The following is a 144,179-nucleotide window of genomic DNA, read 5'->3' as shown; positions in this document are numbered from 1 at the left end:
CCTCCACATTACATGATGTCATTTGATTGATAATTTAAGACAACAACAAAAAGCTCCTTGTGTAAAAGAAACATTGCAATGGAGGTTTTGAATGGTTGACTGGTAGAGGACAAGATGAAAACAAACATGCACATTTCCGTATAACCCTACAAAAGTGCATAGTTTGATCTTTCATCTCATGGAAACGATACAGCCAGGACCCTGGAGCTCAAAAAATTTGTCTATAGGGGTACATTCTTGTGAATTGTACCTTTACCAGTATTTTAGACAGCAGCTTAAGGGGGGGAAAAACACATCATTGTGCATTTGGGAGTCTTATCACTGGGGCGATACTCCCCAAGATTCTATCTGCCATTTTGCTTTTACACCTTGGGAACATATGTGTACCTTTTTGGCCCTGGGAGTCTATACTGTAATTAGCTTGATGATGTACATTAATGTTGAATGATTATCACCGCAGCCTCAGAGGATTCCGCTTTTGTACCCTTGACTTGTACAGCTTGGGCTCATACCTGCACATTTCTCCAACAGGAAACAAAGCGAACATTCCAATAATCAGCCCATTTGCTGTACATTTGAGGCGGTTATTAGACTCTCACAAAATCATTGTTGAACACTAAAATGCTTGTCACTGGGGTGGTACCCTCAGAGTTTCTGCTTTTATACCCCTGAAACTTGTCTCCTGCAGCTTGGGGGCTTACCTGCACATTTTCCGTACAATAATTAGGCCTCTGGGGTATATGGTTATGAATTGCCTAAAGGGGCATATTCAGTTTGCTTACTTCTGAGTACATTCTCGTATATTCTTTGACATATAACTTGTACAGCTCCTTTTTGATACTAACTGCTAAATTGTAGTCCAAAGCTCGGCTTCATTAACACAGAATGAACTACGTACATTGCCCCGATTTCTGACCTAGTCCCAGGAAGAAGAAAAAACGCACAGCCTTTCACACTACCTTTGGTGTTTAACTCTTTCACTGCCACTGACGTTTAAAGACGTCAAGTAAAAACCTACGGAGGGCTGCCAATGACGTCAAAAGACGTCATCCAATGTTTTCTTTTTTTTTTTTTGAAACGGGTGGAGGGAAGCCTTCCGCATCTGTGGTGAAAGTTTCAATTAGGTCTGTTGTGCCTAAGGACCATTTTTGGCCCCTAGAGGGCAGCGATGACTGTCTTTTGACAAGATCGGGTGGGCGTCAGTAGAGGCGGAGCTAGAGCGTCGAGCAGGAGATCAGAATGGAAAACAAAGGAAAAATGGCGACCGGTTGCGAGGAGCTCACGCCCGAGCCGTTTTTTTCAAAGACCAAAAACATCGACCAACGCTAAAAGAGCACATTGATGACGACAATGATCATCATCGATGATGATGATGGTGAATCCGAGCTTGACGGCGAAATTGGAACCGCTGACGCGGCGGCTATGACGGCGTCATAACGCGGAGCACAACCGAGCACGCACAGGCGGACGTTCGATCGGACGACGAAGAGTGCCCCGAGTCCAATGCATATTCATCGGAGGAGTGTGTACAGTCTGCTACTTGCTATTTATTCCCCAGAAAAAAAGGCGGTCAAGAAAGTGTAACGTTTGCACGCGAAACGGACAAAAAGTAGAAAGTAAACTGTTGTGCGAGTCCAGCGGCGTCTCCTTGCACGCAGGAGAGCGTTACAAAAAGAAAAACTGTATTTGAAACATCCACATAATTGTAAGTAGTACCACAGTTGTACACATTTGTAAATAGTTTGCAAAATTGTTTTGTCAAATTGTTACACTGTTGAATGGAAATAAACGTATTTTGCAGTCTAAAAACACTTTTTCATTGTTGGTGGTGGTGTATTACAGAAGTAAAGCACTATTTAGGTGTTTGTGGCATCATTCATGGACAAAAAGAAGTGTACAATTCACAAGAGTGCATGAAATAACATCGTTTCACAAAAAGCTCTTTTTCTCCGTCTTTTGTTTCAAAACAGAGCATTTCGGTGAAAGTAACCATTTTCTATTGTTGATTACTGAAGAACGGAATAAGGTAGAAACAAACTTTTTTTTTCTGATGAAAGATGAGAGTCCAATCTTTAATTTGGTAGTATGTGTGTTTCCATAGTCCAAACACATTTTCTGTGGACCTTGAAAGATCAGTCAAAATGCTTAAATCGGCTGGCACTGGCGACATCCCGTTTCTGAAAACGTCTGGCAGTGAAAGAGTTAATGGCCTCTCGCTGGTGAGGTACCCTCGAAGGTGTCTTCTTAATACTTGATTCTTTAAAACTTGGTAGCATACCTGGAAAAGGAACCATCGTAAGTTACCTTGTGGCGCTTTTCCACCGGGCCGGTTCCACATCGAAGTGGCATTTTTTTGTCCCCGGATGTCCGCGTCGACATCAGACTTTTTCGGGGCCGAGCGGTTACAACGGAACCGCTTTTTAGAACCATCTCGGAGGTGGTTCTGCAGCGCCAGTCGTCTAAGGCCGAGCGGGGCCGCGTAGTCACTGTTGAGCAGGCCCATTTCCTTATTTTATGCAAGCGAGGCAAGAGGCTCCCCCCGATCTTCGCCAAAGTCATAAAAATACAGTATATGGAATAAATATAATAATGTTTTACAACAACGCTGAACTATACGTAATTATGGTTTTAAAAAAAATTGCGAGTCCACACCGCTTGCCTGGTCGTATGTTCCCATTCACTTGAATGAGAGCTCCAGCGTCAGTTAAATGAATGAGGCTAAGCTCTCCATTCAGAAATAGCTTCGCGAGCTGGTGGTGAAATCAAAATCGCAATATTTCATCCATGGTGGTCCATATGAAATTGTAAATATGGTACAATGTTGGCGCGGCTTGCCACTTGTGAAATGTTATGACGAGCCGCACGCACTGCGGGAGTGCAAGCTTGGCTTGGATGATCCCGCCCCCTTCCCTCCGCGCACCTGCTGCAGTGGAAAGGCAATGGAGGCCGTGTGGTGTCATTTCTTACAGTGTGGTGCGGTGTGGCAGCGAGTCGTGCAGGGGCTAATGGAAAAGCGACATTGGAATCAAACAGTGTTGTGACTGTGTTTTGGGTTAGGTCATTGGTTTATTGTGACGTTGTCGGTTGATATGCACTTGCGATGGTCCTATATTTAGCACACTTATGTTGCCATATTAGCCTTTATTCTGTCATATAGAATTGAACATGGTGCTGTAGTTGCTGAGTGAAACATTTGTCAGTACGTTGAGGTTTCAACCATGGAAGCTGTCAATCGAGACCCTCTATTTTCACATTACAGGGACTTTAGGAGGGAAAATGGCGTTGAATTGCCTGAGTACTGGTCGGTTTGTCGGCCTGACGAGAAAGTACATCATTTGCATGTGTGAAACTTAAAAAGTTGCACTCTGCAAAGCAGAACGCAAAAGAATAGTGTGCATCTCAGGCTTCCCACACAGGAGCAGAAGCTGAGAAACAATAGATGGCCGAGTCGAGACTTCCCGCGGTGCCATAAAAACCGCATGAGCAGAACTGAACACTGGCAATAAAAAAATAAAAACGGAATCAATGGGAGTACTTTAACATTTCCTATCCCGTTGACAGATTATTTCATGGACCTGGGCAAACAAAGCTAGGACTCGCTCAACAGAGGAAGGGCCCTGCTTAACTCTGATTGGTCTGAAAGTCGAGGCTGTTTAAGCTTTTGTCAGGAGTGGAATTAAAAGGATAATGTCGCTGTCCGACATCTTGCAGATGCCCGGGAAGAGCCGGGCTAGACGTGCAGATTCACATAATCTAAGTCATTATCAGACGTAAATGAAAAGAAAGTGCAACCACCTCAAACGAACAAAGTGATTTCACAGATCACTGATGCCCTTTTCTGGAGATGGCAAATTAATGACTGTGCCATAATTTTTCTTTTTTTTTCTCTCTCTCTCTCCCTCAAGTCCTCCTGAGCGCAATAGCACAGAGCGTAAGGGCTTCGCCATCAACAAGGTGAAATCGTTTTCCTGCCTTTGGACGTGAAGTAAAGTGGATGGGGGAATGGATAATGGGATTCAGTTAATTGTAAATTAAAAGAACCTTGTTAATAGGATTCTGTTAATTAATCAATAAGGAAATAAATCTTAAATGAACTCCCCTTTTCTCCACCCCACACCCGCCTTTGCAGCGCCTGTCGAATGATGTCGCGGTATAATTACCAACCGGCTTTAATTGCTAAGAATTTAATCTGTAGCTCGTCATTAATCAAAATGACCATCACGGGCGCAGATTGGCTTCACGCTCACGTCATCACCGGCAGGTAGTCTAACTAAAATAGAATGAAGTAAACAATGAATCTGGGATGAAAATGACTGAATTGTAAGTCCACAGGACCAAATGACTAGGCAATATAATTATGGTGTTCTCTCTTTATCTGATGGAGCCTTTTATTTCAAACACAAAACATTTTGAAAGTAATTAAGTGAGTTGGAGGACAGACAGGAAATTAGCTTAAATCATGTCAATACATGTTTACATTTGAATATGGTTTATATTAGTAAGTCAGCAGTTTGGAGAAGTATTTGTCATAGACTGTCTGCCTCAAAGTTGAAAGGTTCTGGGTTCGAATCCCTGCTCCCATATTACAAAAACATGCATGTTAGGACTTTTCATTTAAATTATCCATAGGTGTGAATATGTGATTACTTTTGTTGTTTTAGGAGTAAAAACAGCTATAGTTAACGTACATCATTAGTTCTCCCTCTCCTTTTTTAAATTAATTATAAACAAGAGAGCTGGCGCCAGAGGGACACAACGGAGTATTGAGTCAAAAGGGTTGTCATCTTATGGGGTAAAGTTTCCATTTATCTCTTTCACACTTCACGGTTCTTTGTCAGACTTCCTTTTTCATGGTTAAATATTAGCTTAAGGGTATGTTAGCTTACAACGGAACACTAGCTTGCTCGTGAGCTAGCTAGCTATGTATGTAAGGGTTTAAGCAATTGACCCCACCTTGTTGGCACCTTAATTGGAATACTTGGCGCATCTACCATGTTGACTGTGTCAGATGTAAAATTTGTAAATGTATTCAAGTCAGTGGACTAAACTTCATAATGTATGACCTTACAAAGTACACACAACACCTCTCATTCATCCCTTCACTCACACACTAATAAATATGGGAAACAGTACATGTAACTTTTAATCTTTTGATTATAAATGTTTACTCCCTTATATCAATATAATATATTTAAATATTTACAGCATTATCACAGTAACTGCGTTACATTAGTATTAGTATCTCAAGGCTAAATATTTGAAATGAGCTGTTCAATGAGAGAATTGTTACGGTACTTCAGGGCATTCTAGCTTTACAGGAAAAACTTGATTTGGTATGGAATTCACAGTGTAATGTAAAAAAAAAGTCAGCAAGTTAGAGTCACTAAATTATGTTACAGTTTACAAGGGCCAAATATAATCAAATGTCATTGCTCAGTTTTATTCCCTTGAGGTCTGGCTTTGTGTGTAAAATTTCCAAACAACAAATGAGTAGAATCAGGCATCTTTAACATCATACCCCTTTGAGCCATTCAATATAGCGACGACGGTTACATATGATTCCGTGCCAAGGCGTAATCTATTTATACAGTATTTTGTGTCTATGGGTTTAAATTGTTTACTATCTGGTAAGATTAGCCTCTTTTGTTGTTAATGTTGTTAAATTCGTGTCGGGTGTCGTTTGGATTACTTTGTTTTGTCAGTTACACGAGAACTAATTCCTGAAAACACTCCTTCAGGGTGTTGAAAAAGCAATCGGAATCCACATAAATTCCTGCAAGGGTTGCGTTATTCATCATCAGCGGCTCGGGCTGACTCCGTGAATCTGCATCAATACAGTCGAATGTCGCTTTGCAACAGTCACATTGCGTGAAATTTAAACGGCATTCTCATCTCACGACGGCCCGGCCCCTCTGTGCTCTCTCTTCTGTTGCCAGGCTGCCACATTGAATGAGCCTTTTGTTTTACACCCGCACAGACAACACGGAGGTGTAAGGAGCGGACGTTTGGCCCCTTGTGTAATATTAGCTGAAACTATGAAGAATAAAAATGTGGTCACAATATAGCAAATTCCGTTTTGATAGAAATTGTCAAAAAGATATTGATTTAAAATTTACTTTAATCTGAAATGCATACCCACCCATTTAGTGTGAAAGTGAATAAAGACACACGTTACCCTAATGAGGACAAGTGCTATAAAAGATGGAATGAGCAGATTGTGCAGGAGTGCATATACATTATGTTGTGTTTTTCAAAGGCCCCAAACTTGTCCCAAAATATACAGGTAAGAGTTATTTTGCCAGTCACCGACAGGGTTGACTTTATGCTGTTCCGTTTTTCTTTTTTTTACCCTAAAAGTTCTGCCTAACAAGAGTACCGATGACAGTTAGGCCTCCTACGGGAATTCCACTTGGAAGCCGCGGGCTTGTTGCGATTCCTCTCGTGAGAGGGATACTTGGAGGGCACACACTGCCGCCCAATTCAATGTTTATAATGGGCATTTTTTATGCAATGTAAAATAGATTTCTGCTGAAATTTAATGGCTTCTTCCCCACCTCCATCCATGCTAGGTTCTACTCTTTTGCACGATAATTTGATTTAACAATGCCAACGGTGAGCATATTATTTTGGTTACTTTTACTATTTAGTTACAGTTAAGTGTCAGTTAGTAAAGCTAGCTAGTTTGTTTGTTAACATACTGGCTTATTTAGTACTTTTGCTAGTAATAAACAAGCTTTGTTAGTTAAATGGTAGGTAGATAATACAACAGTTAGGCTAATGGTCAGTACGTCTTTACAAAACAAGTTAGCGTATTAAAAAGAGAGTGGTAGCTTCTGCTGTGAAAGTATCTTAAATTAATCCTTCCCCGCTAAGTGTAGATATGCACTGAAACTGACACTTGCTGGCGATTCAGAGCATCACTCAACGTCACGTTGGACTGTAAATTCGATACGACTTGACACGTCGAACGCAATTGCATCATAACTCACTCTTTACTCACCCTCCATAACACGCCCATTACCCAAATGTAACGTCACTGTGAATAATCCATGTAAATCTCATGAGAAATAGCCCAGCCCCTCGAAACATGTTTACGATGATTAAAACTTTTTAAAAAAGTTCAAGGCTCATGTTTTCTCTCGTTTCTGTGACCACAATTTATCTACTGTACACAGGGACGTGCTAGGAGCAAAATTCCACCAGGTAAAATGTTAATCTGAGACGAGGGGAGGGGGTGGGTGTTGTGGGAATTGGTGTCTTGCGTACAAGGGATTGTTTGTGAGATTCATTAGAAGCAGTCAGTGTCCGATAGTTTGTAAGTTAGTCTAACCCGTAGTAATTGTAATAGTCGTCAGTTGCGGTAACTATAGAGCTGTGGGTCTTAACCTTGTTGGAGTTACTGAACCCCACCAGTTTATGCACATTCACCACTCTTTATTGAAAAACAGGATTTTTTTATTTGATTGACATGTCAAGTACACGTCAGAGCGTTCACATGCGCACTCGCTGATCGCAATGCGTCCCCTTGCACAAAATGGGGCACAAAATGGGGCTACAGTGTGAAGTTCCTAAATGGGAAGTCAAAGATGTTTTTTACAACAATAATAATGTTTTTGTTTTTACAATAATAAGTTCTACGCACCACTAATCTAAACACGATATTCTGATGAATATTATATTTGGGGAATATGAAATAAGCAGTAAAACAAGCACGTTTTTATCTGCTCCTTGCTGTCAGTGTTTACTGAAACGGACATCATAGATGTTTAGGGCTCAGGTAACAACTAATCACGGCTCAGCTTGCAAACCTAACATGGCCAAATTCAGGGAACAGGTGAGCTGTGATTGGACGTTAAAAACCTGAACCCTTTTCAGTGGTATGTAGCAAATACACTATCCTATGTACAAGTAACTGAGTACATGGTACAAACTGAAAGATAATTATATGGTTGTGATGTTGGGCTGGACTCAGGAGATAAATTCAGCTCTAGGAGTGGAAAATGAAGCTTAGAATTTAAATATAAATGAGAATTTTTTTATTCGGAGTACACCAAGAAAAATTAATGATTAAAAACGTAATTAAATTTTTACTGTATATATCTATAAATAAATAAATAAATATAAATATTTGTGTTTGAACATCTAATTACGGAAGCGTATTGCATTCACTTGAAAAACAACAACTCCTGTTTTTCTGACTCATTTTTTGGGGGAATTTTATTTATTATATTTATTTTCTGTTTTTGCTGAATATTTTTTTCTGTCCAAAAATATTCAGAAAAACAGGAGGAAAAAAATTGTCAGGAAAACAGGGGGGGTCATTATTCAGAAAAACAGGGGAAAAAATATTCAAAAGAACAGAAAAAAATGTATTTAAAAAAACTGGGAATTTTTTATTTTATTTTTACCTCTGAACTCCAAGTGACTTGTTGCAGACTCACTAATAGCGGACACTTTCCCACATACCTCCATATGCAATAAGATGGTTGTTTACTTACTGGCTCTCAATAAAGGAATGAATGTGTATACTGTATTGTGGTTTGTTCTCTAATCTCTAAGGGAAAAAAATATTTAGAAAAACAGAAAAAAAATATTTTGAAAAAATGGAAAAAAAAAATATTCTGAAAAACTGAAAACAAATGTTCAGAAAAATAATTATTTTATAAAACAGGGAAAATTACTCAGAAAAACAGAAAAAATACTCAGAAAAACAGAAAAAAATTACTAAAAAAACAGGGGGAAAAATATTCAATAAAACAGAAAAAATTTTCAAAAAAACAAAGCTCCCCCAAAAAATTTGTCAGAAAAGCAGGACTTTTTTTTTCAAGTGAATGCAATACGCTTCTTTATCTAATAATTCTAAGTAGGGCTGGGAATCTTTGACTGTCTCACGATTCGATTCCGATTTTTGCTACTCATTAGGCTACTTGCTGTGAACGTCTGAGTCTCACTTTGACAATGAAAGTCTGTTGGCAAATTCAGCACACTGGGTGCTTTTCATCACAGTATGAGACACATGAGAGAGACATGACAGACATACAATAGACTTGATGTGAGTGAGCGAGAGTGAAGATGTTGTGATTGTACTAATATCAGTGGAGTTGATAAAAAGCAGTCTGCCTTTTTTGTGCTCATATAAGTATCAATATCAAGACTACGTCTCCTCTAGCCTCACGTTACACAAAGTGACGGCGAACTAACATTACATGCGGTATATCTGGTCGCAACACATATATATTTTTTTGTAAATATATTTTAAATACATTTTCTTAAAAACTTGGGTGTTGGCCAGTTTACATGGGTGGCCCACCCAAGTATTAACATGTTGTGGGAAACACTTGTGTTTCCTGCTGTATTGTACAGTATATGAGTACCCTCATACATATTTTCTCTATTTCACAAATTTTCACATATTATGGTTGGGTCTCCAGCAATAACCAAGGGTTAACTGTATATAATTTAAGTGAATTTTCACTCCGTCGCACCCCTAGAGAATTTGAACAAAAAATAGCAATCGACTCAAATTTGCGTGGATCTGTCTATTAAAACAAGACACATGAAAATGTCTCGAGGCCCCAATTCAACGGGAAGTCATCAATTTGGGTTTAAATCTGCCATTTTCAGAACATTCTAGGTCATACATTTGATGGAACTTCTACAACAGAAACAGAGGTAGGTATACTAGACCGAATAATAATAATAAATTGTCATGTTTTGTAAATTTATCTGAGTGTAGTGCCATCCAATGGCAGCAACTGGAAGAAAGCTGAGGCTGTCAAACTGTTTAAGGCAGTGCGTCTCAGCAAATGAATACATATTGAATTATTAAATGAGCACATTTAAATGTAGATATCTGCCTACCTTTTTATTGATATTGCAGCCTTTAAAAGGCCAACAAAAAGCATTATGCTGAATTGTAATTACCATTTAATGAGCTGAGAAGCCAGGCAGAGACGCAGCCAATTATGGGAAATAGCCACCAGGCAAGAATCAAGTGTTGAACTTCTTGCTACACACCTTCACTCTTTGTACAATCTACATGTGCCAAGTGTTATGAAACGAAGCGAGGAGGCACTTCCCTCAAGCGTTTGTACATAAAGTTGTCGCTCCCCACACAGTCTGAAGAAGAAGAATAAAATATCAACAACACCATCTCACACACATAAATAATGCATTGTTTGGAGCACTCGGCGAGAGAAGTCGACGTGACATCAGAGAAACACCGCAGTTTGTTCCTGCTCTTGCACTACACTGAGTCTCTTTTCACACTTCTGTCAAGAGTTCACGCGACAATGCTCTGTGCTACTACCACACACAAAAAAATACAAAAGTCAATTATTGATACCTCCTTTAGACCCTCCATGCTAGCCAACAAAGCAACTCGATCCCATGAGATCTTGGTATGATTTTGCACAATACGTTTTGTACAATAGGACAGTTTTATGAAAGAATACATATATATATGTATGTATGTATGTATAAATATATATACAGAATATATAGATGGATGGATGGATGGATGGATGGATGGATGGATGATAGATAGATAGATAGATAGATAGATAGATAGATAGATAGATAGATAGATAGATAGATAGATAGATAGATAGATAGATAGATAGATAGATAGATAGATAGATTTTGTTTAACAAAACACTGCTACCTTAATGTCAACAACCTATAATGCAAAACATAAATTAGCACAGATATTATGGTAATTATAAACCTTCAAACAACTTCTACTTTAACACTAGGAGCACGAACATGCAAGCAGAGCATCCAATACTCACAGGTATGTCGTCTATCTGCTCTATGGGTGCAGTTACTATTAATGGGGCTTAGTAGGGGACTTTCTCTACCTCTTCTTTTTCTTTCTCTTAATTATGCTGCAACAACAATTCCATGAGGGCCTATGGACTGCATGGTGCTTGCTTGGGCACCAAAATCGTACATTTATGTGTCCATTCATTCATATTTTATAGTGCTTGTCCTTATTAGCACGCAATGAACTGGTACTTTCGAAAGGAAGGATACACCCTGGACTTGTTGCCAGCCAAACGCAAGACACATAGGCTACAGACAAACAAGCATTCACTCTCATAATCATGATATTACCATTGCCGATGAAGTGTCAGGAGTGCTTTCATTACCTCTTCTCTTACACCAGTGAGTGCCTTCAAATCTGATCATGCAAAGGCTTTACCAGCTTGTACAATCTGGATTTATTTCCCCTTTATGTGTGGTCAAAATGCCATAGAAGTGAGCGGTTTCACGCAAGTCTTGGCAGTATTATTTAGGTAGGTTGCAAACTTAGCATCTGATAATTTGGTCGACGCCACTGTCATTTATACCGTAAAAAGTCTTCTTTATGGTGTTGGTTAGTTATCAAAGTCAACTGTATAATATCTAATAAATCGTACTGATTATTTCGCCCACATTTAGCATCTGCTGATTCAGCCATCATGTACAAAGTGCCTGATCACGTCTTATGCCTTCATCTAATAACTATACAATCAAGCTACATCTACACGACTGATTTAGTAATTGACTCGCCTGATCTCTACACAAGCAATGTAGAGCATCCCAAATCTTCCGTCTAGTTGTTCAACCTTTTTATGGCTGCTATGATCCGGCAGCTGGTCCACAACAGCTGTCAATCATTGTTGAAGTGTTCCGTTTGCGTTTTATTCAAAGTGGCAGACGCATTTTCTGTGCTGCCAAAATGGCTGCGCTAACGCCCATTTAGGGCGCGTGATGTCTACATCCGGATCTCTATTGTGATGGTTTTGGTTAGGGTTAGGGTTAATTAATTTTTTTTTCTTTTTTTTCTAATCTTACTGATTCGACATGCCATCATCATTTGCTCTCTCTCTTTTTTTTCTTTTTTTTCTATGTGCATGAGCACGTGTGTGTGCGGATGTGTGTGTGCATATGTGCGTGTGAGTGTGTGCTCATTAATTCACCTAAAACCTATTAAAAATCCCATACCGTACACCTAAACCAAATACTTCAGAGTTGTGAAGTTGTCAGGAGACCCGAGGAAGGATCAAAGAAAAGAAAGAAAAGAGAAATCCAGCACCGACCAGACATCACCTACTACCCACCGGGTTACCAACCAGAATCTTTCACCAACCCCGGAAACATCTGAATTCCAACCGATTAGGGTGACCTCAAGAGACCAAAGGAAAGAATGAGGAAAGGTTGACTGAGTTGTGGTGGGTGTGGGTGGGGGGGCACAGTCACAGGCCCCCAAGCCCCCAGAGAATGCACACCCCCCACCCCCACCACCCAGCCACCCGTAACACCCCCCCCCCCCCCCGCCACCAAGCCCCCCACCCACGACCCCATCCCCTCCAGTCCCCCAAACCACAAGGGACCCCCTGTACCCAGGCATCGGTGCCGTAGAGGGGCCAGACAGTGGAGCAGCGAGGGCACCCGCGCCCACCCCACCTACAGCCGCGTGGTGGGGTGGAACACTGGGGACGGAAGGGGAGATGGGAGCACCGGGAGACGGGCGGCACCCACGAACCCTAGGCCCGGCGGGGAAAGTTCCCGGTCGTCACGCCAGCGTACCTAGTGAAAGCTAACCCTATTACTGAGCTCGCCGACTGGCGAACTCTACCCCTGGATGTGACCCCACCCAGTGCATATACAAGTGTGTGTGTGTGGTGCATTAAAATTGGGAGCAGGTGAGATGGAGCAGAGAGAAATTATATCCACCTGCTTCCCAGACTGGACACAAATAATTAACCCACCCTTGGGTAAAAGTAACCCAATTTGCTCAAAATCCACAGCCATGGAAATGGGTTAGAACATCCATCCATCCATTTTCTTAACCACTTTTCCTCACAAGGGTCACTGGAGCTTATCCCAGCTGGCTTCGGGTAGTAGGCGGGGTACACCCTTAACTGGTTGCCAGCCAATCACAGGGCACACAGAGACGAACAAACATACTCACAATCACACCTATGGACAATTTGGAGTGTTCAATTGACCTGCCATGCATGTCTTTTTTGGAATGTGGGAGGAAACCGGACTACCCGGAGAAAACCCACGCAAGCACGGGGAGAACATGCAAACTCCACCAGGAAGGCCGAAGCCCGGACTCGATCTCACGTCCTCTGCACTGGGAGGCGAACGTGCTAACCAGTCAGCCACCGTGCCGCCTTGGTTAGAACAACCAAACATTTTTTTTATATGTATGTGGATGCTCCTTGACCTCTTACCTAGTAAGGCGGATTGTGTTCGACTATTACTAACAAAAGCCTGTATGCACTGTCAACTGTTGTCGAGAAAAAGTAAAGTCCTGCGTGTATTGCGAACCGAGCACTTTGTCTCCACAGGAGGACATAATGGATGCAGTTTTGCTCGCATGCCATAAAGCTGACATTCACTCACTTTGACGTCAGCCAGCGAGAAAGCAGGCGAGCGTTCTCCAGGGGCGAGGCGACCAAACGTGGGAGCTCTCGGCTCTCGAGCTGCTCGGTGACCCTCTTCGTGACACTAATGTTCATTACCGGCTAATGTGAGCTGAAGTCGCCCAGATGGCGCCTGTTGTTATTAGTCGCAGCGGCTTCACGACCTGTAAATAACACCCGTTGTCAGAAAGCCGCGTTGGCACTCATTCTCAGTACGCATTTTTTAAAGCTGCTAAGAAATAAATGTAATGACTTAAACGGCGTAAACATCAGGGCACCAGCGGGCCCACAAGGCGGCGTGAAGTGGACCCTTAGAAGTCGTGCAATAAGCTCGATTAAGCCGGTAATGATGACACAACGGCCGCTTAAAATGACAGCAGAGAATGTGTGAGAATTAGACTTCTGGCGCCAGTAAAAGTTTGTGGCCCCATCATTTCTGATCACACTCACTTTGACACTCCACTGCAGGCAAAAAGAGACAGACTTGGAGTTGATTCACTGAGGTCCATTAAGGGCTCGGATAAAGCCACAAATGTGACGTTTCGAGACGTGACAAAAGCACTCAAAAATGAGGCTCCATCATAAAAGCACTGTTCGCTATTTGTCTGGCTGATTTATTCATGCAAAGGGAAGTGGAGTCGCTTACAAACTCCTACAATGAGTTAGACAGCATATGAAATAATGACATAATATTGATTTGAAGTATGAAGACAAGCTCAGGCGAAATAAAAGCAATTCACAGAGTGAGTCAGGACCACTAAAGTCTGCTTCACCAAAAAAGATAATAGAAAAGATATGTTTTTTTTATCGGTTGTATCATGACTACGTTACAACTGTGTCCCTACAATGTTGCAATATTATGACTCCCCCCCGTACTTTGACTTTTGTCTTGATGAAGTACCACTTCAATTTTATGACTTTTCTCACTGAATACAACCTCATTCATTACATTTGTGTTCTCGTAACGTGTAGAATTTTTCTCAATAAAGTAAAAATTTTATGTTGCAAGGTAACGATTTATTTTCCATGTAACGACGTTATTCTCACAATATCTCACTTTTGTTTATGTTAAAACTATTTTACTAATATAACGCTTTCATCTTGCAAATGATGACTTTTTTTTTTACACATTTAGACATTTTATGGTAAGATGGTGATGTTTGTAATATTAAAAAAAGCTCATAATACTATATATATATAAATTTTAAAACGCAGTTTGCGAGAAAACTCGTCACTGGCGCATTACCGCATGCCATGACGTCACGAGAATTCTCGTCAGTGGCAGAAAAAGAGTTTAGGCAAAATTATCGCAACTCTACATCTTCTTCTCGTGACTTAAAGGTGTATTGCGGAGTTTAAAATGTTCATGTTAAAGAATTTTCAACATCATGCATGCTCCACCCATGCCCAGATGAGAGCAAAGAGCCCTGACTTTTTAACTGCGATTGCGCCTATTAGCTTGTGCCTTCCCTTCAGTGTGGAGTGTTCTCCCCGAAAACGTGGGGGGGTGGAGTTGTGGAGGGTGACGTCATGCTCGTCCCAGTGGACATTTAGTGTTAGCGGATAAGATTTGGATTGGAAACTGAAAAAACAAAAACAAAATGACAGCTGACACAGAGGCTTAAGTTACGCTCTAGGCCAGATGTGGCAGTTGCGAGCAAAAAAGTGACAAACTCCGGAATGTACCTTTAATTCCCCAAATATTACAACTTTTTTTCTTGTACTTCTTTTCCACAATACACCTTTATTTCCAACATCTCAAGCATGTATTGTCAAGAGTTGTCTGGGCTTTTTTGTTATTCCACGTCCACACTCACCTTTACACATTAATTCTGCACCGGCATGGGATGCTCCTGGCGGAAAGTCCTTGTGGAGACAGGTCGACTTTTATTTACACGGCCCTAATATTGCATAATGTGCCTTGACAGAGGAGGGCGAAATAACAACGCACACGCACACAACCTGCATCCACGACAAGACAACCCGAAAACAAGGGAAAAGAAAGCACAAGGCAAACAAGTCAGCCAGCAAACATCGAAACACGTGTGACAAGAAGGCAACGCGACAGCAGCTGCACATGATGAAACAAAGCGGGAAGCTGAAACATTTAATAGAAAATACAACTGCAAACAAACAAAAAACATCCACTGACTGTGGCATAAACTCAGTCTTGTAACAAAATGGGCACAAATACTTTACTATAGGCCTTAACATTTTTCGATTTGTGCAGTACTTCCTTCTTTCTTTAGATTTCTGAAGGTTCAACAATACGGGTGAGACGGATATTTGTACAACACGAGTGTCCAGTACGGATAATTGATGTTTTTCCGGATATGAATATAACACGGACAGAATTCCTTAATATCCGTGCTAAAAGGAAGCTGACCCCTCCCTCTTCTCCGTGCAGGCAGAGAGAGAGAGTAATTGACTAATTATATATTGGTCTGCTTGCCTTGGTTTGTTGCTCGACGCAAGCAAAGCTTTTTGCTTTGCTGTCTCCTTAATTTTCTTCAGCGGGCTCCTATTTAATTTGGGAATGTTTGTCAAAATTACATGGTGAACTTATTTTAGAACGTTACGTATAGTCTTCACAACTTGCACTCTTGACAAGGCAGAGTTTATGTTCGTGTTGCGTCAATCTCTCACATTGGCTGCCTAGGTTCGTTTTTATTTGGCTGGTGATATAAAAGCACTTACATACATGCACAGCTGAACACACTACGAATCAAACAGTGAATTTCAATTTTCAGACTGTTGTGTAAATATTTATTCATACACTTAAAAAGATTCCTGTTCTGAGTAATTTACGGGGAAAAAGTTCTGTAAATAGTTCCTTTAATAGTGTGATCAAAAACAGATTCTCAATTCTCAGACTGTACTGTAAATATTTATTCATACACCATGACATAACATAAATTTTCTGAGTTTATAAAAACGTGTTTGAAAAATAGTTCTTCTTTTGTGATCAAAAGCATTGATTTGAATCTTAATTAGGCTGTTTTGTCAATAGTTTTCAAACAAACAAAACATGTAGCAACTTTGGATCAATCCATATCAATTTCAAACTAATTTGTTTTGTTTTTCAATTTCACTCTTAAAAATAATGTATTGATTATGGGTGCGCCCAAAAAATCGATTCTCATAAGAATCCCGATTCTCATTTAATACGATTCAGAATCGATTTTAAATGTCCCAAAATCAATTTTATTTAAATGTTTTACTGTCTTCCCTTTGTTTGTGTGTGCCTTTATTGGGAGCGCTGTTCATGTTGTACCCGATTTGGCCACATAGGGGCAGTGTGGTTCCACGCGGTCTGATACATTGTAGAGTTGTAGTCACATTAGAGAGTAGAAGGAAAAAGTCATGATCAAGTTATTCCAATAAAAGTTGTTGTTTTTTCCAGCGTGGAGCCGTTCTTTTGAGAGATAAAAGTGCCGCGAGTAGAGCACTAATTAGCATTAGCGAGTCAGACTGGAGTAGATCATTACGATTCCTTAAACATTTATAAATTGAAGAAAAAATCTTGTCAATTAAATCATTTTGAATCAAAAATCGCTCTTAATCAAAAATTGATTCTGAATCGAATCGCACCCCCAAAAATCGAATTGTGAGACATTCAAAGATTCCCACCCCTAGTATTGCTGTAAGCCCCACACATTTTTGTTAAACCACACCCACTTTCTTTGAAACCATGTCCACTTCCGATTTAGGCCCCGCCTTCTCCGAATACAGATACAGATCATTTAGAGGATTGAACAGATAAAGATACGGATAGTGCTGTACTCGCTCGTCCCTATTTAACAGTATAATAAAGTCATACAGACACAAACAAAGAGCTTCACAACTGAGTCAGTAAGCTGCAATATGAATCAAATTTCACAGACGTTAAAGAATTATTAAGCAGTGTTGCACTCTATGTTCGGATCTCTGTTGCTTAAACATGTACAACTTTTAACAAGTCAATGGGTAAATATTCTTGCTCTGCTGAATGCAAATAAGTCACAAAATCAAACAACAGATAAATTAACGTTTTCTCATCAATAACTGTTTAACTTTATAATATTTATCCTTATCATCATTTCAAAATATTAGTATTTTATGATTTATAGCTTTTCATTCTTGGTGAGTGATTGGGAAGCACCCTGGCACTCGCTTTTTGCCAGACGCCGATGTCCAAAGTTGTTCTGTTAAGATACTTAAGCATCGCTTTCATGTGCTTTATACAAGACTGCCTAAACTCTGCATGACCCTCCTGGGGGTGATGTAACTTTGCCAAATGATCACATTGACTATACGTAGTACAACTACAGTATAACAAGGATTTCTTTTTATCAGTTTGAAAAGTTATGATTGATGTTCAAAGGCACTGCTGCACACTTACAAAAGCAATTTGTATCAAAGAAAGAGGAAAATGCATTTTGTACTAAATGAAACTGTGTTTTTTTCATAACTTAGAATACGTTGGTGGTCGGTTCTGTCTTATGGAAATGCAGAGTACCGCTTCCGTTACCATGACGACCAGGGGGTAAAGATAGGGTGTTGTAAAGAAGCGAACTGCTAGTCTGTATTGCCGTCTTAGCAACTTTTCCTACCTCACAAGCTACTATTTTTCAAAAAGAGTGACTAGCAACAACTAGCAAGTTTTAGAGACTTTGTGACTGTGATTGCTGCTGCAGAACATCCAGCAGAGCGTTGGCAAATGCGCTCTTTCAGCACTAGTTATCCTTTCTTCAAGAGTAAAAACTTAGTGACCTTTATGCTGTGCACCGATTTGTTGTTGTTGTCAGTAAGAATAAAGGCATTTTGCTCCAGTTGTTTTCAGTTTGGTCCACACAGTATAAAGAAAAGTGGGAAAATAACTACATGGGGGCGGGATTGGGATGGTTGGGGGCGACGTCTCAGCCTTGGTGGAGGTTTCGGTCTGATTAAATGTCACTCTGCCGGCACTTGAACAAGCCGTCCATGTGTTAGGAGGATGAGAACACACATTTTTCAGAGCTTGAAGTCTGGGCTAAAAGCTTTGAGATATTACGACAGCTTAAAAACTATTTGAAATACACACTGGCTCGTTAGGAGGGAGAATAGCATCACTGATGTTGCCACAAATAGAACAGATCGCAAACACGAACACCCAGGACTGGTCACGAGACAATCACAGGACACTTATATTGTCCCTTTCAGGCAATTATTCTATTGATATTGATTATTCGATTGATGAATCAAATAATGGGATACAAATTTATTTTGCATTAGGATGTATTGCAAAATATTAAAAAAATCCAACTTTGATTTATTAACTAATGGTTATTGCTTGGTTGGCATTGTGTCGCATCCTGGTTTGCTGCTTTGTTTTGTTGCCCTTTTGTGTTTGCTGCAGAGCCCAAGGTGTATGGTGGTGGGCGGAGCCTCCTGCGTCGCACCTGCTCTGCATCATCATTAGCGGAGTATTTAAGCGCAGGAGAGACAGGAGAGGGGGGGGGGGGGTGAGATATTGTAACCTTTACTAATTGCCATCGACATTGCCAACCTGATACGCTCGTGCTCCTTGCAACTTTGTCCTCGCCAGTAGTGCAACTTGTTCTTCTGTTTATTAGTGAGTATTATTGTAATTTTCTGTTCTCTGTTACTCCCTCAGCCTTGTATAGTGATGGGATGATGATACTTCAAGGAGTGTATTGACACATTACACAAACTGTATTGACACTGTGTTGGTCACTCAATAGTGACCTCTACTGTAGATCTAAAATCATTGCAGATAAACAAAATGAAAATAAGATGGTAAAACGTGCATGCTGTAAACCTTAATATTAGCTTATGAATTTATATTTATAAAATAAATTTAATAAATTTTATTTATTCACTTGCTAGTCTTTTACTTAAAATATGATCTCATCTTTGTATAATTTCAGTTGGTCCATTTGCTTGCTAAGTTAGAGTTAAGTTGTTTATTAGATGCTCATATGAGTTGGCTTGTAAAATATAGCAAATTTGTATGTAATAAAAAAAAAAATAAAAGTTAAAATGTTTAACTTCTGTATGAGATTTTGTTAAAAGTTTTAAACCATATGTAATAACACACTAAAAACAGATTCTGTCATACATTTTTATTGAGAAACAAAAGTTTTTGAAGTGTGATACCTCCAAGGCGAGTAGACACATTTAATTTAAAAAAAAATAACAGTAAACAATGCCCAAAGTAGGGAAAGATTTACCTTATGTGGCGTCAAAAGATCAAAATGATTCCAGACTTGTGAAAATTTTCTAGAACGATCCATGAGTGGAAGCAAACAAAAATCCAACAGGTACAGGTAAATTTACAGCAACAGCAAACAGTTTAATCTCCATCCAACAAACACGCAACATGTTGATACAGTTTGTCTACCTATAAATACAGTTTGGCACGGCACATCCAAACGTCACACTTCCTGTATCGGTCACGTGATTTTTTTTTTATTAAAGTGATACACGCGCCGATACGGGGTTTCACACTTGCGCACTCGGCACAGTGCTGGCGCACCAGTGTTGTTCGTCCCATCACTACTTGCAACTTTGTCCTCGCCAGTAGTGCAACTTGTTCTTCTGTTTATTAGTAAGTATTATTGTAATTTTCTGTTCTCTGTTACTCCCTCAGCCTTGTGTAGGTTTAGAGTGAGTTTTCCCTTCAGTCCCCTTCTCCTGTAGCTCGCTTCCCACCTTCCTAGTTATCGTATACTGTCTGTTTCCGCGTTGGCCTGGTGTCACGTTGCTTTTGGTTGTAGTCTTTATTCACGCTAGCGTGCTCCCTATGTTCAAATAAAACCTGTAATCTTGCTTTTTTGTTTTTGTCTGCCTTGCGTCCAAACACACGTTTTACACAGCGCTAACACATTGTTTAAGGATTAAAAAAAAAAAAAAAAAAAAACTTATTTTTTTAACAGAGCTACTGCTTGGGTATTGAAGACTGCTAGTTTAGTAGGCACTTTTGAGACTTTATCTAAATTAGGGCTACAAATGATTATTTTTTGTAACAGATTAAACGGACACCAATGTTTTTTTTCCCATAACATGTCGGAAACTAGGCAAAAATGTTCATCATTGTTATCCAACATGAAAGCAGATGCTTGCATATGTCTTATTTTGATTAAACACAAAAGTCAAATCAGTTCGCTTTCACGAAGAATTACAGAAATCAGAATATTTACTCTTGAGAGGCTGAAATCAGAGGCGATTCTAGGATCAGAGGTTCAGGGGTGCTATAGAGACATTTTAGGGGTGCTTGATTGCTACAAAGAGCGGGGTGGGTTGTGGGGGAGAGTTTGATGTGGTTTTGGGTTACTTACTGCTCCAAAAATTGCGTGGGAAGTCGGTGAGTAAACAAATTTAAAAAAACGTTATGGAAAAGAGAACGTCAAATATAAACCTATCCTAACTCTAATTAATAGGGTACTCTTTTTGATACAACAGCTTCTCTACATATGTATTGACAGCATGTTTCTGTAGTAAACCAAATCAGTTTACAGTGAGAACACAAATGGACCATGGAAAATGTATTTTTTTTTTTAAATAATAAAAAATGAGAGAGAAATGATGATGACATGTTGAATCAGTAAAATTACCAAATTAACAATACTGAGCTCTTTCTCGGGAAAAAAAACAACAAAAACAAATAGACCTTGGACGTGTTGGTTTTTTGACTATATATTGCGTCTGTACTATGTTATAAAAAGAATGTATACATTAACATACATGTTAAAAAATAAATGAGCTTGAATTTGAAAAATAATATTGCATGTACAAGTCTGTGTATGGGTGAAGTGCAGACACAATATAACACAAACATTTTAACAAAACTAATTGGCTTCAGCCCTGTTTGTCTCTGCCTTTTTACATCATCTCTTTAATATAAATATATAAATAAAAATACACTTCAAAATTGAGCTTTTGTGTGCTGAAAAACAATCTTATGTCCATGACTTACTCCATGAGTCAACTTTTTTTTTCTGTGCAGATACACACCTGCACGCACGCACGCACGCACGCTGCTCACATTAGTAAGCTAGCCATTAGCAGCACAATAACAAATATTAATTAACACTTGTTCCCTCATTCCACTCAAAAATGACAGTGATGGGCTTAGCCTTCACTCTGACCACCTGCAATGTTTCCTAGCTTTGGAGGAACACTTCAGCTAACCTACCAAGTAGCATGAAAACAACAAAAAGCAGACTAGTAATGAAAATGTGTTTATATTGAGTGGTAGAGTAATAAACATTTGGTGAAAGTAAGGAACTTACAATTTCACTCAACTAGACAGTCACACTAGGGAGGTACCGCTGGAGGACGATCAGCATGCTCTGCTTGAACACGTCGCAACAGCGAGGTGTGAGCGGAGGGCTGACTGGCTGAGGTGGATCAAACCAATTTCTAATCAAATGGTAAACATACTGTATAATTTTCTAGCTCGTTAAGAACACACAGTAAAAATATATCTATACTCTAAAATTTTTGGGGTACTATTGTTCACTTTTGCTGAAGTACCCCCAAAAATGGGCTAAATGTGCGTCTGATGATCAATTAATATTGATATAGTAGGTGGCGCAGTGGCTAACTGGTTAGCACGGGCTGAGGACACGAGATGGAGTCAGGGCTTTGGCCTTCCTGAGTGGAGTTTGCATGTTCTCCCCGTGCCTGCGTGGGTTTTCTCCGTGTTTGTCGGTTTCCTCCCACACTCCAAAGAACATAGATTAATTGAAGTGTCTAAATTGTCCCTAGGAGTGATTGAGTGTGGATGGTTGTTTGTGTCTGTGTGCCCTGCAATTGGCTGGCAACCAGTTCAGGGTGTACCCCATCTACTGCCCGAAGCCAGCTGGGATAGGCTCCAGCACACCCACGACCCTTGTGAGGAAGAAGCAGTATAGAAAATGGATGGATGGATATTGATATGGTATATAGACAAACCAAACATCATTTAACGAAATCTTGAATTATTGTTACTCTAAGATGTCACATAAGCAAGGTTGGGAGGGTTACTTTTAAAATGTAATCCATTACAAAATGTAGTTAGTAATGTCACTGAAAGCAACCACACCTCAGTTTGGTAGATAGATAGACATCCAATGAGGATGACGATGCGTGACATCAACTGCAAAATGAACTTTTATCCCAGTCACATGTTTAGCCGTGTATATGTTGTGTATGATATTTAAATAGTGAATCGGTGGGAGGAAGATTTGTTTGCAAGGTGTAACTCACATTATGGTTGTAGGCTAGCGGGCTAGCTAGCAAGAAGCTACAGCGCGTAGCATGCCGCTGGACTCTCAGCTCAAACTTTCGCTCCGAGTAAGTTCCAGTAAATACCGGTAGCCATTTCCTCCTCCCGTCCGGGAAGCTTTTTCAAACTGCCCATGTGTGGAGGACACGACTCGTCAGTTCGTTTGTCTTTACCTCCCCGACGTGTAGCAACGGTGATGTAGCGCACTCTCGCTCTGTCGCTCTCTCTCATCGTAGAAATTGTAATCCCTCGAAGTAATCTCCATTTTTAATAAATGTACCTGTAATCTGATTACATGTTTTTTCCTGTAACTGTAATGGAATACATTTTTTGGGGCAATCAGATTACGTAACGGCAGTACATGTATTCCGTTACTCCCTAAGCCTGCACATAAGCACATGCTAGGTATACATTGCTCATCACAAGCACAACACAATCCACTCTATTAATTACTGTCCATAGCGATTACATTTCTTGATGGTTGCCCGAGACCTACACCTGCAGTGTTGTCAGTCCTTTCTGGAACTGCAGGATGGCCCGTGATCACACTGGCCACTGCAGACGGCATCCCGCGGAGCCTCATGTCAACTTGTCTGAGTGCAGGAACACGACCGAGCTAATCCTCCTATCAGTATCTCAGCACGACAGCAATGGCCAGGTACTTTGAAGCAATTACCTAACTTAAATGGGTAAAGTTGAGTCACCCTGATAAAAGACTACGGCTAACGGTGAGACAACCCTCTTTGCACGTTCTCTGCGAGAAGGCCTTGTAAGGGTAACCGATGTGAAATGACATCTAAGCGTTTGTGTTTCAACGCGCCAATTGTTTCGAGACGGCCTTCCGTCAAAGCATGACAAATTTGAAGAAAAGAAGCAATAGAAAGGCTTCTAATGAGCCAGGAAATGTGAAGCATCTGGCCCGGGCAGCTCGGATGATATCATGCAAGAGCGGTGCCAGCCTCTCCAGCTCAAGCTCGTGTGCGGCGGGGTTTCTATTGCACGGGAAGTGGCTGAGAGCTCTCGTGGTCCTCCCCTCGCGTTGTACAAACGGCTAATGGAGGGTTTGTTTGTTCAATTCAATTAAAAGCGGCTGCGTCGCTGAGAAGAAACTAATTACGGAGCGCCCATTTGTCGACACAGCAACAGCATCTCGGCCTGCTTTCACATTAGCACCATTTAGTCCCTTTTAATTGAACTCCAGCTCCTTTTCACCCTTCGATTGGTCAAGTCGAACTTGTGTGTGGGTGTAATGTAGTGGTGGGAAATAACAGTAAGTAAAAGTACTCTATTACTCTCCTGAGTAAGTAGTTTTTTGTTTTAGTTATCTGTAGAATACATTTGACTCTATTTAGAGTGGGACCAAATAGACCCCGTTTTAGAGTAATATTTAAACTTGGAAGAGAGTAAAATAAAATAAAAATTGGGGGGAAAAAGTCACTCAAGGGTTGTGGAACGAATTCACAGCCTTCATCTTGGGAGACAGCTGATCAACTCCCTGAGTTACACAGCTCCTGCTGTGAGTTAGTATATCGTTTGGTCTCGTCTTGGATATAAGCAATCAGTAGGAGGGGCATAACTCAGGTGGTAGTGTGGCAGTCTCGCAAGCTGAAGGCCGTGAGTTCAGTCCTCAACCCTTGAGGGACTTTTATTTGTATCCCCCCCCCCGCCCCCCCCAATTCTTTATTTTACTGTCTTCCAAGTGTAAATATTAACCTACTCTAAAACTGAGTCTATTTGGTCCCACTTCAAATTGAGTCAAATTAACTCTATATAATTTACTGTGTACTTAAAAAAGTTCAGTCTTTATTTTTTAGGCAACTTTACCCCCTCCATTTGAAAACGGGGTATCTGTACTTTGTACTCATTCATTTGTCAAAATAGGCTTCTCACATTTTTCATCCTCCACGGATGGTGACGTGACGTAAAAATGTTTTAAATGGAGAGCAGTTAAGTCAAGCACGGTTGAGATTTTGATTGATTAATTGCGTCCTTAGGTTCTTGGAAGGTGCAAACAAAAACAAAAAAAACAGTCCGTCGTTAGAAGAACTTGAACCAGAAGGCACTAATGATGATTATGCAACAGATTTACAGAAGCAAATGTATTTAAAATTGTTTGACATGGTCAGCTACACAATGATTTGTGGCGAATGTGGTGTCTTGTTCCAGCCTAAATCCGCCAGCTTGGCATCTGGCATTCAAAAATTCTGCATCTACTTTGAAAGAATGCATGCAGTACATGGGAGGTGTATTTTTTCCAGTTATCATCAGCTAGTTTCAAAAAAATTTGTCACTCACTGCACATACTAGCAAAGCAATGGTAACACACATTTACTATGTATCCTCCATCAGATTGCGGGTTAGCTGGAGCCTAGTCATGACCTGCTTGTAACCCCAGATAAACCAACGCATAGTCTATTTATTATATATTTTAATCATTCAGAAGCAAAAGTCTTGAAAAAACCCAGCAAGGAGCAAATACAGTACCTAGCCTCTATACTTGCTGGATAAGCTTGTCAGCACCACGGATAGTAACAAAGCCCTTCGTTGGTAGTTCTTTTTGTACAAAATCCTACTACAGTCTCATCAGAATAAATTGAGAGCGATTCACTTCGAACCCACAGTGACTCGTAACACATTTCATTTAAGCACCATGATAAATTATAATATGCCATATTTGTGAGAACTATTGTGCTCTTTAATCAAAATCAAAAAAGTACAGTATTTGGGAGGATTATTTTTCTTTAAACAAAATCCCATAAAATTCTGATGAGAATTCAAGAGATGAGAACCACTTCAAAACCAAGCTAATTTAATTCTAAGTGCATTTAATTTAGGAACTAATGTAGCTGATCAGATCATTTGTAGCATTTCAACGTTTATCAAAATTTACAAAATCCTACAGTCTTATGAGAATTACACAAAATGATCTTCATTCCAAAGCCAAAGTAACTAAGAATGCATTTAGCTGAAGACCTGTCATTACCCATTGATTTTTAAAATATGCGCAAACAAAACAATATTTTAAATAAGTACAGTTACCTCGGAGCAAACAATGGTGATCCTGTTGGGAGATTAAGGTAACTTGTTTAGGACAAAATTGACTAACCATCCTGAGGGTTTTGCCACTCATGCATAATATTTGCCTGCAAACGCTTCCTGTGAACAGGACATCCGCAGATTGTTTATATGCTAAAAGTTAAAAGTCAATCCACGGACACCTCGTTATTATTTCCCCTGTCAGTTAAGGTCTGACAGGCTTTGAAAGATTCATGAGTAAAGTTTGCGTGGTTAATAATTCAGAGATGAACCTTTGAGAAAGCTGCACCTCAGGCTTAGTGCACTCTGAAAATACTGCTTTTCTGGCTTGCATCTTGGATATACACAACGCCATTTCTGCAGGTATTTTTCTTATTCATGTATTTTTTACTTTTTTCATTCTGTTTTGGCCTTTATTGCACATCCAAATTGTACATTTTGAATCTTACTTATTCTCTTACTTACATCAGCTTCATCCATTATTTTATTCATTGCATTGATTTCCCCTACGTGAGGCTTTAATAGTAATGGTGTTCCATCATTGATTCTCACAAAATCACGGATAATGAAGGAATATTAGTAAATGTCCTATGTTTAAGCCTCTGCACTGGGCCGCATACTCAAGTGTCTTGTTGTGTCACTCATACCATATTGTGGAAAAAAAAAAAATCAGAATAATAAAAATCACACTTTTCAACAGTTTCCAGGTGACTGAAGATGTCTGTGACATACTTTCACCAAGGATCAAGAATCTCAGCACGCATAACGTTTTTTGGTTGCATTGTTTTGCTTGGCTCTTGAGAATAAAGACTTTTATTGTAGCTCACGGTGAGAATTGGCCAAACATTGCAGTATTCAATTTAATGTGTTTTTGTTTCCTTTTGCTACATCTCTGTTACCTTTACGCTCATGTGTGATATTGAAGAGCAAGCTTAGCCCACATTGTCCCCTTTTTGCTATTATGACTTTCTTCAACTTCCAGATTGGCCTAAGCGGAGTACCGATTTTTATCGTTTTTGACACGCTGCAAACCGAGTGATGCGACCAGAAGCGAGTGAACTGAACTATGGTGAAAAAAAATAGACTCGGTGGCTCCCATCTGCACATCAGGTCCAAGGGTTCGCCTTTTCACACCATGGTACATATAGAATTATAAATCTAGTTACGTATTTTTGTAAAATACATCAGTGATTTTCAACCAGTGGCGCATAGTGTGAGAGATCATCAGGTGTGATGTGGACATTATTTAATGTCAATTATTTTTACAACAAATATTATTTTCTATTTTTGTTTTGTTTTGTTAATTTATGTATGCCAACCGCATATAGTAACAGACCAAACAACCAAAAGTTATTCTGCTAAATGACAAAAGGTACATTAACTTGTATATTTACTTTTGTGAATGGTTTTGCTGAGTGGTGTGCCGTGACATTTCTTCTGATGTGAAATATGTCTTTAGCTCAGTAAACGTTGGGAAACACTAATATACAGTATAGTCTGTATATAATGTATGGCTCAATGTCGGTCATGTCCAGTGCACAGAAATGTCATTTTTGTTGTGAAAGCTTGTTTGTATTTAGTAACAGAGACTATTGTTTATACCCAGATTGAAACGTATATTTTGGTTGTAAAAGCTCACGTGATACACTGCGATTGAGGCCAATTTGAATTTGGGCTTGCAGCCAACCCAATTGCCAAGCGGTCAGCCCCTCATCAAAGTGAGTTGCCGTACCATGCACACTGTGCCCTGGTTCAGTCAATTTTTGCCACATAGCTCTGTGTGTGGCGAGCATATGTGACCCATGACCAGCAAAAAATGTCTGTGTGCATTTGTATTGCTCTTACGGAGTGTGTGGTGTAATGTTACTCGAGATAACCAACAAAGCACGCCACACAGATAACAAAATCTCCACCGATAATTGAGAGTCCCCCCACCCCTGAGCCAAATGCCCATCGTAATAATATGATTGATTGGAAAATTAGAAGATTTAACAATTGCATTTGTCAAGCCCAACTGAAAATTTGTCTTTACCCATTCCTCCCAAAAGATAATCACTCGGAATAATCTATCAGAGAAATCTGATAATCAGACCTTTGATGAATTTGATGGGAAGGTGCTTGAATTTTGACTGATTAATTGTTATGTATATACCTTGCCTAAAATGGAGTGAAGAAAGGGTCAAAGTTTCAGCACGACCGCCTGTTGCTTTGAGTTAATAAATTATGTTTTCTTTCCTCTTTCCATTGGCGTGGACAGAATTTTGTGGTTTAAAAAACAACACTCTTTTGAAAACAAAAACATTCCCTTCAGGAAGCCGAGATGGGCCGAACATTCAGAAGTGATGGCGGTTGTCTGGCGGGTTGCAGCAGTGCAAATGTCAGAGGTCGTTGCGGTGCGGCGGAGAACATTCGGGAGCTTCTCAAGCGAGAATGGGAATCTGAGGACATCTGGGCAGCCTTCCAACGGCTTCTGCGGCCCCCGGGGCGAAGGGAACGGATTGCTCCAATTACAGCCAGCCTCACGCAACGCAGTCCCCCAACTGACACATGCAACGCTCTATTGGAGTGGACTTGGAGTAGTGGCATGTTGCTCCGGAGTGCCGAGGGGCGTGGGTTGAGTCTTTTAACCGACAGACTTCTTTTCGAGCGGATTAAGTTCAGGATCGAGCATGCCCAAGTGCCACAATGAAGGTGATAGGCTCAGAATTGACCTAAGAAACACACCTGAAACGCAGATTTGTGCTTTATCCAGAGTTGGGGGGAAATGTTTTTCTTGTTCAGTTTCCAAAACCCTAAACAAACCCAATTAAACAAAGTCCCTAGATAAAGTGATACGGTTTGTCAGTTCAATCCTTCGTCTGGTCCAAGGTAAGCATGCTGTTGTCAGCTCATTAACCAAAATCAAGCAAAACATGCTGCTAATACAGATGCTGACTAGCTTTTCCCCCAGCGAAGCTAAAGGAGCTAGCCACACAGATCTTTTTTTTTTTTCAACTGGGTAATTGTCTACCTCAAGATTCCAAGGTTCAGGGTTTGAATTTTATTTCCAGTGTATCTCTTCCGTGGCTCCCTGTGGATCTAAAAAAAAAAAAAGAAATTAGAAAATAATCTATTATTTACATTTTTAAGACAAAATATTCTTTAAAAGAATTCATGATTAAATAAAAATAATAATAATTAAATATTCCTCAAAAAAGTCAAAATTTTGCTTCATGGAAAAAAAGACAAAAGGTTGCTGAAAAAGTTTGTAAAAAAAAAAAAAAAGTCCAAAGAGCAACCATAAAATGTCCAAAAAGGAAGTGGAAAAGCAGAATTACCATGAAATGTCCGTGGAATTGCCCAAAATGTCAGAGAATTGAATTTTTTTTAAAGAAAACAAAAGGTTCAAAAAGTAACCATAACATGTCAAAAAAAAAGAAAAGAAAAGAAGAAATCCCCAAAATCTCAGAAAATTTATAGTAGAAAAGCTAGAAAAAAACATTAAAAAAGTGATAAAATGTACAAAAAAATGGAGAAGCAGAAAAATGTATGAAAAATTTAATGTAAAAAATTACCCCCCAAAAATTCCAAAAATGGAAGACGAAAGGTAGAAGAAAATGAATGTTTACGTACCGGATGCTGCTATCATGTTTTTGTGCTGTGGTGCAGCTTTAATTTACGCTTGGGCCCTCAGTACATTAGAATAACACTTCCTTCATCACAATCTCCAATGGTTTTGCGGCACTAGACAGATTTGGGGTTATTTATTTGGTCTAAAATGTCTCTTTTGACAGGAAAGGTTGCTGAGTACTGACCTAGAGGATTCTACAGGGAGCACAGCCAGTTGTTGATGGTTTCAAAAGCTTGATGGACATAATGGCAGCAATAAAGGTGGTTTAATAAAATTCATCTGGTAACAAAATCAATGTCTACCAATTGTTTCTTATCACTATTTTCAGTGTTCAATACAAGTGTCCTGGAATTTCACCAAACCACCAACTTTTTGTTGAATTCCAAGCATGGGTCCTTGAGACTTATGAGTGTGTCCTAGAGAGCTAGCCATCTTCACTGTAAAAGTGCTGCTTCTTAATCTGGTTGTCCTCTGTCGCCATCGTCAGGCAATGCACTGGTTGCTGTAACGTGTTTGCTTTAGCTTGTTTTGCATCATTTGAACCTTTTTCTGAAACCTAGAGGATATTTCTCTAGGGAGTGCAGCCGGTGTTGGTTGTTGGCTCCAAAAGCTTGACGGACAGTGACAGTAACTAAAGGGGTTTAGGTAAAGGTCATCTGTAAACAAAATCAATTTCAACCAATTGTTTCCAAGCCGTATTTTCAGTGTCCGCCAATGAATCTGGACTCGAGGCAGTTGAGAGCTATGCTTGGACCGGGGCCTAAATTGGCATAGACAAGTACGGCGTACCGAGTGGGGAGCGCCGGGAATCACCTTGTTAATTGAGAGGCGCACTTGAGAGATTGACTAATTGATCAAGGCCTTAGCCGAGGTGGATTATTCATGGCTGCAACATCGCGGCGGGAGGAGCCTTGTCAGCGATGATTCATGTGTCTCCTCATGAGTGGGTCTCTGCGGTGTCTTTTGTTCAAAGGTGGGAGGGTGCGTATCATCAGCGCCCCCCTTCGCCTCTCCCTCTAAATCAGAATTAAAAAAGGTGAGACAGTTGTTGATGTCTTGCCACAAATGATGCAGTGTCGGGTGTGTGTAATCGCCCACCCGCCCCCCTCCAAACGGCCGCCCGGATCCTCCAAGCATCGCAGGGGCTCGGGTGTCGGCGAGATGTATGGCAGTGCCATAATGGAGGCAGGCGGGGACCCTGAGTCGGAGCGGGAAATGTCTCCATCACACAGATCACGCCCCAGTGTGTCATCATCTGGGAGAAATGAAATGTGGTGGTGTTGTGCTGAGAGTTATAAATGAAGGGGAAGGCTGAATTACGTCGGACAGGGAGTCAGGATGACGTGTTTGGGATGACTGAGGCGCTGGCTACAGATTGGAGAAGATGATGGAAGAGGAAAAGTAGTTAGACAGCAAACTAGTTGAGGCTGAATCAATAGCACCAAGTAGTCATGCTCCTCCTTAATTTGGGTTGAGGTATTTTCATGATGAGAAGCATGTCTGGAGCAGTGTTTGCCAATCTTTTTTTTATTTTTATTTTTATTTTTTATACACATTGTCAGCTGGGGCAGACTCCAGATCGCCTACCTTGGAAAATGGCCAGATAGACATTTTCATAACAATAATTATATCATTTACAGTATTTTTAAGTAGATAATAACAATACAACTCAAGTTGGTGCAAAAGCCCACTAAATTATTTTAAGAAGCCTCTTCACATGTCTATTTAGATCCTAACAAGTTCATTTAGTTTCTTCAAAGCCCACACTAAACACATATCGCATAAAACTCATAGAAACAAGATTGCCGTTTCCAAGGTAACACATGGATGCTTTCTGTTTATTTTTCATGATAAAAAAGACAGCGTAATCAATCTTACAAATATCTGGTTTTACAAATTGCTGTCCATTACTGACTCGGGTTCTGTGAAATCCTGTGTCAAGGGAATTAGATTATTACATTTCTCTCTCATTTTTATTTGGTGCCTGGCAAGTTCAAAGTTATAGATTATAGAAGAAACATGATCAATTGTCTTTGAACACAATTCTACTACATTCCCATAAGAATGACATGAATGCAACTCACTTCATAGCCAAACAAACAAATATATAACATTTTTGAAAATTCAACAAAATCAAAATACTAAATTTACATGAGAATTAATGTGATTTTCTTTGAAACAAAAAAACAACAACCTCATAATATATCCAAATTGAGTTATCTGATAATACTAAATTAGAGTAGGGAACTTTTGGTGCCAAATCCTACAAAATTCTCATCAGAATTGAATGAACATAATCCACTTCAACACCAAACTAATGCATTTAATTTAGGAATTTATATACTGTGGATTATCATATTTTATGTAACTTTTCTCTAAGCAATAGTACTGTTTAAAATAATGTTAAAGAAAATTTTGTGTGGCATTTAAACAAATTCCTGACAAATTACATGAGATGTAACACATGAGTAGTCGGAGTATATAGGTAAAGTTAAAATAATAATAACAATAATAATAATATTTTGTCAACAAACTCCCAATGAAACTTTTCAAACAAAATCCTACAAAATTCTTATGACAACTGCATGAACAGTATATTCACTTCTAAGCCAAACTTACTCATAATGCATTTAATTTAAGAATGGTTAAATCATCTTAGAAGTTCAGACAATACGTATCATGTATGCAAACTACAGTGCTTTTCGTTCAAAATCGTACTAAATTCTCAGTGGAATTAGATGGATCGTCTTTAAATTGGCAGACTAGTGCACATTTTCAAGCAAGTCTGCAGTTTCCAAGGATACCATGTATCTAGCTTTGTTTTGGTTTTGTTCTTTGCTTTTCGGGGTGGCGAGGCTCGACAGAGTATGCTGACGGCGACCAAAAGTGAAGATAAAAGTGTTGTGTATCAGTCGGCTGCATTCGTGGAAGAGTAAAGGGAAACAAAGGAATGTCTGCACTTTCCTATCCTGATCGGTGATGTGTTAAAGACTTAATTCCAGGTGACTAAGCATGTGCATTCCTTGGGCGTTGAAGAATGATGGCGGATGATGACGGAGATGACAGAGACTTTCTCCTTTGCGGAGAAGCAATGTGACATGTGCAGGATGGAGTGGGGGAGCCAATGAGATGGCAAGTCATTACTGCACGTCGGCCAGGAGGGCGACATCATCAATCAGCTCCTCAGCTTTCCAGATCGATACCGTGTCATTACCTGTTGGCTCGCCTCTGCATACTCGGAAAGACGGGAAGGGTGAGGGTGGGGGTGGGGGCGGGGGGAATCATACGCCTCTCTCGCCCGTCTTATTTACGGAGTCATTTGTTTGCATCGGGTCACAGGTGGTGCCAAAATGAACCGGCTTCCAACCTCAATCGAGTGTGCACTACGCGTCCCAGAAGACGCATTTGACCCCCAAAAGCGAGCGTTTTGAATTCCAGTTTACGCTCAAAGGAAGCCAACACCGACCCACTTTGAAGTTAGTGCCGTGTGCCAAGGTCAGACTTACAAACTGAACAACACAGCTAAAACATTCTTGGCGCAGTCACTAAGCAACTTCTTCTTGGCCGGGTTGCATCTAAATATTACTTAGCAACAGGTTGAGAGACTGCGGTGCACTTGTCTTTATGATATATAATTAGCAGAGGCCACAGTTAGTGTTAGGGGGTAGTGAAATTATGGGTGAGAGGTAAGGGTTGGTTAGGGGTGAAGGGGATGAAAGTTGGTGGGGGGGATGCTTCGAAGGTTTGGGGAATGAAATATAACAGAATTAAGATTTACTGTTAGGTTTGGGGTTAAGGGTTAAGGTTGCCCTAAAGATGTATCAAGATGTTGGATGCATTTCTTTATGATAACTATCTACTGTATTACTGTTGTACAAGTGCACTCTCATAATCATTCTAATGTGTTTGTTAACCGGAATATTACAAATACCCGTCAAGTTTAACTCTACTTTTTGACTGAGGCAGTACAGTATACAATAATATATATATATATATATATATATATATATATATATATATAAATATGTGTCAACTTCAGTCGGTATCACAGTTAATTTGTGTGTGGGGGAAATGCCAATACTGTAGAGTAGTGGTCCCCAACCACCGGGCCGCGGGCCGCACAGTTGAAAAAATGAAAATACTTACTATACTTCCGGTTAATTGATTAACCGAGGCTTAAAAATATTTTATTTTGAAAAGTGACCGGATTCTCTCTGTTTACGACGGACTCTTGACGCATGTCAAGGTGCTAATTATTAGGGGTGTGCCAAAAAAATCGACTCTCATAAGAATCGCACTTCTCATTAAGTACGATTCAGAATCAATTCCAAATCCCAAAATTGATTTTATTTCAATTATTTTATACTGTCTTGCCTTTGTCTGTGTGCCTTTATTTGGAGCGCTGTTCATGTTGTACCCAGTTTGGCCACTGAGGGGCAGTGTGGTTCCACGCGGTCTAATACACTGTTAAGTTGTAGCCACATTAGAGAGTAGAAGGAAAAAGTCACGATCAAGTTATTCCAATAAAAGTTTTGTTTTTCAGCGTGGAGCCGTTCTTTTAAGTGATAAAAGTGCTGCGAGTAGCGCGCTAATTAGCATTAGCGAGTCAGACTGGAGTAGATCATTACAATTCCTTGCACATCTATAGATTGAAGCAAAAATCATTGTCAATCAAATCATTTTGAATCAAAAAACATTCGCAATTGAAAATCGATTCTGAATCGAATCGCAGACCCAAAAATTGGAATCGAATCGAATCGTGAGACATTCAAAGATTCCCACCCCTACTAATTATCTCAGTCGAGTAGCGCTGATGCTAATCGACAAGTTAGCAAAAAACAGACACATTTGGAAAGTGCAACTTTGCAACAGAGAAAAGGCTAGTGATGAGACAACGCAGGAGCCTATGAACAAGAAGAAAAAGAAAGGTGCATGGACTTACAGCTACAGGTGATTCCCACGCATGATGGCCCGCACTGCGGCTTAATTTAGCTGTTGCCCATGGTTTTTAGATTTGTTGATTGATGCCTTGTTATGTTGGCACATTTAAAGAGGGCGCTGCTAATATAGTTACATAAAAATGTGGCTTCACATTTACTGTTATATCTACAAAATACCCCAGTTTTTGTGTTGCTCGTATCATTCATGAGCATTACCATTGTGACCTTGCTATATTAAAGTGTTGTTGTTACCCTTGTTATGGTGTTTGTGTTGCTAGGACAGCCTAGGTACAATAAAAAAAATACATAGTGGATTTGCGTTTGTTGTTGTAGCCTTTTATTAATCAGCCGCCAGGCGTCCCCCCCAACCCACCGGGTTGCCGGTCCGTGAAAGTTGTGGACTTGTATGCACCGATCCGTGGTGGAAAAAAGGTTGGGTTTGGGGATCACCGCTGTAGAGGGTTGCACCCCCTCCATTAAAAGCCTTAATAGGCTTGTGGCGCACTCCCACAGCCCCCTACACCTCATAACATATACCGTAACATATCATTGTACGTGCAAACAACAAACACCATAATAAACATATTGTTGATTTAATCCTTCTCTGACACTGTCAATCAAGCCCTTGTAGAGGCTGATTGTGTGATACAGCTCTTGTATTGGATCTTATTAGTCTGACAGTCTATCTGCCACGGAGGAACGCTTGGCTGCCACAACACTGCACTCTGCTGGTAAACAAACTTCTCTCTCCACACACACACACACACACACACACACACACACACACACACACACGCACACACACACACACACACACGCACACACACACACTGACCTGGCATCAACGTGAAGTGGCTCCACTGTAGAATATTAAGCAATATTTGCATGTGGCTCAGGAGGTGTCAATCATCTCCTAGCTTATGTGTGCCTTTTAAAAGCAGAGAAAATAGGGATAAGAATCCGAAAAATGTTCCATCATGTCCCAGAAGCGAGTTCACAGCTTGAAACCCGCTCATGATCCTCCACCGTTTTGCACACTGACAAAGCAAAGACAGCTCATCACATAGTATGCCATATTTCTGCAAACTACACTATTTTTTAACATATTCTCACAATAATTACACTAATTGGGTTCATTTCAGAGCTAAACTAACTCCTATTGCATTTAACTAAATAATTTATATAGATTGTCAGGTTGTGTGTACAATTTCTGTGAAATATTGAAATGTGTAATATTTCTGCTAATGTACTTTCATTCAAAATTCTACTAAATTCTCACAAGAATTGAATTAATGTGATTCACTTCAAAACCAAACTCATATAGCATTTAATTTAATATGGTGAAATCGCTTTTGATAGCTTATTAGAGATGTAACTTTTTTTGCCAACCATAGGTGCCTTTTTTGGGATATTACAAAATCCCACAAAATTCGCATGAAAATTTATGACTGTGATTCACTTCAAAGCCAAACTAACTCATGATTCATTGAATTTAAGAATCTACATAGATTTTCAAATATGTAAGATTCTTAAGAACTGCAGTACTTTTTGTACAAAATCCTACTCACTTCAAACAAAACAAACTCATAACGCATGGTGAAACAAACCATCTTAAATAACTTATTAGACATGTAGCATTTTTTGCAAACTATAGCGCTTTCTGCAGAAAATCCTACTAAATTCTCATGAAAAGCGCATGAAGCCCAATCACTGCAAACCAAAACAAACTCACAATGCATTTAAATCAAGATGGATTCAAAATCCTATTCAATTCTCACAAGAACTGGATGAACGTGATTCCCTTCAGAGCCAATCAAACTCATAAAGTATCTAAATTAAGATGGCAAAATACTATTTGATAGCCTATCAGAAGATAGATAACATATCTGCATATTAAAGCGTTTTTTTGAAAAATACCATAATACTTCTGCAAAACTAAAGTGCTTTCATTCAAAATCCTACTAAATTATCACAAGGATTGCATGAACGAGATTCACTTCAGATCCAAACAAACTCATATTGTTTAAAATAAAATTCTCTTTGATAGTCTATCAAAAATACATAACATTTCTGCTTTTGTGCAAAATCTTTTCAAATTCACATTAAAATTGCATGACTGTGATTCACTTAATGCATTTAAATTAAGACAGTCAATTCACCTTTGATAGTTTATTAGATAAGTAACTTTTTGCAAACCATAGTGTTTTTTTGTACAAAATCCAGCTAAAGGAACGCGATTCACTTTTAAGCTAACCTACTCATAATGCATTTAACATAAGTATGGTGAAATCATCCTAAAGCCTAGATACACTAATCCGACGTCGGCCAAACGTGACCGCTGTCTACCCCCTCTGGCGTCGGTCCAAACGGTCGGCACGTCGCGTAGAAAAATGACGTAAATACACACAGCACCGACACCGACTATTACGTACCTTCAGCGCATGCGCGAGAACTAATTCCCCTCCGTACCATCGGCGGCGGTAGTCATTATTCCTAAAGGCAACCGGCAACCTCTTTACGGGGGCGGGATCCCCCGTGCTTGTTTCAGCACCGCCACCTGGCGGTCGGGAAGGACGAAATAGAAACGGAAGCAACTCATACCGGTGTTGACGGCGGCGCCGGGGTAAACGCGATGGCCAGCTATTGAAGCGAAAACGAGCGCTAGAACAAGCTTCGTCCCTTTGTCGTTCCCGAACGCATGGATGTACTCCGTTGTGGCGTATCCTGGACCTTGTCGACTCCTGGCTGCTACCAATCGTCGGTTCACCCGAAAAGCTTCGGCCGTGCTGCCTTCCGCGTTTAAGGACTTTTTAAACGACTTTGCAAATCTTCTTGCCGAAATCATGCTGAAATATGATCATATCCTATTTATGAGGGACTTTAATATTCACGTGTGCTGTTCTGAAAAACCATAAAGTTGAGTTGAGTAGTGTTTATCCGTGTTGTCACTTGCTCTTCTTGCCCCTTGCGCTGATTCACTAGCTAACAGCCAATCACAGTGATCAAATGCCCGACGCAGATTCAACATGTCGAATATTCTGGAAACGCCCCCCCGACGTATTCCAACTCGACCCGACTTCACGACAGCAATTAACACACTGATCAGACGGCCCAATGCTGTCCGACTCCCGACGTCGGATTGGTGTGTTTAGGCCTTTAGACGGATTCTCAGATAACAAACATACAGCATGTCAAAAATGGACTCAATTTTATTCACACGGTGCATTCACAAGTCACAAATGTAAAATAAAAAGAAGAAGTTGCTCTTCTATAGTATATTTAATATTTGCATGCAGATCAAGAGATGATTTATTTTCCTTGCATGCGACTTAGCAGAAGAAGTAGAGAGTGTGAGGATAAGATTTGGAAAAATGTTCCGTCTTGTCCCTGAAGCCAGTTCACAGCATGAAACTTATGCACCATCTTCCACCTTTTGGCAGCAATGACTCACCGCGTTTGAGAACTTTGTGGAGAATCTGCTAACCAATGAGCTCTTACCTCTTCGGGGAAGAAAGTTTTCCTGTGAAGCCGCATGAGATATACCACAAATAGTGTTTTGAGATGGGCGCAGTCTTGTTTTTTTTCTTTTTTTCTTTCTTCCCAGGATCAAAGTTATTCTAAGTCACCCTCCGGCTCGTAGCTCAGCATGATTAGAGTAACAATGTGAAGACTGTTTTTTATCTTCACCTTTTTTCTGCTCACATTGTTTGGCCTCGTGCCTCTACTTGCAGATGGGAAGTCAAAACGGAGGTGAACCTGTCCGGGCGTGGGTCCGGTTACTCGCCAAATGTTTTTCTTTAACTCGCCAAGTATTGATGCATCCATTACCGTAAAGCCCTGCGTTCCTAATCAAATGTGACTGCTATCAAGCAGAGAGCGAGGCCCGCCGACTCACCGGAGCGGCCTCCTGGTGAAACAGCTGTTTTAGCTCAAATTAAAGGGGAGGTAGCAGGTGTCACCTGGCCGCTCACTGCGGGGGGCACACCTGCTTGCGTTCGTTTGATCCAAAGTGCTTTGGACAGATTACCGGCACCGAGATAAGACAAGCTGGCGAGCGCTTCTCTTTCGGCAGGGATAGGGGGCACCCATGGGGCCGCCATCACCACGGTCATCTCAACCTCCGACTTTAGAGGAAACATCTGTAAGTGAGCGGACCTGTAGTCACTCACAAAGTGTGTGTGTGTGTTCCGGGAAGATAATTGTCTGCGGAGAAACCTCCCGAGGCCGTAAAGGCAGCTTGTTTCGAGATGGGATGATTTCACAGGACGTTTAACTTTACACCTCTCATTTGTTACCTCTTCGGGGTATTACCGAAATGTCCATTATGGGGGATTCCGAGAAAATGTGGCAACCCCTTCACCTCCGCCTCGGTTTTATGGGCACGTCGATTGGCCCCCGGGGTGGAAATGGCAAGCAGCTTATGGGGGTGTGGGGGTATTAGTGTGGACATTCTATGGTGCTGGTTAACTTCCGAGTTGTTCTAACGGAAAACCAATTTTCTCCATTGAAGATAATGGAAAGTGAATTCATCCATTCCAGGCAGAAACTGTGGTCTTCTTCGGACCTTTAAAGGGGACTTTGCCCTCTTCAGTAGTACGATTATTTTTGATACTTCAGTTTTTAGTAAATTGGAAAAAATGCTATGCTTTGGGATAAATTTAGTGCAACTCCAAAAACAAGTTTTTGTCATGATTTAAGCGCTAGTCAATCTGTCCCAGCACTACAAGTTTATTCATAATAATCATAATAATCCCCTTTCAAATTGTAAGAGCAGAAAAGGAAATGACAGACTTTAGCGATTCTTAGCGCATCCCATTGTCTGGTCAAAATCATGCGGCTGCACCCGTGTTGTAACATTTGCTTTGTGCAGCGACAATGCATTAATTTCATGAGTCAACAGGCAAAGGGCTGGCAGTTTGTGCAGAGCTAAACAGTGTTTAATTGGATTCTAATCCATGGCAAGACCACCGCAGGCTTGTTTCCATCTTTTATTTCAGCAGCACCTGGAGCGTAATGGTGCTGATTACATCCCACCCGCGGTTTGGACCCCAATGTCCCCCCTCCCGGGGGCATTGTCATGGTCCACGCTGCCCTGAACAACTGCAGAGTGCTTCTTTTTCTTCTTTTTTGGTGTTCTTGCTGAGGGTCAAAGAAAAATATGTTCGTCTAAACCTAATTAATTGTTTGCGGCACAAGCAGTCCAAACATGCTTTAGGAAAGATTCTCATTCGCAGAGGCATAACATTAACGATTAAAAGTAAATTAAAGAAGGGGGGGAACTTTGCCCAAAGGAAATAAAACCAGAGCAGTTCATTTAAGGCTAGAAATCATTAGATTTTTTTTTTGTGCTGCATATTACTGCTTACTATACATACTGTACATTATATATGTCATACATACATTTATTTTCTATATGTTCTAGTGGCAAATCCAGGTTCATACATTCAAAACCCCGCTAGGTGCTTCTATTCAACCGGCAGGTAAACAAGCTTTTACCTACAAGTTGATTAGGAGCACCTGTGGCTAAAGCCAAACTGTGGCAAGGTTTTTATTGCACAAGCGGGATTTGCAGAACCTGGCGATAGCCAGATTGATATTGGGATTCACTCAAGGGAGTTCTCCACAATATCAATCTGGGACTGGTTCACAGTTTTGACCATCACGGCCACAGATGAAAATGTCGTCTTCGTTCTCGTTGTGGGGGGGGCTGACAAACATCTTTACCAAGTAAAAATGCACAAATCGCCTCTCGCTGTTCAACATTCAACAAGGAAACGGTGAGTAATTCTGCAAGAACAGGTTTTGTCACAGCTGCACATCCCGCCCCCAAACACAATGTTGCTCTGTGATTGGTCTGGTTCGGATTGGGGTAAATCAACGGGCTCGGTACAAGATGCATTCTTGTGAGTTTGTGAACTCACAATTACCGCAATTCAGCTTGCAGAGCAAGGATAGGTTTGCCACCTCTGATCCTCATTAAAGGCGTAGTCAAGGATCTTCTCGAAAAGTACAGGTCAAACGTTCTTTTTAAAAAATGCGCATGCAGAAGACCATCCTAACAGCTCTCCTGCTTGTCCGGAAGAAACACCTATCAAATGTCGTGCGGGCTCATCTTCATCATCATCTTCATCAGTCTCTGCAGCCGGCCTTACTTCATAGACGGATGTCCTCTTGTGGCTCTCAGACATTTTCAAATGATGCGGTGAGATCGGTGGCGCTGTAATGATGAATGGCTGAGTCCGAAACTCAGCGGCTACATGCTACAAACACTCGAAGTGCGCATGCGCAGCTAGGGATGAGCACGCACGACGTCATCACGGCAAATTGATTGACGGGATCAGGGATGTGGCAATTGTATTCGCCATGAAATCAGCAAATAACTAGTAAGATTGAGTTAGAATGGGATAATACTGGAAAAATAAACAAACTCTGAATATCGACCAATGGTCTAACCTCCTCATAAATCACATTTTAATGGAAAAAATATCTGCCTCAAATAAAAACCAAATATCAAAATTTATAGAAACATGACATGAATTTTTTAACCTAATTCTGGTTACTTAATTCTGCCTGTTAGCGAGAGCCACCACATCGTGATAACTTTCATTGATGTTTCTGCATTTGGCAATTTATTATTATATTATATTATTAGTATGGGATTTTTTTTAATAGGTTTTAGGTGAACTGATGAATACACACACGCTCGCATGCACGCACGCACACACGCACATACACACGCACATACACATACTCACCCACATACAAAAAAAAAAAATATATATATATATATATATATATATATATATATATATATATATATATATATATATATATATATATATATATATATATATATAAAATAATAATAAAAAATAAAAAAGGAGAGCAATGATGACATGTCAAATCGAATGAACAATACTGAGCTCTCCATAGAAAAAAATAAAAAATAAAAATAAAAAAAAGAATGGGATAATACAATCAAAGGTAATGGTTCCTTATTAATCCAATGAGTTGTGGCTTGATGATACATCTCCAAGGAGAAAGTTAACGATGCATCTTAACAAATAGCTTCACTTTGCCTCATCCAATATGGCTACGGCGTCAACGTACTCACGACGCTGTCTACTGTATGTGTATGCAATGTAAATGCTGTATATCATAATACTGTCAGCGGGCACCATTCAATGGATGGATGCACGGCAGTGCTATGTGAATTTATCCAAATATATGAGGCAAGTTAATGCTGTCTGTAGGTTATTCATAATAATTGGACCCCAACCCACCATGCATTTCATGTGGCCCACTTACGCCTGGGCTCTAGACCCGTAGCCAAAGCTCATATGCATAATAGTATTGGTAGTACTGACGCTCCCCAACTTACGAAGGAGTTACGTTCCGAGCGATCGTTCGTAAGGTGAATTTGTTCGTAAGTTGCTTCAGTGCTATATTTTGTATTATAATTTATGTTTAAAGAGAATACGTACAGTACTGTACTACGTATGTTAGAGAGAGAGAGCGAGAGACACACACAGTATGTACATGTACGTAATAAGATAAATAAAATGAAGTTTAACTTACTTTTGGAAGATGTACTCGATGCTTAAGGATTTGATGGAGGAGGAGGAGGAAGAGGAGGATTTTATATCATGAGAGGTTCTTCGTCGTCGCTGGAATGGGCTTCAAAAGTTACTTCCTCCTCCGTAACTTCAATGTAGGAAGAAGTTGAGGGTCGAGGAGAAGAAGGTTGATGAGTATCTTCCTTGGAGGATTTACTAGAAACTGGCCGAAAGAAGCGATCTAACGACGATTGCACAGTTTTCTTCTTTTTTCATCATAAATGATGCGGTAGCACTGTATGGCATCATTCAATTGATTTGCAACCTTTGTGCAACGTTCAATATTTGGGTCTTGCTGCTCGAAGAGTGCGATGGCTTTATCTATGAGCGACAGGCGTTTCTTCTTCTTCCTCCTCCTCGACACGTTGCTGAGCCTCCAATGCTGGGTGAGCTCTCACAGCGCCAAGCGTCGGTATTAGCGGCGGAAAGAAGCACTGCAGTACTCGGAAAAAGGTGCGCAATAAAAAATCTAACTTACAGCATCTCTTTCCGAACATTTTTTGACATGCACGCATGCGCGCAGACATGTTCGTATGTACCGTTGTTCGTAACTCGAATGTTCGTAAGTAGGGGAGCGGCTGTATGCATGAAGGTTTCAAATATACAGTAAATAAAAAAATAAATACATGGTCGCTACTTTGTGGATTTTGTATAACGTGAGGGTGGCTGAACAATTGATCGAATTCAAATCAACATTGTAGTGTAATAAAATGCAACTTTTAGATCTCAGTGACTGTGATTATGAAAAAAAAACTGCTTTACTTCAGTTTGTCAGTAGGCTTATTTCGCTGTCCCTGTGTCCAAGTTCACAAGGCCGGGTCCTCCGAAGGCCGAATTTGTCCGTTGCATGACGTCAATACCGGCGCCACTCGAAAGCACGCACGGACCAACATATGAACGGCTTGTCGGTCAATGCGCTACCGACACTCCATTCGGGATTGACGTCATGCAACCGACAAATTCAGCCTTCAAAAGACCCAGCCTTGTGATTTTTGACACAATCAGTATCAAGACAAGCCCAGCGCTTAAGACGTGCAGTCCACATATTTTCATATCATTGTTTCATAAAACATGAAAAGTTGATGTGATAAAACCTTAGATTTGTTTGCATTATTGTTAATCACTGACTTATATTTACCAAGAAATGTGCATTGTCAATCGTCAAGCCGTCAATGACGATTTGCACATTTGCACAATGACACAAAGCCTTGCAAAAACACACAAGAGAAGGACCGTCTGCATTCACCGTTTCAGTCTGTGTATTTTTTCGAGGCCTTGCGTCATTGTGCACTCACCGAGAAAGGTGGGCATCGTCATTGACGGGAATTGATGATTGATGGAAGTGCCCGATTCTGATATTTACACCATACTTGTTTGGTAGAATTTTCGTGTAGTTGTCATCGTGAACACTTAAAAGACTGCAAGTCAAAGTGTTTAGTAGGTTAACAACTCTAATTGAAGTACAGTTGTACTTGAAAGATCACATACCCTAGGGTTATTTAAACTAATGAGTACAACTATATGGTGAGGCAAAGGCTTAATGCCCATCAAATCTCAAATAATGTGGCAATTGTTTTGCTATTTCTAGAGGTTTTTGGACATGAATAGAGATGTGCACGTGAATGTTGGTGACGATTCATAGCATTTTTGTGTCATGAAGTGACGTTTTAGTGATGTTGTTATTTTACTCATAAGTTTTCAAACCCTAGAGGTATGTAAATTTATGAGCACAACTGTAAACTGTCTTTCATTCTGTATTAATTAATGGTTCATTTGCCTTTATTCAGCATAAGCCTAACCTGTAAAACCAAAACATTGTAATACGGGTTCATTTATTGTTTCTGCTTGTTAAAAAAAGACATGTGAAGACGACCTTGAAAAAAATAATTGCACATTAAAACACAATCGCAATACTCAGCAAAAAATAAATCGCGATTAGAATCATTTGGCGTTAATAAAAAGTACATTGTCCATATGATGTCATCTTTTAAGGTGCATATTCAATTGAAAAAAAACCCGTCAAACAAGCATGTGTTGAGGTTTGCCATTTGACGGCGACATCGTGGAGAGAGCCTCAGGTAAGTGTTGGCCTCCTCCCGCGTAAACATTGATAAAAGGTCGTGAACAAACAGCGGCGGCCCCCTGACCCTCACGGCGTCTTACAAGCACAAACGTGTGTGAATAGAACATCTCTGAGCTCCCCAGCCCGCACACCCCCCGCTAGCACACACACGAGCAGGGCTACACAAACAGCAGCCGCGTGGCTGCGAGTGAGGTTTATTTTCTCAGCATCACGTAGAGAAACAAATGGAGCGTGTTGGACCAGCTGAGACCAGCTCACTGCAGTCTTATCTTGAAAGACTGACTTCTGTTATCAAGTGGCTGCAAGTTGTTATAGGGCCTGAGCTACTGTTTTTATTGTTATTCTTACCACAATATTCTATTTTGGGGGCTTCAGCATGCCCAAAAACGTGCCAATTTTGCAAGTGTGTGTATGCCGGAAGAAATGTATAGTACGTACAGCGGTACCGTGATGTAATAAGCATTTTATCTTTTTTGAAGACGCTGTAAAAATAATTCAGATATTTGTTTCTAAATAGATATATTATGCATGTTCAAGATAATTGCTAAAAAAAAAAAAAAAAGTGCAAAAACTGAGAACCATACTGTACTGTATTGTGGAGATATTAGTGTTTTTCACAATTTCAGTTTTCCTGGGGACGTGGCGACAACAGCCCCCCCCCACCCACCTTGACACACTTGGGTATCTGGCAAGGACCAAGCCGGCCCACAAATAGCAAAAATCCATGTGTTCATTTTTTGAAACCCAGAAAATTCTTGGCTAATTCTTGGAAGTATATGAGTAATCCATGGTGTAACCTGCTTTTCGCTTTAACTCAGCTGGGATAAGTTCCAACACCCGCAAGCCTGATGGGGATATGAGCTACAGAAAATGGATGAATGGATGGTTTTATTTCTTTGTTCTAAAAAGAAGAGAAAATATAGTCACTGCGGAAAGATGAAGGATTTTGGTGGGTATGCGTTTCAAAATCCTGTGTGAATCTAGGAAATCCTCCACGCGTCCTGCAGAGAGGAACAGTTTGCAGCCAGAATATTTGAATTTCATTGCGTTTGACATTTGATAATGGCGTCGTGCAGCTTTTGATTCCTAAGGGTCCCTATCATGTTTGCGCAGACTTTTCACCCTGCTAGAAAATACAGAAAAAATCAATGGCATACAAAAAAAAAAAAGAGCTCAACTATCACAGCGGTATCGTGAAGACAAATCCAATTATTGTTTTAGCTTTGCATGAGGAGACACTATACATATCAATCGCCCTCTGGGAATAACTGCTATTTACATAAAAGCCTATGCTAACTAACACAAGGAAATCTAAATGTCGGTGTAACAACCTTGAGTCTATTTATTACATTTGTGCATGCAGGTGGAAACAAGGCGATACAAGGAATGGCTTTTTTTTTTTTTTTTAACATTCGCTCCAATACCCTCAACCAACTAAAGAAATTATGTAGTATATAAACTATGATGTAAATGACAGTGACATTTTGGAGCCTGAAAATAGTATTTGTTTTAAAATTCCATGTAATGCTATTGAATGTATTTAATAATAAAACGTGAGATCGAGTCCGGGCTTTGGCCTTCCTGGGTGGAGTTTGCATGTTCTCCCCGTGCTTGCGTATGTTTTCTCCGGGTACTCCGGTTTCCTCCCACATTCCAAAGCCCTGTGATTGGCTGGCAACCAGTCCAGTTCAGGATGTACCCCGCCTACTGCCCGAAGCCGGCTGGGATAGGTTCCAGCGCCCCCCGTAACCCTTGTCAGGACAAGGGGTTAAGAAAATGGATGTATATATATATATATATATATATATATATATATATATATATATATATATATATATATATATATATATATACTGTATATATATAATTTATTGATTGATTGATTGATTGATTTGCATCAGTGACAGTACATATTAATAAACATTACAGTAAATATGCCAGAAATCAAATTTTCATCTGCAGTCCCGAGACAGATCAAAAATGTCACCGTAGTAAAATAAAATAATAAAATACACAACAATAACATTCCCGAAAATACTATTAAAATGTTACAATTACATGTTCATGACAAAAGCAATACATTTACTATAATGTACATTAAAACCAACCAGGGATAAACAAATACAGGAAGCATTAGTGTTGACATTTCTGATTATCAATTAACCATTTTTTTAAGTTTAAGCTTAAATGTAATATATGTGTCTCAATTTCTGATTTGAACATGAGTGAGATTCCACTCAGTAGCAGCTCGGACAGAGAAAGCAGTTAGACTAAAAGCAATTTTCCTCAAGGGAACAATACAGTCTCTCCTTGAGCTTGAGACCAAATGGGTAAACAGTAGGTGATAAGAGAAAGGACCATAGCATGCAAATACATTTTAGCTGCCTGTGTTGACATCTGATGGCGAACATGTCTAAAATTATTGAGGTTAAAATAAACACGACTGCAGACCCTTTTTACATGTGCTTTAAATGTTAACTGTGAATCAATTTTGACGCCAAGATATTTGTGATTGGGAACGATTTGGAGCCTTTCCGCTAAAACAAAAGCATCAGGTTTATCATTAGCATTGTTGCTTGACTTAGTGAAAAACATTGCCACAGTTTTAGATGTATTTAACCATGAACCATGGAATCGGAGAGCATCTGAACCACCTGAGAGACATTATTGCCATGAACGTAAACAACAGTGTCATCAGCATACATTTGAATGGCTACATCATTACAGACAGATGGAAGGTCATTTATATAAAGTGAGAACAGCAAGGGCCCTAATATGGAGCCTTGGGAAGACCGGTGATTTATTTTTCAATTATGGTAAGAAAAAAATCGGCCTTTGCTTTTCTTAAGGATCTGACTACTTTATTTCTCAGTATGGTGAAATATTGTCTGTCATGGATTGATTTTGTTTTATTTGCTATTTAGTTTTAGGGCTTGGTCACGTTTTTTCATAAATTTAATGATGTCTGTATTTATCCAAGGAACTTTGTTCTTATGACGCTTGTGTTTTTGTGTGTGTAAATTTTGTAATAGTGTGCTCAAGTGTTTTTAGAAATATCTGGCTATCCCTTTCATAATCAACTAATGGTAAAATGTAATTCCTGTCATGTTTGGGTTCTGTTTTTCCTTGTGTGTCTCCCTTGGTCTTGTTAAGTGTAATCCTGCCCTTCCTGTGTCAACCAATCAGTGCCCTCAGCCACTTGTGTCTTGCCCCAGGTGTGTCTTGTTGTGTCATTAGCGTGTGTGTTTAGTCTCCTGTCTCCCCTCTGTCTGTGTTGGTTCATTGTCTTTTCTTCATGTCATGCTGCCCGTTTTTGCCTTGTTGTTCCCCCCATGTTTTGTTTTACCTTGTAATTTGGAGCTCACTTTTTGTTTTGTAGAAATTAAAATCCCTTTTTGCTTCATTAACTGCATCCTTGCCTGGCTGTTTTTCCTCCCTGCATTTGGGCCCTCCACCAAACCGCAACCTTCTGACAATTCCAAGGAATTTGATTAGCTGCCACTACAAGGCTTTGATATTGACTCTTGGGAATTGTAATAATTTCTTTTTTTCCCTCTAGAGCAATGTTGGAACCGTGTTTGGTTAGTTTTCTACTGACAAGAGTTAGATTATGGTCCGATAAACCTGTTAACATATTACATGATTTTACAATTCTTCAATCTTAATCTTCAATTACATTATTGTAATGCATTTGTTAAACGTGTTTCATTTATTTTACCTTGTTTTTTAATTTAATTATTTGGTCACTGGTTTAATTTAACTTAATTGCACTTGAACTATCTGTTAAACTTCTTTTATTTGACACAAAACAATTAAAAACTGTCAATTTGGTCAATTATTTCAAGACAATTATGTGCAGGAGTTTGAAAACTGCATTAATTGTAACATCAATTGCAATGTAATGTCATGTAATTAATTAAATTATTTAGTTAATTATTTTAAATAATTTATTAAACATGTTATAGAAATTACCTTTGTGTAAATTATTTGGGGAACATTTTGGACTTAATTTATATAACATTATTCCAATTTGTTTAGTAATAATAATAATTGTATGACATTGTTTTAATGTAATTATTAAAACGCTCCATTCACCCCCAATCCCAACCCATATTTTCATTGTATCTAAAGACATTTATTAATCTCGTGGATAAAACACTGTTCCGTTCCGAGTCATTGTTTCCTCCCGGTCTGTTTATGTCGACACACTCGCCTCAGCGTCGTGAATATGGAAGCTCCGTGTGCACTTACCTGACTTTTTCAAAAGCTTATTTTGCTACCGTCATATTCTAAATTTATCCTACGTTTGGCATTTTATGTGATTGATTTGATTTGTTTGCTTCCACGTGCAATGTCGTAACCTGCGTACTTCGCTGGACTACACTTAACACGGCACCAAGGTAAACATACATTTTTATCCGCCTTTTTGAGGCAACAGAGAGTGGAAATGATGTTTAAAGTCACGATGAGTTAAGTTTAAAGGCTAAATAACTGCTGGCCCGGCAGTTGTGGGTAACAGTTTGTTGTTATTCAGTTTTATGCCATTTCTGGCTTGCATTATATGCAAAATCGATATCTTTCTACTTTTTTATGTAGCAAGTCATACACCATTTAAAATGCAATGTGCGGTGACAGAAATTGTATCCTTTATTTTTATGTAGCAGGGCTTACGTCATTTAAAAGGCAATGTATGGTCACAGAATTTAAAAATGAACTCAAATGCCATAAATCTGTTGCAGACAACACAAAAAAACAAAAACATTTTTTTAACGTATTTTAATTAATGCTATATTGTATAAACACAATTTTAAAATGGTAAAAGAGTGTCGTAGTTTCGTATGTGTGCTTTTAAGGGACACACTCTAGTGAACTGTAATCTAACTTGGTTAGTCTGCGTGTGAGTGTTTGGGTGTGAGTTTTAACTGACTTTAACTCCTATTGAGTGTTTTCATTTTGTAATTTTGTGTTTGATCGTTAGTCCCATTCAATGGAGGGCTGTAACTGCATCAGCGACTGTTCTCCTTTTTTTGTGGTTCACTCTAGCGGAAGCGCGCTCCTAACTAAACATTTTCGCTCACAGCACGAAGTAAAAAAATCAACCAAGCTGTATGGGTGTGTGTACACTGGTATTCATGTTACGTTACCATGTACTTGTACTCACCTTGACATTCTGCTCTCCAGATCTCCGTCTCAATGACGGCGTCACTATGGCCCAAGATCTCCGCTGTTCTTCCACCAGACGAAGACCACTTCCCGCTGCACTTCAGCGACAAAGTGGAGGCGAGTGTGGTGGAATTGTTGAGGAGATCCAGACAGAAACTGTACACCGGCGCTCCCGCCGCCGGCCGCCTGCTGGTCGCTCAGATCGTCCTGGACGTGTCGTGGGAGAAGCTCAACACGGGAACATGGCGCCACGTGGACAAGGAGTGGCGCCGCGTCTACTCGTACGCATGCCTCTTCAAGGTGTGCGCCCTGTGCGGAGAGGAGCCTTCGGAGGACGACCTCATGCAAGCTGTCCGCACCTGTGACATGGGCTTGCTCATGGGCGCCGCCATCATGGACAATCAACTGCAAGTGCTGGTTCGAATTCTGCAAAAAGAAGTTAAGGAAGACGCCATAAATGAGGAAGAGCGTACGAAGGCCAAGGTCAGTGTGACAAATCTACCACCAAAACACAGGGCGGCATGGTGAACAAGTGGTTGTGACTATTTCAACAGAGGATGAAATTTACATTGCCAGATGTCCCGCTGATTGGAGAAGATCAGGCACTTCCCAGAGAAAAATGCCCAGCTTTGGAGAGCTTCAAGAAGAAGTACCTGCTCCCCCACAAAGCGGTCGTCTTGGAGGAGACCATCGATCACTGGCCCGCTCTCAACCAGCACCCCTGGAGGTTTGGATTGATGTTTTGACTCATTTTTGACAGCATGCTAAGTGCCCGTAATGGCAAATGCACACTAGAAAGTACAGTAAATGCAATCTCTTGTTTAAAATGGGATCTCCATTAGTTTTCACTTTGGTGACTATTCTTCCTGGGGTACCTCACAGAAATTACAAATAAAATATTATTTACATAATCAGAATCCACATTAGGCTAATCATTTACCTATACATTCTAAATTGCATACATAAAATAATCCAATCAAACGCACTGTTAACACAAATTAAAAATTACACACACAAATTACAGTCCGATGGGAATTATTGCTAGGACTTCTTTTAACTTTTTTTTTAAATTATGCATTATATTGATTATTTTTTGGTATTGTTATTTTATTATTATTTTCTTTTTTATAATTCAATTGTGCAAGTACAATTGTGCATAATTTTACAATTAAGGCATTTTAAGCACATGCATAGAGAAGGGGTGGGGATGGGGGCGGGGGTTGGAGAAAAGAAAACTAATAACAAAAACAACACCCAAATCTGGCAGATAGATACAACAGTATAGGGGGAAAAAATCAAGTGGTCACCCAGCGAGAGGATACGTTACATGTTTGGTCGTGACTAGGGGTTTCCATAGTATTTTATTATTATTTTCTAAATATTTTTATTACTTTATTTTACAGGTATTTATCATTATTATATATTTTTGTGATTATTTGTATTTTTATACTCCTTAATTATATTTTATTATTTTTTGATTTACTCTATTTTTGTTATTTGTTTTATATTTTTTATTTATTGTTATTTTAATAATTTAATAATAATAATCCATCAAATTTATATAGCGCTTTTCTAGGCACTAAAAGACGCTTTACAATTGAATGGATACATTATTCATGCACTTACAAAGTCACAATGTGGTGGCGGGAAACTACAGTAATTTCTGGACTATAAGCCGCAACTTTTTTCACTTGCATTCGACCCTGCGACTAATACAAAGGTGCGGCTTATCCATTAGATCACAAGGGGGCGCACTAAAGAGGAAGCACAAGAGCGTCAGGCAGAGCAAAACAATCCAAGTGAGCCCAAAATACAGTAGGACAGACATAACGAGACTGCGGTAACAATAGAACACCTGCGGCTTACAGTCGGGTGCGGCTTATATGTGTAACACACTTAAGTATTCCCTGAGTTTAGCTAGCGTGGCTTATAGTCTGGTGCGCCTTATAGTCCAGAAATTACTGTACTTAAGTAGCCACAGCTGCCCTGGTGCAGGCTGACAGAAGCGTGGCTGCCAGTGTGCACCTACGGCATACGAACATATTCCTAAAATTCATGTCATGATTGGATCCATTTCTTGTTTTCCAAATTTTCACACCTTACCCACAATTCCCAATTTTGTACCCTACTATTCCTCATTTCTTTCTAATGGCAGATTTAACATGACAAATTTACATAATTTCAAAGATCCATTCCAATTTCTTTTCTTTTCTGTTTTTCCCCACTACTATTTCTACCTTTATTTACCGATTCAAACCGTTCAACTGTTCAGCTTTTACCTGCAATGGCACTTACCACACACGCAACATTTCCCACCCCCCGGGGCGGGTCAGCCATCTTGGCCAATCGATTAGGTATGCCCAGGACAGAGGTGGGCATCGAGGGCCGAAGTCCTGCAGGTTTTGCATGTTGCCCTTCTCCAACACAGCTGATATATAATCAGTTCATCAGCAAGCTCTGCATAAGCCTGATAACGACCCTGTCGATTGGAATCAGCTTGGGTTGGAAGTGAGAAACCTCCAAAACCTGCAGGACACCGGCCCTCGAAGACCGAGATTGCCCACCTCTGGCCCAGGATCATCGCCCACCTGGCCCCCCGGTGCGGCGGCCATTTTGGACAAACTATTAGGTACACCCGGGATTCTTGCCAGGAAATGCCCCGACCTGATATCAACAGGAAGTGACCAAATTTAATAATAATAATAATAATAATGCATTTGATTTATAAAGCGCTTTTTTAAACATTCAAAGACGCTTCACAGTGGGTGCATTATTTGTGCACTTACACATTCACACTCTGGTGGCGATAAACTACTTAAGTAGCCACAGCTGCTCTGGGGCAGGTTGACGGAAGCGAGGCTGCCAGTGTGCGCCTACGGCCCCTCCGACCACCACCAAACATTCACAACTTCCATACACCAGTGTGTGTAGCACTGGAGGCAATGTGTGTGAAGGACACAACGACACATGACTTGGGGAGAGCGGGGATACAACAGCCGACCTTCTGGTTACTGGACGACCGTCTCTACACCCTGAGGTTGAGGCATAGGCTCTCTTTTTATTTATATCCTCTCTTAATATTTTTTACTTAGATGAACTAAATTTTTTACTATTATTATTTATATATTTTACTTCTTATTATACTGTGTATATATATTTTTGCATTTATATTTTGTCTTATTTTTCTACTTTAATTTTTCTGCCTTTTTATTTTTTCATCTTTGCAATACATCTTTTTATTAAATGTATTTTTTATTTTTTTCTATGATTATGTTTAAGGTTTATTTTATTTGCCTTTTTTTTTATTCATATTTTTATGATAATGTATGTAGCTTGAGGGTGCAAGTGACAATATAGCTAGCTCCAAATCTTAAATGTTAAAAAGTTAACTTAAACGGAGCCCGCCTGGGAACATCACAAAAACATTTAAGTTTGCAATATAACGCAATACTTTGCATTGTTTGCAATATAACGCAATGTCATTGTGTTATATTGAAATAACTATTGCGTTATAGTGCACAAATTTGCGATTTAACACAATGATTTTTGCAAACACACAAAAAAAAAACGCAAATTATTTGCGAGAGAACGGGAGTTTTCACTTCCAGGTCATTAGCAATAGCTAATTTGTCAATTAACTGTTAACATTTAGTACATACTTCGCATGCAAAGGGACAAGGTATGTCCTCTCCCGATCGTAAAAATCTCTCCAAACCATCATCCATGCTCCTGCCAGGGCCGCCATACACTTCAATCAATGACCCGGAAGTGGAATTATTTTGTCCCCTTCGAACATTAACATTGTGTTATTTTGCAATACATAATTATTTTCATTGCGAAATAAATGGCTTGAAGTAACAGCAACAAGTGAAAGTGCAGCCATCTTGTCTGTGTGTGCTACAGCTACTGGTCCTCCAGCGCTGTTAAACAGTCACGCAATCAGGCTGATTTGCACTTGTCAGGCAGCTAAGTGCACTCGTCTGAGCGAGGTTGTCTGGACATAAAGGACGCCTAACGGGCAATTTCCATCCCGAGACGGTTTCCCATTTCACTACGCTCAAGTGTAAACTGATCTAAAAAGAAATGTTACATCCCCCCCCCCCCCCCCCCCCCCCCCACGCTGTCCCTAGCTTAGAATACTTAAAATCGGTGGCGGGCTGTCGCACTGTTCCCGTGGAGGTGGGCTCCAGATACACGGACGAGGAGTGGTCCCAGACGCTGATGACGTTCAATGAATTCATCGACCGCTATATTTTAAAACGCGTGAGTATTTAGGCCTCAAAAAGCACAGACTGTATACACTTTTGGGGGGGGGAATGACTGATTTCGTTTTTTTGTTACAGAGTGACGCCGGGCAGGATGGGAGGACGCCTGCCTGCGGCTATCTGGCTCAGCATCAGCTCTTTGAGCAGGTGGAGCAGCAAAATGACATAATCAGCAACACATTTACTTTGGTGTTTGTGTTAAAAATGGCCAATCATTTAAAAAAAAAAAAGTGTCTTTTTTTGGAGAGATACACATGTATTTATTTATACATGATCTCTATGACAGCCCTTCCTCTTCCCCTCTAGTCTGAATGACAATCAATTTTTTTAGTTGGATGTGGAATAATTTAGCCGTTGCCATAGATACCGGAGTTGAAGGACGACATCCGCCTGCCTGATTACTGCTGCCTGGGTGATGGCGACGAGGATGACGTGACCATAAATGCCTGGTTCGGGCCCGCCGGCACTGTGTCGCCCCTCCACCAAGACCCTCAGCACAACTTCCTGGCGCAGGTAACCACGGTGAATGACACCTTTAACGTCGGCGCTTATTGTTTGGAGTGAGGTCACTCGAAAGCAAAAGTCAGCCTGAAATGTAGAAGTAGATCAGGTGAAAAAAATTATATTATATTTAGGGGTGTCAAAATGAGTGTGTTAATTTTAATTAATTTAAAGTTCCTTTAACGCCGCTTACTTGGAAAGCTTGTACTGGGCGAATTCCAGTCGCAACAAAGCAGACGCGTGCAAGTCAAAATTAAGCAGTAATGCATTTAATAATAATGCATAATTGTGGAGACTGGGGTCGAGTTGTATTTTATAATTTCAAAAATGTGCAGAATTTTACAAGTTACTTCATGTTAAAGATTAATTAGATCGCTTTTAGTATGAAAAGAAAAATGCACTGAGCTGTCACCAATGTCTTACAAATGCAATTATGTCATCTAGTGGCAGAAAACGACCTCAAGACAAATCAATATCACACTCGTTTTTCAGCGTGCAGTGCATCTTTTTAATTCTAACTCAATTTAATGAATTATTATGAAATCAATGACTAAAAGATGCAGCTATATTTCTATTAGTTTAACATTTTTTCCCACTTTTATGTTAGCAAGAATATGTAAATTTAGAACAAATATTTTACTGTACATTTAGAACAGATAAAATTTGCGATTAATCAGGAGTTAACTATTGAAGTTATGCGATTAATTACGATTACAGAAATTATCGCCTGACACCCCTAATTATATAAAATTATATTATACAATATTATATCATATTTTATATCATATCATATTATATTATCCTGTTTGTCCTTGTCAGGTGGTGGGGCGTAAATACATCCGCTTGTACTCGCCCGAAGACTCGGACAAACTCTACCCGCACCCGTCTCAGCTCCTACACAACACCAGCCAGGTGCGATTGGCATCATGCATTGATTGAACAATTAACATGTGTCAGTGACTCACAGAAACACAGCTTTGCATTTTTGTAGTAAACGGTTGAGTTTGTCAACAAATATAATGTAACACGGATGTGCAGCAGTTCACACAAATATACTTTATACAACAAGATATTAAGTGAGCACAAGGAAGCAGAATCTTGACATTTTTCCTTCGTCTGGCCTAGGTGGAGGTGGAGAACCCCGACACGGAGCGCTTCCCGGAGTTCTCCAAGGCTCCGTACCGGGAGTGTGTGCTGTGTCCCGGAGACGTGCTTTTCATCCCAGTGCAACACTGGCACTACGTGCGCTCCCTAGAGCAAAGCTTCTCCGTCAGCTTCTGGTGGTCCTGATTTGGGCAAACAACATGAAATTAAACGATCTCAGGTCATTCGTATGTAATAGGTACTACTGGTTTCAACATTTTTGTACAGATTGTCTCGTTTAATTGCGCTCGCAACCTTTTAATCTGACAAATATCCTCAGGTGTTCATATTTGCATAATGCATGCAAATGAGGGAGCGCCAGCTAAACATGCTGCCGGTTAAAGCGGGTCACAGCCGAGGATGAGTAAATGAAGCGTCCCCCGCGGGCACACGCATGCACACACACATACACACGTTATCTCGCTATATGTTAGCATACCTTATTATACCAGCTATTAGCATGTTAGCATTTGATCATTTCTCATTAGAAATATAAAGTGACCACAGGGGTGAAAGGTGAAATCAGGTTGCTATCTTGCTATACGTTAGCATGTTAACATTTGATCAATTTACATTAGAAATTGGGTTTACGTCTTCCCTGTATTCAAAGGGTGACCAGTCCTGATTTTTTGCCTTTTGTACGCAGGTCCTGTCCTGGCGTCCCGTTTTTATTTATTTTTAAATGACGTCCAGTCCAGTCTGCAAGCCAATTGTATTTTGGGCTATGTGTATGTCAATCACGACACAGTGATTCATATGATAAACCAATTAAAAAGGAATTGAACTTGTTTTTTTTGCGTCATAGCGGAACTAGAACTACTTCCTGCCTCCCGTGTCTAACAATCATGGGAAATGTAGTCACACCAAATTCAAGCTGTGTACTCCTGGTGGCGTGTTTCAAATGTTAAAGTGTGTGACTGTGAGATTTGTATGTAGCTAAATTGAAAAACAAAAAAAAGAAGTGCTTGCATTCAACGTTGGATAACTGTATGGAGAAGCAAAATAAAGCAAGTATTGTAAGTAATAACACAACCACCGGTCACCAGATTGACTAGCGATTACATTTGTTAATTAATAGTTCCAAGTGAGAATTTGTTATTTTGTTTTCAGTGAAATTGTAGTGTCCCGGATTTTGATTGTGAAAATCTGGTCCTCCGTGTATTAGCATACTGTCTGTTAGCATGCTAGCATTTGATTGTTGCCATTTTAGAGAAGCAAAATACAGAACAGGGCAAGATTTCAAACCATTCTCGTCCTTGGCACTCTCTGTTTGATTGCTTATTTTGCTGTTAGTATTTGATCGGTTCTCATGAGAATTGGTTACCGATAGGCAAATATGTAAAACCCTTACTAGCCAGTTTTAGTGCTCTCTCGCCACTGGTTGCTATCTTGCTATATGTTAGCATGATGTTAGTATTTGATTAACAATCACTCCAAACAACGGTGCGGTATAATGGAAATAATGTGTACAATTTTCAAACTACTGTAGGCCTCTACTGTAGCTCTACATTACATTAATAACACTTTTTAAGGACAAACAGCGAGTGCTTTGTCTATGTGGTCTCATCTTTGGTCAACATAAAGCTACTCTCATAAGGCCTACATTCCCACGCAGTAGTTATCCTGTCTGTTATATTTTGAAGTATGACTTTTAAATACTGCAAACTGGACTGCCTTGTCGTTGCACAATAAAGTAGCAAAATTGACTCCAGATCTCGCAAATCTGCTTACTCTCATTATGAAGTGATCAATACTCAATTACGAGTGAAGTAATGTAAGCCCCCATCCCAGAGTCTTCCCTCCACCCTGCCCCCCTCTCTTGTCCACTGCTTTTTGATTAATGGCCTGCTTTTCGGCAACTCGCGGCCAAATCCATTCGATTGCTCCATTTTGGTGATAATTGAGTTTTTTTCATTTTTTTATTTAAATGTGGAATAAAGTTAAAACAATCAAACAGCAGCGGTTGAATAGCAGCATTGATTCACCTTTAAAAGTCCTCCAGCGGTCATTTTCATATTAGGCACACCCGCAAAGTGTATAATGAGGTTTGTCTTTACCACATGGGTTGTGCGCATTTTGATTGACACGGTCAAGAGCTATATTAACAGCATGTTTGTTGTGGTGGTTGTACTTGATTTGCACAGGTGAAGCAAAAAAAAAAAAAAAGAAGCATTTTCTCAAAAATGTCTAAAAGGGAGAGGAGGACTGCTTCCCCTTCTCTGGCACCCGTGAACAGCCCGGGATAATTAGACTACCGGTACATTCCGTTCATTTTCAAGAAATATAGAGGGATCGGAGAATGTCGACTGATCTTCTTGAGCTGACGGCAGTTTGGTTCCATACAAAACGGATTTATCAGTTTATAAACATTTGAGCTCTTCAAGAAAAAACACAGGTCTGAAGCAGTTATTCATATTTGCCTGCATTATGTAGGAAAATAAATATGTATAGTAGGGGCGTGAATTGCCTAGTACCTGGCAATGAGATTCACATCACGATTCATAGGTCATGATTCGATACAGATTAATCCCGATACGAATCTATAAATTGATTATTGCGATTTTTTTTTTTTTTTTACTCAAATTTAGAAAATATTAATCAAAAAACTTGTACATGTACACTGTAAGATTTGTATGAAAATGTATTTATCTGAAAATTCAGGTTGAAGTCTGTTTCATGTTTGAACAGCACTGAAATACATTTTTTAAGGCGTAATGTTCCATTAATATAGCATTCTTCCATGCTTAATGTGTGAATCCTAACCCTAAGTAAGACGTTTTGTTGAATGTTCCCTTAAAAAATTTGTTTAAAAATTGATTCGGCCGCATATTTAATCAATTCGAGAATTGCGCGCTGTAATATCGCGATATACTGCCAAATCTATTTTTTTTTCTAACACCCCTAATGTACAGTATGTAATATATTGTTGGAAACCTGTTCACAATATTACACTAAAACAGCACAATAATGCTTTTATTAGTCTCAAAATGAAAAAGGAAACGCATGATCAGAAACACTTAGCTTTATTATCACACATAGCTTTATTATCACCTTTTGGCTTGTTAGCAGTGCAGAGAACATATTTGAAAAAGTTAAGACTCCACGGCGTTAGGAATGAGTTGCGAGCACAGAAAAGAGATTGTCGAGTGCTAAAACTCGGACAACAAAATGATCTATAAAAGCAATTAAGTGGCAGATTTCCAAAAAGTGTTCCACCTGAGCTTTGGAAGGCATGCAGCACACACTTATTACACTTACTGAAGTATTAATGAATGCTCATCATCACAGTGCAGCGTCAACACAATTAGCTCAATATGTGCTGCCATGATGATGATGATGATAGAAAGTATCATTTAAAAACCAATAGAACCTTCAGTGCCTTAAATCTGTTTGACTGCACCCCCCCCCCCCCCCCAGTTACTCTAACACCTCTGAGGAGGCGGCGTCCACATCGTGCAAGCGCTCAGCCACAAAGAAGCAGAGCGTGCCGCTGAAGCCCAGCACCACCATGAGGAGGAGCTGCCACGTTAGCAGCGTGTCGCCGCTGTAGAAGAACGCCACGGCTGCGAAAACCGACTGAACACAGGAGCCAAGAAAAACAGTTGACGTTATTCTAAATGACAGAACATTATTGTCGATTCAATGAGAAGACTCGTTGGCAAGCAGCGCTCCCGTGTAATGCTCATGTTTGAAATGAAAATGTCAGTATCGGCTGGCGTGTGTATTCACCTGTACGAATTTGAAGATGGCGAACGCGGGCGTGCTTTGCTCGGCGTACATGCAGCCCAGGATGCTGTAGAGCTGCGTGTTAAAGCAGCTGTCTCCCAGGCCCAGCAGGAAGCTGCACAGCAGGGCGATGGACACGCTGCAAGGGTGCACGCCATTAGCATGTCGAGCCTGCTAACGTGGAGTTTATTCTTCGTGCTCATATCGAACTGAACGCCGCTTCCTGTTCAGTGGTTAACAACACCTTTTGCCGTCATTGTTCCTTTCGTGCATAGGTCAAAGTAGATAAAGCTGTAAGCATCCATCCACTCTACCTACATCTGCATCTGGTTATCAATCAATAAAATAGATAGACAATAAATGTATCTACTGAATATCTCTTTTGATACATTGATTCTATCCATGTGTATCTATTAGGGGTGTGCCAAAAAAATCGATTCTCATTTAGTACGATTCAGAATCGATTTTAAATATCCCCAAATCAATTTTAGTTAAATTATTTTATAGTGTCTTGCCTTTGTGTGTGCCTTTATTTGGAGCGCTGTTCATGTTGTACCCGGTTTGGCCACTGAGGGGCAGTGTGGTTCCACGCGGTCTAATACACTGTTAAGTTGTAGCCACGTTAGAGAGTACAGTAGAAGGAAAAAGTCACGATCAAGTTATTCCAATAAAAGTTGTTTTTTTGCAGTGTGGAGCCGTTCTTTTGAGTGATAAAAGGGCCGCGAGTATCGCGCTAATGCTAATGGAGTAGATCATCACAATTCCTTACAGAGCTACAGATTGAAGCCAAAATCATTGTCAATCAAATCATTTTGAATCGAAAATCGATTCTGAATCGAATCGTGAGACAATCAAAGATTACCACCCCTAGTATCTATTCTATCCTTCCATCTACAAACCTTGGAATGAGAAAGGGGCTCTTGGCGGTGGCGGTGCTGAAGACCACAGGGGCGTCATCGGGAATGTTGAGGAAGATGAGATAGAAGGCCACGAAGTGCACCACCATCCCCAGGAAGACCACCGAGGTGCGTCGGAAGCGATTGTTCTTGCACACCAAGCCGAACAAGCCTCCACCTGGCAAGCGCAAGGAAAAATACACAAAGTCGGTCTGTGACAATTTGGCCCAATGAAAAGAAACTCAACTCTGCCAGCCTGTCAAAACACTGTGAACGTGTTCCATGGCAAACACACACAAAAAAAGTGAGGGGAATGCTGGCCCAACCCACCTATGATTTCACCCACGCCCAGCAACATGCCCGAGACCCCGATGAGGCCTTTTGCCGCCTGGCCGAACTGCGCCGTGGCTCCCAGGCACGTCCCGTAGACGCCGCTATAGAAGGAAAGCTCCAAGCCTGCACCGGGAGAACAAAGCTCAAGAAGAATTTCGAAAAAAAAGTGCCGCTCAGCACACTGATGAGACCGCTCACCGCTGTAGGCCATGCAGGGACTCAGGAGGAGGATGTTCCTAGTCTGTAGAAGCTGCAGCATGGTCTCTATGGAGGAGCACATTTCGATCAACTCATTCACTGCCATTGACGGCTACAGACGTCAAAAATTCATTTGAACAATTTCGATTAGTTTAAAAAAAAATTCTATGTATGAAAACCTAGATTTTTTTGATTGTACATTTAGAACAGGTATAAAATTTGTGTTTATTTGTGAGTTAACTAGTGGAGTCGTTAAAAATATTAATCGCCTGACGCCCTGAATTTTTATTAATTTTTAAGTCGCGTCAGGCAATTAAAATGTTTAATTGTAATTAATCGCATAACTTTAATAGTTAACTCATTTTATATCTGCTGTAAATGCACAATCATTTTTTTTCTAGGTTTCCATACTCTTGTTAACAAAAGTGAGAAAAAAAAAGTTTAACTAATAGAAATAGTTTAAATGAATTTTTGACATCTATAGCCATCAATGGCAGTGAATGAGTTAATGGACACTTCATTAGGTACACCAACATCCGTAATTCTCACTTTTGATTGCCAGCACCAGTTAACAATATTTTGTCATATATTCGTGTAGCTACTCCACTTTCTCTCACATTTCCAAAAACATGTTAGGGTCACAGAAGATATGACTGAAGACATATGTGTGAATGGTTATCTAATGGTTTTGTATGAGGCCAGCAATTGGCATTATTATTACTGCCAAGTAAGTAAGAGTAAGACCTTCTTCCGCATCAGGCAGAAGAAGGCTCCGCAGCCGTGTACGCAATCTTTTTGTCATTCTTTGAATAGTTTAGCTGACCATGTACAGCCTTCGGGTAGTCACTGTTAGTGTAGTGAGCATTAAAGATGAAGGAGTTCTGTCAAAAGTTTTCAGTTACTTTTTAATAGAGTACTGTTGATTTCTCAGATGAGACTTACTGAAGTCCAGCTTCACCTCCTGCATGGCAGTGTTGGCTCTGTGCTTGTACCTAAAAACACAAGATCCATTCAGATATTCGTTTTTTCCCCACACCATGTTAATACCACCCAAGTAGATTTCAAGAAAATGTAATAAAAAAATAAAATATATATATATTACATGGAATCATCCTGGATGTCATTATTTTACACACAACCTAAAGTTACGGTTTGTTTCAACAAAAAATACAAATACAATCACAGGCCGACATAAACGTGTTAAATACGACACAAATTAAATTACTGGTAACACAAATACATATGACAAGGATTAATTTCGTTTTAACTTCATTAAATGCGCCACACAATACATTCTGGGAACAATATGTATGCAAAACAGGTAGATTTAACACATCCAGAACTTACACAGGCAAAGTGTATTTTTTAGAACAATGATTACTGTTGAGCTCTGTAATTTAGGGCTGGCCCACAAATAGCGAAAATCTGCGTATAATTGACGGCAATTGTTTTTAAGTTATATACCATTATTTTCCCCATCCGGCCCACTTGGTAATATATTTTCCTCCATGCGGCCCCTCAGCTAATATGAGTTTGACTTAGTGGAATATGAGTTAAGCAACAAAATCCAGCCTTTTTTTTTTTTCTATCAATATCAGAAGGCGGCCATAGAGGTCCGGATGTCACGTCACATGACTATTTCTCTGAACACACCCCCTCTGGCAGGAACGTCATGACGCCACGTACGTGGACTACAATGACGAGGTGGGATAAAACTAGCGTTTAGCCGTCAACTTACCGCCCAAGAGCATTGACAGTCACTTTGATGAAAAGGACATGATATATATGCGTGCGGTGGACAGGTTTGGATGATATCACTGTTTCCGATAAAGTGTCAAGAAGAGCCTTTTTTTTTTTTTTTTTTTTTTTTGAAAATTACATCACAGTTGCTCGGGTCTCAGGTAACAACCAATCACAGTTCAACTTCAGCTTCAGAAAACAGGTGAGCTGTGATTGGTCGTTGCCTGAGCCCTGAACAACTGTGATGTCATCTTCAGTCGACAGCAAGTGGCAAAATGCCCGCCTCCTGAGATGGATAAAAAAACAGCTGGATTTTGCTGTATAACTCAAATTCCACATATGTAATATTAAACAGAACGCCATGTTTAGATTAGTGAGGTCACATATTTTATTAATGAAAACATTTTTCAATTTTCGTTTTAGTTACTGAATTTCGTTATCTAAAATGACATTGCTTGAAACTTAGAGAGGAAAAAAAGCCAACTGTCTTACACCATGCGGGCCGAGAGCAGCGACTGTCCTTCCTCCTCGGAGAGCATCTCCTCCTCGGGCAGGTGAGTCCTCCTCAGCACCAGGAAGCACAACGTCCCCACGATGGAGGCCACCAACAGGGAGAGAAAGATATTCTTCCTGCTGCTGTCTGATCACGGGGAAAAAATGCAAGGCCATTTAACATTTAACTGCCCTTATTATCTTGAGCCTTTACTACAAGCATTACGGTACTACCTGGTATTTCTGTTCTTCCATTCCAGTCCATATAAATGTACAGATTGCCAAACAACATGCTGCAAATAAAGGAAATTATAATTTATGTATGAATAAGTCAGTTTCCTCTTTGGCCTACCAATGGCTGATTTTCCACATTTTTCTGACATTTTTGAATGCAATGGATAATTGTGTGATTGGAAATGATTATCAGATGATCCACTGCCACTAGCGAGACTCATGCATGCTTCTTCATCTGTTTGTATGTAGCGAGATGATAGCATTTGTGGCACATGTGCCACTCTGCCAGCACCTGCACTGCAGCAGAGCCCAGAACATGCCCGTGTTCCTGTTGATGGTGGAAGCTTCCGAGTTCTCCACCAGGAATTGGCTTTGAGCGGTCCACAGCACTGCAACGGGAGACAAGAAGTTAAAAATAAATAAATAGTGACTGTGTGTGGGTCATGTGAGTTGAGAAATGAATGGAGGACGGGGGTAAGTGGCTGCATCAAGTGTGACATTATCTTTTGTGTGCTGTTGAGTAACACATGTAATCCCAGCACAGGGCCGAGGGGCATCGTCATGACCCACTAAACTCTTTGTTTCCTCTCCAAAGATTCACATCTGTTGGGAGAATCATTTTACTGTCTGTTTTTAAAATTTAACATTTACTTTAATCCTGCTTCAAATTTTGACACGTGCAGAGGAGGTCTCCAATTAATCCGCAGCTTCCCACTCAAATGTAATTCATGACTGGGAATGTAAAAACGTGGAATCTCGCCTTGTTTTTCCCTTTATGTTTATTTATTTACCTCATACTCTGTGTGTGAGTGTGTGTGTTTATATGATAACTTGCTGGTTTCAGCGCTTGATGTACTGACCTGGATTTTTAAAAATAGACTAATGACCTGGATTTAGAACTGGTTACTAAATAGATTGCGCATTGTGGTCACCCGTAAATACTGAAATAAATTACATATAAAATAATAGATTAATAAATTGACCAGGATATTTTTTTTGTGAATTACACAAAATAAAAGAAACTAGAACTAGATGTTTTGAAAATAATAATAATAATCTGCCCTGTATTACTTTAATTACATTTTTAATAAACAAATTCATTGAAAATTGAATTTATTAAAATAAATGGCTAAAATATTTAAAAAGATATAAACTGACTTGTTTTTAAAAACATTAAGTTATAAAATAACAGCTGGTGTGTGTATATATATATATATATATATATATATATATATATATATATATATATATATATATATATTGTATATAGGTGTTTTACAATACAACACACTAAAATTACAAACAAGATTTATTTATAATAAAAAAACCTCACCTGGATTTTCAACATAATATATTAAAATTGACTTGGATTAAGAATATTATTAATATGTATTGTAAAATAAATTGAAAAAAATAATTAACTCAGCTGGATATATTGAAATAAATCACAAATAAAATAATACATGCATTAACTGGATTGTTTTATTAGGGAGAAAAAAAAAGAGAAACTGATCAAGTCGTGACCAGTATTTTTACAAGAACTAGCGAAAAATAAATAAATAAACTAACCAGGTTATTTGTAAATAAGAAAAAAATGTGGATTACCAAAATACCATATATAAAAATAAATATATTATAAATGTTTAAAAAAAAATCATACCAGTCCAAAAAAAAGAAGGAAAAATATGTTTTCCCTGTGTAGTGTGACAAGATAATGAAGACTGCTCAACTGCACTTTTAAAGATGTATATATGTATATACATATATATTTTTTCTTTTTTATCAATTTGATGATGGGGTGGACGGGGAAGGCTTACTGGCAGCACCAGCACCAATCAGCACGGACGTCAAGTAGAAGGACCACGTGGACGGCTCAATGAAGACTGCAATGTAGCCACTGGATGCACAAAATGACACAGTATTCAGTGACATATTGACTGTCTGCGTGAAATCACACCGGTGCGAGGTGGTACCTGTAAAGCAGCCCGCTCAAAAACATGGTCACCTTCGGTCCCAGCATTGACACCACGGCGGGTGCCACCAAATTAGAAAATGAGAAGACTCCATAGATGATTCCCAGACTAGAAAAAGAAAGATGGACTGCAATTATTGCAAAACATTTAACATGAAATTTGTATTCAAGTATTTGAGCCACCTGTGGTATCCACTTCCTGTGAAGGTGTCATTCTGCAGACTTTTTACCACTGTTTGCTAAAATAAAGAAGAAAAGAAGGAAGGGTCCTAATTTAATTACACTGTCATAGCAGAGCAGAACTCATTGGACAACAAAATTGGAAACACGAGATGCACATGACACTGATTGGTCGCTTTCCTTTCTGCTTGATGACATTATTTCAGCATGCATGCATACAATTGCTATTATTCAAGAACATCACTGGCATCAAAATCATGACTTTTCGTTTTTAGACGCTCAAAACAGCATGTTAGTGCAAACATGAACATTACATCGCGCAAGCCATTTTCAGAACTTTAGATTGGTCAACTGAAAATGTTGTAAAAATAACACCCACACGTGGACTGACCATAAAGATTTGTGAAAAATATATCGAATTTAAATTATTGCGGTTTAAAGTAAATAAAAACGTGCTTTGGAGAAAACACCGAAGGAAATGTGTTTAAAAAAAAAAAGACACATTATGCCAAGTGAGGGAAATTTCTACATCAAAATACAATTAAACACCCTAACAATGATTAAAAATGTGCAACATAAGAAGGAACGTCATATTTTCGAGTTGTGAAATTCCCACTTAATAAATAAATAACGTGATGTTCCTGAATAAGAGAATGTCATAGACCTGGCACATACAAATAAATGAAAAAGACAAATGTTCAAAATGTACTTCTACGTTCCCACAGGTGGTGAAGGCGGTGAAGATAAATAAGAATCCCACGCCCAAAACCACGACATTAAAAGTCCTCCAGTCTGCCATGGTGCGTCTTTCTCTTCCTCGTCGTCCTCGCTGCTACATAATTCAAAAACTTGGCCTCTCCAAACTCCACGGAACAAACTTTTGAAAAGTGACCGAATGTCAGCTAGAGTTAATAAAAAGCAAATTTAGTAGGCGGCGATAACTGCAGCATTGTGAGCTTCTTGTCAGTCCGTCACACAACGCGTGCATGACAACTTGTGACTTCAATTACGGGAGTTTTTTCCGCTTCTGCTTTCTTTTGCCTTACTTTTTCCTCCACGGTAGCGAACAGCTGTTCTTCTTCTTTTACCTGGACAAAAGAACCTTCCTTGGGTAAACCATGGTAATGCCATCTGGCGGCGAAAAGTTTCATAGACAAGTTTAACAGATCCATACACTCTTTATTTATTTATTTATTTATTTATTTATTTATTTATTTATTTTTTGGGTGCACGCACACACATATATGGTCTCCCAGGCGGGGAAGCGAATTCACGCCAACCTGCGCCGAAGGCAAGTGACGGTAACCACTCCGGATAGCCCAGATCCATACACTCAAGTCTTGCAAACAACACATCGTGACAGAGCGCACGTTTAGGACCGACAAGCTGTTTAGTTTTGGACAATGCTAATACAATATGTAAAAAAGTCACACCTATGCTGAACCATTGTCGATTTTTTAAAACAACAGTATTTATTCAACAATTACAAACGGGCAAAGTTAATAACATAGAAAGAAAGAAATATTAGAAGTTGTTTTTATTAATTCAGAAAAGAGGCTTTGACTGACTATAAATATGTGTATACCTGTACATAAAATTTCGCCAGAATAATTATTACATTTGAAATAAATACTTGTTTAGTTTGTTAACTATTGTTATTAATGAAACCAAAGAGTCTATTTTCCAGTGAAGAGTGAATTCGGAGTCAATGTGAACAATAAAAATTGGGATACGTCTTTTCCAAATTTGTTAGTAAAAGGAAAGCGCCACAATAAGTGGACCACTGTTTTCATTCTTATTTCTTAACAAAATAAACAATCAACACAATGTCTCTCTTGCATTTAAGATCATGTTTGGGAGGACAGTACTATTAAATTTTCATAAAAATAAAATCACCTTATTTTATTTGTCAAAATATGCTCTATCTGTATGAAAGAGACCCGATTTTTTTTTTAACCAATGCAAAACTGTAGCGCGTAGTCAATTTTAAACCGCTAGTAGGCAATGAACGTTACTGTAAAAGTCCTGAATGTTTTAAAATGTACTCGAAGAAGAAACCTTGAACCAATAGAAATCCAGGAAAGTGCCAACTCTTGTAGTCTGGCTTCCCTTCCACAACAACCAAGAAGATTAACGAAACGAGAGCATTCCCCGCCACTCTTTTCCGTTTTAGCGACATTCGCGGAAGGCAAGTTCCTAGCGCCCGTAATTGTGGCATTCCAAAAAAAAAAACTTTTCTCCATCCCTATGACGTGTCATTAGCTGAAGCTAAATATCGTCCAAACTAATTTCATTAAAATAAATGCCACATGCACACGCGATTATTTTATTCTTTTGCACTGAAAACTAAACTGCAAAAAATCGAAGTGAGCATTAAGGCCTGTGTAACTTAGTCGTTAACTAAATTGAAAAGATGTTCTATTTACAAATGTTGGCTTGCAACAAAACGAAAAGTAGCTAATTTATAGACGCAGTCCACATTGGCAGCCTCGTGTATAACGGAACTATCTTGTTTCCTGTAGACTCTTGGTCTCGACGAACGTTTCCACTGATTGTACACAATCATCATGGCGACCCAGGATGGTGGGTATTGAGCAGAATATAGCAACATTTACTTCGTAACGCTGCAGCCATTTTCGTGCCGGGTGATGAATTAGAGCATGCCGCTAATCGACGCGGTGACGCCGGGCGCTGTTAAAGTTGTGTCTTTAAATATTCACGTCTCCTTGTTCGGGTTTATTTTGGCATGTTTCAGCAGGTTACTAGCTAGCTAACGTCAGTGGCTGCTAATCAGTGGAAAAGGAGCCGTGCACGCTGTAGTTTCACTTTGGATAACAGAGCGCCCTACTAAACCGGACTCAAATGACAATCTCGTAGTGGTAATGGTGAACAAGTTATTTGATTGACAAAGAGGACGGCTCATGGAAAGTGCAAGATGCTGTGTCATATTAGCGCTTGTCAAAAGCGTGTTTTTGTTCGCCGCTTGGAAATGAGTAACTACCTTGAAAAGCAAGATACTCTCGTGGCCATAAGAATAACCATCTCTTAAAGCTATATTATTGACACTTTATTTATTTAATTATCTTGTGTGTGGTGTTGTTTAGTCTGTTCTATGTACTTTCTAAAATAGCCAAACATTTTGCTAGAATTATTTGCCACAAGTTCGAAAACTCAAGTAATTCCCCAGCACTACTGTTTTGTCCAATTTAGAAAACGTTACGCACGAGGTAGCATGTCTACCTCATTTTCTTGGGATTCAGAGTTAAGCTTCATTGAAGACTCAAGATCAAGGATCTCCAAGTCTGGTCCTCGAGAGCCCCTATCCATCCCGTTTTCCATGTTTCCTCCAACACCCCTGAATCAAATTATCAGGATCGTTGTCAGGCTTCTACCAGACCACTAATATGATATCAAATGTTAAAATGACGTTTTCTTCATTAATGGCAGGAAGTCTAGTTACAATGCAAACGGACACAAAGCCAAAGGAAGAAGATGAAGACGCAGCTCTCGGGGAAACTACAGAGAAGGGCAACTCGGACCTGGCGTCCGACGCGGGTAACACCGCCACTCAGGACTCTGCCGGTCTCAGTAATGGGGACGAGAACGACGAGGACGAGGGCGAGATGGTGGACCTGAAGATCATCTGGAACAAGATCAAATACGACTTGAGGATCCCTCTGGATAGCACCGGCGCTAAACTAAAGGAGAAGATCCATTCGCTTACTGGTGAGAGCAAACTTTTATCGCTTTGGCCTGAGAACAAAAACAGTAAAGAGGTTAGATTTTCAGCAAAATAACAGAAAAATATGTGAATTCACTTGGGCTGAACGATTTTGCAAAAATAATCATGATTTCCCCCACCCATCAATATTGCAATTACGATTTAATGTGATTATTTCTTACAGTTTTTTTCTAATGTATTTTTGAACAAACACAAGCAATTATTTTTCATTGCAATAAACAACATCAGATATACTACACACTATAAGATGCCATTTCTCGAAGTGTGATATGAGTACCACTGTGCTATGTGGGCTTCTAGTGGTATGCGAATAAATCACTGAATTAAATTTACAAAGTAGAGAGCATGTCATTAAATTTAAGAATATTTAGGTATTATTTAGTAAGTACCGTTTGATTTTAGCATACCATTTGTTTTTTGCATGCTTGCGCCAAGTATGGTACAGCGCGCTCGTTTCGGAGCTGCAGTTATACAGTTAGCCACCAGTAGCTCTGCGTAGACTGCGTGTGTGTGCGCATGTATGTGTGTGAGAATTGAAAAAAAAAAAAAAGCAAACTGTCAATGCAAGATAAGTGTAAAATGACAACAGTCATTTTTTTGCGCGCACCACCCACCCCAGTTGCCTCACGCCCACGTAGATTTAAAATCTGTGGGAAACACTGACTCTTCTTGCCCAACTCCTCGCGGCTGGCGTCGTCCCCGAGGCCGTCCCAGGCTTACCTAGTTGTCCCAGTTGGCCGCCTTCCGCCCTCTTCCTGCTTTACTGCTGCTCGCCCACGACAGACGCGTTCCGACAGCTAGTTGCTACGATCGGCTAACATCAGCCATGCGAAACCTTACCTTACGGAGCATTCCAGAGTAGATGTAGGAATACTGTATTTAGGTAATTCTACCCCCTCCTCCATGTGTCAGGTCTTCCGCCGGCCATGCAGAAGGTGATGTACAAAGGCCTGGTGCCGGAGGACAAGACGCTACGGGAGATGAAGGTGACGAGCGGCGCCAAGATCATGGTGGTGGGCTCCACCATAAACGACGTGCTGGCCGTCAGCACGCCCAAAGAGGTTATGCAGCAGGAGGTCAAGGCCGAGGAGAACAAGAAGGAGCCACTATGCAGACAAAAGGTGCTACACGCCAATCCTAATCCTAATAATGGCAAAAGGAGCAATGCTCACTGATTTAACTTTTATACATTTACTTCACAGTCACCCAAGTGTAAAATGTTCCAGGAACTTTTAGTTCTTGGTACTTGGTTCATTTCCATCTATAGTTTGTGAGGTTTTCGTTCCAAGAACTTGCAAAAGTGTCCATAGTGTCTAGTCGCATTTCCTCCTTGAGATAGGGAAATTCCCGAATTGGTCTTTATTGTTCTGGGATGTAAGAGGTTCTACTCACCCGAAGCACCCATTTGTCTTTTGCCGCATTTCCCCCTGAAGTCCCTGGAACCTTTAAAGCCACTTAGGATGTTGGGGACTCCAAGTACACATTGTCACTAGCAAAATTTCCACCTACAATTCTAGGAACTATTAGTTGTTGTTACTTTGAAAAGTATTCCAATTCCTCAGAAATCCACAAATCCAAGCCCTGCCAGCTCGATCCTCTCTCAATAGCCTTGGTCTAATCACTTTTCTCTTTAAACCACTGGGAACGTACCTTAATTGAAAATTGCAGCTGCCACTCCCATTCCATAGAAATTTGGTTAAGACCCCAACAACCACAATCAGCAGTGAGACCAGCTTTTATGAGTCTTTTCAGTCCGGTTTTTGTCCCCTCCACAGCACTCAAATGGCTTTACTACAAATGACCTCAGATCTCCTCATTGCAGCTGACCATCCTCATCATCCTTGACCTCAGTGCGACCTTTGACACCATCTCACACACCATCCTCCTTAACTCATTCACTGCCATTGACGGCTATAGACGTCAAAAATTCATTTTAACTATTTCTATTAGTGTAACATTATTTTTTCACTTTTGCTAACATGAGTATGAAAACAGATATAAAATTTGGGATCAATCGTAAGTTAACTAGTGAAGTCATGTGATTAGTTACAATAAAAAAAAAATGTATCGCCTGGCGCCCCTAATTTAAAAAAAAAGGGGGCGTCAGACGATTACAATTTTTAATTGTAATTAATCGCATGACTTCAATAGTTGACTCCTGATTATTCATCTGTTATAAATTTACCCCCAATTTTTTTTTCTAGGTTTTCATTAAAAAAAAAAGAAATGAAATGGAAAAAAACGTTACACTAATACAAATAGTTCACATGAATTTTTGACGTCTATAGTCGTCAATGGCAGTGAATGAGTTAATAGGCTCTCCTCCATTGGCATCACCACACCACCCTAGACTGGTTCCATTCATACCTCAAAGATCACACTCAGTTCATCCAGCTAAAGACCTTTTCATTCGACTCCCGCCTAGTCAGGTGTGCCCCAAGGCTCCGTCCTGGGCCCCCTGCTTTTCCTTATTTTGCCTCCTCCCGCGTGGCACCCATTTCCAAAAATTCAACAAGTCTCTTAAGTAAGTTTCAACTGGTCCAAAGCCCCCACTGCATGTGTTATCACGTCACCCGTGTTCTCCAGCAACTTTCCTGGCACCTGGTCAAATTCTGAATTCAATTTAAGATGCTGCTATATACCAAAGCCATTCATCATAAATGATGACCTCCTCCACATCACCACTCCAGTTCATGCCCACAGATCCTCCTCCTCTATCCACCTGCTTGTCCCACTTGCCCATCTCGGCACCAAGATCGCCTACTCACTGTAACTGCTGTCCTTGAGGGTCTCGAAAGAGGCTTTCAAATAGAATGTATTTTTTTAATTATCATTATTGTTACTACTTTTTGTGTCCGTCGCTGTGTTTACACCTAACAAAAAGTTTTCAGGAATAGAAAGTACCGGGGTATGTAAATATAATTGTATCTGTAAATGCATTTCCACCTGAAGTGTCGAGAATTTGTAGATGGCGAGAACCACAGAAGTACCCATTGTCTTTAGCCACATTTCCACTACAATTCTGGGAAATTTTCATTCTTGGTACTTTGTTCCAGGAACCAAAAGTACACATTAGGCCTTTTTTCGTTTACACCACAGGAACTTCGAACTAGGAGGGAACTTGAGTGATTATTATTTACTTTCATATTTTTTTTTTCAGCAACACAGGAAAGTTCTGGACAAAGGTAAACCTGAGGATGTAATGCCGGCTATTAAAGGAACAAAAGTGAGTGTGAATACGTTGAGTGTGAATACGTTTTTTTGGTTGTCATTGTGATGTTTTTGAACGTCTTCACCGTTCCCGCCGGCAGGAGCGACTACCAACTGTGCCTTTATCCGGAATGTACAACAAGTCCGGAGGAAAAGTAAGACTCACATTCAAACTGGAGCAGGATCAGCTGTGGATCGGGACTAAAGGTGGAGCTCAAACGCACAAAAAGCCAACGGTCATGCAATATATTATTTTCTTATTGGAATGTTTTTGTCTTCCTTGTGTGCAGAGAGGACGGAGAAAGTCCCGATGGGTTCCATCAAAAATGTTGTTTCTGAGCCCATTGAAGAGCACGAGGACTATCACATGATGGCAAGTGCTGTTTCATATTTAGCTTTTTATAAGCGACGGATGAGACGTATTTAAAGTCACGTTGATGAATCGGAGGGGAGGTTACACTCGGCCACTCGGGCCCTCGTGTGATGCGGGAAGGTGTGAGCGCCATTTGTCTCTGGTCCTGTAATAATACATTAACTCTTTGACTGCCAAAAACGTTAAATAACGTTTAGTAAAATCCTATGGAGTGCCAAAGACGTTAAAAGACGTTTGTTTCAAAACAGAGGTGAAACTAACCATTTTCTATTGTTGATTACTGAAAAACGGAATAAGGTAGAAACAAACTTTTTTTTCTGATGAAAGATGAGAGTCCAATCTTTCATTTGGTAGTATGTGTGTTTCCATAGTCCAAACACATAATTTTCTGTGGACCTTGAAAGATCAGTCAAAAGGCTTATATCGGCTGGCACCCACGGCATCCCTTTTCTGAAAACGTCTGGCAGTCAAAGAGTTAAGTGGTTTGGATTGCGCAATGGCCCATTCTACACTAAGATTGAGAAAATTAGACATGTCATTTTTGGACACTGTGTTTTCTATACATTTACACTACAGTGGAACCAGTGAAGTTGTAAACACTAATATTAATTTCTTCTATAGAAAATCAGGGAAGGAGCAACAATCCGATCCGTGGTCTCACTGCGCCCATCGTAAAACGTATCACTGTAGGGGCAATTTCGAAGTAGAACTTTTTTATTTTTACTGATTACAATATTTAAAAATATATATTCAACAGTCTGTTGAGATATGAGTTAGATTCATTCTGTGACCATATTTATGTCTGTAAGTTGTACAGGTTATAGGTCACATTAATGATGGAAACAGTTTTGACGCAATTTATCTCTTAATATTAATATGAATATGTCTGCAGGCGTTCCAGCTGGGTCCCACAGAAGCCTCTCAGTATTGGGTCTACTGGGTGCCCACACAGTTTGTGGATGCGATTAAAGACACAGTCCTGGGGAAATGGCAGTATTTCTAATGTGCCTCTTATCAGTTTTGTTTTTGACAATGATGAACTGTGACAGAAGAAGAAGAAGAAGAGGTGGAGTTGGGAAAGGAGTGGCTTGAGAAAACTTTCTGGCATCTTATATGAAGGAACTTGACTGACGCCTGCGGACTAAAATCGTTGTTTTTAGTTTAAAACGTGCGCTACAAGTGGCAGCGTTAACATTTCTCAGCCCTCCCTCTTGTTGATCATTGATGGGTGTCAACAAATCCAAGGGAAAAAACAAACAATGAGACAATTGTACAGAAATTGCTAACAATTTTCTTCTGTTATTCTTAAAGAAATAAAAGTTATTTAATGAAATTAAACCAGTTTTTTGTCTTTATACTTTTGCAGATTGCTAATCCAGTCATTTTAAGATATTTTTATTTTGAGGGGGAATGAATGACAGAAAAAGTATTTAAGTCGGGGGCAAAGTGTGGCATTTAATATGAATATATATTTTACAACTAACAGTTTAATCTCTGGAGTGAATTTAAAATAGAAAAATAAGATGAAGATGAGAATTTAATAGAGATGTGCGGGTGAAGCTTTGTGAACCTTTGAGGCTTTCTTGTAAATTGTGCCGAAAAAGATTTGGCGCTTCAATGAAAGCAACATATGGGACATCTAGTGGACAAAAGAAATAAATGCAACCTATGTCATTGAAGTGTGAAACAGTCACTCACACTTATCTTTCATCAACAAAAGTCTAAATAAATCCGAAATAGAGCATGCATTATTTACAAAAGTCTGTGCTACTACTGAAAGTTTTTTCATTAATAAAATATGATTGACGAGTGTATGTTGATGTTTATTATAAACGGGAATTACAAATGACGCAGGCCATGGAATTATTTATTTATTGAAGATTTTATGCGTCTCTTCACGCTCTCTAATTTTGCAGCTTTGAAAATATGCGTCGTTCACTGTAATAATAATTTTAAAAAAGCACCAGATCTATTCCGTTATGGACTATGTGCCACGGAGGCGGGACTTCCGACTTCCGGGTTTTCACCCATCAAGTTTGTTTCCGTTTCCGGTTTGCGACGTGTGGGCCGCATCCCAGTACTTGCGCTTCCCGTCGACAGGTGCGAGGCTGCGAGTGTGTAGTGTCTGTCTCAGTGTTTCAGATAGCCGAGACGCCCTCCCGCCATATACCCCATAATGAGGCAACAGTTACAAGCAATTTAATAAATAAATTTCACCATGCTTGGTATTGATGAATTATTAATTAAATGAGACCGACTGTACCACTTCACCACCCATAGGATGCCAACCAACATTAAACTTAACGGGACCGCATAAATTCCAGCTTGTGATTTCGCGGGCCACCAGCCACCAAAGCGTTTTTTTTTTAAATTGCTTAATTTAACAGATTGAAATCAAAAGCCAAACATTAAGCAAACAATAATCATCATCACAGTACACAACAAGGGGGGAAAAATAAAAAAATGCCAGGGGTCTTAAACTAAGAAATATTAAAAACACCAAAATTAGAAGACAAAATTAAGGTCTTGATAGCCTTCTTATTTTCGGAAGTAGAGATGGACTGTAAATATACATCTATCTCTTTCAAAAACAGAAAAAAAAGGGACTGTTTTGACTTTACACATTTACATTTATGAATATAAAACTTAGCAAGATAAATTAAAAGATTAATCAAATAATATTATTTTTCAAATGAATAGTCATAGTAAAAAAAAAAAACATTCAGTAAGGAAAGCTCAAAATTACTAAATATATTGTCCAAAATAAACTAGCAAATATCTTGCCATAGCTTGCGAGCATAAGTACATTTCCAAAACAGATGCACAAGAGCCACAGAAGGAGCAGTTCAAATCCATATCATAACCAAATTTAACAAAAAAGGATTTCACAGAATAACAACGAAGAATAATTTTGAAAGACACTTCCTTTGCCTTGTTCACTAAAAATAATTTCTGAGGCAGGGTCCCAATTTTTCCCCGACATTAATTCTTTACACGACAGTTCCAGTATGATATCACAGGTGACACAGACACAATATCAGATTGGAAAAGAGCACGGATTTTGCGATTGTTTTTATGACGGGAAGGATTGAAACATAATCTACCAATTGGTGATTCAGTAATATCAGCAATAGGAGTGTCAGCTACAACACCAATGTGACCCCTATACAGCATTAATACACCAGAAGGAATAGCATCAAAAACAAATTGTTTAGGCGTCACAGGCATCAGAAAGTGCAAAAGAAATTTCTCATAAGTAAATAACACTCCTCTGCTGTTAAATAATTGACTCACCCAGATAATATTATGATCTAACCAAGTCTTTAAAAAATGGATTTGTTCTTGTGACAAATGTCTCGGTTATTCCAAATAGAGTAGCGGTGTGGTGAAAAGTTATGCTTGTAAATGAGTGACCAAGCAAGCAATGCCTGCTTATGGAAGTTCGATAAGCGAATGGGGATTCTTCCAGTTTTATAATTACATGACAACAGAAATCTTAATCCACCAATTTTGGAAAAAAACATAGTTCGAAATACAGTACCAAATTGAGTCAGCATTATTCAGAAAATACCTAATCCAGTTCATTTTAAATGTATTATTTAAGGAGTCAAAATTTAAGAAGTTAAGTCCCCCCTTTTCATTTCGTATCGTATTCATAACCACAGATTTTTTTTATGTAATGCGTTTTATTCTTCCATAAAAAAAATGAAAAGCATCTGGTCTATGTCTTTAATGGTCTTATGATCGATTTACAATGAGAGGGCAGCATAAGTAAGTCTGGAAATACCTTCTGCTTTACTTATCAAGGTTCTACCTCTTAAAGACAGATCTCTAAGAAGCCACATATTAAATCTTTTTTTTTTTTAAAGGTTTTTCAATTATCTGTGCAAAATTCAGGGAACTTCAGTTTTTTCCATCTTTAATGATAGATATTCCCAAATATGTAACCGTGTTTTTGACAGGAATGTTCAAAATCGAGCCAACAACAGAGTCTTTCACTGCCATAAACTCACATTTATTTACATTCAGGTATAGTCCAGAAGCCCTAGAGAACACATTTATGATATCCAGAGCGGACGCTATCTGGTCAGAGTCTTTGAGAAAAAAGAGTGGTATCATCGGCTAATTGACTAATAAATATTTCTCGCTCTGCAATTTTAATTCCTCTCAAAGTGCTTGACTTAATATGGTTAGCTAAAAGTTGCGTAACAAGGAGGAAGAGGTAAGGAGAAATCGGACATCCTTGTCGGATTGCCCGTTTAACCAGCCACCAAAGCGTTTCGGGTCGTCAATACGCGCTGTGACGTATGAAGCTGCGAACGTCATCGGTCACGTTATACCTGCAGAACGATAAAGGCTCCGAAGCACAATTTCGAAGCACTTTGATTCAAGTTCGACGCTCGCTTCGAAGTACCGGTTTCATCTGAACTTCACTAGAATTTTATTATTTATTTTTTTAATATGAAAGCGTGATCGTTTGCATATAGGTACCTCAGTTCCTGTATCACCCTGATTGACACTTCAATTTTAACCCCTGGGCGTTATTTTATTTTGAAATGGCTTGGTCAGAACCAACAAAAAGCCAAAAAGTGGTCAAATAACGCCCAAGGGTTAGGACCAAATGCTTACTTCACAAATTCACATTTTGCAGCGTGAGTGTCCTGAAAACACACTTTGCCTAACTTGAATATCCCAAACAAGTCAATAACACACTGTGATAGTTTTGCTTTTATTTTTTAATTGTGCTGACAGGTAATGACGTAGAAATTCGGAAGTCGGCGATCCTCATTCCTCACGCGGGAAATAAAAAGCTCGGTTCTAGTTTACAAACGAAAGCAAGTTAGCAACAAGTAATATGGCGTGATGGACAAACCAGACAACGCCGCCGGTGAGAGGAAGCGCGCCCCCCCGGTGAAGGTCCTTTCCAGCCAGCTGAGGACGGCTACGGAGGTGCGGGGAAGCTCCGGCGAGCCCGGGGCCGGATGGCTCGTCAGGCTGGGCAAGGATCGCTCGCTGCAGGTCTCGCTGGTGTGGATGCAGGGCACCGTGCTGGAAGTGCAGCTGGCAATCAACAGCGTGCTGCTCATGGACGAGGCGGGCACGTTCACCGTCCAGGGTGTCAGTAGCATCCCCAAAGGGAAACCGTGTTTGTACTCGGGTAATCAAAGCGAGACCTTCTTTGGTTTTCTGGCGGTTACATCGTGTGATTTATTCGAGAATTGGAGGCCAATTTAGGAACCAACATATTTCAAAACGGAAAATAGTTAGCCAACATGATCCTGTACGCCCAAACTTTGACCCAAAACACCTCAAAGTTAGAGGCAATTGTCCTTTTGTTGCGCTTTGTGCAACCCAACCGAATAAATCCCGCTTTTTATTTAAATACGTGAGCATTATTCTTTCTGCGACAGTGATGCAAATCGATGCTAATGTGCTGTGCTAGGTGTGCTATTAGCAACAATGATGACTGGCAAAGAAACAAACTTCTCTCATAAGAATAACAGGGCTGCGTTGGGTTGCGTGATACACCGTTAAAATATGAAAAATAGAAGACTTACCTTTAGGTCGACCCAAGAGAGCAGTTGCCTTGATATATATCATTTCTGAGTCACATTTTTTTCTTCCTTAATCGGTTTTATAGGGTTGGGTGTAACAGTATCATACCAATTATGTTGGGAGGGTCACTTTTAAAATGTAATCCATTACAGTTACAAGTTACCTGCTAAAAATGTAGTTAGTAATGTAATCCAAGCACCATAATATTAAAGTAATGTAACTGGATTACTTTTGGATTACTCCAATATTGAGTATGCTCATGAAGACAAAATGAAAATAAATATATAAATAAATATTCTATACAATATGCCCCCTGCTATTTGCGGGTGATAGGGACCCAGGCAGCCTACAAATAGCAAAAATCCTTGTGTAATTAAAAAGCATGTAGGCTATTGATTGATTGATGGCCATATGCTGTTTTCGAACTGTCACTGAAAGCAACCACCTCGATGGATGGATGGATGGATAGATAGTCGGGGTGTGCATTGCTTAGTACCTTTCGATTCGTATCGCGATTCAATACCGATTAATCCTGATACGAATCTATAAATTGATTGCAATTTTTTTTTTTAACTCAAATTTGGAAAATACTAATCAGTAAACTTGTAATGTACACTTTAAGATTTGTATGAACATTTATTTATCTGAAAATTCAGGTTGCAGTCTGTTTTATGTTTGAACAGCACTGAAATAAAATATTAAGGCTTAGTGTTCCATTAATATAAAATTCTTTTATGCTTAATGTGTAAATCCTAACCCTAAATAAGACGTTTTGTTGAATATTCCCATAAAAAAATTGATGTTTAAAAAATCGATTCAGCCGCATATTGAGCGGCGATATATTGCCGAATCGATTTTTTCCAACACCCCTAATAGCTAGATAGATAGTCATCTAATTAGGATGGGGATGCGTGACATCAACTGCAAAATGAAATTTTACCCCAGTCACAAGTTTAGCCGTGTATAGGTTGTGTATGATGTTTAAATAGTGAATGGGTGGGAGAAAGATTTGTTTGGAAGGTGTAATTCACCACATTATGATTGTAGGCTAGCTAGCAAGAAGCTACAGCGCGTAGCATGCCGCTGGACTCTCAGCTCAAACTTTCGCTCAGAGTAAATTTCAGTGAATACTGGTCGCCATTTCCTTCCTCCTCCCGTCACTAGTCAGTTTGTTCGTTCCCACCTCCCCTACATGTAGCAATGGTCCCAATCGTGCTGGCGTGCACGCGCTCTCTCGCTCTGTCCTCTTTCGCACTCTCTCATCGTAGAAATTGTAATCCCTCGAAGTAATCCCCATTTTAAATAAATGTATCTGTAATCTGATTACATGTTTTATCCTCAATCCGATTACCTAACGGCGGTACATGTATTCCATTACTCCCCAAGCCTGGTTGAGACTTAACAGGGCATAATAAATGTATTTTTAATGTTAGTGAGAAAATTGTGTTTTAACAAATTGCAAGACATAAAAACATACTGGGGGAGAAAAAACAGATTCAAAACGTATGTTCTATTTAGTATGTACAACGGCGTATTAGGGCCACGTATAAATATATATTTTTTAGAGGGCGGGGGCAATATTCAGAGAAAAAAACTCGCACTTTATTAAGTGGCAAATTTGCGAGCGAATGCTTGACATGATATAGTTAATCTATGCTAAAGCAATGACTATCTCCTTATTTGGAAACCCGGCCGAAAAGTATTGGCACAAACAGTTGAGTGGTACGCTACGTGTATTTCTCGTAAGTTTTTGATTTTTTTTCTCACAAATCTGCGCTATATAAAGTGGCAAATTTGGCACTTTATAAAGTGCCAAATTTGCCACTTTATAAAGTAACAAAATTTGAGTTTTTTCGCGGAATATTGCCCCCGCCCTAAAAAAAAAAATATATATATTTATACATGGCCCTAATACACCTTATTGTGTTGTTTTTTTTTAAGTGGATTTGGTGATTTCACATTCAAGCACCTAAAAATAACACTGCTTTTAACCACCCCTGCTCCCGCCTCAAGGTAAATACGTGATGGTGATGGGCGTCACCCAGGCCGTGTCTCCGGAGCCGGTGATCCGCGCCGTCAAGCTGGCTGACCTCTCTGAGCACGCCGCGCTGCACCGACAGATGTGGAAAGTAGAGGTGGAGGACCTGCAGCGGGTGCTGGTCGCCAGGGGACATCCCACCTCCGTCGGCCCATGACAGTTGGAAATTATGTAGACCTCACCAGACACTTTTTCATTAGCTTGTTATATTTATGCAGATAACGTTCCTAAACTTTCGATGTAAGGATGTCGTTAATAATAAAAAAAAAATTAAAAGGTGGTTTATTTGGCGTGTTTGCTGTTTATAATGGTAACAAATTGAGATAAATGACTTATGTATGTGGATTGATCAAAACAAACTTCTGTAAATGTGTTAAACTGTCAAAGAAAAGGCTTTACAACGTGCTACTTCCTTCACCCGCTTCAGATGAGCGGTGCATAGCAAAGCTTCGTTGTTAACGCGTCCATTTGTTCGACCGGCAAGTCAGACGGTGGTCGTCGTCAGGCCGGTCCGTCGCTGCTTTCTAATTATGGCGTGACCCATACTGGCTGACTTCCTGGACACCTTATTGTTCACCTCGAGTTTTGAGTACTGCTTCTCTTCACGTGATCTTCAATGCCATTACTTGATGTCCTTAAGAAGAAAACTGTATTTTCCAAAGTCATTGTCATTGGGTGCTATAAGGTGGTCTTTTCTGGCTTTGGTCAGTTTCATCAAAAGCACTTCCCGCCGCTCTTTCCATTCCCGGAGCTCCTGCTCGCCATGGGCCAGCTTGCACGAGTCATCCTCTGTGCACGTCCCTATGTGGAACCTGTCCCAACACATCACCAAGCGTCAGTCTGTTGTTTACACAAACCGTGTACTGTAATACAAAATGTCCACTTATGGGGCCAGACTTGTATATTTTGACTGAAAAACTGCAGAGAATTATGAGGCATTGATTAGGGGTATGGCTTTACGGTACTGTATAGGCATTTTATGAAGTGAACAAAAACCCATTTCAAAACGTTAGGTAACTCCGTTTTGTTTTTTTTTCATAAACGGACTAATCTAATTATTCTCCCCATATTTGAAACACCGTTATTGCGTTGCGTTACACTTTATTTATTAGATTCAAGGTTCGAAGCAAGCTTACAAGACATTGTGCGGTGACTGGCTCTGAAAATGTAATTTGCGCACAGTTAGAGGCATTGTTGTTGTCGGACCTCGTCACAATAAAAGTGTCTTGGTCGCTGAAATGTATAGTAACTTTTATTTGGGAGGTGCCGCAGGAAGTGTGTCACGACATGACGGACGTGTCGTCCTTCTTCCGGACCTTAAGGCTTAGCATTATTTAGCATTTTAGCAAAAAGTCCACGTCCTCGCCTGGAACTGGTTTGACAACTTTGACAAGAGTGACATTAATCAAAAATAACAGTCGAGATTTGCAGAAGCCTGATAACGATCCTGATCATGAATCAGGTGTGTTAGTGGAGAGAAACAGGCTGGATAGGGGCTCTCCAGGACCGAACTTGGCCACCCATGTTTTAATAGCATTGGCAATTACTTTGATCTATTATTGATTATTTTAGCCCTCAACAATCATTAAAAATGCCTGGGAAATCCTGGAGGGACTGGCTAGGACTGTCTACAATTTACCTATAGATGACATATGTGCCACAAATCACCATCTATCCAGTATTTATTTTATTTGTATTATTGTTCTGATTGCTGTAGTAACTGACAGTGGTAGAACATACATCACCACTCGAAATGTTATGTATTATTATTGTATGATGTGTCATATTAGGCATTTGTGTGACATAATATACTCACAAAAATAAATAAAAACACCCTATATAGCCTGGACGTAATATGAATTCCTTTTATAAAAATATAATAATAATATATAATTAAAAAAAAAAATCAAAATTGTTTGATATAAAACATCAGTGAAAATAGTTACTTTGCCTGGTAACAAGTTACTTTTATTATGAAGTAATTCAATTACTTTTTTAAGCAAGTAATGAGTAACTATAATTTATATTTATTTTTATATTACTTTTTTTAAAGTAACGTTCCCAACACTGGTAATGACTAATAGATCCATGTAGGTGGCAGCATTTTAGTGCTTTGGATTTGAGCTTTAGAGAAGATTAGGTGGTGTATATCACCTTATGTTGAACATGAGGGAGAGATGCCAACACGTGTGCTAATAAGGACACGCACTATTCAAAATAAGATGGATTTTTTTTTCATGCACTTACAGCAACTTTCTTTGTGGACCTCACATCCACTTTCCAGATACAACACCTGTGATGTGACATCACATGTCATAGTAGAAGGTAATAACTGCCACCTGCAACTAATTAGTGCATGGCGTGTTGACTGGAGTGGAGTGGCGGTCATACAGCCGTTTCTCATTTGATCTATGGACAAGTACTGGTCCTCTGAGGCCAACGGTGTGTTGCAGGCAGCTCCAGCTATCATTTTACACAAACATGCCCCTTTCCTGCCAATACATTTAATCAATTGGCACTCACATCTTGGAAGTCTGAAGCTAAAAGCTTCCTTCTAAGAAGTCTGAAGCTAAAAGCTTTCTTCTAAGAAGTCTATCCATCACCAAAGGGTTTAGTAGTATTGTATGTTCCGTGGTCCCACAAAGCTCACCTCTCACAGACTTTAAAAGTGCCGGTGGGAAATCGATATTGCCAGCAGTTGTGATCGTCCTCGGAGGTGAAGACCCGCTCTTTGTGTTTTTCCGAGGTGATGTGCTGTTGCCACTGCTTCTCGCTGTTGCAGTTCTTACCGCACAGCCAGCAGTGATTGCCCGCCTGCACCGAGCACACAGACACATCACTTAGTTGTCATCATCATACTAAGAATGGCATCAAATAAAAAGTAGGACTTGATTTTAAACACTAACATACAGTCATTTAAATAAACAGGCATGTCTTGACAAGGAATGGACATCATTTTGCAGCAAAAGAGACATGATGGATTCCCATGCTACCCACAAAAGGTGCACTGCAATCAAATGATTTCTCTGTCTTGTTCAACTAACAAATATACCAAAAACTGAATTCAACTGACCTTACAGGAAGAAGGCAAGCTTTGCTTTGTGACTATCAAACAATATATATATATATAAATATAAATCATTTACTGAAATTAAGGAAAAACTATTTTAATTTTTTTCACAAATACTTTTGCAACATTACGCTGGGCCCTGTTGTCAATAAAGTCAAGTCAATAAAAAACATTAATATAAATGAGTAAACTTGAATTAGATGTTATGTTGCAGTTTGCTATTTGAACAATTCATTTATTTATTTTTTAATCTGATCAGTAAAACATGCTACACATTTGTTCATCAACACCAATTGTTAACATCGTAACAGAATTTTTTTTAAATGAGAGACCCCACACATGACACGAAAGAAAAATCATCATGTGATTACCGCTTTTAGAGTAGAATGCATAATGTACACAATATGACTTAATGTGAGTCTCGCAAAAGTCTGACTGCCATAAAATAAAAATAAGAGAAAAAAATAGTAGGACCAGAAATACAACAAGCTAGGTTGTGTTTCCAGTAAAATGCATTGTGGTTGTTACACACTTGCAATAGGTTATACAAACACTCAAGCCAGCCAGTTGCCAACTCACCACTTCTTCCATATAGTCTGTTGGCATGTGGATGGGCTTGCCGTTCTCCCTCACAGATATATTTGCATTCTCCTCACCCCAGCCCATCTTCTGAGACTGCAACCACTTGTCGTAAAGCTGCTCTGAATCTGCAACTAAATACACACCAAACACAATTGGTAGTGCCGCGTCAAGTAAGCCATTTGAATTCTGCGGGGAAAGGAGGGGACTCACTATTGTTTTCCTTCATGAAGGTCCAAAGGTCTCGCTCCTCTGTGCTGTGAGCAAACGTGCAATTGCCAACATACTGACACTTCTTGCCAGATGCCACATGCATGCAAATCTACAGGGTTAAAAAAAAAAAAAAGCGCAAGTTGGTGACTTTCCTTTTTAGATTCAGATCTCAATATTGTTAGATATGTACCTCAAACTGAGCTGGAATTGGCTTTTTGGTAGGAAGGGCTCTAACCGTTGTCCATTTTTTCCTTTCATTAGAGCTTACAAGCACCACGCGTTTGTCTTTGGCCCACCTGTGAAAGAAAACGAGCTGAGCATCAGGCACCAGTCCTCTCACTTCCTGCCCACAGATCAACTTACGTGTGCCTCGCCTTGGCTGAGCAATATTTTTTATTCTTGTCCGCTTCACTTAGCTGCCCGTTTCTCCAACACTGGCTACAAACAAACATCATCTTCAAATTTTGAGGCCCAAACTTTCTTTGGCCTAAAACCTGATGGATGATCAAATAGGAAGGACAAGTTTAATGTTTGTCTTTTTAACGGCAGAATTATATGGAAATGTTAAGTGTTACCTGGGCACCTTGCAGTGCAATATTGGAGTTCCAAATTGTGGTGGCTTCTTGAACAATACTTTCATGACTGATACCTGTGTGATACCAACAGAAAAAAAAGTCAGCATGAATTCCATATAATGTCCATTTTACTTCCACAGTTCATCTCGACTCATTGAACTTTTTCAGCCTGGTAAAATACAAAGAGATGCAATTGACGAGCTTCAAAAATGCAGACTTCCATCAAGGATGGTAACTGTTACTTAGCGTTCCGTAATTATTGGCACCGCTGGTTAAGATGTGTTCTCTTTAGCTTCTAATAATGCTTTTTTTCATAAATAATACAGGACCAACATTTTTAAAAAGTGGATCATTAGTATGCACGTCTACCTAATTCCATGTACCTTTTTGTTTGTTTCTTAAAAAAAAAAAATATATATATATATATATATATATATATATATATATATATATATATATATATATATATATACAGAAGAAGAAGAACCTTACGGCACTCGTGCTGCAGCATCCAAACCTTCAGCTCGATGAGGCTGTGAGCATAGAAGCACTCGTCCTCCCTCATGCAGCCGTAGCGAACTTCATGTCGACACAAGTCGAGCTGACAGAGAGGATTCAACATTCGGATTTTGGAATATCGTACCGTGTTCTCCTTCAATATGTGTACCAGGCACCTGGCGGACAAACAGAGCAACTAAATGACAGAATCTCCAGATTGCTTCCTGGATAAAAAATGGCCGCCAAGTACTTACTTATGTTTCTCAAAATCGTGCTTTGTTACCGGATGAGAGCAAAGCGACGGGTTATCTTTGTTGGTTTTGCTGATGATTCTAGGTTTGTGGTCGAAACATACCTGAAGACAAAACATGCTCTTTTAGCATTTCATAACACGCCAAGTCTTCTTTCAGACCAGCCATTGACAAATAAGCACCACTGACTGCTTCCGAATATCTCTCAGAAACACAAAGAGGAGGGCCTCCTCGCCACATTTACCGTAATATGATCAATTGCGACTTGGGAAGATACGACTTTGTCACAGTGCTGTAGTTTCCACACAAACACGCTGATGGAGTGGAACCGTATACTCACTCCGCACAGAAAGACGAATATCTCAGGGTGTTCCTGTAAGATCGTGGCCACACTCAGCCTCTTGTTGGAGCTGGGCCCAAAAGGGTCAAAGAGAAGTTCCCGAGATATAAGGCCTATCCGCTCCAGTGTCCAAACGTCAATCTCCTCTTGACAGTATGCAAACGTGCAGTGACCGGGATAGAGACAGTCTTTTCCCACAACCACCTCTGGAAAAAAGTGCACAAGTATATTAGATAAACTACCAATAATAGTGTGTGAGCAAAACTACTGTACTGTTTGAAGTGAAGCTTCCAAATAAGCAATCGCACCTTTACAAATGTAATAAGATCCAACATATTGGGTTTTTGTTGGTCTGGGTCGAATAAGCCTCCATGTTTTATCAGGTGACTGTTTGAGTCTGCCTAGTAAAACGTCCTTTTTGCATTTGTGCTCGTCGGTATGCAGCGTGTAATCTAACAGACTGGTTCCTGCGAACGCAGAGCACATGCCAGATGAAACGGCCATCGTCCACTTTTTCCTCTCAAAAGTACACTCCTCACCTGTTCTGATGTAGCAGAGTGAACATGCCTGTTTGAATTCATGAGTTTCTGCTAAGGGGTTTTTGGATACGCTGACGGAAGCACCCTTCACCTCAGGCATGCCAACAGCCATTCCCATTGGAGTGTCATGGTTGCTCATCTGTGTCCAACAAAACATTGAAGGGGAAAAGTCAAAATGTCTGAACTCGCACAATAATGTCATCATGGGAGTCACGGATAACATTTACCTGTGCCATGAATGGATTTGAAGAATAATCTGAAAATGTACAAGCATGACATTTGTGAGAATCGCTTTATTCTTGGTTAGAAGTCGACATATCGCTGCACTGCAAAAACTAAAATCTTAAGTAAGATTTAATTTCTTAAATTGAACCCAGATTATCTTATTTTTATTTAACAAGTTATTTTTACTTAAAATGAAATTGTCAGGCAAGATCATTGTGCTTATTTTAAGATACTTATTACTCAATTATCTTATTTGATCAAGCAGTTTTGCCATTGAGTGTTAACAGTCTGTTTTAAGTACTTTGAGGATTAAAACAAGCATTTCCCACATTTTAAGATGACAACTAACCAACATCAAAGGCCCTGAACTGGGGTTTCTTAAATGTTCTTATTTTAAGATTTTGCATAATCTTGTAATAAGATGGGGGGGAAAAAAACAAGTATGAAAACAGACGAGTGCAATATGGTTCATTTCGTTATATTTACTAAGCTAATTTTTCCTTGTTTCAGTACCAGCTCAGTGGTCTAGTGGTAGAGTGCCTACCCTCAGACTTGAAGGGTGTGGGTTCGATTCCTGGCTGGGTCATGACAAAGAAAATGGGACCTGTTGCCTCCCTGCTTGACACTCAGGTCAAGTTATCCAAGCGTAAAAAAATACTCATGTATTTAAAAAAAATATAAAAAAAAATATTCACTACAGCTTGAAAAAATTCGACATTACTTGCTTTTAGTCTGAAAATACTATTTTCAAGACCACAGTGGTTGATATGGGCCTAGTATTATTTTCTTATTTTTCAAAATCTTACAGGTAAATTTAAGTAATAAGTTTCTTGTTCTGTTGGCAGATAATTTTGTTTATTTGAAGTAATATTTTTTTTATTTAACTATGTTTTTTCTTAAAATTTCTACAGTCCTTTTTGCAGTGTGGCTTCGGGTCACAAATGGTTAAATTTCTATAAGATATAAAACGTTGATGGGCCAATGTGACCTACTGCTGATCAATCATTAAAAAGAAAAAAAATGAAAATAAGGCTTATTTTAGTAACTAAGACCTTTTTAAGGCCACTTTGGACAAATTTAAGATGAAATTGTAGGTTGTTTCAACATTATTTAATTATTTTCAGAAATTTGACAATCACTTTTTAAATATACTATGCAAACGAGACATCACGACATGTAAACAGACTAATTGCAATGTTTTTGTAAGTTTTGCAAGTTGTGTCTGAGGTATTTTTAAGAATTGAAGATGACAAAGTCTAGACTTTTTCAAGATCTGCAGACACACTGTACTTCATAATCATAAGGTGCTAGCAAATCAGGAGGGTTGGCATTTGTGCTCACATGGCAATAGAGGAAGGGTGAGTAATTGTACCTGTTTTAAGATCAGATAAGGAGAGGCTATCCAATGTGTCAAGTGGCTGGGAAAGAGTGTTAAACGTGTCCATCCCAAAATAGGCATTGTGTCCTAATTGGTGATACAGCGGCGGAAGATTGACGGTGCACTGCTGGGTGCTGGATAGGAAAGGGTTGATGTGAGACGGCATCAGGAAAGGACTCGACATGGAGGAGGCCGAGGGCATAGTGGGGGGCAAAGGAAGCGGGCCCTTCATCGTGGGTATGCCCTGGGGAGAGAGACAGCGAGGATGATTTGAGTCACCAAAGAGACTCTGTGGGAAGAGACAACTAGTCATTTCTACATACTAACCATATCCGGTTCTGGGCCTGCCTGGTCCAACAGGTCATCCAAGTCATTACCGATGATGTCCACCTCTATGTCTTGGCTGGTCTCGTGTAGAGAGTGCGGCTTATTAGCTCGGCAGCCATTCATAAAGGTGGATACGGCGAGAGGGGTGGGTGAGGGCGAAGCCACGGGGAGGGGTAATGATTCAAAGCCTGGAGGCTCTGACGAAGGCATTGATGGGATGAAGGTCTCAAAGCCTGGAGGTTCTGACGGAGGCATTGACGAGAGGTTGCTGGAGAGCCGAAGCTCATCTACCACTGTGTCATTTAGCAACGGAGCATGGACTGGTGTGGGAACCACAGTACTGCTGACCGGTACCAACTCAGGCACTTCTGGAAAACATTGGGAAATACATAAACTAGTTTTATTAAGGATGTTGTAAATAATCCAAACTTTATGATCAGAATGCTAAGACAATCTCCAGACTAACAGAATAAAAAAAATTCTTGAAAATAAATACTTTTACTAATGTTTACAGGGCTTAAAGTAAAAAAAAATAAAAATCCTGAGCCTGAACTTTTTCCGGGGAGCGGTGGTGCAGTGTCCAATGTGCAGATTTGTTGTTCGACCGACATCAAGCCATTACTATTTGATTCGTCTCTGTGGATGGACTGGGCATTTGGGAAACTCATGAAATGCCCGATGGGCAGTCCTCCTCAAGCGTCAGGTCATCTCTTTCATTATCCATTTATATTACGTATAAGTACAGTATAGCACTACGGGTTGCAGTCTCCTCTAGTGCTGCAGATATTTAATATTTGGTATTCAAATATATTATGGAAAATTCTATTGAATAATCGGGTATTTGGATACAAATATTATTTTTGTGTGGTGAAAGAACAATTATGAGTAAAGAAGACATTAAAAATATATTTCCACTTACTAATGATCGACCATCTTTTTTTTTTTTAACTTAAATTTAAAGTGTGCTGAACAGCACATTATTTTCCTCTCTAGAAAGTTAGGGAAATTTTAGAGAAATCTCTCCCCATGGATTTTGGAACGACCTTCCGTTAAATATTAGGCAACCTCCCTCTCTGCCCACTCTTAAAACACATATTTGTTCTTTGGCGTTTGACTCGGCATGAGACTCAACATTGTTTCAATGTTTTATGGTGCTTGCTGTATTTTGTTATTTATTTATTTACCTACTCGTGTTATTTTATTGACTTATTCATTTACCCACTTAAGATAATTATTCATTTATTTGGTGTTATTTTTGTTTTACCCATCTTTATTCCATGACTGATTTTTACTCCATGTACAGCACTTTGTATGAAATGAAATTTCGAGTTGAGTAGTTTTTGGTCTGTGAGACAAAGTGACGTCAGAACCACATTTGTGATTTTGACGACCGTCAACTGCACAATTGAGTGAGCACGGTTTATTAAACTGATCTATAGGAACGGCAACTGTGTGTGGCTGTCAGCATCAAAGTGTGCAAATCATCGCGTCGACTGCCTTTGAAAAGTAGTCCGATGGCTACAGCCGCTAGTACCGTTAGCACGCTAACACTGTAGACGCCCAAAACACCGGCAACAGGCACCGTGCAATACAATGTCAGCGTAATTAATTATTTTTTTAGTGCCCTTAATTGGCATTGGCATTGGCAACCATTGAACGTGATTTCTGTACGAAGTTGTTTTGTTGACTTTGCTCGCAATAGTTTAGGCCAGGGGTGGCCAAGTTCGGTCCTCGAGAGCCACTATCCAGCCTGTTTTCCATGTCTTCCTCCTTCAGCGCAGCTGATTCTAATGATCAGCTCATCAGCAAGCTTTGCAGAAGCCTGACAACGATCCTGATCATGAATCAGGTGTGTTAGTGGAGAGAAACATGGAAAACAGGCTGGATAGTGGCTCTCGAGGACCGAACTTGGCCACCCCTGGTTTAGGCAATAAGTACAGCAGGCAACAGCAGCGTTCAGAAGGACAAGTCAAGTCATCCGTTGTGCCGCGACTGGCAAAACGCTCCCGGGAAAAACTTCAAAATAAAAGCGTTTCTTGGCATTGCGCTCCACATATTAGTTCGTATGGGAAGGTTTATTTTGAAGTTGCTCTTCCCTCCGCATTGGCAGTGTTTTGCCAGACGTGTCCAACATTCCCCACATGTAAACTGTTTACTTCGCTGGATTTGTCAGTCTCTATTCGATTTTAACTCGTTCACTGCCATTGACGGATATAGACGTCCATTTCCCCCCCTCTTTTCTTTCTTATTTTTTGTCACATATATTGTTCATATAATGGAACTACATTATGAATTGTTTCTCTTTGGTTTAATTGTAAGTTGTTGCCTGAAATAAATGAAAAATGGATGAAAAAAAATGAATGAAAGTAAGGATGCAGCGAAATGACATATTTTGTCCAAAACCGAAAATCGAAAGTGAAAAATGCTTGGAAACGCAGAAAAAAAATAATGCCATTTTTTATATTATCATTGCATTTATTATAATTAATAAAAATTCTAATATTTGTATAAAACATTTAGGCCTATTTACCACGGGCATTCAAAACACAATATAAATTGAAATGCGTCCACACCAAACACCAGAGACATGTTGGCGAATGATACATTAAACACCAAACACGGGGCGAGCAACTGAGCATCTTCTGGCGGTGCAATTGCACTTTATAGTCAATGTACAGTACTTTGGACTGGCGGGCACGGATGCGTGCGGTGCGGATGACGCATTTGTAAACTATTTGGAGCGGGACACGGCGCGGCGCACTTAAAATCGGCACATTCACATATTCACCAACATTTAAAAATAAAAAAAATTCTTGGCACCAGCCAGTCAGCTTTTGGAACGGACTGCAAAGTCACACACGGTGTCCTGTACAGATCTGTAGTCACCCGGAGATAGTGGTATGTGTTTACTTACAATAGCGTTAACATAAGCTAAAGTATTTAGCACGACCACCAGAATGCAAGTGAAAAAGTGGAAGCGCTCGAGCGGCTCTCATTAAAGAAAAAAAAAAGGCGCTGCAGGAGAAAGAGTGGCTCACCTTTAGTGCAGTACTTGGCAGCGCTCTCTTTTTCGACATAGTTTACCAAGCGACCCTCTCCTTTTCCGGTGTGCACAATGAAGTTGCCGGTACAAAACGCCAGTGAGCAGCAAGGCGGACACTCGCTCCCGTGTTTGGTGTTTAATTAAACAGACATTTGCTTGCAGCGTTTTTTTTTTGTTTTGGTTTTTGCTTGCGTCACCACAACATCCTCTTTCGGCCATATTCTATCGGCTTGAATTTTATTTCGGCCGAATATCGAAAATGCATATTTTTGCCATTTTCGGTCGAACATTTTCAGTGGCCGAATATTCGATGCATCACCAAATGAAAGATTAATTGTAACTGGACTGGCAGTGAATGAGCTAAGCAGCAAATCAACAGTTTGGTTCCAATTTTGTGTTACAAAAGTGAGATGGCCAGTTGAACGCTTACCAATTTCTATTTCTTCAACTGAAGATGAGCTTTGGGATGCCTGAAAAAGCACAGATGAAAGTCCATGAAATGATGTTTTTCTTGGCAAGAGGGACATTAAAGGTGGCATTTGCCGTTTTCAATCTGCTTGTAAGATCTGAATGCAGCCTCCGCAAAATGAACTGTACGTACAATGTGCACTGTATACAAGCCCACGTTTGCCACTGCTGTGACATTTGTAGCTTACCCATGTTGGAACGTTGCCAAACATGAAATGTTACTGGTTTGCTGTTGTATTTTTTTGGGAATGTACAATCAATTAAAAGCATAACAAATGTAATCAACTTACATGTCAAACCAGTGAGAACGGTGACTTTGGTAATGGTTTTCCATGCCAAGCAATGCAGCTGTCCGCATAGGAAATCACAGTTACATAAGTTTACGCTTGATGTTTCTTTTCTTAAGAACTACCAGCCAAGTCATTCTTTTTAAATGATTAAACTCTTTTTAACTAACCAGAGTTCAATAATCTGGCCAAGAAACGTGTCAGCGCGATGGTCTCTGATAGGCCGGTTCTTTTGTGCCAAGACAAGCTTTAAAATTAGAATTACAATTCATTTAAAAGGCATAAGATGGAGCCAGTGGTGCAACGGATCATCACTGATCCGTGATCCTTACAGATCAGGCCTAGCGGTTCGGATCGCACACGATCTGCAGATTGGTTGGTGAAAAAGACAACAAACACGAAAGCAACATGATCAGGCCACATTCACTGTAATAGCAGAGGAAGTTGAAAACCCTTGTGGATCACGTTAAGTTGCATGTGTAACCGCAAGTTTAAATGGCCATATTTGATATTTTGAGTAGATTTTTTTTTTTTATTAATGGGCAAAAGCATTTCACAAAATAAAAAAGGACAAATTTCCAGTTATCTTTTTTCCCCCCCGATCCGAACCGTGACTTTTGTGATCCGCTGCACCACTAGGACTTACATACAGTTTTAATATTATGAAAAAAAGTGTCTTGTTTTTTTTCCTGATATCCACGTTTGATAGGTACTGTGTGTGCATTGTTGACTTGTTACCTGCTCATAGGCGGCATCCTGATGACTTGATCCACGTAAAACATTCAAAGCCGGCTGCAAAAAAGGAAATCTTGTGATTGAGAGTCTGAGGGAGTGGACAGATAAAATTAGGGATGCACGATAATGGTATTTTCAACCGATACGATAAACCAATAATTAAGAACGTGCCAATGTCAATAACCGATAAGCAAGCCGATAATTGCTTGCAAAATTAACTTGATTACAAATATACTTTCGAGTCCTACTATAAGTATAACGCACCATGAAGCTGAATTGTATTGATATCTCTGCTTCAAAGACAACCAGTAACAAATTTGGAGTTTGCCAAAACAAAACCAGTCAAAATTCAACAAAAAACGTTGAGGGTAACATTTTGGGGAGACACATCTTGAGCCACAACCACAACAGATGGACCAACGCGGCAAGTCTATTATTATCGGCGGGTTTCTTTATTATCTGGTTTATCAGTTTGACGTCAAATTGGTCGATAATTGTCGATAATTAACGGCCACTGATATTTTCGTGCATCCCTAGATAAAATGATGGTGCCGGTATCTGCTGTGGCTTGTGGCTGCTTTGGGTGAAACACTTGGACTAGGACTAAACACGACATAAAATCAAGTGGAATCCATAACAACAGATCAGTGAGAAATTACTAAACCCAGCCATGACAGCCAATCCAGTGGGTCAGTAAACACTGATGTGCTAACTGCTAAGTTGAACCGGCAGTTTATGAAGCAGCAGAACTAGCCACTTTCTTCTGCCTTGGAGCTCATAAAGGTCCAACTTCAGATGATCTCAGGTTTAAGCACAAGATTAGTGTGCCGGTACAGTTATTCTTCATCATCATCACTGATGTGTACATACAGGCACTTTACATTTTGTATCTGCGTGCTAAGCTATAAGCTGTGAACTGTACTGTATATTTCAGGGTATAGCAATTCTTGAAGAAGCTTACGTTTGAAATGCAAGTCAAGAGTTTTTGGGACCGTAGTTTTGTGTTATATTTAATGGTTAAAGTTAGACCATAATGCCGTAATCGCTTTCAGAGGAGTGTCAATTATCAGCAAAAATTCACTATTCGCTTGGTCCTATCCCATGCGAGTAGCGGAGGTTCACTGTAGTTATTTAACACCTCCAGCATGAAAACATGATTGAACATTGAGGACTACTAGGAAGCCAGGCGAGACTTACCTTATTCCTTACATAAGCTTTACGAATTTTCAGTCCTAATATCTTGGCGAGGTCCTGAGTCAGCCGTATAACACTGGGATCCTGACAGAAAAAAAACATATTGTGAGTTGTCTGATTTAGACAATTGTACACTTTCCAACATGAATCCGATCCAGTAGAAGAGACAAATCAGTGCCTCTCAGTTCGAAGAATTGGCCCATCTCAAGAAGCCAAAATGTACTAAAAATAACATTAGTATAGTAGCTCAGTATGATGAAGAAATGCATTATCATATTTTTGAGATTTATTTTTTATTGTATATCACTAAGATTGTAAAGAAGTACTTGATATTATGGAGAGGGGGTGTTTAAACATCACACGTCAACAGGGTGACAGCATAATTGCAGGATGTCCAAACTAGTGTTAGACTTCAGTGCCCCCAGTACCCCCCCCCCCCCCCGCTTGTTTTCATTGTTTACAATCTAGGGTCACTGTGAGGGTTTTATGTAACGTCAGACCAGGCAATGTTACTGTGTAGGCTAACTAATACATGAGCATCCATCTAAATCAGCTAACACCACAACTCCAATTTCATGCATTTCTTTTTAACCTGTGCAAAAGAAAAATGAGAAATGCTGACCGAAGCAAAACAAAAGTGCTTGCCACCTGGGTTTTACTTACCTGAGGCACAGCAAGAGAGCACTTGGCCACAGCGTCGTACGCCTCTTGATGCCTTCCCATCTCTTTTAAAGACCTGGCTTTTCTGTACAGCCCTTTGTAGTTGCTGTCATTCAACTGCAAGACCTTTTCACAGTCTTCTAGTGCCAGATCGTACAGTCCCTGCGAAAGAGGAATTGGGTTCAAATATTCACAAAAACTATTGGTCAATCATAAACACTGATAAGAGTAAGGTTTTACTGCCACTTTACAATTCAACACCAAGAGGAACAGGTTGGTCTTCGAAATACACAAGTTGCCCCCAAATAGTATAATTCCCCAGATATTTAACAAGTCAGATTCAAAAGAAGGGATCGCTTCCCGAACATGAAGCGTGTCCAGTGACGCTTTTTTTCACAAGAAAGTATGAAATCTTGTTACAAAGAAAGGCTGTTGAGAACAACCGGTCAACTCCCCCACACCGCCACCACCTTGCTAGCTGCCATCCAGTGCAATATGAAACTACTACACATACTGAGAACTTGTTCTCACCTTGGGTTAACTTAACACACAATTTCCAAGGTTAAATAAAGCACTTCTTCATTTCCACTTCGATGTATTTACTCAACTGCAAAGCACACTGAGACTTACTAGGAGTAAAGTTTCCTTTCCACTAAACAATTTTTTCCCTGATCCTAAACCTTTCTGAAGTATTGTAAAAAATCAAAAAAAAAATCACAGAAATAAACTTGAATGTGGAGATTCAGCTTGCGAAACAAACTCGCATTAACATGTTCTCCGTGCTACCCATGAAGTATTTTGAAGCACTTATGGCAAATAGTTTGGATCTTGTCGACCACACAATTTCCATCTTTGTCCTCAACCAGGTAGCCAAATGCTCCCAAACTGGTGACCTAAATGAGAATCAAGGGTCTGCAAATTCATTGGTTGTACTAGCCGTATTTTCCCTCTCTTCTGGTCCGCTCTTCTCACGAAGTTGAGCAAGACTAGCATTAGCAGTAGCCACAGTTTTACTCACACTGTGGTCAGATGACCATCACCGGAGACTTCACCCCCATCCTACGCACTCTGCACTGGCTTCCCATACACTTCCATATCGAATACAAAATTCTCCTTCACACCCATCACTGTCTGCATGGTGTAGCCCCCAGACAGAACTCGGGCAGACCAACTGCACCGTCCAGGATTCGGCTCAAGACCATGGGGGACATGGCTTTCGAGTCTGCCGCTCCCCGTCCGTGGAATGCTCTCCCAGACCATCTCAAAGCTCCATAGACAGTGGAAGCTTTTAAAAAAAATACTCCAAACCTTCCTTTAAAAAAAAATATATATATATTTTTTTTTTTAATCACTAATTCACTGCCATTGACGGCTATAGATGTCAAAAATGAATTTAAATTTGAATTAGTTTTGCATTTTCCCCACTTTTGTTAACAAGAGTATGAAAACCTAGGAAAAAAATATTGTACATTTAGAAAAAAATACGCCCCTAATTTTTAATAATCTTTTTTTTTTTAATAAAAAATAAATAAAAGATTATTAAAAATTAGGGGCGCCAGAGGATTACATTTTTTAATCATAATTAATCGCATGACTTCACTAGTTCACTCTTGATTAATCACAAATGTTATATCTGTTCTAAATGTACAATAAAAAAAGTGTCTAGGTTTTCATACTCTTGTTAACAAAAGTGGGAAAACATTTTAAACTAATAAGAAATAGTTCAAATGAATTTTTGACATCTATAGCCGTCAATGGCAGTGAATGACTTAATTTCTATTTTGAGTTTTGATTTTAGTCTTGACTTTTTACTCAGATTTTTATTTACTGTTTTTTTTTTTTACTGTGTGCTTTCATCGTTGCCCGTGCTGAGCACTTTGAGATTTGTTTTATAAGTGTAAAGTGTGTTACAAATAAAATCTATTATTATTTCTTGATACATCTTTAATCTAGACTTGTTGGTGTGCGACAGTACATCAAACAATGTGGTGAAGAGTCCATAGGGGTAACATCATTTGTTTATGTATGCAATAATGGATCCTTTTCACAGACATGAACGCAAGAAACAATAATGACTGATAATGATGTTTCAATTTTGGTGTGTCATAATCAGAAGTCACCATGCCATTGCCTTGCCAAATTTGTAAGCCACAACATCTGTGGTTAAAAGAGCCCATGTGTTTACAATACAATATTCTTTATATTTCATATCATGCACTAGTTAGTACCAGTAGTTCCCCTACTGGGGAATTTACAGACAAACCAAATCCAACTCACCGGGATGATGTTTAGGCACGCGGCGGCTCGATTTGCATAAAGCTTCTCTATTAAACCCGTTGCCACAGAGATGTCCTCCGAGTCGGCGTAATCAGCTACACTCAAGGCTTCTGTATACATCTCGATGGATTTTGTCCATTCACCCTCTTTAAACACGTCATTGCCTTCTCCAAAAAGATTCCAGACAAGATCCTTAATGAACTTCTGAAAACCGAAAAGACAAACAATGTTAATACTTTACTAGGGGAATTTACACCAGTTTAATCATGTGGATATATTTATGGCTTACTTCGTAATGATCTTGACTTCCAGGATATGGCAGTGTTGATCTATAAGCAAAACAGTGTCAATGACAAGGGTTGATAACTTCTAGTTTTGCATTAGCCATTGTAATCATGTGTGTTTGTAGAGTGAACTTTTTTTTTTAAATATGCAGATAGATGCCTATGCCAAGAGAGCACTGTTGACAACACTCGTGAGAACCGCATTGACAACTGCTTTACACTTATTTGCTATAATTTAAAAGCTTCTTGATCTACTAAGTAGAAGGTCACAGGTTCTGATTAACCATACTTAATAGACAGCACACTTTTTTTCCCCATTCAAATGCCATTTTGACTTAAAATCACAACACTATTAACAGACCACCTACTGTACATTGGGTTTTCGTTTATGTAACAAGTCAACTACTGTGCAGCCATATGACAACTCTGGTTCTATGCAATGTAGATAATTTTTTCAAGATATGTTAAAAATTGGGATTTAAAAAACACATATTTGATTGCATCATTGCTGTGAATATCTGATTTATGATTTATGTTTACATCACACTTGTTTGGTTAATTTTGTGACGTTGTTGTAGTCAACAGTAAAGATAAGTCAACGTGTTGAGTAAGTTAACATCGTTATAAGAAGTAGCTTAAGAAATTGCCATTCATATTAATTCATGGTTCACTTGCCTTTATTTATTCAATTTCTTGAACTAATTCGAGTATTTGGTTGTGGACGATTAAAACAATTATAACATCGATGTTTTTCTCCCCCTTTCGTTGCGCCGCGCCCGCGGGCTTCCGTAGTTGCCCCACGCCATTTGTTTAGGCAGTGGTTATTTTGCCGTGACTGGCAACTCAAATGCTAGCGATATTTTTGCTCTGTACGGCTCCAATATTGGTCAATCGCCGGAGCGAGGAAAGCTTTAGCCTGTTGTAAATTAGATATTTTATCCTGATTGCTTATAGACATTTACAAGCTTGTGTGACTAGAACAAATGTGCACATTGATGGCGCTGCATGGTCGCAACATGTACGCTATCTCGTCAAGACGGACTCGCCTTGCAAGCACTTACCGGTATGAAAGACAAGCTTACTTTCACTCGCCGTGACCTTGACGCTTATCAGCCTCTGCGTCGTCTGCGACACAAAATCCTTAAGAAATGTACTATAGTGGGCTGGTAATGCTGATAACAGCCTATTTTCAGTGACAAAACAAATTGAAAAGTGAAAGGAGATCTATAGAAGGGGGTGAACTTGGTGAGGCGGACTAATCACAGTAAAATTGCCGATGTACGGCAGGCCAAGACTTTCTTACACCGGGGACTGGCCAATCAAATCACGCTAAACGGAAATTTGCCAGTCAAGGCAAAACAGCCACCTCAATTTACATAACAGTACTTGTACTTGTAAAATCAGCAGACAGTTGGAGGGGATGATAAGCTTAGACCTCGGTTCCTACATTAAAGCCAAAATGTGATGTTTATTTGTGTCATATTGAGGGACACAAGTAGCACTGTTTAGCTTTTAAAACACAAAAAGTTGGCAAAAAAAGAAAGTTTTACTTTTCTAATTTATCAACACAGATTTACATTTCCAGAAGTATTTGATTCAAGGTAGAAGTTTTACACATTGATTCCAAGAGAAGAAATATGGTTACTTTTGTTAACTGATAAAATAAAAGCAAAACTTTTTAAGTTATTGGTTTATGTAAAATAATAATAATAATATAAAATCGGGAAAAAAAGTCCTAAGTCGAAATTTTTGTCCAAAAAATCTGTGATTTTATTTTTAGGCAAAATCGCCCAGCCTTAGCTTTACTGCTTCATTTAGATTTTTGTGTAATAATCTGTACCTTAAGATTGCTGATATTGTCTCTTAAATACAGCATTTTTTTAAGTTGCAGGCTCTTCTTCTGTCTCATTATTTGGCATGTTGCCCTTTCCGAAGAAGCTTTCCAAACATGTTCATTTATTACTGATTTTCGCTGTTCTTTTTTGCTCTCGTGACAAATGTATGAACACCGACTTTTATAATTAAAACTTTTAGAACACCAGTGCTCATTACTCAAGTTGTGGGAAACTACCAATTTGAGCTTTGGCAAAAAACAAAAAAAGGAAACATCTTTAGACAACATCAAGTTGTGAATCACCTAATCTAATGAGAGCTTTTGACACTTACTGGATAAACTGTAGCCCTTTCTGAATCTGCTGCCAGCGACTCTTTCTGTCCAACGGATCCAATCCGGACATGACTGTGTGCTCTCCGATGTCAGTGCCTGGGAAATAACACAACGCAACGGGCTTTTAATCACTTGTGATAAGAGGCTGATACAAATACATACAGTCATGCATCCACCCTCCATTATGATTCAGCACAGAGGCACGGTGGCTGGCACAAATCTTTTCACTTTTGTCCAGAGTGTCTAGAATTTCCGTCTTTAGAAATGACGTTACAGGCGTCATGCCAGAACTGTGAAATGTGTAATTGCATCTTTAATTAGCTGGCGACAAATCAAAAGGTCAGCCCACCAACGGACACGGCACCGGCTGAATGGGTGCTACTGTAACATTTTTTTTTTAATGGACTTATTAAAGGCGCCTACCAAATGTTTGGACCATTTTGCAACTCATTTCAGAGTAAAATTCATACAAGTTAGTGGAACGGGCTGGGGGATGTGAATGGGCAATAATCGGGACAGGTTACATCTGTCCAATTCAACCGTTTCGGAGTAACAAAACGTCAGTGTTGTTGTTCTTCACGACGACAGGCAGACGTTTTGTTCGTTTCATTAGGTGTGCTGGGGGAGGCACACGGCGGCTCCTAAGTGGACGTGTCCGATGATGGACGCATGACATTAGCGCACCGACCAGTTCACATTTATGGTTAGCAGTTGTGCTCTCGTGGCACATTTGAACACCACTACAGCGAATCTTTATTGGAAAACGAGTTTACTACGGTAGAAATGCGGGCGTAATTAGCAACACGATGCAACCTGGCGAGCGTAGTTTCTAGGAAGTAGACTTTACACCAACAAAGCATAGGCATGTCTCAAGTTTAACTAGTTCTCCTAATCAGACAATAGCGACTTGTTCCATCTCTTTTTTTTCTTCTTTTATTTTGGCCGGCAAACATTCCGGCATGCTTAATTTGGCAGCATTGTACACTTACTCGAATGTGAACGTAAGCAAAACAAGCCCCGAATCCAGCAGCATCCGATGGCAAAAGGCGATTGTTCGATTTAGCTTAAAATGTTTTTGTTTTGTTTTAAATAAGCTAAATGTGTGGTATCGCCAAAGGCCGCCTTTAGCTTGTTCTTCTTCTTTGCTGAATAAACAAGGAGCGCGTCCAAATCCGCCAAAGTGCTTCCCCCTACAGTCAGAGAAGGGATTAGCCCGGTTTTACTATTAGATCTAAGACTAGAACCAAATGAAACTAAGGTAAGTGTTGAATTTAAAATTAAACAGGTAAGGTTACCCAACACATAGGCTTAGTGTACGTTTTAGAGGTAATACAAAATTCACAGTCTCCATCTTTTGCAATGAACTGGACAAAAAAATGCAAGTGTCACACATTTATAGGATCTTATGCAATATAGTTGAGAAGATTATTTTGGCTCAAATGTAGAAAAGAATGCCGCCGTGTGTTCAACTGTTACATCTTCCCACTGCGGCGACTTAATGAGTCCAACATTTAGAATACCTTTTTGTTTATAGATAGAGTCCGTGATTTGTAATTGGGATTGTTGTATTTGTTCTTTGCATTCATTTCAGAGTACAATGAGATATTGAACAGCATGAAATTCATTTTAAAATGTGGGATGTTGTAAAACTTATGACTGGTAGTGTATTTCTGTTATTTTAAACAGTATAAAATTCTCAGTTTTATATGACTTTTAATTATTTTCAGGTGGCATGGTGGACAAGTGGTAAGCACATCTATCTAAAAGTTCTTAGGTTTGGAATTTTTATACCTTCCTGTGTGGAGTTTCCATGTTATCACGTTATTTCTACATGCTGACTGTAGTCAGGATAGTTTTCAAGTGGCGTAAACCTGCATTAAGATCGCAGAGAGATTTCTGTCATTTAAGAGTTTTGCAGGACCAAATGCAATTATCATTTTTGATATTTTGTAACATGAATCATTGGATACCGTAGTGATAGAGAGAGGTTCAGTGAACATGTGATGGATTTGAAAAGGAGGTGAAAGGAAACTGCTTATCTCACAATGAGAAACTGCTACACTATTAATATATATATATATATATATATATATATATATATATATATATATATATATATATATAAAATAATACTGATATTAGAACATAACAAGTGATGATGGGCTATTGTGTGGCAGAGCTGAATATATACGCTCAAAAAACATCATAAAAAGATTAACTATGCCTGAGTGTGATAATTTGTCAATAAGACGGGCCTTTCACTGCTCAACCCAGACAAGTGCAGTCAACGTAAGTAAATCATTCCGACAAATTCACAATAATAAATGCAGTTATAACTTGTTTTTTGGAAGGAAAGCACATTTTATTCACCATGTTCACAATTCATGACTGACTAGTTCTAAACTCACTGCACCAGTTTATTTTGGTATGTCAATGTTTTTGCAACAATAAATATAATGACAGTTGTGATATGGACCGTTACCTAAGATATGTAATTAAAAATAATAATAATACAAATAAAAAAAAGCAGGCAGGCCAGTTAGACAAACACTGGATCGGTTTAGTTGGCCAATGGTGATGCTCAGGAGATTATTCAGACATCTAAAAAAAGATACACACACGCACGCACACACACACACACACACACACACACACACACACACACACACACACAGACAGACAGCACGGATGTGAGCAGTGTGCAGCTCAGTAGCCTGTCTGTCGCATGCCATGACTGCCTTTCACAACACATTTTTGCTCTTTGCAGGTAAGATGGCTATTTAACTTTATTGGGGCGGGGGGGGACCCGAGTCTTTTTAGAATCGTAGAAGGAGCAAGTGAACAATGGCAACCTGACTGGGGAACTTGTCTTCTTCAAAGTAGAAAAGAAACTAAATTCCTCTGCATGCATTTCTGAATGTGTTGTACTCCTTTCAGATTAAAAACATTAGTAGGATCTAAACGTTTGACTAACTTTTCAAACAATTCCTTTATTCAATCAAGTGAACTAATCTGAAAACATGGATCGCTATAGTTTTCCTTGAAAGTCATTAAAGAGAAAGTGGAGTGAGCTTCCTGACACGTGTAGATTGACTTTTGTTTTGGAAATGACTTTTTCCAAAATGACCAAAATGTGCATGTGTATCCTGGCTGAGGAATAATGACCCAGCTGTGACTGAATTGACTTTTTTTTTTTTGGAGTATTGTGTAAAAGACTATTTTCGAAACTATTTATTAAACTTGGAATCCAGAAAGATGCGCATTTTTAATGTGTATTCCGTGTTTGACTATCTGCACATTTTTGTAGTAAAAATGTCAATGGCATGCACATAGAGTTCATTTTTGTCTTGCCTTGGGATGTAAACTTTCAGGCATGTATGAGCAGTTTTGAATGAGTAAGTGCAAAGTCAACTCTTGAGCTGGCAAGAATGTCTGTGTTTGTGCAACCCCTCGACTCGGGGCACTTCATTAATGTGTCACATACAATAAATATAAGAGGAAGGCAATAAGAGAAAAAAAAATAAATAAATAAGCTAAATGATTAAAGGGAGGTGTCTCAACACTTGTGTCGATATTGTGAAAGTGTAATAGCAGTCTAGTTCAATAATTGCACAAATCTGAACTCATTCACTGCCATTGACGGCTATAGATGTCAAAAATTATTTTTAACGATTTCTATTAGTTTAACTTTTTTCCTCTTTTTTTAACAAGAGTTTGAAAACCTAGAAAAAATATTTATTGTACATTTAGAACAGATATAAAATGTGTGATTAATTGTGAGTTAACTATTGAAGTCATGCAATTAATTACAATTAAAAAATTGAATCGCCCGACAAAAAAGAAAAGATTATTAAAAAGTAGGGGCGTCAGGCGATTAAAATTTTTAATTGTAATTAATCGCATGACTTCACTAGTTAACTCACGATAAATCACAAATCTCACAAAAATTGTTAGGTTTTCATTCTCTTGTTAAAAAAAGTCGGAGAAAATGTTAAACTAAATAGAAATAGTTAAAATGTTGGTTTTTTTACGTCTATAGCCTTCAATGGCAGTGAAGGAGTTAATGAAATAGGATTTTTACTCCGAAGAACTAAAAAAATAAAAAATAACCCAAAACACATTTCAGATTTGCTTTGCGCATCCATACATAAACATGGTTATGTGTTAATGCATCATTGATGGTGTTGAATTCACATACAAGAGTGCACAGTTGTTTTTTCTCATTATTTGCTCATGGGTCAGCACGGGACCCTAGTGGTTACCACGTCTGCCTCGTGGTTCTGAGGTTCAGGGTTTGAATCTGAGCTACGGCTTTCCTGTGTGGAGTTTGCATTTTCTCCTGAGTTCCTCCATGTTAAGTTTCGTCTCTATGTGCCCTGTGATTGGCTGGCGACCAGTCCAGGCTGGTCTCATTAAAATAGATTCCAGGTCACCCGTGACTCAAATAAGGACAAACCTTATCGAAAATGAATGGGTCAGAAGTGTCAAACTTCTTCTGTTGTGTCCGTTGCAGTGGCTGTGGCCTCTTTGGCCTCTGTGGCCACCGCAGCCTCCGCGTCCGCCATGTCATCGCGGCGCTCTAAAAGAGGTCTGTTGGAGCTGGCGGGAATCATCAGTTGCAGCACGGGGAGATCGCCTTTGGCCTACGCTTCGTACGGCTGCTACTGTGGACTGGGGGGCCACGGCTGGCCGCGAGACAGGACCGACTGGTGATTTCAAGCCCCGCCCCTATTTCACCACACAATGTCAAGGCTGCCTTTGTTGTTTGCTGCAAATATCGCCTCGAGTGTACCTGATTATAGTGCTAAAAAATCCCAGTTGACACCCTACACATTATGTGGTGCCCAGGGTATGAATTAGTACCTTCGAATCTCATTTCCCAATTTCCTTTTTGGAAGCCTCAAGTGCCATATTGAGCCAACTCCACCAGCACTTCTCAATTCCACACCCAAATTTTAATTATCTCCATCTTTTCATGCTTTCGACCTCAAAGCTAGCAACTACCCACTTTTGTGGCCATGCTCCGCCCACCGACTCTAAAATAATGTGTGATTCCACCCACCACTTTTCCACCCTGCCTAGAGCCTAAATCCGGTTTAACCCTCACACACACAATGTAAACCGTCATTTTGACCACAGGTGCTGCCACAAACATGACTGCTGCTATGACAGCGCCGAACGCCAGGGCTGCCACCCCAAAACAGACCGCTATGATTGGACATGTGATGGCAACACAGCTGATTGTGGTATTGTTTTTTCTCTCTCGTATCTTATGTGCAGTATATAATACAGCAAAGTCAAAATACTCGCAAAATACGTATAATGCATGTGCCAGGCCAGTATAGTTCACAAGACAATCTTTGTGCAGGTGTTTTGTTTTTTCTTTGGCTTCTTCCCAACATTTTGCTTTGTCTGTAACTACAGTGGATATAAAAAGTCTACACACCCCTGTTCAAATATCACATTTAGACACACTAGACTTTATTTTTGGAACAGATGAATTTCATTCTGATGTAGAAAATAGTGTGAAAATCCAAGCAAATTGGAAATGTGTTTGATCAGAGATCTTCCTATGAACAGCACATTCAACTACGACAACGTGTCTCACATACCTGCACAACAGGACTCAAGGGAACAAGTACAACACAGATGGCGCAATGTTTGATCAGCTTTCTTCAAACACACCTTTCTAAAGGTGTGTCTGAAAGAAGCAGGCAATTGAAATCTATGTTCAATGCTTTCAATTCTGTGTGATTTTTTTTTTTTTCAGCCACCACACACACATATAAATGTGTGCCATCCTGTTGAATTCTCTTTTCCGCTATTGACTAATACAAGTGTGTCATCCCTTGCAGATGATTTGACGGACATGTGTGAGAAGCTTCTTTGTAAGTGTGACCAAGACGCTGCCAAATGCCTGCGAAATTCACCCTACAAAAAGAAATACACCCTGTGGCCGAACTGGTGGTGTGGCTACCGAAATCCAATGTGTACCATTTACTGACGCAAACAAAGATTTATAAAGGTGGAAGAAATTTTGATTTATAATCAATGGCTACTACTTAACATTGGTACAATAGTGGTACGTTTGCTCTCTTGATTACTGAATGAGACACTAAATGCTTTGTAACAGTAAAATTTGCCTTTTTGCTATTTGGGAACAGTGAAATACTGGGGAAATTGAGTTTTTCTTTCCATTTTGTTTTAAGTCTTTGATGAATTACATCACAGGGTGGTGCTTTCCACTACACCAGTGACTAGGGTCAATGGAGTAACCGCATAAAACCTTAACTTTATGTGAAGTAGATATGGAGGGTGAATGGAAAACTAACTTCTTCAGTGTTGATGATGTCGTTGGCCCCTGTTGAAAAACACTTCTAGCGTTGAATATAAAACATCTAGTCATACATTTGTATATATATTTTTTTTTTTTACAAAAAAAATAACAGTCAACAGAGAGTGCCTTCTTGTGTTGCTGGGTGATGATTTAATATTACGTCACTACACAAATTAGTTGATTGTGTGCCAATAATAACCTGAAAATGTCAAAGTTACACACCAAAAAATAAGTTTTGCACCATATTTTCTTCCATAGTGGACCCCTTGTACCTATTACTATGTATGTTTTGAGATTGGTAAAGTACCAAAAGAAGCCAGGAGATGACGCCAGATTCTGACTGCTGTGGTCCGTAGAAGTGACTCCAGCATTGATTTCACAGTAATTAATTACTGTTTGAACATTGAGTGGCATAACGCCAAGAACACGGGCACCTTTTTTTTTCTGTTATTTTTTCTGTAAATAGACAAATACACGTTTTTGTGAAGCGTTCATTTCTGGTCAAACCATTACTCGATCATACGTCTTGCGCGAAGAACTCTTGATTACGCAACACACCAATTACAACTACTGTGAGATCGTTATTAAAATAGTCTTTTAATTAAATAAAAGGCACGGACGGGGTTCGAACCCGCGATCTTCGGTTTACGAGACCGACGCCTTACCACTTGGCCACCGCGCCTGCGCCGAAGGAGTCGCACATTGCCTATATAATGGTCGCTCAGTTTGGGTTAAAAGTTAAAAGGACGATAACCGAACATATAAAATAATAATAATAAAATTAATATTATTTATTTATAATTATACCTAAATTATGTTTATACATAGAAATTATTGACTGTGATTAAATTTTCTAAATATATTGAATATCGTAAACATAAACTGGGAATAGCGTAGTGGTACGCGAGCTCTTCTAATACTACACTTGAAAGAATCACTTGCAAAGAACACCATTCACACAGTTGAGTTGTACTACTGTATACCCTTTTCTACATTTGCTTTTAATCTTTAGGACCATTTATTATTATTTTTCCTTTTTTATTTTTATATTTTTTACTGAGGTACAATTTAAATTGAACTTTTATATGCAATCCATTTAAAATAAAACACTCAAAGTAGGCTACGGATTATTTTCCAACATTTAACACTTGTATTCTGTTAATGTTCAAACTGTGTATAATGTTGCAGTGGCTTTTAATGAACTAAAATATAATTTTTAGAAATAAAACCTGTCTCGTTTTGTGTTGTAACACTTACACGCGCGCACACTTACACACGCACGCGCACACGCACGCGCGCGCACACACACGCGCACACACACGCACACACACACACTAAAATGTGATTAATCTGATTTATTATATATTTAAAGGTGGTACTTAGTGTATAAAGTTTGAGAACCACTGATCTAATAAACTAATAGATTGATAAACAAATTTCAGATTAGGCTTGCTGTACTTAATTCATAAAGAGAAGTAAAGGTTTGAAGCTGTTGTTGATTCAAAAGACAAAATATGAGACATTCACTGCGCTGGTATAGATTTGCATCTGACATTTGCTCAAGCCTCGTTTGCGCTTTGCATGCATGTTGGCTAACAATTTCATCAAGATAACCGACTTGCAAAAAACAGAGGCCTTTTTAAATTGTATAACAAAAGCTACACACAACAGGCGGTGGCAGGAAAAGGTCAACAACATGAAATGTGATGCTAATCCGCAACAGAAAGTCCCAACATTAAGCTCACATCGCTAAAAACACGGAAAAGCACATGGCAGGGTGTGATTCTTTTTTCCCTCCTTCTCGAAACTTGCAATATGCATGAAGCCTGACTGCATCGTCTCATTGTGTTTCTTTGCAAAAGACATCAAAGATATATCCTTGCCTGAGGGGCTTTTTTTTTCAGAGGCGAGAGAGAGCGAGGAAGATCACATAATAGAAGTGGTTTTAAAAAATAAGACTCTTTCGAGTGGGATTGATTCAGCTGGGAAAAATCAGACATGGATAATTCACCTTGACCTTTATTAAACGTGAGGGCTGCGTCTGGGGAAAAAAGTCATGCCGAGGTAAAAGTAAAAGTGGATTAGTATACGTTTCACTTTCACCATAAAGAACTAGTATCAAACACTGGATGAACTTTATTGACAACGCTTTGACAGGGTTGTGAGTATTGCAGGAAGAAATAGAAATGTGGTGTTAATAACAAATGAGTGTTCATCAGCTGATTTTTCTTCACTGACTCTAGCACAAGCAGATGATAAAGCCCCGCGTACAATAAAGGGAACACAATATTGGAAAATTGACTTTTTTGTTTGATTGTCATACGAATATTTGACCACCCATCAAGTGTGAAATTAAAAAAACATTTCTGAAAATTTGTCATTTCTGATTATCCTCTACGCCATTACCGTATAAGATCTCATCCAGCCAACTATCTCCGGTAGTCATTCTCTCTGTTGCAGTTTTCAAAAACACTATCTGGTACTGGTATTTAATGCTCACTTCTGAAGGGAAAAAAAAGTTAGACTGAACAAGATGTTTGCCTTTGGGATGAGGAGATTCAACGTCAATGTATCGTCACCATCAGCAAGGACTTGAGCATAACACCGCTTGCCTGGGTAGCATGCATTTTTAAAAAGAGGACATACAAGCCCGCATTCAACCAGGTGTCAGGGAGAGAAAACCAAGACTCCGGAGAAAGAGACACAAGACAACAGCACATAAAGTGGCTTGAGAAAGTATTTATCCCCATCCCCATTTTTCAACATTTTGGCACGGTACAACCACAAACAAAAATATGTTTCATTGACATTTTTTGTATTGTGTGTGGATGGTTTGTCATCTCTGTGTGCCCTGCAATTGGCTGGCAACCAGTTCAGGGTGTACCCCGCCTACTGCCAGAAGGCAGCTGGGATAGGCTGCAGCACCTCCGTGATCGTTGTGAGGAATTAGCGGTTAAGAAAATGGATGGATGGATGACATTTTTTTGTGAAAGTTAAACACAAAGTAGCACACGACCATGAAGTAAAACAAAGTGTGTATCTTATTTCAAACTTGTTTTACAACAAAAAAAAAAAAACTGAAAAGTAGGGTGTGCAAAAGTATTCAGCCACCCCTGAAATAATACTTTGTGGAACCCCTTTTTGCTACAATTACAGCTTCACGTCTTGGGATATGTCTATCAGTTTCGCACACAAAGGGAGGCTAAAATTTTTGCCCGTTTCTTCTTGCAAAACATCTGCACCTCACCTGGGTTAGATGGAGAGTGTTTGTTAACCCCAATCTTAATCTTTACTCAGCACTATGAAGACTAAAGAACACACCAGGCTGGTCCGGGTCAATGTTTTAGACAAATTTAAAGCAGGAGAAGGATACAAAAAGATTTCTAAAGCTTTGAACATGGCAGAGTACTATTCAATCAATCATCCATACATTTACAAGACAAGGCCGTTCCTCCAAAGTTTCCGACCAATGAGGGAGGGCACTCATCACAGAAGTACCCAAGAGGCCTTTGATCACTCTAAATGAACTGCAAAGATCCACAGCAGAGGTCAGGAAATATGTCCATTAGAACCAACCATCAGCCGAGTACTGCACAAATCTGGCCTGTATGGAAGGGTGGCAAGAAGAAAGCCATTTCTAAAAGCCAACCACAAGAAGTCTCGTCTGCAGTTTGCCAGGAGCCATTGTAACAATCTGCAGTGTGGCAATGTGTACATATAGGAGACACCGATGATGAGTGGAAGAAGGTCCTCTGGTCAGATGAGACCAAAATTGAGCATTTTGGCCTACATGACAAACACCATATTTGGCGTAAAAACAACACTGCTCGTCATTCGCAACACACCATCCCCACTGTCAAACATGGTGGTTGGAGCATCATGCTCTGGGGCTGCTTCTCTTCTGCAGGGACAGGGAAGATGGTTGAGTAAAAGGGAAGATATATGGCGGCAAATACAAGTCAATTTTGGAAGAGAACCTGTTGGAAACTGCAATAGACCTGAGACTGGGACGAAGGTTGACTTTTCAGCATACAGCTAAAGTGTTACTGGAATGGTTTTAAAAACGGCATCAATGTGCTAGAGTGGCCCAGTCAAAGTCCTGATCTAAATCCAATAAAAAATCTGAGGAGAGAGTTTAAGATTGTGGTTCACAAATGCTTTCCATCTAAACTACGTAGATGAGCTGGAGGTGGTTTGCAAGGAGGAATGGGCAAACATTTCAGCCTCCCGAATCCCCCGATGCGCAAAACTGATAAAGACTGTAGCTGTAATCGCAGCAAAAGAGGGTTCGACAAGGTATTAATCCAGGGGGGGCTGAATACTTTTGCACACCCTACTTTCCAGTGTTTTTTGTTGTTGTTGTTGTTTTTGTTGTTTGAAATAAGATATACACTTTCTTTCACATCATGATTGTGTGCTACTTTGTGTTTAACTTTTAAATATAATTTCAATGAAATATATTTGTTTGTGGTCGTAACGTGCCAAAATGTTTGAAAAACTCAAGGGGGATTAGTATTTTTGCAAAGCGCTGTAGTTGTCCGGCCACCAGGTAAGACAAGTTCAATTAACACGAGTAACATGCATAATGCACTAATTTAGACTGGAGGTTGTTTTATTTGATAACTAAAAACAACACTGTGGGGTCTTTGAAAGAGTAGCCACATATACATACAGAACATATTCATAATCATGAAGATGATTTGACGAGTACAATTTGAAGCCATTGAATTTCCTGAGTGGATGAATTTGTTTTAAGAGACGACTTGTCGTTGTGAGAAGACTTCGCTTGATGTGACCCTGACCATAGCCAGACGTGCTGGTGTGAAATCCAACTGAAGGATTAAGCTGATAATAAAGCAACAAAAGCAGATATCATCACCCCCACTTCTCTTCAACTATCCCTCCGCCCCATCTGTCTCATTTTCATTTAACTTATGAGTTTTCTTTGCCTAGTTGGGCTGCACAAAAGGATCAGATTTTATTCATGGTAGGTTTGTAGGTGTGGAAATAAGGCGTAATGGTAAAGTCTCCTCAACTGACAACATGCCAGACATGACATGCATTCAGGGACAATCGCATAGAGTCTTTGAGACTACGGACTCAAGGAAACCAAACGTTTTTGTGGACTGTCCATGTCACTCGGAGGACAACACGTGTGGTCAGCGGACGTGCAGCATGGAACAGGACAAGAGCCAATGCAGCATGTTCAAGATGTCCCCCTGCTGGGCGACCCGCCAGCCTGTCAATACGTCGTTTTGAAGTCGGATGGAGAATGAGAGCACCCCCCCCCCCCCACCAGCAACAGAGAGAGCGGCTGGAACAGAGAAAGAGGACTCGAAAGGGAAGAACCCTCGACAGATGGACTCGCTAGTGATTAAAGATGGCGGTGGTCTTTGCTGCAGACCACGAAGGAGGCTGCTGGAGCCGTAGTCCGGCGGTGGAGAACCGGGAAGCCCGCAGGAAGCGAGAGTGGCAGGTAGGACGTCTGGTTCCTTGGCGGAGCTCGTCGTCGGTCCATTGTCTGTCTTTAGTGTTGGTGCCACGCTGGTGCTTCTGTGTCTGGATTGTCATCAAAAGCAGAGCACATCATTTGATGTGACCGATGAATGTGCATCCCATCGAAAGGCGGCTGGAGACCAACAACACTTGATTTCATCATAGCCTTCCATCTAACCATTGTCTGATGATGCACTTTCCTCATATCGGACATCTTGCTATTATGTCGCCGACCTTATTTAATCAATTTATCTGTGTAGATCTTTGGCTCTATCAGTAGGACTATCCACTTAAATAAATCCAGAATTTTTGCAATCCCCCTGTTTAATCCACTCTAAGGCTTGTGATACATGATATATTCCGCCAGGACAAAGAACATCAGCAGGACTCCGGCTTATATGTTCTGACAGACTGACAGGCTTTCCAGGCAGCAAAATAAAATATGAAATAGCTTTGCAATATGCACAAATGAAAATAAAAAAACAACAACAACAACAACAACAACTACAACGGTTTCAGGTGTCTTTTCCGAATGTTTTAGTTGAATTTGTGGGCTTTAAGAACATTGCAGTAATGTATTGTTACTTTTGTGAATGCTTTCGAGGAGAGAGTGCTTTCAGAACAGAAGCGTTCCTCCAAACATCTTAATGGGCTTTTGTTCATCCACAGCGAGATAAGCCTATTTTTTCCAAGGCCTAAACACAGGCATCCAAATCCACACTGACACGTGGAACAAAGGCCTATGAGACGCCCCATTGAAAGGAAAACATGGAAGTTGTCTGGAGCAAAGAATGTGACACTTGATCTAAATATTTTTAAGAAGATCGTCTACCAGTACACTTCTCTATCTGGAGAAAAAAAACCATCAGTTTTACTCACTTTGGGTTTAAATACAGCTTTTACTTGCCACTTTCCAGCTGTTGCAATACTCAAACGGTTCATTAGGGTCATTGCACTGCTTGCAGAATGTGTTTGCAAATACCATAAATTAGGTACAAAAGGGAGAAAGTGTGGGAGTGCCTTAACCCATACCATCAATAATTTCTAACAAGGGGAAAGTACAGATGCTTAGTCATAGATAAATATACTACATTTCCACCAATTATTTTACAACTCAAGTTTAGGGGCAAATACGAGACAATATCAAATTCTTTGAATTGAAAATTTATAATAATTAAAAAAATCAGAGATATCATTTTTGGCCCATTTTGAAGTCTTAAAGTGCTGTTATAAACACTCTTTATTTGAACATGATCCTTTACCAGTGTCACGTTTCGGTTCTGTGGGGTTGGGTTTTTGTTTGATTTTGGGTGTTCATGTTCCTTTTTGTCTGTGTTCGGTGCTTTGTTTTGTGTTCCTTGTCTTTCCCCTCGTCTCGTTATGTGTAACCACATCCGCCTGTGTGTCTTCCCTTCCCCTATGTGTCAACATATCAGTGCCCTCAGCCACTTGTGTCTTCCCCAGGTGTGTCTTGTCAAGTAATTAGCAGAGCTGTATTTAGTTTGAGGGGTTTGTCCAGTCTGCGTGGGTGCATTGTATACGTTATTTGTTGAAGCGCGTGTCAAGTCCTCGTCACAGCCATGTCGTCCTCGTCACAGCCATGTCGTCCTCGTCACAGACAAAGCCAAGCCATAGTCACAGCCAAGTCATAACCACTCCACAGCAAGTCAAGGCAAATCAGGTCATGTCAAGTTCGTTCCAGTCATGGCGACCAGTCTTGTCACGGTCAGTCCAGTCATGGCCCGTCCATTCATGGCAACCAGTCACGGCCTGTCCAGTCACGGCCTGTCCAGTGATGTCCCGTCCAGTAACGTCCGATCCAGTCATGGCGACTTGTCCAGTCACGTCACATCTATTCATGGCGACCAGTCCAGTCACGTCTAGTCATGGCGACCAGTCCAGTCACGTCCCATCAAGTCATGGCGTCCTGTCCAGTCATGGCCAGTCCATTCATGGCGACCAGTCTAGTCACGGCCTGTCCAGGCATGGCGACCAGTCCAGTCACGTCCTATCCAGTCATGGCGACCTGTCCAGTCACATCCCATCCAGTCATGGCGACCAGTCCAGTCACACCACGTCCAGTCATGGCGACCAATCCAGTCACGTCGTATCAAGTCATGGTTGTCTGCTCACCTTTCTCCATATGTTTTGTTAAAGTACCATGCATTGTACTTGATTTCTGTTTCACTGCTTTATTTTCCTGCATTTGGGTTTGCTATCCCTCAATCACTCACGTCCCACATGACAACCAGATTACTAGTTTGATAATTTGTTTTACTGCACAGCACATTTGGCAAGAAAAGTAGTGAAAATTATACACAGATTTGTTATTTGTTGTGAACTACTGTATGAACATATTGACCAATTCACGAATCGCCTCAAGTACTCACAGCAGAGATGGAAAATCCAGGTCCAGAAAGTAAAAGCCCTGGCAGAGTTTGGCTTTAGCTACAAGTGCTTCTTGTAGAGCTCTTTTACCTGCCAGTTGAGTAGTAGTAGTAGTAGTAGTTGTTGTTCCTCTATGGTCCTGGATTTCTAATCTTTGACCCTCAGTAGGAATACATTTATATGTATATTTTAAACTAAAATTATTGTAAAAAAAATTTTTTTAGATACTGTTCCACTAGTGTAACAGCTACATTCAATGAGTTGCTTGGATTTCAGGCTATTAGCCAATACCAATGTCTTTTAATGACATTTTTTTGTAATTAGTTGTTATACTATGCATGCATTAAAACATCAGATTTTATGAACAAACTTAATAGTCAAAACAAACAAGGCTATATAATCTTCTTTCACAATATCACCATCGACAATTAAAGTCAATTTGTGTGTGTGATCCTTCCATAAACTTAAAGACAGGGCTCATTAAAAAGAAGATTTTCTTCTCTTTTAGGTACAAATGGATGGAAAGGACCAACTCAGACGATGTTCAAACTTTGCTGGACCTTTCCCTTTCATAGAGGCAAGGTGGATTTTACATCAACCTGAAGCATGTCGTAACTTTGCTATGGAATCCTCCGTAGTAAGAAATAGAGCTGGAGGACGCAAAGAGGAGGCGTTCAACTATGAGGTAAAACAGCATTTCTTTTCCCAAATATTGAATATCGGGACAAATTTGAGCACTTTTTTTCTCTCCCGCTCAAAATGAGCAAAGTCCTGTTTGATGTTATTTTCAAAATGGGTTATGTAAAAGAATTACTGCCCAAGTACAATTTAGTTGTCTTTCACTTCTAAGTTGAACGCATTAGCATTTAAAAGCTGTTTGTTTTAAAACATTCATTTAAGTATAGTTTTTTTGTACTGTACGTTTTTTGTATTTTCCAATATTTAAATAAAGTGTTAATGGATAAATTATCCATAATGTTAAATACTGTATATTAAATATACTTTTTAGGAAGAAAACCTCTGTCTTGCTCTTGATGAAGTAGTATCCTGGGCGATTATTTTGTGGTGCGGTGTGTTTTAAGCGTGAAATTTCCTCCCAGATCACAATGTAAATATCTTCAGTATTTACAACTTCCTATGAGGCAGGACCTGCAATGGAGTTTACTAGATAACTGTTTACGGAGCTTCTCTATTCATTCTTCTACCTCTCTTTGTATTTTTCGGCTGGATTATCAATTGTTGATGTGCCATTATATGTGTGGTTTACTGTGTTGGGCATCTTGACTACTCTCCACACATGACAAGAACAATATGAATGCACATGGCGATTATTTTCCTAACAATTTGTGCGATCTGTCAAACAAAAAAAAGCTATTTGTGTTTGCTTAGTTTAAAGAGGGTGTGAAATTCAAGCATGTCTTGATGGATCTTGCTTTGTGCACTGGGAACAGAAAACAGGCCTTCCTCAGACTATTCCTAACAACACGTGTGCACCCGTGCTTGACTGATAATTGATCATGTACAGAAAGTGGATGTCCTAAAGCAAGTATCTGTTCATCTGTTTTTCTAAACGTTCATGTTTCTGGCATTAAAACAGTTTAAACGTTTGAGCAGGCAACTGTGGTGATGCGATGAGACACCATGTGAAACGAATTCCTGCACCTTCTATTGCTCACGAGTGTTTTGATCCATATACGCTATCAATTTGGCTGCATGTGTTATGCTCTTCCAGCATTTATCCCTGGTGCAGTAAAACTGTGCGGATTCTCAGTAGCTGCCAGGTATGAGAATGGATCTGAGACGGCCTCTTTGGCAATATTTGCCTCATTCTGTCTCTCTTTCAGGTATGAGAGGGGATCTGAGGCGGCCTCTTTGGCAAAATTTGCCTCATTGCGTCTGTTTTGTACTTTAAAGTCATCTGATGACATAATTAAAAGAGCCTAGTGGGCTTTGCGCTGCACAACACAGGAAATTGTTGTGCTGTGTTAAAAGGAAAGCAAGTGTGTCTACCTTTCTTGTGAAGTTAACTATAACTAAATGCTAATACATATTACGGACTCCCTATGTAATCATCTTCAGACACTAACCATGGTTTACAATGAGAAATTCAACATGCTGTTAATTAACGTTGTTTAGACTCATGATGTGGCCTCATGACACTCAATTGTAAATCACACTTTTTGTATCTGCTTGGTTCATTATGTATTTCTGAACAAATAAACACACGCACATGCGCACGCACACACATGCACATAGGACTGGGGCTTGTATTTGAGTCAGTATGTAGAACACAGGACTGTATTGGTGGGGGTATCCACTTGGTTGGTAATTTTATGCAGCCCCTGAAGGGAACACCTAAAAAAAATACTGGAGATAAAAATCAGGGATTTCAGATTGAAGTCGACACTGATGGAACGATAGATGACAGCTAGATAACATACATAGGAGATTCTGTTTTCAGACAGTCCCCAAAGGCAACACCAGAAAGATAATCTTCTTGGTGGATGCTTGGATAGACACATAGATAGATACATAGACAGAGCGATAGATGGATAGCTACAGTTAGGGCCATAATTAATGGGACATCCACATAATTATCATCTTTTTGGCTCTAAACACCGTCACAATAAATCAGAAATGAAACAAACAGGATGTGCTTTAACTGCAGACGTTACGCTTTAATTTGAGGGTATTTACATCCAAATCAGGTGAACAGCTCAGTCGGTTTCGGGTATGTGATTAGCTGGGCCAGAAAACATCTTCGCCTAAAAAAAAAGGTTGCTTTCATAGTTTATTTCTGGTTGTTGTCCATCTGCACTGCAAAGCGCCATCAAGTGAGTTCTGTAGCATTTGGCTAAATATGAGCAGATAATATTGCCTTGAAATAGCCTACTTCAGAATTCATCCTGCTGCTTTTGTCAGCAGTCATGTCATCAACCAGTACAAGGAAACCAGTTCAACTGTCAACCATACATAGTCACACCATGACATGTTTTGGATCAGCAAACTCTTCTCTTCCCATCACTCTGGTACGGGTTGATCGTTACCTCATGATCTACCCATAAGATGTTGTTCCAGAACTTTTATGGTGTTTTTAAAGATTTTAAAGATTTGGCAAACTCTAATCTGACCTTCCTGTTTTCGAGGCTCGCCAGTGATTTATGTTGGTGAACCCCCTGTACTCACTCTGGTGAAGGATTCCATTGATTGTTGTCTATAACACACACTCACTTAACTTCTGGAGAGTGTTCTCGATCTGGCCAACTACTGTGAAGTGGCCTTTCCTACCAAGAAAATAATTATTCAGTCATCAACCACAGTTCATGGTATTCTGGGACTTTTGGGGTTGCTGAGCACATAAGTGTATTCTTTATTTTTATGAATGTTCCAAAACAGTTGATTTGATCAAACTTAATGTTTTTGGAATCTCTCTGATGGGTTTGTCAGCCCAATGATAGCTTGCTTCACAGATAGTGACAACTCTTTGGATCTCATAAGGTCACAGCAACAGATTCCAAACACACTTGAAAGGAACTCAAGATCTGTTCCTTGGAAATTATGAGGGACTAGCACTACCCACGGGACAGCTGAAAATCCTGTTGCCCCATTACTCTTGGTCCACTAAAAAGTGCGAGGCACATATACATACAGTAAATCAATTGCAGTGGTGTTTGTTTACAGCCAAATGTGTTAATGTCCCAATATGTATGGACCTGATTGTAGTTACCTTGACAAATGTGAATTCAGACGAAGAATTCAACACCTGGAAAGAAATGTATGCTTTCAGACAGTTTCTGAAGGAAACAGCTGATAAACAGCCAGCCAAGTGACTGTGTAGAACAAATAGTACAGGACAGTACAACTAAACAACTGTAGCTGTGGGTAGCGGCAATGCGCGCATTGGCCGATAGGGGCGCCGCGCACCATCTTGCAGCAGACACATTAGAAGAGAAGAGAGACAGCCAGCCAGGCTGACAGCCGCCGACTGTCCTCTTTGTTACGCCTAAAAACTCTCGACATCATCAACTATGACACCGTCCGAGACGGCTGCTGGTTCCGGTCCAGATGCCCGCTGCGTTCCGCAGGGCCGAGAAGGTGAAGTATTTGTCACTTTTGTTTGGTGCTCGCGTTGACAGCGGAGGAGAGATTGCGGTAGTCAGTAGAGAGGGCGAGCGAATGAGAGGGAGGGAGATAAGAGATTAAATGCGTGCGTTGCCGTCGTTTTGCTGCTCGTTGTAAATCCGGTTAGAATTGTGCGTGGAAATGTCCCGAGTGTGCCCGTCGACGCCAGCGAAAGTGTCGGCGGTGGTCTCGCTTCTCTCCCGGACTACTTTATGTGCTAGCGAACGGCGGAGGCGGCGCGGACATGTCAGCGGGTGAACAGTGGCACAAAGTTGTGCACTTGTCGATGTGCGGACCGGAGGCCTGCTGGCTCCCTGTGTGTGTTTAAATGTGTGTACACTGAGTTAGTTTGAGGCGCCCCTCCCCCACGATGGCCGCCGCTCTCATGTTAATTTTTGACATGAATGTGACGAGGCTCTGACCAGGAATAAGCACGGAAGGACAAATATTAAACGGTACCTGGCAGAACCTCTCCCCAAAAGACACACCTGTATAGGGGGGGGGGGGGGGGGGGTCAGTGAATCTGAATATCAATGCGCTAGCTGGAACGTGCGACCGAAAAGCAGCCGATTAACATATCCATACGCCAATATAATATCACAAATTCGCTGATGAACATTCAATTAGTGCCCTAAATCAATCTCGGAACAGCCAGACTGTAATACTCAAACGATAGGGTAAACAGTGTAGACCACATCATGTGGGTACATATAGACAATCATCCACATTTGTTAACAATTCTGTAATAAAGCTAACTTGCATGCTGGAGAAAACCCATGCAAGAATGGGGAAAACACGCAGTGCAAACTCCACACAGGAAGGTTGCAAGATGTTAACCCAGGAACAGAAAAGGTCCGCTTCAGACAGTCAATTTAGTGGCCCAAGTCCACCTTGGAGCAGTTATTTAGATAGGCTAGAATACTGAAAGAACGGTGTACAATATTTGTGTCCAAAACAAACCTCTTAGAACACTCATTGTTATTTTATGTCCAAACAAACGACATTAATGCATCATAGAATATCCTGCCTGGGTCTGAATGCACAAATGCCTCTGTCCAACTTTTGTATAGTCCAGCACTGCAGGCAAACGCCTCTGAGTTGTTCACAATTCCCAACAAAGCGTTGCCTCTATTTACAGTTGTTGTTTTCTTTCAATTCAGTCCATAAACTCATGTTTAGAGTGCATGTGTGAGGCAAGACAGGGAGTGGGTGTGCCCTGAAGCAGCCTGCGATCACGTTCAATATTTCTTGTGTAATATTTAATGCAACTCGAGCTGGCGCGTGTCAAAAGCTAACATCACAAACATGTCACACTTTACCAGAGACTCTTGTCAATGCAAATAAAAAACACACCCTAAAACAATTGTGAAGTGCTCCTTTGCATATTTGCATTACAATTAGCCCAATGAGACATATTTGTCCTTGAATGACCTTTAAAATGACATATGCAACGCTGCAGCTGACCCCGCAATAAGGATAAGTGAAGAGCAAATGAAGTGTGATGCAACAATTAATTAAGAGACATTTTCAGTACATCTGAGCAGACCGTTTAATTAATGCTTCAAATCCCAAATGAGTCTTTCATCATGGTACACTATTGTGTCAAACTTTTGCTGGTTTAAAAAAAAAAGATATATACTTAACTCATGTTCAACCTGGAGGCATGGTGGCTGACTGGTTAGCACGTCCGCCTCCCAGTCCAGAGGATGCGAGATCGAGTCTGGGCTTCGGCCTTCCTGGGTGGAGTTTGCATGTTCTCCCCGTGCTTGCGTGGGTTTTCTCCGGTTTCCTCCCACATTCCAAAGACATGCATGGCAGGTTAATTGGACACTCTAAATTGTCCATAGGTGTGATTGTGAGTGTGGATGGTTTGCCCTGTGATTGGCTGGCAACCAGTTCAGGGAGTACCCTGCCAGCTGGGTTAGGCTCCAGCGCCCCTGCGACCCTGGTGAGGGCAAGTGGTTAAGAAAATGGATGGATCGATGGATATTCATCCTGTTATTAGGTAGCAAGTTGCATTGTATTCAGGTGTAACAAAAAGTGACCATGGTCTACCAGTATTTCCCACAGATTTGAAATCTACTTGGGTGGGTGGAGGGGGGGGGATCTCTCAGTCCTGCTACTTGCGTCTCCTCTGACCTCATGATCCACAAGTGAGTGACAGAGGACCAATGCTGCATGCGGTATATCTGGTCGCAACACGTTTTTGTTTTTTTAAATATATATTTTTATTACATTTCCTGAAATCTACTTGGGTGGTGGCCAGTTTACTTGGGTGGCCTGCCCAAGTATTAACATGGTGTGGGAAACACTGTCTACATACCTCACACTTTCTTTTTGTGCACATGTACCGCAGTAAAATGCACCCTATATAGTTATGATTTCATTCAGCACTTGATGCATTCCTCTGGATTTATGCTGATTTTACTTTAATTTTAGTGTTCAGCTGTGAACTGGCCACTTGAGTCCTTCATGAAAAAGCTGAGTGTGCGGAATAATAATATAAATGCATGCATATGGAGTATTGTGGGTCTTATGGATGTATTTTCCCTCCTATGCAGGAGTTGCTTTGCTGCGGCGTAAGTAGGCGCCTGGATCGAGTAATTGTGTTGTTGGTGCTCGACGTGGACGTTCCAGTTGGATGCCAGGACTATGAGCGTGAGCAACCACGGGGGCTTCCTGGTCGACCTGGCTGGCGGCTTCAATGAGGATGCCCCCAGACCTCCAGTCCCTGGGGAAGAGGGCGAGCTGGTGCTCAGTGAGTGCCACAGCGCCGGCTTCCCGCCATCCAAAAGCCTTAAATGTGAGGCATCGGTGGCCACGCCCAGGCGTCCAGACCAGGACTTGGGCTACGAGCCAGAGGGCAGCGCCTCTCCGACGCCGCCTTACCTGAGATGGGCGGAGTCTCTTCACTCGTTGCTGGACGACCAGGATGGCATCCACCTGTTCAGGACGTTCCTCAAGCAGGAGGCATGTGCCGACCTGTTGGACTTCTGGTTCGCATGCAGTGGCTTCCGCAAACTGGAAGCCGGCGAGGGCAACGATGAGAAGCGGCTAAAACTAGCGAAAGCCATCTACAAGAAGTACATCCTGGACAACAACGGTATTGTTTCCAGGCAGATCAAACCGGCGACCAAGTCTTTCATCAAAGACTGTGTGATGAAGCTGCATATCGATCCGGCCATGTTCGACCAAGCTCAGACTGAGATCCAGACCACAATGGAGGAAAACACCTATCCTTTATTCCTTAAATCGGATATATATTTGGAACACGCTCAGGCAGGGGGAGAGAGTCCCAAGTATGCTGATCAAAGCCCACTTTCGGGTAGTACAAAGAATCTGCCGGGTTATTTGCCGACGCTAAACGAGCACGAGGAGTGGAGATGTGACCAGGAGTCGGAAGAGCCCCCCGAGTGTGACCTCACGCCCAGCAGCAGGCTCACTCACAGGTTGCTCACGGAGACGCCATCACATCACACAGCAGGAAGATTCCAGGAAGAGTACAGGTAACTCCTCACAGCTTCATTATTTTCCCCCAAGCTTTCCTCTGCTAACTGCTGAATTGGAAGTAAACCCCCCTCCCACCACCTCCAGAGCTGCCCGAAATGCGAGATGAAGTGTGTGTAGCGGGAGATAAGAGGCAGATGGTGCATGAAGAATTCCAAGTACTTATGCTGGGCGGATGAGGAGGCTGCAGGGGAGCTTTCACTTTTTTGTAAGTCAGAGAGGCAGCTTCTTTTGCTGCCACTTTGGCTTAAGTCTGCTACTGCTGACATGCTCTAAATACAGTGTACTGCCTGTCTTCTGGATTTGGTTTGTTTTCTTCTCCATAATATCAATATTGGTTATCAAATCTTTCTTTAGGGCACCACAGTTCAGGCTCAGACTAATCTGATTAAACACAAAGATAATCTGTCTGCATTCACATTAAATCCTCCTCCATTTATGTTCCACAGCATCCCCGCAATAAGTCAATTCTGCAATGTAGAAATTAGGGCTGGGTTTAAAATATCGATATCGTATCGATATTGCTTTTCATAGCCCAATATCGATTCATAAAACCATGTATCGGTACTTTAAATACAGCTGTTTCCAGTAAATTAATGTGCCTGAGGCGAAAACGTACTTGTTCAAAGCCTCGTGTGAGCGTTGTTCAAATGTGCCCTTCTTTTATTCAGAGTACCCCAAAAGGAGCCCAGTGCTTACAAAGAAAGGAAACAGCTCAAGCATGAGCTGCTCCGAGCTGCTGATTGCTATATAACTTTAAAAATGGGCTGCTTTTTAATGCAAGCGGATCACATCGCGGGTCGCCCTCTCGAAAAAATACAAATATGCAAACTCACACTGTTTAGACAGATGCACTATGGAAAAGCTTTTTTTTTTGCAGTAGTTTTAAATGGCTTACCTTAAAGGTCTCATATTATTCAACTTTTCAACATACTAAAATAGTTCTCAAATGTGTAAAAGACATGTCTGTGACATGCATTCGTCAAAATTGACTTTGGATCTAATATTTTTGCTGTCCCTAAATCAGCCAAAAAACGCTCTGTTCAAAACAGTCTGTTTTAGGGGTATGTCACTTTTATGCAAATAGCTGCACCAGGCCACGCCTAGGCCGCACCCTACAGTACTCTCTCGAAGGGGCAATGATTTTGGTCATGGTAGCCATGTGCTAATGTTGTGAATGGAAACAACTGGCCATGGGAGCAGAAGAAAAGAAAAATACAGACATGTCTTTTACACATTTGAGAACTATTTTAATATGTGTCAAAGTGGCATAACGTTACTACAGTTTGTGATTGTTTCGGGAATGGTTATTTTGCCGTAACCGGCAAATCTGCCGCTAACGTTATTTTGCCGTAAATGTCTCTGATTTGCTGTAAATGCTTGTAGACAAGTGGTTATGAATAACACAAATGTGCACATTTAGGCCACTGCGCGGTCGCAACGTGCAAGCCGTCTCATCAAGACCACTTGGCGGCCGGTTAGCATCACAAAGTCATGTCAACTAGCTGGCGAGTTCCCAGTCACGGCAAATTGACCACCTCGGATTGTATCTTGACAAAACAATACGCAACCGCTTCATATTATCCAACTACCGTCTCCTTGATCATATCTGACCTCTTGTAACCAAACAACCTCCACATGACAAATGTAGCTCCATTTTAGGCACTAAAAATACACCAGTAATAGGAAGGAAGGCTAAATCAAAAATGGTAAACTTGCATCTTTCCTGTTTGCAGTCGTGTCTCACTGTTGGGACCGATCCATTAAGTTTAAACGTGTTGCAAATCCAGCTCTGAACAGGCTTTCACTAAAAAAACAGTCCTTTAAGAAATGGTGTCAGTGCACGTCCTTCAAAAAAAAAATGTATCCACTGTCTTCTCAAAGACTCGGGACGACGGAAGCAACCACTTTTTCCTGATCATTGTTTCCCCTTTCCACGGAGCATTTGTGAGCAGCGAGAGAAAAAGAAAGACGCAGCCACCTTCTCGAATTTCAGTGGGCATGACAAACCTTTACCAGAGGTGGTGCCACTAACCCGAGGGGGCTGGGTCGAGTGCACTTCCGTGGCTTTTTGACGTCACTAAGTCACGGAAGTTTAATCTGCCCGAGGACAAAGCTAAAGAACTCACGAATGGACTTTTTTTCATACTTAGTTGGATTGTAGACAAGCTGGGGATGCATATTATTGATAGAAAACCCCACTAAAGTGCATTTTCATACGATGAGACCTTTAACTGAAATTCTGCGTCACATTAGAGCCAAAAGTAGAATCCTGATCGTTTACTGCACATTTTGCTGCTCTAAATAGTAAATAAGTCATATTATACTATAGCTTACACAATACTATGGACTACTTCTTCTACTCCCATTTGATGGTTGTCAAATACTTTTGATTCATTAGCGCCCCCTTCTTTAGCATAGATGCCTATGGCTATGAAGAAGGTCACTGGCGGTAATGCATGACTTCTTCTTTCTTATCGCGATTGGCAGGTGCCTTTGGTGCATTACCGCCACAGTACAACTGTGCATGAACATGGTCATACCCCTTCTACAACGATGATCTCTATTTTTCATTGTTACAGCATGGTTATGGGTAGTTCTGTAGTGTTCTTCTTTTGTATCGCAGAGTGGTGCCATCGAAGCTGTTCAGGAACTGCAGCGCATAACTCATGTCAGGATCCCACTCTGCTGACATTAACATTACGAGTACGGTGTTCTCAAACTTTTCACGGGTGTTATGTTCCACGCCCACTCACTATAGGTGGATTTCCGTAAAGTAATAATAATCTCTGAAAAACACGCGAAATAGCGAGGTACAACCCAAGATAAACCTTGTAATGTATGAATTTTGGACCCAAATACAAATCTGTGACAAGTGATCCGCGAACTACCACTAGTATACATACTGTATGGGAAAGTGATCGGCAAGGTGAGCAGCACGCGATGCGTCCAATGACAGAACACGACAGAGCACCGCTTTCATTTTGTCAGCCGCTGATTGGCTGGGTATTTAATCGTGACACGCAGCATTTAAACTCAAAACAATGCCAATGTACTGCCGAAATAAGATGCTTGCCCAACAGCACTGACCGATGGGTCTGCGCATGTGCATGCTAAGTTACCGTCAACTCCTCCACAGGCTGTTGCATCGAGTTAGGCTGGGTTTCATAAAAGACTTGTGTTTATCTTTATTTGTCCAATATTTGATAAATGTATGACATAGTTTTAAAGCCCATTTTAACGCTAATAAATGACTCGTCTTCATTTGATTTATTTTATTCATTTCGTATGCCTCGACAGCCTCGACAAAATGGCGCTGAGCGCAAAAGCAAAATACAACTTGATAACAAAATTGCAAAAAAAAACAACAACCTGCCTTTCAAATTCTATTTTCTTAAGAATTTATTAGAAAAACGGATATATAAAATAATCAATTCATGTTTTCATGTATCGATATTGGGCTTGAAAAGGAAAATTGATTCAATATTGATTATTAGATTTTTTAAATTATTTTTTCAATCCAACCCTACAAAATACCCGGACCACGAACCCAGAACCCGGGATGGAGAGGGTTTTACCATATTTATTTTTGAGAGGCTGAAATCAGGGATTGGGACAATTTTAAGTTAAATAATGGCACTGAAACGTTCAACTATTTAAATCAAATTTTGTCAACCAATATGATAGCTGATTAGTTGTCAATTCATCAATTAAATTTTTTAACCTCTAGTTTCCGCTTTGCTTTGCTTTCTTCCGTCTCCAATATGCGTCCTTGGTGAAGTTCGTTCCCCATTGTTTGAGTTTGAGTGATGCGTTCAATTTATTGTGATTCTCACAGATTCCCTTGACAGGTATGTTCCAGAGTCAAGGGTACAAAACCTTTGCAATGACGAGACAGTATACCCCGTAACTGAAAAAACACGTACTACATCAACTAAAGTCTAAAAGAAATGATTGATAAAGAGACTGACACAGGAAAGTTGAAAGCTAGCAAAATGGGTGCACTGAGACACAATCCAGCCGCAGAGTTGTGTGAAGAACAAAACCAAAGGCGAATGCTGGTGATCAATATTGATAGTGTTTGAAATCTCAGGATAGTGTACAAGAGAGAAAATAGGTCTGCACATCTCATTGCTACTTCTGTTTCAGCCATGTCCTTCCACACTTCTGTGATGTATAAATAATAATGGAGACACAGGTATAGAGGTGCGATCACTAGTTCACGAATCAATCATCTCGGCTTTGTACAACAAGACTCCTCTTGCCTCTCTCTATTGACCTTTAGGCCTTTCTGTAAACATCACCTTTTTTCTTTCGGAATTCCCTTGTGCCCCCTTATTTCGTGCTCTGCACTCTGCTTGTTGCATACATTTCCATTATTAAGGGCTGTGGAAGATGAAGGAATTAGCTGGTTGCAAAGGTTTCTCGTGGAGCTTCTTTTTTTTTCTTCCTGAGAGCATGTGCATTCTAAACAGGAAGGCAGCCCTGTCGAATGCTTAGGGACTTCCAATGTGAATAAAAAAGACGATGCCGAACATCTATAATTCATGTGCGGGAAGCGTTGTCAGAAGTATTCTTGGCAACGCCAAGCACAGAATGTGAGTGATGTCAAATGAATGTCTCGAGCTGTTCGATGTAGAACATTCGCCTTGTTAAAATTTAGTGTATTGTATAGTTACCACTGCAGCAGGATGACGGCTAGCAATGTCTGTATTGAAATTGAAAATCTTTGACTAGACTACAAAGTTCCGTTTTTAAATTCAAAGGGTTAGTTAGGGTTTTTATTGTACCCTGGGAAACATCCCTTGGTTATTTGGGTCCAAAAATTCAGTCGTTAAAAGAAGAATGAAAGACACACGTTCATGAATTGTAATTGAAAGATATCGAAGGTGAGATACTAATTCAATCTTAGTAGTTATGCTGTATAGTTATTGCCTTACCTTGAGTGGTATGAAAAGCAAATTTTATGACGGTCTGGTCTGGTTAGTTGTTGATGCAACATTTATATTTAAGCGGTTTGTCCCTCAAACCTAGAAAAATGTGAGTTATTTAATTTTACAATGATTGTCCAATAATTGATTATATGCAGAAAAAACATCTACAGTGCATCATGATGTACAAGGCTCTGATTCTGAAGATGGGAAAAGTTATAAAACACATCATATTGTCAGCCTCCTGAAATAATTGTCCAAGTTATTTGTTTATTTATTTATGTATGTATGTATTTATTTATTTATTTATTCAAAAAGCACTAAACCCTGAACGACATTCTGTTTAACCGTTTCATTTTAGGGTTTTGATTGAATGATCTATTCAACTAAACAAGATGGCTTCAATTGATGCTACTACAATGACAATTACTTCACTGAATTGTGTATTTTATGTTTGTTATAGATTTTTAAATTTTTTATTTTTTTTGTAACAGCCTCAGCACATCAAACCTTGTAATTTGATGGCACAGCACTTTGTATTTTATAATCTGTTTGTATTTGTATGTTGCTTGTATACAACTTTGTTCTGTAGTTTTATTCTTTGGGGAGTAGTGCTAAATCTAGTGCAGCCATCTTTTAATGACATTGTCCTTTTAAATGAACTAAACTGAATTAAAAAGAAAAAAGGTGGCCTCCATTCTGAGGAGATGTTTAAGGCTAATAATAACAATAATAATATGACTTCATAGGCTGAAAATATTACATTGGGAAAATAATACATTGGGAAAATATTACATTGGGATCCCCAGTTTTCAAGAACAAGCAGGACACATTTCAGGGTTGCTCCACTCAAAGTGCATGGCTGAGACGAGGGTACGAAAATGACAGTTCTGACGTGACCAGAGAATGCACACATCCAGAAAAGTGCACAGCTGCGCATCTTTCCTGATTTACACACATTTCCTCTAAATTATTTGTACTTTACATAGTTCCTAATACAGAACCTTGAGGTACACCCTTTTTAATTTTTGTCTTTCATCTAGACACACACCCGGACGGGAGCCAGCCGACCGCTACTATGCCAACGCCGGTCATACATTGGCTCCGGCCACCAGCGCCAACGACAGTGAGCAGCAGAGTATGTCCAGCGACGCTGACACGCTTTCCCTCACTGAAAGCAGCATGTATGTATTGTTTATTTCATTGTTTAACATTGTTGTTGTCTTTTCTCTTGTACGCCACCAACTTCAAGTGTTGTTTATTGACGGGAATATTTCTGAAATGTTGTTTTTGTGGATTCCAGAGATGGCATCCCGCCCTACAGATACCACAAACCTCATCGGCGGGAGATGCACGAGAGCGCTCGAGCAAACGGGCGCGTGCCGCTGCCTCTCATCCCTGTGAGTTATTCATGGGTTACCCCCTCCTCCCTCCTCCATCTCATTTCCCTCTAGCTTTCTTTCAACTGTCTGTCTCTGCCGTATTTGTCTCTCTTCACGTGCACCCCTGGAGATGGTGCATATTTAACATGTGTGCACTGTGAGGCCTGTGAGGGAGTGTAAGAATAGTGGTGAAGAGAAGGCTGTCTAAATGTGTAGCTCCTTGCTTTTTCGGAAGCTGTGCCCAAGCAGACGAGAAGGCTCCCCCGTGACAGCCAGGTGCCTCCCCGGTGCAGCTGAGGCTGCCTCTCGCCAGCCCTAATTAGGCCGGCCAATCGGGAGCCGGCGTGAATTGACTGCATTTTACAGCGCTAATCCTCCCTCGTGTCCTCCTAATGAAGTCGCCATGAATTAACTGATACAGTGGTACCTCGGTGTTTGAGCATAATTCGTTCCTGCGAAGTGTTCAAAGTCCAATTTGTTCAACCTCCAAAACATTTTTTTCCAATAAGAAATAATGTAAATGCAATTAATCTGTTCCCAAGCTCCAAAAACAGAAAATTCCCATTTTAATTTCTATTTATATTTTTCTTTACATTTATAGCCTGTACAGTATTTAAACAATAAAAAATACCTTACCTTTTTTGTTGTGGTGTGATGGCATCAGTGGATGATAAATGCTATGTTAATGCTTGGTTTAGTTCAGTGCTTAATTTGTGTATTTTATATTGGGCATATTGTTAGCCTACTAAGCGGTCCTTGCATACGTTGTTTAACATCAGGCACGTTGTTGAACAGCTAAGGGGGGTCCTCGTGCCAGTATTTACAGAAGTAGTCACAGTAGTTACAACGGCACGATAATCTCCTTCCTAATTCCACTGTGGTTCGTAGCACTGTATGTTTTGCTTTGCTGCCACTGGTACTGTTGTCTTTCTTTGCGCCCATGGCGAAGAAAATTGTCGTGGAAAAATCAAAATGCACTCGCGAGTATGGAGCACCTCTGGGAGTGTTCACGATCTGACTGGAAATGAGCAGTGCATCGTCTCAACTATCGCAACGTGAGCATTCGGCATTGCTCGACTTCGCTCAACTTTACTCGGCTACCCGTTTTCAATGTACGTTCGGCTTAGCTTGCTTTGCTTGGGTGTTCGAACTCCGAAAATTAGTTCAAACTCCCGAGGCATTTTATACTTGGAATAAGAAACATGTAATACGCCATGTTAACTTTATCCTGTACCTTGTTCCTCTCTGGGTGCTGCTGTGTGATACTCCACAGTCTCCACTTTGCTGCAGCGCTCCAGTTTCTCACTCCCCCCGCTTTCCTCTCGAATAGACTTTGTGTCCTTGAAATTACGAAAAGTAACGTACAATGTTAGCCCAACCTGGACACAGTGCCTGAACTCTGGATATTGTTGTATGATACTCTACAGTCTCCATTTTGCTGCAGCGCTCCATTTTTATCACTTCCTTCAATTGCCTCTCAAATGCAAAAAGGTCTCCTAGAAATGACAAAACTAAGCACATACTAATGTTGCTAATGTTAACATTTCTTTGTTACTCTCAGCCTTCCCAGTTAGGGTTACACTGGTTAGTCTTTTCACCTAATGATGCCTAATCCAAGGGATGTAATTTGTTGGATTATTGCACTTTGCCAAGCGTCTATCTTTAACTCATTTGCTCCCAGAAACATATAATTACGTTCTATTTCAAATATTACCATGCTCCTAAAGACATATTTATACGTTTTTTTTTTTTTTTTTTAATGCTAGAGCATACAGAAGGCATGCAGCCTCTGACTTAAAGAAGTCACTTAAAGCAATGGTAGTTATTACAAAAATGGCCAGCAGATGGCAGCAGAGTATGAGAAATTAACCAGGGCCATGTTGCTACAAAGTCTTTTCCCCAGTGTTTTAAACGGGTCTGTGAATAATGATGATACTTACCTATATGCTAATGCTAATTGCTGCAAAACAGAAACAGACAGAAATATACTTTTTTTCCCTGATGAAAGAAGAGACTCTAATATTTCTTTTGGTAGGTTCCATGTTTTTATAGCATTAGAACACAATATTCTTTGGGCCTTGCAAAATCAGTTAAAATCCAGTAAAACAGCCGGGAGCGAACGGGGTTGCTTCAATGAAAATGGCTGGGAGTGAATGAGTTAATTAGAGATGGTAGATGAGGCGAAATCTGTACTTGTTCTTCTTACTCCCTTTTAAACATGTAAGGTGTGCTTAGAACACTATTGTTTTAAAAGGCTGTTCGTACCACTGCAAGATAAAAAATTCTAAGAAAAAATCTTGTCTTTTTGCACAATCCTGCAGAAGGTTATGAACTAAAAAAGTTGCGATGTCTCCAACCTCCTCCTTCCTAGCGCACCAACAGGATTCCGAAAGACATCCACATGGCGCCGGAGCGCTTCGCCGCCGACCTGATCCTCCGTCTGGAGGACGTCCTGAGAGAGAGGGAGACCGAGGAGCGACTCAGGAGGTTGCGACTGGTATGTCTGTTCCATTCTTGTATACTGAATCAGCTGCAAAAGCTGCAAGCCCTCTGTTTTGTTCATTTGTCTTAGCACGTGAATGCCATACACACAATAGGAAGCCTTGTATGTTGTGCATTCAGTGAGAGGACATCTCTTAAGACAAGCGTTTAAACCGATAACATTTCATCGTAGCTTACCCGTGCTGTGCTAGAGGCACCAGTCAGTGTGTGGTTAAAGTTTTCAAAGGAGACTTCAATTGATTTAATGAGGCCAGCTATTAAGAGTAGGCTAAAAAAATAAATAAATAACAGCATGGCATGAATCGCTTGGCGAGTTCTCTCTTCGGCCTGTCGGCGATCTGGCTTTGTGCACCAATCAGATGGAGCACCTGCGCTTGTAAGCCAGGAACAGCGTGGCAGCCGTTTGATGTCACTTGTGTGCCAGTGAAATGTGCCTCAGTACGCAGAGCCAAGCGCTTGGTTCGCTTTGGATCTCAATGAAAAGAAGAAGCGAATGAACACACACGCTAACTGGTGCCTTAGCCTTGGATTCTACAATATTACACTCCACAGTCTCCTCTTTGCCCTCAGTCTCAATGTGTCGTCTTCAAATTATGAAAAATAAACATTGCCCACAATGGATGCTGCGTTAATTTGATGTGTATATTTATTTTGGGTATGGATGTGTATTTTGGTCTGCATTATTAATTTATCCAGGTTAATGCTGAAGGATTAAGTTTGACTTTTTCCACCTTTTTGGATTAGGGGTACATGTTTTTATTTGAGATTTTTGTTTTATTTTTGAGTTCTCGCTTTATTACTGCGTGTTCATGATAAACATCCATCAATTTTACTCCACAGACTTCGCTACAGCACCCAGTTTTGGCCCAGTAATGACAAAATTAATGTTCGCATAACTTGGACGCAGAGCCCTAGCTCTGGATGCTGTAGGATTATACACCTCACTAGTCTCCACTTGCTTGATACTAGGGGTGGGAATCTTTGAATGTCTCACGATTCGATTCGTTTCAGATTTTTGGGTCTGCGATTCGATTCGGAATCGATTTTCGGTTAAGAACGATTTTTGATTCAAAATGATTTGATATAGATGTGCAAGGAATTGTAATGATCTACTCCAGTCTGACTCACTAATGCTAATTAGCGCGCTACTCGCGGCACTTTTATCACTCAAAAGAGCGGCTCCACGCTGAAAAACAAACAAACTTTAAATTGGAATAACTTAATCTTGACTTTTTCCTTCTACCTTCTAATGTGGCTACAACTTAACAGTGTATTAGACCGCATGGAACCACACTGCCCCTCAGTGGCCAAACCGGGTACAACATGAACAGCGCTCCAAATAAAGGCACACACAGACAAAGACAAGACAGTATAAAATAATTTAAATAAAATCGATTTTGGGACATTTAAAATTGATTCTCAATTGTACTAAAAGAGAATCGCGATCCTTATGAGAATCAATTTTTTGGGGCACACCCCTACTTAATACCCTCAGTTTCCCATTAAATTAATTTTGTCTCCTTGAAATGACAAAAGAAGAAACACACTGTTAGCTCACGCTGGACTGGATTATAATGTATATTCCACAGTCTTGATTGAGCTGCAGCACACAGTTCTTTGCTGCTCTTAGTTTCCTCTTTAACTCAGTTTGTCTCCCTGAAAACACCCTATGCATGGATTGACCCTCCCTCCCCCCAAGTTCAGATCATGATGTGTTTGTGGCATACTTGTGATATGTTTAACTGGTGATGAAATGCTGCCATCTTGTGAAGGAAATGCCTCTTACCCAGAGAGGCTTATGTGACTCTCCTGATTTTAGAATAGAATACAATAGACACAATAGAATCCAACACCTTGTATAGCGCTGAGAAAAAAAAGTATACTGATTGCTTTGATATCGACATGACATTAGTCAAAAGCATCATCAAACATGTACAACCATTCACATATATCTGTAAATTGTCATTTAAAGCTGGTATCTTTCCATCAAAAATTAAAACCGCTTTTGCCACAGTTCTCAAAAAATTTAGAGAAACCTTTATCACATATACTTGACACTTTCATCAAGAAACACAAGCTCTTAAGTGAAAATCAATATGAATTTAGAGAAAAACGATCAACTTCGATGGCAGTCATGGAATTTGTAGAAGCTATAGCTACAAGTATAGATAATAAATAATTCACTATTGAGATTTTTATACATTTAAAAAAAACATTTGATACTATAGATCATAGTATATTATTGAATAATTTAGAGGGATATGGCATAAAAGGCTTAGCATATAAATGGATTAAAAGTTACCTAGATAACAGATATCAGTACTTGCAGTTCAACAACATACAATCAAAACAATTAAAGATCTCTCACGGTGTTCCCCAAGGGTCAGTGCTTGGCCCCTAAGTTATTTATATTATATATAAACGATAACTGCTGTATCTCCAAAATACTTAAAAGTGTTTTGTTTGCTGATGACACAACTCTCTATTACTCTGGAGAACATTTTAAACAGCTTCTGATTACAGTGGAAAATTTGTTTTGTTTGACACCAACAAATTATCTCTAAATTTAAACAAAACAAAGTTAGTAGGTTTTGGCACGAGACAGGTCAAGCACCAAGTCACATTTAGAGTAGATTCTAATGAAATAGATAGAGTGTATGAAAATAAGTTTCTTGGTGTAGTTATCGATGAATGATTAGGCTGGAAGTCCCACATAGACAATGTTAAAAGGAAAGTGTCCAAAATGATAGGGATCCTTTACAAAACAACAGATGTTTTGAATAAGAAGTCATTATATACATTAACTTGCTCATTAGTATTACCATTATCATTATCTAACCTATTGTGTGAAAGTATGGAGGAAATGCTTACAGAACAAATACTTGCCCTCTTTTCAAATTACAAAAAAGAGCAATAAGAATTAATAACCGATCAAAATATACAGAACCAATTCACTATTTATCAAATTAAACACTATGAAATTCTATGATCTAGTTGAGTTTAAAATTGTTCAAATAATGTACAAGGTACACAACAACCTACAATATTCAGAAGTTGTTTAAAATCAGACAGTGACTATGATTTTACGGGTATAAGTATCTATAAAAATTCAAAACAAGAACAAATATTAAGCAAAAGTGTGTTACAATCATAGGTGTAAATATGTGGAATAATTTTATAATTAACCTGAAAAGGGGTGAATCACTGGTTGTGTTTAAAAGGCTGTATAAATACAAAGTACAAAAACAATATTTAAATGAGGTATAAGTCAGTACAAATGTAGAAAATACTTTGTGCAATTAAAAATGTACGTATAAGCCTGTGTGCTGATTTATATATCTGTAAAAAAAAATGCTTATCAACTAAATGTACAATACTGTTGGCATATCTATGCATGAATAAGTGCAGCTGTTTATGTGTAAGTTTTTTTTTTCTTTTGTAAGGGGGTAGGACTCGATACGTTTTTTACTTCTTCCTACTCCCTTTTGAACATGTATTGTAAGCTGTGCTTAATGATGATTATGTTTGTATGTATGGTGAAGATACAACAGAATTGGCATAAAACTCCAAGTTTGTGATATCAAGAATACATTATAGAATAGAAAAAAAAACCAAGATGAAACCTATAAGACTCAATTATACTGTGTATTTAGCAGTAAAGCACAGGGATGTATGTACAATATAAAAAAGTAGCACATGACTGTTGGTGATACTCATTTTAAGTGTACATTTCCCACCAAAGGAAGAGGAAGGCGATGAAAGCTTCCCCTCTGGTGTTGACCCACCGAACTACGCTGACTACTACATTCCGTTCCTGAGAGACGCACACGAAGAGAATCCCGAGAGCATCCTGGACGAGCACGTTCAACGTGTCATGAGAACTCCGGGCTGCCAGTCGCCGGGAATGGGCCGTCGTTCTCCCAAGTCCCGCTCACCAGACGCTTTCAAAGGGACGGCGGGGACGGCACTGCCCTGTGGGGCTCAGGGTAAACATCCGTCCAGGCACACTTTCAAGGGAGAATCGGGTCACCACTGCAAGCATCACACACACCAAGCAGAGTCTGCTTGGGGTATGGGATCCACAAACATGGAGCATGCAACCCATGGGTACGTTTATTAAGCAAAGTATTTGGTGCTGTCGTCTTCCTCATTTCTCATATAAGATTGTGCTGTCATGCAGGAGCAAAGGTGGTGCCCAGTATAGACGAGTGATTAAGCGTGGGGAGGAAGCAGCAGCCCCTGTGGAAGACATGGAGAAGAAGCAGAAGATCCTCCTGTGGCTCATGGAAGGACAGAAGGAAATGATCCGGCACAAGAGAAGCCCATACGGGTCAGTCATACCTTTTGTTTTCTAATGTTCCAGAACCTTTCCCTTTCCTTGTGTTTTGCTCCTCTACATCTCTACGTCATGTGACGTGCGCAAACCGAGCCATGATTAGTCGTTACCTGGGCCCTGAGGACACGTGAGGTCATTTTTAGTCGACAGCAAGTAGCAAAATGTGTTCCCCTGGGCGGTATTGTGACCTGTTTTGGGCTTTTTGATGGTTCTGACCAAGCCCTTTCAAAATAAAATACTGCCCACGTAGGTATTAATTGCATATGAAAAATAAGGAAGTTATCAAATTGATTATAGACAAAATATTAACTTCTTACTGCTGAAAATGGTTAAATTAGTCAAGTATCGCTTGAAGGCAGAAAAAATTCTGTAAGCATTTTTTTAATCAAGATACTAGAACTAGAAAGGGTTTTTCCATTTTCTCCTGTTATCTCTTCGTTGTTTGTTGTGTGTGTCACGACCTCACTTAGTTACTCCAAGAGGTGGGTAGAGTAGCCAAAAATTTTACTCAAGTAAGAGTAGTGTTACTGCAAAATAATATTACTCAAGTAAAAATAAAAAGTAGTCATGAAAAAAATCACTCAAGTACAAGTAAAAAAGTGTTTGCTGAAATGATTACTCAAGTAATGAGTAACTGCTTGAACAGGAAGTATGATTTATTTTTAAAAACAATGTCATCAGACAGACAAAAACAAAACTGTGTGGAAATGCTGGCATCTTCAAAAAAAACAAAAAAAAAACACTTATTGAGCTTGAACAACAGTGCAAGCAGACGCGTTAGCCCAAGTGTTCGGATATTTTTATTTTAGCCCTCCCAAAAGGCTCAGCAGGACACACACATTGTTATGGCTCGTGTTTGTCTTTGTTTGTTTATTGAACATAAGACCATAAACCTGGAACAAAACAAATAAAAATAATATCACAACGATATAATGCTAATATTACATGTATCATTATACAAATAAATGCACTGTATACATTTAGGTATTTATTGTTGAAATTATGTTCTATGTTGTTTCATTTGATTTCACATAACATCTATTTTTTATTACAACAAAGCTGATGGACAATAATCGCTATTGAATGTAATCAACTACATAACCCATAATGCTTTGGCAAGATTGGCACATGCGCACAACAGCCCTCTTCTTCTCTTCCCGTCATCGAGTCAAACAAACGTGCAACGGTTTACCCAAGCTTCTCATAGAACTCTTCTTAGTGTAAGCACTGCACGCAATAGTAACAGTCTCAGTAGAGATTAATTTGTCCATTAACCAAAATACTTAACACCAAGCATGCACAATTCATTCACAAATTATGGCGTAGCGAGCTTGGCGCTGCCTCACAGTCCAACGAACATAGGTGGCACTTTCTTAAAACGAAAGCACCAAGACGTCATCTTTCAGTTGACTCTTTCGGGTTCTCATGCCTGCCAGTCTTCAATCAGGACCGCATTCCCTGTATATAACCAATGTGTCTGCGGAAATGCTCCCACACAGTCAGTCAAGTGGAGCGCTTACGTGAAAATACGGTAAATCTAATACATGAATGGGGCGGCAACGACTCTAGTGAGCCCAATGTAGCGGAGTAAGAGTAGCGTTTCTTCTTCACATATCTACTCAAGTAAAAGTAAAAAGTATTGTGTGGTAAAACTACTCTTAGAAGTATTTTTTTTTTCAAAAAGTTACCCAAGTAAATGTAATGAAGTAAATGTAACTCGTTACTACCCACCTCTGGTTACTGCACATCCCCAATTTGTGGTCAGGTGTGTATCTTATTCACCATTATGGAGGGAATAATTAGTGACTTTCTAAAATGGCTCCACATCATGGAAGGAGTGTTTAGCCGCACCAGCTAGCCAGCCGCAGCACATTGCTAGTGTGGAGCAAGTAAACTTAGTAGTAGTTCCTGAGCAGCAGGGAAAGCTGTGAGGATTGGTGTTCCACATAGACTTACATCAACTGGCAGCCCCTCTAATTCTGCGATCAAATGTGCTTAAAGTCATTTTTACATTGAGGCAGAAGCAATTATGTCTGAGGCAGAAACGATGATGTCATCAACAAGATTCACGATTTGTCCGTATTGTCCAAATCTCTATTTAAGATTTGATTTTGGATATCAAAAAAGGCCAAATCAGCATGTTGCGTTAAAGGAAGCGCAAGAGCGTCAGGCAGAGCAAAACAAAGCAAGTGAGCCCAAATACAGTAGGAGAGACAGAACGAGAGTGATACACTTTGCACCCTCATTATGGAAAAGAAAGTAGCGGGAACCCGGTGCGGTAACATTAAAACATCTGCGGCTTATATGTGTAACAAACTCAAGTATTCCCCAAATGTAGCCAGCGCGGCTTATAGTCAGTTGCGCCTTATAGTCCAGAAATTACTGTAGGTGCATTTTCGACACATTTGTCCCCAAATTTTTAATTACGTCTCAGTGTCAAATCAAAAGTTGCAAATCCCAATTTCAGTGTATCTGCCCATTTACAGTAATGACACAAAATGCTTATTAATCTATTGAAATAATTTTGAGTTCTATTTGCCAAAAGATGCATTCATGGGCTAAAAAGAGGTCTTCCTCTTGTATTTTAGTAGCACCACTGGCTCCAAGAAGGTTCCGGGCCATCCCAGCTGCTCTTGGGACAACGTGCAGCCGTCGCATCCTTTCATCCAGGATCCCACCATGCCCCCTAACCCGGCCCCGAGCCCCCTCATCCAGCTGGAGGAAGTCTGCCGGCGTCTGGCCGAGGAGAAGATGATCAAGTCCGGAACAGTGCAGCCAAAGCAGCGGTGAGTGGACGGCTACGTTTTAAACGTTTTAGAGTGTTACCCCGATTTATTCAGGTTCACCTACTGCGGTCCTACCTTTTGAGAGAACGCATCTGGAATCACGTGGGTCTGGAAAGTTTCTCCCATGATTAACATAAACAGGGGTTCACTGTTTACTACCTCGACAGAATCCCTTCGAGTAAAGCACCGATGATGGTCGAGTGCGTGTCTAACAAAGATGGCGGTTGTTGACTCCTTTAGGTATGTGATGGAGGTGATCCAGCGGGGTCGCACTGCACTCAGGCCTGCACTCTTCCCGCCGCTCAGCGTGGTACCCGCCGTGTCGGACTGTGAGCTCTCCGAGCCCGAGTACGTCCGCCCCAGTTTACTGTCATTCACCTCCCCTTCCCCGCTCCCACCCCCAGTGCTCATCACTGCTCCTTTATCACTCACACAAAATTTGGAGCATGAGAAATAGCATTGTTGATGTAGTATTACTGGTAGTTTTCCCCCTTGTTATTGTTAAAGACCACTTTGATTTCCCGCATTATTATTATTATTATTATTATTATTATTATTATTATTATTATTATTAATAATAATATTAATAATTTCTGTCATTTCTAAAACAAAATGACAAAATAATTCAAATGATATATTTTTTTATATCGTATTTTTGCGTCACTGAAAATTTACTTAATTTCTATTTTCTCATATTTCATTTTTAGGTCAACACAAACTATTCATTTGCTTCACTCATGATCATGATAATTATGATTATTATTATTTAAAATAGCTAAATAATGAAAACTATTAAATAAAACTATACTCTTTTTACTAGTGCTGTCAAAGTTAAAGCGTAGGCTCTTGATTAATCACAAAAAAATTATTGCATTAATCATGTATTAACGCATATTAACCCATTTTGGCCGGGAGCACATTACCATATTTCTACCACTAGAGCCGGGAGCGCTGTTTTGTTTTGATGAATTCTCGGTCTCTTAGCGGGACTTATGAAATAATTGATGGCGATTGATGACGGCGCAGGAGGACTTCAAACCAGTGTAACCAGTCGTCAGTGGCATATTATTAAGAAATATATTTGTAGACAATGAGGTTGTTGAAAATTTCGCCAACTTTGTCACGGAATGGTCGACGAATAATTACCACTCAATCCCCCAAAGTTTTTACAACTGCGCTCCAGTGTTGAAGGTAAATATACCCGCAGATGTGACACATATATTGAAGCTTTATAATAATAAACTTACTTTATGTTAACGCCACTGGTTTAAGCTCTGAAATGTTTTTCAAATTATGTTTCTATCTGTTTCAGGAGCTGAGATACCAATTATTTAGTAGGCATTGACAATATTGTTGAATTTCCGGAAAAACTTGGGGGTGAAGCTAAAGTCATCCACAGGCTTTAAAGGCATGTTTTGCCAGGTGCTTTAGGCCTTAATGGGTTAATCACACTTGACAGCGGATGATTTTAGTAAAGGTAGCACAGGTTGTGTTTGAGCAATAAACATAACTACATGCATTTAATTAAAGCATTTAATAAATGTTTGCGTATGACATTCATATTTGCCCTCATCAAAATATTGGGTTGTTTTTTTTTCATTTTCAATTATGCAAGTAATTAACTGATTAGAAAAAGGGGTGGATGTGTGCGCACTGTGCAAACATGTGGAAAATGTCCTCATAACATTAAATGTAGAGAGAATTAACACATAACAGGTGCTCATCAAATTTGGCGGGCAAAAAATGTTGATTAAAAAGCCTTTTTAATTTAAGTGATTAATCATGATTAATACAAAATTCTAAGATGTGATTAATCAGACAAAAAAATTTAATCGTTTAACAGCTCTAATTTTAACTATTAACAATGACTTTAGTCATCTCACAAATGTGCCCACAATAGTTGAATTTCCTTCACTTATCAAACAAAATAAAACAAAAAACAGTCATGAAAAAAATTGAATGGAATAACTGGAATATTTGTCACTAGATAAATTAAACAAAAATGAAGTTCTGTTTTGTTTTGTTTGTTTTGTTTTGTTTATTAAGAGCCCCATTAGTTCCTGACACATCTCAGGAGCTAATCTTCCTGGGGTCTTTTCAAATTCATTACAATCATTTCAAATAAACATATACACACCCACGCTCACACACATACACTAAACAACAACAAAAATAAATAAAAGTAAATGAAAGGTCAATGCAATCAAATAACATTAAATAATACATACATAATTGAAATACAATCAAAAGAAATAAATATGCTCCAATTATTTTACAATTATCCCCAATATAAATGAATTTACAAATCCAACACTTATATATATAACTAACCTGACGTGTGCCATAACCATGATAATATGAAAAAAAGAAAGAAACTTTGCCATAAATAATTTCTGGTGTTTTGTTAAAATAATATTTCTAATAAATGTTAAAAAAAAAAAAAACCCTCAATCTGCATTTAATACATTTAACTGTTAACCAAGCCAAGTTATCATGCATTATGCATTGTGCGTTATCACATTTGTTCAGTATGGGCAGCCCAACACGATTCTTGCTGCTCTATTCTGAGCAACCTGTAACTTATTTACATTACTTTCACTCGTGTTTGACCACACCACTGATGCATAATCTAAATACAAACCCAATTCCCAAAAAGTTGGGACACTATACAAATTGTGAATAAAAACGGAATGCAATTATGTAGAAGTGCCAAATTTCAATATTTTGTTCAGAATAGAACATAGATGACAGATCAAAAGTTTAAACTGAGAAAATGTATCATTTGAAGGGAAAGATATGTTGAATGTAAATTTCATGGTGCCAACAAATCTCAAAAAAGTTGGGAAAGGTAGCAATAGGAGGCTGGAAAAGTCAATTGCACTTATAAAAAAAAAAACATCTGGAAGAGACCAGTTAACACTAATGATGTCCATTGGCAATTTGGTTGGAGTATAAAAAGCGCTTCTCGTAGTGGCAGTGTCTCTCAGAAGCCAAGATGGGTAGAGAATCACCAATTCCTCCAATGTTGTGCAGAAAGATAGTGGAGAAATATCAGAAAGATGTTTACCAGCCAAAAATTGCAAAAAGGTTGAAGTAATCATCATCTACAGTGCATAACATCATCCAAAGATTCAGAGAATCTGGAACAAACTCTGTGTGTAAGGGTCAAGGCCGAAAAATCATACTGGATGCCCGTGATCTTCGGACCCTTAAACGGCACTGCACCGCAAACAGGAATGCTTACTGTAAGGGAAATCACAGAAAGGGCTCAGCAATACTTGCAGAAAACATTGTGGGTGAACACAATCCACCGTGCCAGCCGCCGTTGCGGGGCTCTATATCATACTGACTAAAGAGGACAAGGACAAGCCAAGTCAGTTTATAAGCCTGCATCTGTTATGGTATAGGGTTGCATGAGTGCGTGTGGCATGGGCAGCTTGCACATCTGGAAAGGCATCGTCAATGCTCAAAGGTATATTGAGATTGGAGAACAACATATGCTCCCATCCAGGCATCCTCACTTTCAGAGAAGATCTTTTTCGCATTTCTCAACACGATCATGCCAGACCACATGCAGCATCATGGCTGCGTAGGAAAAGGATCCGGGTATTGAAATGGCCAGCCTGCAGTCCACTTCTTTCACTTCTAGAGCACATTTGGCGCACCATAAAGGGGAAGGTGCAACAAAGAAAGCCCAAAACAGTTGAACAGTTCGAGAGACGCGTGTTGGAACAGAATGGGACAGCATTCCTATTTGTAAACTTGAGAAACTTGTCTCCTCGATCCCCACACGTTTGCAGACTGTTGTAAGAAGAAGAGGGGATGCCTCACAGTGGCCTTGTCCCAACTTTTTGGAGATTTGTTGGCACCATGGAATTTAAATTCAACATAGTTTTCCCTTAAAATTATACCTTTTCTCAGTTTAAACTTTTGACCTATTCTCTATCTTCTATTCTGAATAAAATATTAAAATTGGGCACTTTTTATTTTTATTTTACGTTTTTATTCATAATTTCTATAGTGTCCCAACTTTTTTGGAATTGGGTTTGTATGAAAGTACCAAAGATTGAACTAGCTTGTCTTGTCTTGTCTGTCTTGTAAATCACTGAAAATGTATGCACATAAAAGCATAATGCTTTATTTACCAATTACATAAATAAGACACAACAATGGTGCAAAAATAACAATGAATTATACATGTATTCATCATTATTGATGTGTGCCGTCATCATGTCTTCAGCTTTTTTTATTTAATTATTTTACGTAAGACATTTTTCATCAATTGATGACAGTTGTGATATATCTGTTGCTTTGCCATGCTTGCTTGTAGCCTGTCAACATGTCACGTGGTTTGAGATTAAGAAGAATGCTGCACTTCACATGGCCATCAGTAGATGGCGCTCAGCCACAATCATCCCTCACCCTGTATTTAATACTGTTGCTTTCCTCCCCCCCACCATACAGTTACACACCTATAATGCGCCCAACTGTGTGTTTTTTATGTGTTTTTTTTTGTCAAGCTGCACTTGTTTCCCAGCTGTGGCTAAATCTCGTTTGTTATCATTTGTATTCGCAGGCATAAAGCATGTAAAAAACAAACATGCGACAGCATGACTGTGGCGTACTACTTCTGCGGGGAGCCCATACCGTACAGGACGTCTGTCAAGGGCCAGCTGGTGACGCTCGGCCAGTTTAAAGAGCTGCTGACCAAGAAAGGAAACTACAGGTCAGACTTAGATTTCCACATCACGTAATTGACACCTATTGAATTCCGGATTTGCGTAGTCTTTGCCGTTTAATTAATTACATAAACTGAATGAACTAAACAAAGTCAACAATCCTAAATTATTAAGATTTGCGGAATACTGTCAAATATTTTGAACTCCTACTTCCAAGTTCTGATGTAAAGCCTCCTTCTCGTTCGCAGGTATTATTTCAAGAAGGTGAGTGACGAGTTCGACTGCGGGGTTGTGTTCGAGGAGGTGCGCGAGGACGACGCCACGCTGCCTATTTTCGAGGAGAAGATTATTGGAAAAGTGGAAAAGATTGACTGAGGCGCGTGACGGTAGGGAGGGAAACACAAGAGAGGGACTAGAGAAGGTGAACAGGAAGTGGGTGAAAAGCAAAACAGGAAGTGCTAAATGGGGGCACACGATGTAGCTTTGTAAAGTTTACTTAAGGAAAAGCACTGCAGATTTTTTTACTGTGGTATAATCACTCATCCTTTCTAAAGTAACCACACTTATTGTGATGATTCTTTTGATATGTATTGATACCAGGTGTGTACAGTTTGTGGTAAGAAATAACATTTTATAACTATTTAACTATTTAAAATTTGATATCCTATCGAAGCCCCCGATGAAGACGATCATGGTCCTTTTTTAAAGGATTATATTTATGACTTGTTATTTTGAAATGCCACTTTAAGAGTAATTTATTATTTTGCGACTTTTTAGTCAGGCAACACTTTGGGCACCTCAATTATAATGACAAGTTTTGGGGGGCTTCTTGTAGCAAGTCCACGATCGAGATATTGTATTCCCCAAAACTGATTAGCCACCCTGACAGTATGAAATTGTTATTATTATTATTATTAATGGGCTATTTTATTCCATTCATTTTACTCTTATTCGTAAAATGGCCTCCGACTAACACTGAGTGAACTGTCAAAATGATATAATTATAGATTGGAACATCTATGCAAGCTGCTTTCAAGTTGATGATGATGATAATTATTACAAAGAAAAACGTACTGTTAATGTATGTAATGTTAATTGTACTGTTAATCTAGAATTGACCCATTTACGTAGAATTGACTTTTTGAGGTTCCATTAATCTTTCTATTACATATCATATCACAGCATTTTCAAATGAAGGCTTATTCCAGCAGCAAAGTCAGTGCCTGTCATATTGGTGCCTGGAAGGATTGTGTCCTTTAAAAGTCTTCTTAAATTAAAGGAGCTAAGTAACAATTGTTTGTACTTTCGGCCCACTATTACAGGTCGTTGATTTTCATTGGTAAATTTTCATAGCATTTGTTAATAGGGCAAAGATGCTAAGCTAAGAATGTACATGCAAAAAAAAACTGTACAAAAATTTGTGGAAACGGTTTTAGTATTTTGTGCAACATGAGGTGTCCTGGCTGGTCCGCCAGGAACATTAGACCACTTAACTCATTCACTGCCATTGAAGGTTATAGACGTCAAAGTTTAATTTTAACTGTGCTGGCAGTGAATGAGTTAAGTGGGTGTTGCGGTGTTGACATGGCGGTTTGAATTATGACAAACCTGTGCAGCTTAAATAGTATCTTGAAGTATGCATTATTATTATTATTATTGTTATTATTATTATTCATGGAAGTGCTTACTATTTGCCCTACGGTGCCCTCTATTGATGTGGAGACTCATTGACCTGACTGTGGCAAACATCAATAGCATTTTGTTTACGTGACAATATGCTAGGCTAGTGAATGTACAAGCTAAAAAACATACAGAAATACATAACTTGAATTTAATGTTTGTGCAAGCACACTAGCAACAATGCTAGCATTAGTACAACTTGAGAGATGTCATGGCTGATCTACTTGTAACATAAGACCACTAAAGTAGGAGTTGTGGGGTTGCCATGGCAACTACAATTTTCTCCTTATGTCAAGACGGTGTAGCATACAGCATCAACAGGATTTTTTAAAAATGTTGTTTTGAAGGTCGGATAATTACATAACTTAAAAACATGTATTTCTACTAATCATACCATGGAAGTGTTAATCATAAACGCCCAGTTCATTCAAGTGTGTAGCATCGCAAACTCACAAGAGAAGTCCACAAACGTCACAAATTCTAAAGAACACTTCGAGAATGTTGTCGAAGGCCACAATGGGACATCATGTCCTCCTTCGGCATTCAGTGCTGAAAGGAAGCTGCAGTTGATGTTGAACAAACATTAAGTGGATCTTGAGATCTTATTATTATGTTCTGAAATCTTTAAGATTTAGATGCAGTATAAAGCTAATATATTTGTCATATTTCAAGGAAATTATTTAATTTATGGATGTCTTTTTTTGTTTGTCTTTTGAAATATAAGCTTTTTTTTTTCAAGCCCCCAAAATGTCCTTCAAATGTATAAAGTGACCATCAGAGTGCCTTTATTAGTATTATCATTCTTACAAATATTCTTGTTGTTGTTTGTATGTAAATATGTTAAACATGAAGTGTCATCAACCAGCAGCCCAGTCAGCACATTCATAACCTCATGAGAGAGAGCGAGAGAGAGAAGACACTTGAAAAAAGGAACCTGGACAATAAAAAAATGCAATAAACCAACACTGGACTATGCAGTATAATTATTGAAATGCTAGAACTGCTGCTTTGGTATGTTTTGCTTTTTTATTTGGCTTTTATATGATTCAGCACAAAAGCTGGAGCCCCGGCACAAATGGCAAAAATCCACGCGTAATTGAAATCAATGTTAACCAAGTTTATACTTGACTATATATGTCACAAGATGGTGGCAAATCACTCCTTATGACTAAATAGTTTTGGCACCAAGATGCTAGGAGATGGGCACT

At 39.8% G+C, this 144,179-nt stretch overlaps 7 protein-coding genes and 1 non-coding gene across 13 annotated transcripts; 5 read left to right on the top strand and 3 right to left on the bottom strand.

Moving 5' to 3' along the window:
• Positions 1-48,135: 48,135 nt before the first annotated feature.
• On the top strand, positions 48,136-56,731 carry kdm8 (lysine (K)-specific demethylase 8). The gene is made up of 8 exons (XM_077557073.1): positions 48,136-48,353; positions 49,135-49,599; positions 49,671-49,843; positions 53,247-53,379; positions 53,460-53,528; positions 53,745-53,894; positions 54,702-54,794; positions 55,008-56,731. The coding sequence occupies exons 2-8, from the start codon at positions 49,147-49,149 to the stop codon at positions 55,170-55,172; spliced, it is 1,236 nt and encodes a 411-aa protein (XP_077413199.1). The 5' UTR covers positions 48,136-48,353; positions 49,135-49,146; the 3' UTR covers positions 55,173-56,731.
• A 1,301-nt stretch (positions 56,732-58,032) lies between these two features.
• LOC144043432 (UNC93-like protein MFSD11) lies at positions 58,033-65,893 on the bottom strand. Its single transcript, XM_077557071.1, has 13 exons — positions 65,506-65,893; positions 64,800-64,855; positions 64,618-64,725; positions 64,462-64,541; positions 62,937-63,033; positions 62,645-62,703; positions 62,411-62,558; positions 61,121-61,170; positions 60,179-60,244; positions 59,978-60,103; positions 59,651-59,825; positions 58,755-58,890; positions 58,033-58,601 (listed from the first exon to the last, which is right to left on the bottom strand). The coding sequence occupies exons 1-13, from the start codon at positions 65,593-65,595 to the stop codon at positions 58,443-58,445; spliced, it is 1,350 nt and encodes a 449-aa protein (XP_077413197.1). The 5' UTR covers positions 65,596-65,893; the 3' UTR covers positions 58,033-58,442.
• A 1,403-nt stretch (positions 65,894-67,296) lies between these two features.
• On the top strand, positions 67,297-73,459 carry ubfd1 (ubiquitin family domain containing 1). 2 transcript variants are annotated; one of them, XM_077557074.1, is made up of 7 exons: positions 67,297-67,379; positions 68,244-68,522; positions 69,451-69,659; positions 71,699-71,764; positions 71,850-71,955; positions 72,039-72,121; positions 73,014-73,459. In XM_077557074.1, the coding sequence occupies exons 1-7, from the start codon at positions 67,364-67,366 to the stop codon at positions 73,122-73,124; spliced, it is 870 nt and encodes a 289-aa protein (XP_077413200.1). In that variant the 5' UTR covers positions 67,297-67,363; the 3' UTR covers positions 73,125-73,459. The 2 variants fall into 2 exon arrangements, with proteins under 2 accessions (XP_077413200.1, XP_077413201.1); XM_077557075.1 differs by lacking the exon at positions 67,297-67,379 and adding an exon at positions 67,380-67,495.
• A 3,417-nt stretch (positions 73,460-76,876) lies between these two features.
• On the top strand, positions 76,877-79,995 carry rmi2 (RecQ mediated genome instability 2). Its single transcript, XM_077558228.1, has 2 exons — positions 76,877-77,279; positions 79,691-79,995. The coding sequence occupies exons 1-2, from the start codon at positions 76,985-76,987 to the stop codon at positions 79,870-79,872; spliced, it is 477 nt and encodes a 158-aa protein (XP_077414354.1). The 5' UTR covers positions 76,877-76,984; the 3' UTR covers positions 79,873-79,995.
• On the bottom strand, positions 79,909-100,006 carry zc3h7a (zinc finger CCCH-type containing 7A). 2 transcript variants are annotated; one of them, XM_077558225.1, is made up of 23 exons: positions 99,815-100,006; positions 98,825-98,921; positions 96,664-96,703; positions 96,375-96,578; positions 94,101-94,259; positions 93,441-93,521; positions 92,247-92,300; positions 91,184-91,223; positions 87,711-88,075; positions 87,378-87,627; positions 86,008-86,036; positions 85,781-85,919; positions 85,550-85,708; positions 85,242-85,447; positions 84,905-85,005; positions 84,645-84,826; positions 84,153-84,226; positions 83,941-84,071; positions 83,768-83,873; positions 83,578-83,686; positions 83,365-83,498; positions 82,366-82,529; positions 79,909-80,527 (listed from the first exon to the last, which is right to left on the bottom strand). In XM_077558225.1, the coding sequence occupies exons 2-23, from the start codon at positions 98,893-98,895 to the stop codon at positions 80,338-80,340; spliced, it is 2,988 nt and encodes a 995-aa protein (XP_077414351.1). In that variant the 5' UTR covers positions 98,896-98,921; positions 99,815-100,006; the 3' UTR covers positions 79,909-80,337. The 2 variants fall into 2 exon arrangements, with proteins under 2 accessions (XP_077414351.1, XP_077414350.1); XM_077558224.1 differs by having other exon boundaries at positions 87,711-88,078; positions 99,815-100,005.
• On the top strand, positions 99,482-106,340 carry pla2g10 (phospholipase A2 group X). Of its 2 annotated transcripts, none has more exons than XM_077558227.1 (4): positions 99,482-99,528; positions 103,339-103,534; positions 103,965-104,071; positions 104,681-106,340. In XM_077558227.1, exons 1-4 carry the CDS (start codon positions 99,495-99,497, stop codon positions 104,827-104,829), a joined length of 486 nt encoding a protein of 161 aa, XP_077414353.1. In that variant the 5' UTR covers positions 99,482-99,494; the 3' UTR covers positions 104,830-106,340. The 2 variants fall into 2 exon arrangements, with proteins under 2 accessions (XP_077414353.1, XP_077414352.1); XM_077558226.1 differs by lacking the exon at positions 99,482-99,528 and adding an exon at positions 101,440-101,592.
• On the bottom strand, positions 105,773-105,844 carry trnat-cgu (transfer RNA threonine (anticodon CGU)). Its single transcript has one exon. It is a non-coding gene; the product is annotated as a tRNA-Thr (tRNA).
• Positions 106,341-110,363: 4,023 nt separating the features above from the next.
• On the top strand, positions 110,364-143,934 carry axin1 (axin 1). 3 transcript variants are annotated; one of them, XM_077558540.1, is made up of 12 exons: positions 110,364-110,638; positions 113,555-113,731; positions 119,730-120,674; positions 126,650-126,790; positions 126,910-127,006; positions 129,360-129,485; positions 133,233-133,597; positions 133,671-133,820; positions 136,415-136,612; positions 136,853-136,960; positions 141,189-141,338; positions 141,540-143,934. In XM_077558540.1, the coding sequence occupies exons 3-12, from the start codon at positions 119,821-119,823 to the stop codon at positions 141,664-141,666; spliced, it is 2,316 nt and encodes a 771-aa protein (XP_077414666.1). In that variant the 5' UTR covers positions 110,364-110,638; positions 113,555-113,731; positions 119,730-119,820; the 3' UTR covers positions 141,667-143,934. The 3 variants fall into 3 exon arrangements, with proteins under 3 accessions (XP_077414666.1, XP_077414665.1, XP_077414668.1); XM_077558539.1 differs by lacking the exons at positions 110,364-110,638; positions 113,555-113,731 and adding an exon at positions 116,996-117,141; XM_077558542.1 differs by lacking the exons at positions 110,364-110,638; positions 113,555-113,731; positions 136,853-136,960 and adding an exon at positions 116,996-117,141.
• Positions 143,935-144,179: the final 245 nt, after the last annotated feature.

This window comes from Vanacampus margaritifer, chromosome 2 (assembly GCF_051991255.1).
Source record: "Vanacampus margaritifer isolate UIUO_Vmar chromosome 2, RoL_Vmar_1.0, whole genome shotgun sequence".
NCBI lineage: Eukaryota > Metazoa > Chordata > Actinopteri > Syngnathiformes > Syngnathidae > Vanacampus > Vanacampus margaritifer.
This window is presented reverse-complemented; position numbering and strand designations above follow the sequence as displayed.

Coding starts and splice junctions, on each gene's coding strand:
- axin1 (XM_077558540.1), top strand. CDS start 119,821: ATGAGCGTGAGCAACCACGGGGGCTTCCTGGTCGACCTGGCTGGCGGC. Junction 126,791..126,909: donor TCCCTCACTGAAAGCAGCAT/GTATGTATTGTT, acceptor TGTGGATTCCAG/AGATGGCATCCCGCCCTACA. Junction 136,613..136,852: donor ACAGTGCAGCCAAAGCAGCG/GTGAGTGGACGG, acceptor TGACTCCTTTAG/GTATGTGATGGAGGTGATCC.
- pla2g10 (XM_077558226.1), top strand. CDS start 101,556: ATGACTGCCTTTCACAACACATTTTTGCTCTTTGCAG. Junction 101,593..103,338: donor CACATTTTTGCTCTTTGCAG/GTAAGATGGCTA, acceptor TGTCCGTTGCAG/TGGCTGTGGCCTCTTTGGCC. Junction 103,535..103,964: donor CCGCGAGACAGGACCGACTG/GTGATTTCAAGC, acceptor TTTTGACCACAG/GTGCTGCCACAAACATGACT.
- ubfd1 (XM_077557074.1), top strand. Junction 68,523..69,450: donor GAAGATCCATTCGCTTACTG/GTGAGAGCAAAC, acceptor TCCATGTGTCAG/GTCTTCCGCCGGCCATGCAG. Junction 72,122..73,013: donor ACGAGGACTATCACATGATG/GCAAGTGCTGTT, acceptor ATATGTCTGCAG/GCGTTCCAGCTGGGTCCCAC.
- kdm8 (XM_077557073.1), top strand. CDS start 49,147: ATGACGGCGTCACTATGGCCCAAGATCTCCGCTGTTCTTCCACCAGAC. Junction 53,529..53,744: donor AGCATCAGCTCTTTGAGCAG/GTGGAGCAGCAA, acceptor CCGTTGCCATAG/ATACCGGAGTTGAAGGACGA. Junction 54,795..55,007: donor TCCTACACAACACCAGCCAG/GTGCGATTGGCA, acceptor CGTCTGGCCTAG/GTGGAGGTGGAGAACCCCGA.
- zc3h7a (XM_077558224.1), bottom strand. CDS start 98,895: ATGTCCGGATTGGATCCGTTGGACAGAAAGAGTCGCTGGCAGCAGATT. Junction 93,522..94,100: donor GCTCTCTTGCTGTGCCTCAG/GTAAGTAAAACC, acceptor TTTTTCTGTCAG/GATCCCAGTGTTATACGGCT. Junction 85,920..86,007: donor CAAATCCATTCATGGCACAG/GTAAATGTTATC, acceptor TGTTGGACACAG/ATGAGCAACCATGACACTCC.
- LOC144043432 (XM_077557071.1), bottom strand. CDS start 65,595: ATGGCAGACTGGAGGACTTTTAATGTCGTGGTTTTGGGCGTGGGATTC. Junction 62,559..62,644: donor TGGAAGAACAGAAATACCAG/GTAGTACCGTAA, acceptor CCCCGTGATCAG/ACAGCAGCAGGAAGAATATC. Junction 60,245..61,120: donor GGAGGTGAAGCTGGACTTCA/GTAAGTCTCATC, acceptor GCTCCTCCATAG/AGACCATGCTGCAGCTTCTA.
- rmi2 (XM_077558228.1), top strand. CDS start 76,985: ATGGACAAACCAGACAACGCCGCCGGTGAGAGGAAGCGCGCCCCCCCG. Junction 77,280..79,690: donor GAAACCGTGTTTGTACTCGG/GTAATCAAAGCG, acceptor TCCCGCCTCAAG/GTAAATACGTGATGGTGATG.